The 144,179-nt window shown below is 44.8% G+C and overlaps 1 long non-coding RNA gene across 1 annotated transcript; it reads left to right on the forward strand.

Moving 5' to 3' along the window:
• The first annotated feature begins 8,674 nt into the window (after positions 1-8,674).
• On the forward strand, positions 8,675-92,469 carry LOC136624763 (uncharacterized). The gene is made up of 3 exons (XR_010792423.1): positions 8,675-8,753; positions 75,497-75,664; positions 91,822-92,469. It is a non-coding gene; the product is annotated as an uncharacterized lncRNA (long non-coding RNA).
• The last annotated feature ends 51,710 nt before the right edge of the window (positions 92,470-144,179 follow it).

Raw genomic sequence — 144,179 nt, forward strand, 5'->3', positions numbered from 1 at the left:
AATATGACAGAGTCTTAGTAAAAAGAGCCCAACATAAGAGCAGGTACAAAGTTCCTTATATGGATGCCGTCCCTTTAAATTAGGCACCATATTGGAATTTTAGCAAAATTCTATATTTGTGTCCTTTTATCGCACTGATCCTTGCTTTTTCAACAAAGAGGGACACGATGCGTTCACCCATGTAAAATTAGCCTAAAGTAGATGTCACTCCTGGGGCATGTGTAGTGGCCCAGAACATCATCCTGGTCCCATCCATAAAAGTCATATATGTATTGTCTTATGTGGATGCACTGTGCAAGGCCATCATGTCATTTTCTGTATGTGTGTTGCACGGCTGCAGCATCTGAAGGGTTAACGTTCATAAAATCATTGCCTGTCAGCTCTGTCTGCTGAATGTATCAATTCTCTTGTGTCATGTGGTACAAATGAGGTTAAAAATGTGAGTGCCTGAGAGAGGGAAAGGAGTCCATCTTCAGGAGGATAGAGTGCTAAAACAGAGCTGCATAAGGCCCCTTCAGCTTCCATGTAGGTGAAGATGGAAGAGGAAGAGCGACATCCCGTAGCATTTGGAGTGTGGATGTGAGGAGTGAGTCCCAGCAATAGAGAGAGAGAGAGCAACTCCCAACTTCCTAGAAACATGTACCCGTTCACAATACAGGCGTTTTTCCTGTGCGGCCGTCCGGCATTAGGATCACCGCACAGAGTTACTTGATTGTGACACCCACGCGTATCTAGGCTAAGGGCTCATGTCCACGGGGAAAATAAGAATTAAAATCCGCAGCGGATTTTAACTCTTCTCCCGCCCGCGGATCCGCACCCCATAGGGATGCATTGACCACCCGCGGGTAGATAAATACCCGCGGATCGTCAATAAAAGGCATTTAAAAAAAAATGGAGCATGAAAAAATCTGGACCATGCTCCATTTTCATGCGGGTCTCCCACGGGGACGGCTCCCGCGGGCTTCTATTGAAGCCTATGGAAGCCGTCCGGATCCGCGGGACACAAAAATCATATTTTACTTACACGCTCCGGTTCTTCTCTTCGGCGCCGCGCCATCTTCTCTCAGTCGCGGCCGGATCATTTTGCTTCAGCCCGGCGCATGCGCGGGGCACGTCACCGACATCATCATGCACATCCGCCGAGCCGAAGAATGAAGATCCGGCCGCGACGAGAGAAGATGCCGCCGCCGCGAAGAGAAGAAACGGAGCGGATGGGAGGTGAGTTTATTCTTACTTATTTGTATTTTCAGCGCTCATGTCCGCGGGGCAGGAGGGACCCGCTGCAGATTCTACATGTAGAATCCGTAGCGGGCCCGATTTTCCCCGTGGACATGAGGCCTAAGTCTTTTTCTGGAGTAATTGTCTGCCAGAGTGTTTGTGGAGTGACCCCTACCCACCTTTCTCCTCTAGAGTACCCCCAATCCAGGACTGGTGACATATAGATAACGTGGACTATAGGGCTGTATTGATCCTGTGTATCCTCCCTACCTCTGAGCTATAGCTCGTCAATACGTGAAGTGAACTGTACCTGTAATGCCTGTTGTTCAAGTTTATTTCAAGTAAAAGTTATACCGGACCTTAACCATTCCTAAGGACCCGAGGTAATACACACAAGTCTCCTTGTTTATTACTCCGCCGCGTAGAATAACGGTGTGTGGGAACAGTGGCATCACGAATGATATCTACTACAACCCCCCTCATCCCCTTTATTGACACTCGCAGCCAAGGAGAGTCGAAGCCTGGCTTACAATCTACACTGGCCGGCAGCGTGTCATCCCTCTGGGACCAGAGCATGGTAAGTGCCACCGTGACACGTCAGCACTTAACCCTACCAGCTCTTCACGTTAGCCAGGTGCCCAGGGTCACCCCTCTGGGGTGTTGCACGTGGAATGGCTTTAATAATGTATGGCCATTTTTCTCACTTGGTATTCAGCTTGGCATTTCAGTGATTACTTTTCAGCCATACCTTGCCTGTTGTAATTATATTGCTGTCTCTTGCAGACATCTTCCACCTTGGTTTCCACCAGTTCCTGTACATCAGTGAGGCATCACTCACCTGATTAGTGGTAGGTGATATCATCTACCACTGTTACAGCCAAGGCAAAGTCAACAGGTAGTTTACCTTAAAGGGGTTGTCCCACGAAAGCAAGTGGGGTTATGCACTTCTGTATGGCCATATTAATGCACTTTGTAATATACATCGTGCATTAAATATTGGCCATACAGAAGTTATACACTTACCCCCTCCTGGTGCTGGCGTCCCCGTCTCCATGGCGACGAGCAAAGTGCTTCTCTGGTCGCCGGAACAGTCGCGCTTGCGCAGATATGAATCCCCTTCTGGAAGGTCCTTGCTCACGAGCTGCGTCCTGGCTCCTCCCCTTTCTCAGCGTCATCGCGTAGCTCCGCCCCTATCACATGGTGCCGATCAGCCAATGAGGTGGCTGGAATCGGCAATGGAGCTCAGACAGCAGAAGAACATCCACAGTGCACCAAGGGAGAAGACCCGTGGTGCATCATGGGAGAAGACCAGCGGCAGCCAACTTGGAAAGAAGATTTTTTAAAGTTGCTGAACGGGGATTCAGGTAAGGGAATTTGCAGGGCACTGATAAAACCATCCCAAAAACGCTGCCTCCTCCCTATTCTGGTACCTATCTAGGAAACTACACCATCTCTACCAGTTTCACTGGGGTCATTCCTTTTTGCAACACCCGCAGCCCCTTTTCCCTTTCCTTTTTTAAAACATTTGGCTGCTCCATGCAACCCTGCACTACAATGGGAGCAGGCAAGCTTGAAACTGCACCCCTCTCCAAACTTGCATTGGCCTTCATCGAACTGCCAACAAAACCCCGGTCTATTTCCACCTGATTGTCCCCCTTGTCCACCTGTTGTTGAAATGGGGGCCAAGCCTGACGACCTGGCTCCCCCCTAAAAGGGCTGCCCGAAACACACAACCCAATGTGTTTGTAGTGCCATCTAATTAATAGACGCACTGCCTTAAGCTGCCTAAACTGCTGATCATAGCGCAGCCAGGTGTGTCCTCCATATACATGATAGGCTTCACCTATCAAATCTAAATAACAAAAAAGACCGGAACAGTTTTCCGGTGCTTTTGCACCAATTACGGTTGCCAAAGTGGCAAGCGCCTGAAGCCAATTTGTGAACGTCTGAGGGATGAGACTCCATCTATGCTTTTCTTCCTCCTCCTTCTTGTACTCTATCCTTTTTCCCTTGTCCAAATTAAATTTTTCCAAGTGGAGGAAGAATATTTCAACATATCCATCCCTTCAAATCTTCTTCCCAACCTTCTTCTTCAAGTGAGCGCCCAGCGGCTTCTCAAAGCAAACATAAACTTCGCCTTTTGCCCTATCATCCAGGCAAATCCCCTCAGCATCCTTTTCCGTCTGTACCGCCACCATTATCCCTTCTGCCCATTCACTCCCTGACCCCCCAGCTGTACCTCCACCCGGGACACACTTACTGCTGGATGACGCAGTCGTCGGCCTGTTCCACACCACCATCGGCAGAGGAGCGGGCCATACCTCCGTCATCCCCACTCCTGTCTGTGTCTTGCACCACTTCAGGGCTGCTCCTCGACCAGCACATTGCCAGGTGAGCAGCCCCCTGCACTGTCCTTTCTCTCTGGCCCCAGTCCTATGCTAAGCCCTGCACCCCTCTCAGCATGAGGCCTAGCAATGGATGCAGTGCCATGCTGCCAGGTGGGAGCCCTTCCAGGGATGTTCCCCTTGCTTGGTGGTGTTGCAGGAGGGGGCCTACACAGAGGGACCTGGGACAGGCTCTCTATGCGGTGTCGGCGCTTCGGCGTGTGCTCAGGGCCAAGCCTCACCAGTGCAAGCACCCTCCGCGGCCTCCTTTCTCTCACCGCTCCCACTGACGCTGCCGTACCTGACTCTGCCACTCCCAAGGACTCTCAAGACATACACTCCAGCCATCCCAGCCCCTGCTCTGCCACTGCTGCCCGGATCCTCTCCAGCATTGCCTCCATCTTCCTCCCGGTATGAACGTCCTCTTCAGGCTCTTCCTCTTCTTTCTTCTCCCTCTGTATCTTCTCCTGCTGCTCGCTCTCCAATTCTCCTTTTCTTCAGGTCCTTTCTTCTTTCTTCACTCCTCTCAGCTTTGCTGCACTTCTTCTTGCTTCTTCTTTCTCTCAGCTCCCACTGACTCCTCCTCACTTCTTTCCTACTGTTTGTCCCATAATCCCCCTTTTTCTCCAACCCCCCTTTTACCCAGCATTCTCCTGCATAGTTAACCTTTTCCCTCCCCATTAATCCTATTGGTTCAGACCTTGACTGACACTGGTTTGAGCAGCTCGGCTGGTATGGGATCAATGCCTGGAGCTTTCCTGTTTGATAGTTGTTTCAGGGCCCATGTGACTACTTCCTCCAGAATGCACGTTTTTTGTTCTACTTGATTTATGTGATCCAACGGGTTGTCTGTTTGATCGCCTGCATACAGCTCTGCTGTATATTCTTGCCACCTACACTTGATTTGATTTTCTTTGTGTAATAATTTGCCATCCCGGTCTTTTATGGTTGCTGCCTTGAATGGTGCGAACAGTGCCAGGGTCTGCTTCACCTGGGTGAAGAGAGCTCAGGTGTGGCCTTGCTGGTTTGCTTCTTCCAGTTTCAAGCATTGGTCATTCCAGTAGTGATCCCTGATCTTGATTTTTGCAACTAGGAGCTAATGATCTGATCTGCAGTCTGCACCTGGAAGTCTTCTCACGGCCAGAAATGAGCTTTTCCAACGCAGTTGACATAGGAAGTAGTCAATTTAGTTTCGATGCACACCATTTGGAGCTGTCCATGTGTACAAACGGCGGTTCGTCTACTCAAAGCATACGTTCATGAACAATAGGGAGTTTTCCATGCAACATTGGACCATACAGTCGCCTGCTTTATTCCGCTCATCCAAACCGAATTTGCCAACGACAGGTAAATCTTTTCCAGAGCCGATTTTTGCATTGAAATCCCGTGTTATAAAAGTGATATCCTTACCAGGGGTCTGATTGATTGCTTGCTGGAGATCGGCATATAATTTTTTAATATCCTCATCTGTTGCATCAGTTGTGGGCGCATAAACTTGCAAAATTGTGATCGTATGGATATAATCCTATCGTCTATGGCATTAAAACAATGGACAGCTTTGGTGACTGCCTTGTTTGCAATGAATGCCACTCCATTGCATCTGATGGTGTCATGTGCAGAAAACAGTGTAATCATCACTATTGAAAAAAATCGTTGCCTATCCAGTGTAGCTCGCTGATACCCAACAAGTCAATGTTGAGCCATCCCATATCATTTCTTAGGAGTTCCAATTTGCCTGTGTTCATGCCACGGATGTTCCACATGTCTAAACAATTTTGACCGGTTTGTGTCATTAGTGCCCAAGTTATTTGAGTTTTGTCCTTGTTCTTCCCTTGTAGCGTGATCGGTGCCTTCCAACCCAGGGGGCCCGTCTTCCAGCACCATATTTGGATGCATTTGGTTTTGATCCATAATATATTTTGACAGTGGCAGTGGAGTAGTTTGCCATTGCTTTCCCCACCCCTCCCCATTTATCCGGGCTTGAGACAGGCGTGCAGCTGTTGCCAACACTGCTGGGTTCCTGTTCCTGTTCCTGTACCTGTACCTTTCTTATTTATTTATAATAAAAGTGGCGTTACCATAGAACTGTAGTAACTGTAGTTTGGGATTTTAACGCCACACCAATGGTTACAAGGCGCACCTAGATTTTAGGGTGGTGTTCTCTGCTCTGTTGCGTCCCACGAAGTAAGTGTGATTTTATTTGATTTTATGTCCTACCATATATTTCTTTCACTACCTTCAAACCCCTGGAGTGCTGGAACTTTTTTCTCTTTTCAGTTTCTACCTAGATCCCGTTCTTGATGCAATTTTCTGTAATAAGCTAGAATGGGAGTGATGGTTTGTGCTGATGGTGTTAGCCCCATGGTGGCCGTTACTATGTTATGCACTCCCCAAATGTCTACACAACAGTGAGATATGGGATGATGATGAAGGGCTGGTTTCTGCTTCTCGGTATGGTGGTGCGGTGTAGTGTAGTGTCCAAAGAACAGCGTAACTTACATTTATTTGATCCAGATGCACAGTGGTACAACATCAAATCAATGAAGGCACCAAACTTTGTAATACAGATTCCCTTTTCAGTGTATGGGAGGAGAGGGAGACTGGCTTCTCTCCATTTTCTGATCAAGAGACAGAAAAAGTCTATGCAATAGCTGCTGCACAGACAAAGAGACATGAGTTATGGTGAACCAAGATATTGTGAGTGGTCCCATGCGTTACTGAAAGAGTTGTGGCAGCTGCTGGTTGACGTGTGCATGCCGACAGGAAGAGATGGGGATGCCAAGAGAAAGGCTGCTGTGGGATGGAACGAAACCAAAGTCAGATGTGGAGAACCTCTACGCAAAGGATAGGTGCTTGATAAGTGCTCCCATACATCGGACTAGAAGCAAGCCCAAGTTCTGTGTGTGCAAACAGAGGAGAATCATGAATTACTGCTTTTGAACAGCCAAGAGGCAAGCTGAAAGAGAGAGTATGGCAGAGAATAGCAAGACCATTGAGTTGCCAATGCTCTGGTCATTAAGTCAATGAAAGACTTATCTTTTCGAGCCATGAGCTCAGTTGTAGGGACTACTCTAGAGCAGGGGTCCCCAACCACCGGTCCGCGGACTGGGGCCGGGCCGTTAGGTGCTTAGCGCCGGTCCACGGCACCGCCGGGAACTTTTCTTCTAAACACAAGGCCCGCAGGCCGAATCCGGCCCGCTGCCTCGTGTTATGTGGCCCGCGGCGTGCCGACGCCGCTCACCACTGAAGCGATTACCAGCGGGGGCGCCGCAGCTCCCCGCTGGTAATTGTGCTGATCCCGGTGCACACTGATGTCAGTGTGTAGCCAGGATCCTCCTCCCCGAGTCCCCTGCTCATTAGTTCCGCAGGAGAGGACTCGGGGAGGAAGCGTGCTGGGCTGCACACTGACGTCAGGGCAAGCAGAGAAGAGAGCGACGCTGACAGCAGGGAGGAGGTAAGTATATGTGTTGGGGGGGTGCTTATTACAGTTTATTTCGGGGGGGGCTGATTACTACTGGGGGGGCTGGTTATTACTGGGGGGGACTGCCTATTACTGAGGGGTGGGGGCTGATTACAACTGGGGGGCTGCTTACAACGGGTGGGGCTGCTTACTACTGGGGGGGCTGCTTATTACTGGGGGGGCTGCTTACAACTGGGGGGCTGCTTATTACTAGGAGAGGCTGCTTATTACTGGGGGGTGGGCTGGTTAATACTGGGGGGGCTGCCTATTACTGGGGGGGGCTTCCTATTACTGGGGAGGGCTGCTTATTACTGGTGGGGGGCCGGCTTATTACTGGGGGGGGGCTGCTTATTACTGGGGGTGGGGGCTGCTAATTACAGGGGGAGGGGCTGCTAATTACTGGGGGGGGCTGCTAATTACTGGGGGGGCTGGTTATTTTTTGGGGGGGAGGCTGCTTATTACTGGGGAGGGCTGTCTATTACTGGGGGGGAGATAAATTATATGCTGCGCTATGTGTGTGCTGAGGGGAGATAAATTATATGCTGCCCTATGTGTGTGCTGGGGGGGGAGATAAATTATATGCTGCCCTATATGTGTGCTGGGGGGGGGTAAATTATATGCTGCCCTATGTGTGTGCTGGGGGGGAGAGATAAAATTATATGCTGCCCTATGTGTGCGCTGGGGGGGGGAGATAAATTATATGCTGCCCTATGTATGTGCTGGGGGGGAGAGATAAATTATATGCTGCCCTATGTGTGTGCTGGGGGGGAGATAAATTATATGCTGCCCTATGTGTGTGCTGGGGGGGAGATAAATTATGTGCTGCCCTATGTGTGTGCTGGGGGGGGGAATAGATCATGTACTGCCCTATGTGTGTGCTGCCAGGCCAGGGGGGGGAGGGAATATATTATACTGCCCTATGTGTGTACTGCCAGGACATTCTAAATGTCATAATTGAATAAGTATGCACTAAACTCCAACCCCCTTCATAACCCCACCCAATATAACCAAAGCCCCGCCCATGTCCCACCCAACCCTGCCGGGCCTTGTAAAAATGTTCTTGCTTGAAGCCGCTCCCTGGTGCCAAAAAGGTTGGGGACCACTGCTCTAGAGTATTAAACCTATAGTACCCAGGGTACTGGTAGTTAGAAGGGATTAATAGATAGAGGTTAAAAGGTTAATTACTTTGGAATTACAATTACATTGAAATAGGATTTATTGCTAGAAGGATAATTGTGAAGCTACCAGTTATTCTATGTTGGGAAACTAGTAGTGAAATGTAATTGTAAACTATTGTGCCCTACTATGGAAAAAAATAAGTTGATCTTCATTGTATATACTTTTGCAATATTTAAGTATTTAACCCTTCTATGGAGTGATAGCTTGTAATTTATATGTGTTTTTCAAGTAAAGTTTATGTTGCTGCAAGTAATTCCCAAACAGAGGAGGGGCAGAAGTATTACAAGTGCTATATAAAGCAAACATAAGTGAGCATTTGAGCTGAGTGTGCTGTTTCTTAAGTGTGTGGGTTGGACTGGCTAGACAGGTCCTGGTAGTGGGAGACTCACTTATTAGGGAGATAGACTTTGAAATCTGCCAGAAAGACCGGGATCGTCGAACGATGTGTTGTATTCCTGATGCTCGAGTTTGACACATCACAGATCGGGTTGACAGACTACTGGGAGAAGTTGGTAAGGATCCAGGGGTTATGGCACACATTGGCACCAATAACAAAGTTAGAGGTAGGTGGAGGGTCCTTAAAAATGATTTCAGGGAACTATAATGTAAGCAAAGGACAAGGACCTCCAAATTATTATCTTCTGAAATACTACCGGTACCACGAGCCACACCAGAAAGGAGATTGGGAGGTAAACAAGTGGCCCCAGAGTTGGTGTAGGAAGGAAGTGTTTGGGTTCCCGGAGAACAGGGCTGACTGGGCTGACTATGACAGGCTCTACCATAGGGATGGGCTGCATCTCAATGGGGAGGGGGCAGCTGTACTGAGGTAGAAGATGGCTAGAAGGTTGGAGGAGTGTTTAAACTAGGGCCTGGAGAAGGAAGGGCAACCAAACAGATAGAGAAGTAGATAGTGTAGACTATTTTGTTTGTCATACAAGAATTTTTAATGTATATAAATAAATTGGATTTTTAACCTTTTTAATAGTATTATTTTTCTGATGCTAGACTTCACACTTGCTATTACTTCTCAGTGTCTGAGGCCAGTGCTGGCAGCAGGGAACCCAGTCCGAGTCTACTGTTTGCCCTATAGTTAAAGCGGCCCTAGTTAGCAGACATGTCAAAGATCAGCTGACTTTCATACTTTACATATATTCTTGACTGCATGTTATCTGCTGCAGCTACTCAGTCTGCATCCAGCTCCTTGTGTGTGTTTATTATGGATGGTGTTCTGCTGCTGTGTGAGTCCAGCTTTCTCTGTCTTCTGCTGCTGGTTTCCCCAGCGTGTTTGCTATATCTCCCTTGTGTTTCTTACCTCTGTGTAGGTCCGTGTCCTGTCCTTTTCTCACGTTATCTCCTTCATATCTGCTTGGCTCGGTACACCTGCCTCTGGCTTCCATTCGTCACAAGGTAGGTAGGGAGCACTAGGAGCTAGGGATAGGACCTCCCCACCTTCATGGGTACCTCCAGGTAAGGGACATCTTGCCTTTCTCAATTCAGGGTCAGGTCTGTTCTCATCCCATGTACTGAGTCCCAGCTTTGTGCAGCCTCTGCCTTGGAGTCAGCTGTCCATCCTGCCGGGTGGTTGCACAACCACATTGTTACAGTGGTAAACAGTGTTAAAGGCAGAGAACAGATACAAAATGAGGGGCACAAAATGCTGTTGTGAGGCTTTGACAATTAGCAGATCATTTGTGACTTTGCTTAAAGGGGTTCTGTCATTAAAAACAAAAAAATTTATACTTACCTATTGCTCCCCAGGCAGCCTGCTTACCTCTTCTTCTTATCCCAAATCTTCTCCTGGAGCCGCTTGTCAATTCGGTCACGTGACCTCCAGCACCCGATTTTCCTACGTCCGGTCAAAAAGCGTACACTGCCTACCTTCCACTTCCTTCAGGTCAATGTACGCATACGTCACTAGTGACGTGTGCGTACATTGTCTTGTGAGGAAGCGCGGAATGAAGGTAGCCGCGCGAGACAACGGCGCGACTGCGCACGCGTGAACCCGGCACCCAACTGCGCATGCGCGAGGCTGCGGCGTGCGCTCGCTCGCCTGGGAGCACTTTACACATGCACGGGCACACTCTCTGCCAATAGAAATGTATCCCTGACACTGTTGTCAGGCAGAATACATTTCTATTAGCCAATGGAAATCCAAGCTTCTGCTGCCTCTCGGCCAATAGAAATGTATCCCTAACACTGTTGTCAGGCAGAATATATTTCTATTAGCCAATGTAAATGCAAGCTTCTGCATATAAGTATATATATATATATATATATATATATATATATATATATATATATATATATATATGTATGAGTGACTACAGTGAGTGGCTACTGTGAGATTGCAAGGAAGATCTGGAAGCCCTTGGGAAACTCTGGGTGTTCAGAGACAGAGGCAGGGAGAAACACTAGCAGATTTTGGTAGACTGCAGGCAGGACTATTCACTGCACTGGATGGGCGGAAGTAGCTTTGTGAGTCAGCACAGCAAGGGGTGCTGGGAGATGACCTCTTAGCAGGAGGGGCTGAAGATGTAAACAGAGCATGGAGGTGAAAAATGGAGCCTAGGTAAGTACTACTTCTGAAAAAAACGTTTTATATGTGTTATTTACAACAGGTTGTGCCAGCAGGGCAGATTTACTGGAGAAAAAAAAATACAGATTGTAATGACAGAACCCCTTTAAGGATGTTTCATTAGAGTGCTGGGGTCGGAAACCCCGATTGTAGCTCGTCAAAGAGCAAGCTGGGTGAGAGATGAGAGGACCATTCAAGGTAGACATGCTGCTGAAGGGGTTTTGAGGCAAATGGGATTAAAGAGATGGGGCAATAACTGAACAGAGAGGATACATTTAAGGACAATGTCTTGAGAATGTGTGTGATGTTTGCATGTTTCATGGATAAAGGTAAGATGCTGGTGGTCAGTGATAGGTTAAGGAGATGGGTTAGGGTTGCGATAAACACAGTGGTAATGTTAGAGATTAGGTGGGATGGGGGTAGGTCAAATGCACAGGTGGTAATATGAGATTTAAAGAGGAAGGAAAGCTTTTTATCTGTAAAAGTTGAGAAGCAGGTAGTGTGAGAAGAGCACTAAGCAGTTCTGTACAGGGGTTGCAGGGACTGTAGCTTGCAGCTTTAAAGGTCAATGGCAGAGAAGGGGTTACTGTCAAAATCCTTGGTGGTGTTGGGCAATGGAAAATTTATCTTTCATACCTGGGTACTAGTGCGTCACCTCTCCAGGCTCCAGCATTGTCCAAGCTATATTCACCTTCCTGCTCTACTGGTATACTGATCCTAGAGGTTAGTGCAGTGAAGGGACACAGAGCACCATGCAGTTGTAGCACAGTTGTCTATGATTGGTCACAGTGTTTCATGAACGCTCTGTCTGATCTTTAAGGGGAGGCCCCAAGAAATCTGGAAAGGAGCAGATGTTCCTTAAATGGGACAGTGTGGTCTAGCTGCACAGCTTTCAAAGTCACCAAACCAGCCATATTATAATCCACCACTCAGACATGTGAACAGATAGCAGAAGGCCCCCTGCAGGAAAACAGTATGTGGGCCATATTATTTACAGTAGCTCAGTATAAAATAATCCTTACATATGTAACAATGTTTATCTTGACTATAATAACTTTTTTGGAAGTTATCTTACCTTAAGGCCACCTGCAGACGAGCGGGTCGGATCCGGCGGCGAGAATTCTCGCCGCGGGACCCGACCCGAGCGCCTGCAGGGATGAGCGCGTACTCACCCGCGCCCGGCGGCCCCGGCTCTTTCATGTGCCGGCTGTCGGGCAGCTGGTGCATGCGCAGACCGGAGCCGCCGGCTGCGTGAGTGACGTGAGCCCCGCACAAAATTAGGACATGCCGCGGTTTGTTTGGCGCGCGACATTTCACGCGGCCAAACCGCGGCCGTCTGCATAGGATTGCGTTTGTTAACGCAATCCTATGCAGGCTTTGAGCGGCGGAAATCCCGTGGGAAATCCCGCCGCGGGATTTCCGCTCGTCTGCAGGCGGCCTAAATCACTGAAAAGCTATTGCTATTTCAACACAATAAAACATTGAAAAGCTATTTAAAGGGCAAAAATCTAGAACAGAAAGTTTCCTTAATGCATCAAGCGTGACACGTAACTTTGCTACATCGGCATAGTTAACATCCACCAATAATTGTGAGCCATAAGATTAATTCTTTCAGCCTCCTACATGAACTCTTATAGATAGATGGAAGCTTGCATTGAAATGAATTGAGATGGGGTGTGCATGTTTGACTGTCACTTTATTTATTTGAAGACTTTCGCGGGCCATGTTGTCCAAATTGGTGTGGATCTCAGTAGTCATTACCTCAGCAATCCCCTAGCTATTCCCTAAGGAAAAACTTCATTTGGTGGGACAGCCCCTGAAATCAAACCTGAGGGCTACAAATGAATGTATGAGTGTGAGCAGAATGTTAACTATGAACACTACATTAGAAATGTCCTTAGGTTTTTCATAATATGGGGAAATGAAGAGGGATAGAAGACATATTAACTGTTACTGAAACAATATTATTTACGAAACTTGGTGAAAGTTGTCTGTGGGAGTATAAAATGTTTCTGAGTGAATGTAATAGTTTAAACAGTCAGACTTATGGCAGACTGCAGTGCTGTGGGTGTCAGGGCACAGACTGAAGTGTGACTCAAGTGCAGAACATTATTGGCCATCGGGAGGAAGTGTATGTACTTTTATTAAAGTAAAAATGGAAATATGAGTTGAAAAAAATGTCCAAGACAAATACATAGAAAAACATGTTTGATCTCTTAAAAACAGGAACAAAATGAAGCAGATAATACATTTTCTTTCAATAAAGGTCTGATTCTACAACTTACCTTACTGATATTTTAAAATCATCCCACATTTAATGCGATCTTTAAATCTAATATCCAGTGGATTCTAAAATTTCCTCCCTTCCAATTGGAAACCTCGCATCGCACTTTCATGCACATTGCACAGCATGGGAGTGCCATGCGATTCATTTAAAGTCCCATTGAAAACAATGGGCGATGCGTTCCCAGGAATGAGAAAAAATGGGACATGCAGTCATTTTTTTCCCTTACAGCATCGCTCATGTGTATGACTGAGTTCATACTCACGCGAGTTTGTGCATCTCGCAACACACAAAACTCATGTAAGATTCACGCTTGTGTGAAAGTAGCCTAACTGTACCACTTCTTCCATAATGTTATCACTGAACTACAATGCCCAGCAAGTCTAGCTGCCAGGTAGTTAACCTGAGAGCTTTTTAAATGACTGCGTGCTTTGGATGCTCACATGCATTGTTGTGTTATAGGGCAGGTCCTATGTGTTTTTGGGTAAGTTTATGTGTTATGTCTGGAGTTTGATGTGAATTTGGAAATATTTGAGGTGATTTTTAACCCATCATTTGCGGGATAGAATCCACTGTGAAAACCCACAGTATAAATTGATACGCTTGTGATGCTTGAAATCGCAGGTCAATTTACTTTGTGGATTTTTCAAAGTGCATCTAATTTGTGGATTTTCCACAGTCAATTCTGCATCAGAATTTTCAGTGTTCTCACATTGTAACCAAACCCTTATAGAGATCGCACTCTTCTGGCTGACTGACCTTTATATATATGATTATACGTGATCTGAAATATATAACTCTCTGTTTCTGTTACACTGCAACTTTCAGCTCATAAATATATAAAGGTAATTTTGGTCGGAGGGCCTAGTTTGAAACTCCTGGATTCAAGTGCAAAATCTGTAACACCCGCACCACATATTCTCATGGCCAGGGCGAACTTTAGGTTAGATGGTGCCCTGTGCAAAATTTTTCTTTGGCGCCTCCTCCCTTCCCCCCATTGTAGTAAGACACACTTTGTATAACACTGTTTGAAAGCCACCTCAGGCAACAATAGTGAGGTGCAGCTCTACTAGCCAAGCGCTGCACCGCAAGGGGCTGGCAAATTTTAGCATAGGGGGAATGCGAAAACTGTTGCCCATGAGCCCATGCCCAGAGTAGTGGCTCTGCCTTCAGGTATGTTCACATGTGGTGGATTTTCTGCAGTTAAAAAAATCCACAGCAAATCCTTTCAAAATCTGCACCATTTTATGTAGACTTTGAAACATATTTTGGCGCATATCCGCAAACAAAGGGGTGAAATCTGCTGAGGATCCACACCAAAATCTGTCTCAAAAATTGTACCAAAACATGCAGGTTTCAACACAGATATTTGGTGTACATTTACTGCACATTTTCATCCTGTGGAAAATCCACTACGTATGAATACACCTGTCACGTCCGTGTGGCAGAAGAACCACGCTCAACAAGGGACCATGCACTGTTGAACAGTGAACACCACTTCAGGAAGATGAAAGTCTGTTTGTCTCGTCTGTGCGGCACAAGAGCACTACACTCAGCACGGGCGCAGGGTGGCATACACACTGATGGTAATAGTAGTACACCTTGCAATGCAGGACAGTAAGTACCACTCCAGGAGGATAGAAGCCTATCCCTTACCTAACAGGGAGGTGAAGGGTCCCTGTCTGAAAGCGGAGTCATTGTCCTGATAAGGACAGTCTCCCTGTTTTCTTCTTGGGCCCTAACTACCCCTGTAGGAAACCCCTGGAGAGATGAACTGACACCACAAAGCAAAACAACGAAGGTAATCAAAACAACTGAAGGGATTTAGTAGCACTTAGCTGAATCAGGAGCATTTCACCCAGCATAGAGGATCAGCACACCAACTGCTCCTTTAGAGAACTGAATATGCAGCGTGGAGTAAAGGGAGGGGTAAGAACATAAAGCTCTCCACACCTGTAGATTGGAAGAGCAATTAGAGAACCACACCCAACCTTCTCCCAGGAATGGCTAATAGTCAGCATGTACCCATTCAGCAAAGAGAGACAACAACCAGCAGTCTCTGCAGAATATACATTAACCCTTGTCCTGCATAACAAGGCAACAGGTCTGAGCCTGCGTCTAGGCCACCATGCCCTAGGTGTTACAACACCCCTAGGGCCCGTTCACACAGGCATATTTGCCGTCCATGTCCCTGCATTTTATGGACAGCACACAGTCCCATTATAGCTGATTATGCTATTCAGGTGGGCATTTTTTCACACGGACCGCTGGTCTGTGTGAAGAAAATTGTAGCATATGCTATTTCAGTCTGTATCAGCAACTCACATGTGTTTGTGTGATTAGGCTCTTAGAGCAGTTTCACACACAGTGTAAATACTGTGAAACTTCCACATTCAATTCTGCTGCAGAAATCTGCAGCATTTACATTACAAGCCATGTGGAGGAGATAGCACAAATACAGCACCAGAACCAAGTTCAGTACATAAATACAGCCGCAGGACCAGGCTTAGTACATAGATACAACACCAGAACCAAGCTTGGTACATAAATACAACACCAGAACCAAGCTAAGTACATAAATACAGCACAATAATCGAGATCAATAGAGGGATAACATGTAAAGTCATTTCAGTCCCTGCTAGTTAAATTTGTATATTCTAATATGACCTGAACAATGGTGAAGTATGATAGGAGTTGTCAATTTACAAACAAGAATACTACTACCCATCATCCATCTACAGACTATACAGTCACTACAAGACATCGAGGCAGCCAGTGACAGAATAAACAGTGACATTCTGACATGTGATTTACATGTGACATCATCTCTAACTGACGTTATCGTACTCTTCTCCAGTCCAGATGATATGACAGTTTCTCTCAGACACAACTTGTCTCTTCAGAGGTTTCCACATAGATGTCTTTGGCTCTTTGCTTTTTTCACATCCATAATCCCTATATTAAAATAAACTCTTAAAAGTACAACACATGGTATTTTACTCTAAATACTGTCTAACAGTGCAACTTACAGCACCCCCTGAGTAATGACTAACAAGCCTCACAGTCCCCTGTAATACTGATCCGAATTGCCCCCTGTAGTAAATAAGGTGTTGCTATGTTCCCCTGAAATTGCCATAATGTCCCCCTGTAGTAATAAGTAGCCATATTGTCCTTCTGTAGTAATAAACAGCCATAATCTCCCTTTTAGTAAAAACCATAATGTCCCCCTGTAATAATATATAGCCATAATGTCCACTGGAGAAGCTATAATATCCTCTGTAATAGTAGTCATAATGTCCTCTTGAGTAGTGGCCATACTGTCCCCTGTAGTAGCCATAATGTCCCCTTGAGTAGTAGCCATACTGTCTCCTGTAGAAGCTATAATCTCCCCTTGAGTAGTAGCCATACTGTCCCATGTAGTAGCCATAATGTCCCCTTCAGTAATCGCCATAATGTCCCCTTCAATAATAGCCATACTCTCCCTTTCAGTAGTAGCCATAATGTCCCCTTCAGTAATAGCCATACTGTCCCCTGCATTAGCCATAATGTTGCCCATATTAAGATAATAAACATACCCCCCTTCCCCACAGTCCCATGGCATTCTCAGTCCTCTGCTTGGCTTCTTCTGCTCAATACAGATGACAGGACAACATAATTGCGCTGCTGACATCACACAGAAGATGCCGGTGGTGGTGTAGTGATCTCAATGTGGCTTCCTGCAATGGCGCTGCTAATATTAATTGTATGCATGTCTTAAAGATGCAGATACTATTAACTGCAAATTCAGCTGTAGAAAACTGCCAGGTGACGCTGTTGGCCCACAAAGCCCAGGCAGCAAATTGCCAGTCCAGGCCTGGTAGTGTACAGGTCACACACACCAAAAGCTAGCCCTGCACACAGCCGATGATTTCATGCGAGTTCAGTACATTTCCTACACGGATAGAACTAGCATGGAAAATTGACCCATTCATTTGAATGGGTTCATTCACATGAGTGAATTTTCACTCAGACACTCAGTCTGAAATTGAAAAATCATTGTATAACCCATTTTCATGCAATTAGTGCACAAGAATGGGACATGAAATTTGCAGTGTCTTGCACATCGCACAGCATATGACCAGGGTGTCATATGCTTTCATTAACCCCTAAAGAACCAAACACTTTTTAGGGATTTTACCCATGTGGTGGTTTAACTGTCCTATTCTTTTTCCTTCGGCAACCAAAATTATTTTTGCTGTGTTTTTTTTTACATATAGGGCTATTTTTATATATATTTTTTTCACTGACTTTTTTCTGTTTTTTCATTTCATTAGGGGTAAAAAGCTAAAAAAAATGTGAATTTTTAAAAAATTTATAAGTATTTTAGCGTAAATATACTGGACATTGTGAAACGCAAAGTGACAAGATTTAACATTGACATTCTTGGAATTAGCGAATTGCACTGGGCAGCTTATGGATATTTTCAGTCCGATGACTTCACATTGCACTATGCCGGACACGAGGAAATCAAGAGAAATGGAATAGCCTTTATTACAATCAATCAACAACCGTATCATTCCTATCCGGATACATGGTAAATCAGTGAACATCTCAATGTTACAGGTCTATGCCCGAACCACTGATGCTGAAAATGTTTATGCCGATGTCCAGAAAACCCTAAACGAAGTGCCAAAGAAAGACATCATTTACATTATGGGCGACTTCAATTCCAAAGTCGGCAGCCAGCCAGAAGCAACCATCACAGGAAGATTTGGCCTTGGTGAAAGAAATGAAGCTGATGATCGCCTGGCCCAGTTCTGCCAAGAAATGTGGCTCAGGATAGCAAACACATGGTTTATGCAATCCAAAACCTGACTGTAAATGTGAACATCTCCCAATGGCCTCCACCGAAATCAGATTGATTACATCCTGTGTAATCATCTTTGGCAAAGTTCAGTCGTTGCAATAAAAACCTTTCCTGGTGCCGACTATGGCACTAATCATGAACTCCTTGCAGCTAAGATCAAATTCCGTAGCATTAAGAAAGGTGCTCCATTGAGAACATTCGACACTTCTAAAATCCCCCAATCATTTACTATTGAGGTAGCAAACCGATTTGAACTGCTTGACACATCAGAAGAGCATCCAGAGGAACTATGGCACAATATACAGTCCACAGTTATGGAAACAGCCAGTAAGCATCTCACCTATAAGAAGCGGGAAGAACAATGCTATTGGTTGTCCGAGCAAACCCTCAGGATATCTGATAAAAGAAGAGCAGCAAAGGTGGCTGGCAACAAAGACGAAGTTCAGCAACTAAATGCTGATAGTCAGCATTGACAAAGGCTATTGTAGCCGAATAAAATTTGTAATCTTCTTTTATTTAGTCATATTTAAAATTGCCAGGTGGTACCACTGATGAAGGCTCTGTGCAGCCGATACGCGTCTGGTTAGAGATGTGTACACCTGGCAATTTTAAATATGACTAAATAAAAGAAGATTACAAATTTTACTCTGCAAGCAAGCATGGATTACACTTTTTCCTGCATGAAATTTTTTGCTGTTTATAGCCCAGGACCGGGGGCAGGTGAACCCGCTTGAGCAAGCAGTGGATCATGAGCTATATGAAGTGAGCAATCTGACAGCACAGCACACCATATTCAAGTGTCTGTTTATTGTAGCCGAAATGCGTCCAGCATGGACCTGTGAGCTGTATGCTTTTTATTTAATAAAGAATATAATTTTTTTAACGGTAGCAGCTATTCTCCACTTCTATTTTTTTCACATGGAGTTTAGCCACCTGCCGTCGGCTGCTTGAGGATGGAGCTCCCGTTGAAATTCTGATTTCCCTGCGATATTGGGGGATACTGCTGGCGAGGTGAGCCCATACTTTTTTTTTAAAACGTGTGTATCTGGGTAAAGAACTGGCTCAGAGATAGAAAGCAGAAGATGGTAATAAATGGTTCGTACTCTGAATGGGCCATCGTTGCTAGTGGGGTGCCACAGGGCTCAGTACTAGGCCCCATTCTGTTCAATATATTTATCAATGACCTGATAGAGTAAAATATCAATATTTGCAGATGATACAAAATTATATAAGGCAATTAATACAACGAAGGACAATGTACGGCTACAAAAGGACCTAGACAAGCTGGGGGCTTGAGCTGAAAAATGGCAAATGAAGTTCAATGCTGACAAATGTAAGGTTATACACATGGGCAGGAGAAACAGGTGTCACCAATATACACTAAATGGGGTACTGCTAGGGGAAAAGTGAGATGGAAAAAGACCTAGGGGTACTAGTTGACTGTAGACTTAACCGGAGCAATCAATGCCAGTAAGCTGCTGCAAAAGCTAATAAAGTCTTGGGGTGCATTAAAAGAGGCATAAGGGCGAGGCATGAGAACATTATTCTTCCACTATATAAGGCACTTGTCAGGCCTCATATGGAATACTGTGTACAGTTCTGGACACCGGTGCTCAGGAAAGATGCTCAGCAAAGCAGTGCTTGAGGGGGTTCAAAGAAGGGCAACTAAATTAATAAATGGAACGAGGGGACTGGAATACCCAGAGAGGCTATCAAAATTCGGATTATTTACACTGGAAAAAAGACGGCTAAGGGCCGATCAAATAACTATGTATAAATACATTAGGGGACAATACGGGGATATCTCCCATGATCTGTTTATACCCAGGACTGCGTCAGTAACAAGAGGGCACCTGCTAGAAGAAAGCAGCTTTCATCACCAATACAGAAGGGAGTTCTTTACTGTAAGAGCAGTGAGTCTGTGGAACCCTCTGCCTGAGGACTTGGTGATGGCAAAATCCATAGAGGTGTTTAAGAGGGGACTAAATGTCTTTCTAGAGCGCTACAACATTACAAGATATAGACATTAGGTGACCAGCAAGTTGTTAATCCAGGTCTTACAGTCAGATAGGAACTATCAGAGGTTGATCCAGGGACTGTTCTGGCTGCCATTGTGGAGTCGGGAAGGAATTCTTCCCCTGATGGGGCTGATTGGCTTCTGTCTCTTGGAGTTTTTTGCCTACCTCTGGATCAACAAGGAGGTTGAAACAGGCTGAACCAGATGGACATTGTTTTCATTTAGCCTAACATACTATGTTACTGTAACTCACTGCTAATTGGCCTTCCCTGCACCAGACTCTCCCCTTTCCACTCCATACTAAATGCAGCAGCTCTACACACACACTCACACTAAACACCCCTCCAATACAAACCTGACACGCTCGCCTTCAGGACCTCTCTAGAGCAGCACCGATCCTCTGGAACACTCTACCCCAAAACATCCAGTCAGTCCCAGACGTACGAAACTTCAGGCATGCCTTAAAGATGCACCTCTTCAAAAGAAGCATATCAAACCTCCTGATCTATTCCCCCACAATACGCCCCCTGCCCCTCCCATAGCTTTCCACTTTTGCCTGTCATGTACCCTTCCTGTCCCATACCTCCTGTACTACCCCCACCCCAATTGTGTCCTAAAAACTGTATATCACATATTATTGTTGCATTGCTGTGTTCCCCCTTGCTCCACCACCTGCCCCTATACCTTATGTTATCACCCCCACCCCCTCTATTTCTAAATAATTGAATACCACATGTAACTTTTGTAATTTCTGTAATTTCTATATTATTTGTGCTTCCCCGTGTGCCTCAAAAGCACTGTGGAATAAGTTGGCACTATACAATTAAAGATTATTACCTCTGGGGGGTCATTCTTTTTTAATTTCACACTTTTCCACTGCAGCTAGACAATCCATAGGAGCCGCATCCATAGGAGCCCCAGGTACAGGGAAAATATCCCCCTGTAGTGCCATCAGTCACTAACAGAACTGATCAGGGTGTGCTAGGACACTAGCTCTGCTGTAACAGGGGTCTCCCATCTGTCACATGATCACCGAGTTGCATAGTGGAAGTTATACTTTCACTTTCACTTTTTATTGTATATCTTACTCTGATAATAGAATTACAATGTAGGGTTAAAGCCTCTGCTCCTTTAATCAAACAGGAGCAGCTTGGGCTGTCAGCTGTTAGTCACAGCTGAAAACCTGTAGGAAAAGGGAGAAGTGATTTTTAACTGCTTTTGCCTCCTCCTTTCCGGGGTTTATAAACTATATGGCTGAAGATCTTAGAGCCTATTTGAGTAAGGTCATTTTTCCCAAACTATCCACAGAACGTGTTTCTGTCTTTGACTCGTTTATCACCCTGGAGGAGATAGCGGAAGCAGTGTTCTCCATATCTAAAGGCAAATCACGGGGCCCAAATGGTCTTTCTGTAGAAGTTTATTTATGATATCGCGAATCTTACTACCTCGACTACTCATTCTTTGTAGAAAGATATGGAAGGAGGGACGTCTTCTAACTTCATTTAGTGATGTGATGATATAGTGGTTCAGTTGAAACCAGACAACCAGACCTATATCTCTTCTCAACACAGACTATATAATCTTTACTAAAATATTAGAGAATAGGTTGAATTTGGTCATTCATTCTGACCAGTGTTGGTTTATAGGTAGAAAATCAACATTGAATAATATTGGACAAGTTTAGGTAGTGACACAAATAGGATGGAAGCAACAACAGGTTTTGGCCCTGGCATCTTTAGACGCTGTAAAAGCCTTTGGCTCAGTCGAGTGGCCCTATTAACTAGAAATACAATAATGTTTTGGTTATGGCAATATTTTTATAAAATGGATCTCCATTGCATATAGTTCCCCTCTAGGCAGGATTCTCCTGAATAAACTGCTTTCTTCTTCCTTCCTTCTGTGCAGAGTGATGAGACAGGGGTGTTCTTTGTCACCACTTCTATTTGCCATAGCTATTGAACACCTAGCTTATCCAATAGGACCATGCTTTCCAGGGTATAACAATTGGCCCTCAGGAAGATCGCATTGGCTTATATGCTGATGATATGATGTTATTTCTTTCTTACCCAAGATGTGTTCTCCCACATGCCATTTCAATTATTAATAAATTTGGATTTTTCTCTGGTTTGTTCATAAATTGGCAGAAATCCATGTTTATGTCACTAGCAGTGTGAGACTGGGTAATGGGGGAAGAGATATGTCATCCAAACATAGTATCACAATTCAAATACTTGGGAGTCAATGTCCCTAGGGACTACAAATATTTATATTGTCTTAATATCACCCTCTTAAATTCATATCTGAAAGATAAACTAAGAATCTGGAGCTTGCTCCCTTTATCTTCATCCGAAAGATGGAATATAGGATGGAAAATGGTGTAACATTGTTATCAAATATATTTCATATCTTTTGAACAATTACAAAAGACACATAATATACCCTGATCTGATTTTTATAGATTCCTTCAACTACGACACGCTATAAACTCCCAGTATCCAAAGCCTTGCTCATCCATTTCATCCTACCCTTTGATTGGAATCCCACGTATGCAGGGGCCTAAAAGGATAATTTCATAGATATATAAATGTCTGATTTGGTCAAAATTGTTGACCTTGCAACTAATGGTGGAAGAAAAATGGAGAGTAATTATCCCTTTGCTTACATGCAAAGATTAGTCCACAGCTATAGAATCACAGCTAGCGAATAGGAAACTCATTCAACTTAATATTTTGCACCAGTGTTATATTACTCTCATTAGATTGCATTGCATGGGTGGATGCACTATTTCCCAACAGTGTCAGATTGGGGTGCCCAGGGCCCACCAGTAAAATTCATACAGCTAAATGTAAATATTACCTGATCCTCATTTACAAATTTATCGTCACTGTATTCTCTGTATGCATCAATAAAAAGGTGGCTGCATTTGTGCGTGGCCTTGTTTTCCACTGAAGTATATGGCGAACACAGTTGGCCGGAATTAGTAGACTCCCAACCATACATTGGTGCAGATCCGAGGTGGGGGACCGGGGGGCTCACACTGGCGCAGGGCCCACTGGGAGATTCCCCTGTGTGCCAGTCCGCGCTTGCTTCCCAATGTCACAGATGCATGGTATCAGAGACAGATATATACACTTGATGTGGGGATATGGAGAGATACAAGACTATTCGAATGAAGAGATCTCCCACTGGGAGATTTATTTAGCCCAGTGATTGGACTTCCCATCCTGAAAACCCCTGAAGTCTGTTTATTAGGCCTAAAAGATGTTGAGCAATGGCAACACCATGTCTGAACTCATAGAATCAAAAAATGATAAAGTTGCAGGGGACCTCCAATGTCATCTGGTCCAACTCCCTGCTCAGTGTAGGATTCACTAAATCATCCCAGACAGATATTTGTTTGAACACTTCCATTGATGGAGAACTCACCACCTCCCGTGGTAACCTGTTCCCCTCATTGATCACCCTCATTGTCACATAGTTTTTTCTAATATCTAATTTGTGTCTCCTCCCTTTTAGTTTCATCCCATTGCTTCTAGTCATTGCTTGTGCGAATGAGAATAGGACTGATCCCTCTGCACTGTGACAGCCCCTTCAGATATTTGTAGACCACTATTAAGTCTCCTCTCAGCCTTCTTTTTCGCAAGCTAAACATTCCCAGATCCTTTAACCATTCCTCATAGGACATGATTTGCAGACTGCTCAGCATCTTGGTAACTCTTCTCTGAATTTGCTCCAGTTTGTCTATGCCTTTTTTAAAGTGGAGGTGCCCAGAACTGTACACAGTATTCCAGATGAGGTCTGACTAAGGAAGAGTAGAGTGAGATAATTACCTCACGTGATCTAGACTCTATGCTTCTCTTAATACATCCCAGAATTGTGTTTGCCTTTTTGGCTGCTGCATCACATTGTTCACTCCAGTCTCTGATCTATTAGTATACCCAAGTCTTTTTCATATGTGCTGCTTAGCTGAATTCCTCCCATTCTGTATATGCTTTTTCTCATTTTTCTTGCCCAGATGTAGGACTTTGCATTTATCCTTGTTAAATACCATTCTGTTAGTCGCCGCCCAGCTTTCCCAGATCTTTTTGAATACTCTCTCTCTCTTTTTTAGTGTTTGCCATCCCTCCTAGCTTTGTGTCGTCGTCAAATTTGATCAGTTTCCCATCAATTCCCTCCTCCAGATTGTTTATAAAAATGTTGAACAACACTGGGCCTAGGACAGAGCCTTGTGGTACCCCACTTGATACATTCCATTTGGATTTGCAGCCATTAATGACCCATCTTTGAGTACGAATACTCAGCAAGTTGTGAATCCACCCAACAGTTGCCTTGTCAATCCAATATTTGGTCATTTTTTCAATACGTATGGTATGAGATACTTTGTCAGATGCATTACTACAGCAAAGATATACTATAACTACCGCATTTTCCTGATCAACCCAGTCAGTGGTTCTGTCATAGAAGGAAATCAGATTAGTCTGGCATGACTTGTTTGTTACAAACCCATGCTGACTCTGGTTAACTAGTCCATTTTTATCCAAGTACTTGCATACATGCTGTTTAAAGGTCTTTCCCTGTATAGAAGCCAGGCTCACAGGCTTGTAGTTTCCTGGATCCACCTTCTCTTTTTTGAAGATAGGGACAACATTTGCCACTCTCTAATCTTCTGGGACTTCTCCTGTTCTCCTGGAATTTTCAAAGATTATGATGAGTGGTTCAGCAATTACCTATCCTGCTTCCTTTAGTATCCTAGGATGCAATTCATCTGGACCTTGAGACTTGAATTCATTTAAGTTAGCTAAGTGTTCCCTCGCCATCTTTCTGCTTATAGATAGCCTACATTTCCCCAATAACACAGGGAAGATCAGTTGACGTTCCATCTACTTTCTGAGCGAAAACAGATACAAAATAGGAATTAAAAAGTTCGGGCTTCTCAACATCATTCTTAGCCATTTTACCATTTTCATCTTGTAAGCAACTCTTATACTTGAAATGCTGTTTATGGCACATTAAGGCGGTGACAATAAGGTGGATGGACAGGAGGCCTCCAACTGTAAATCAATAGTGTAATATGATTAATACTATCATTCCCTATAAGAAAATTGTCCATAAAAATAGGAAATGCCATGAAAAATTCCATAAGGTATGGGATGTATAGTGCAATTCCTCGAAAACTTCTTTTCAGAGATTATAACATCGAATGCAACCCACAATTATAATACATAATATAGGATATAAAGCCCTTTATATTTTATATATCTATATATTTATATTTTGTACAGACACAAAGAAGTACAATTCTATTGAAAATGCTAAATAATATTACTGGGATGGCGGGAATCTGGACGGCCGATTCTGACTCCCAATATAGTCAATAGAAATAAAAATTAGATTCACTATTTTGTCCTCCAAAAGGTCCCTAATGCAGCCAAAGACCCCTAAATTGCATGGGAGTACAACCTCATACCCGGGGAACACAGTGCTCCTCCCAAAAATTGATGAAAATAGTATATACGGTAGTAGTGTTGGATTACTATTTTTACAGTAAATGTCATTTTTCAAAAGAAAAATTAAACCAGGTGAAAAGACCCAAACGTTGGCCTCTTCTAAGGAAGGCAGTAGAGCTACTAAAAAGTACACCAAGCAAGACAATAGATGTGGTGCATTTTTTAAAAACAATGTTGCAATGGACAAATTCTACCAGATGAAGAGAATGCTAAAGCACGGGGCTACTTCATGGACAAACAATAGAGCTACCAAAAAGTACGCCAAGCAAGACAGCATATGTGGAACTTTTGTTAAAAGCCATGTCCTCAATTTTGCAAAGGCAACTTCTACGAGGTGAACAGAAAAGCCGAGCATGGGTCTCCTCCACCAAGTAAAAGCAGTAAAGCTACCCAAAGTTACTCCAAGCAAGACAGCAGGTGTGCTGCTATTGTTAAAAGCAATGTCCTAAATTGGTGGTGGTGATTGTGGGATCCAAGGTATAGGTAATCAGTTAGGAAGTCATAGCAGAGTGTGTTGAAGAGAGCAGGAACTGTACTGAACATGTATGCTATATAGTTGTAGTAAAGGACATAGGGCCAAGAAGAGGAACCTCTGATTTAATATGGGAAGTTGACCAGAGGAACGAATTCAGATGTAATGGAGTCATCCGGAGTTTTTCCACTTCCATCCATGTGGTGAATGCAGTAAGATTAGACCAGGCTGGAATTTGTCTGAGGTGGACTGCCTACTAGTATTAAATAATATCTGGTATTGCTATTTTTACCACTATTTTTACTTGTAAGTAAAATGCTTTTAGCAATTGTGCGGTGTTTATTAGCTCAGCTGAAATTTAAAAAGACGCTGCGTGGAGTGTCCTAAGTTTCCTAAGTGAGGCTGGTACTGGCATTAATTTGAATGTCATTTTAATCATCAAGATTCTGCAAAACATAGGCAGAGATAGAGAACTCCATTTATGTAATAGCCCCCATATTTCCATGAATAAATGGGGAAAGTTATGTGAGCACTAGGAAGAGTAAGTGACTGTTTCTTGGATGCCCAAATATTTAAGCAAAGTATCCTGCAAGCAATAATCATAATTTAGTTTGGATTAGGGTATATTAATAGGTGATGCCTTAGTTTTGGTTATATTCACCTTGTACCCTGACAACATGCCAAATTCTTGAAGAAGAGGCTGAAGATTAGGGAGTATAATATGGGGTTGAGTCTATGTCAATAAAATATCATCCACAAACAGTGAAGGTTTAAATGCACAATCTCTAACTTTAATTCCAAATAATTTTTATTGTTTTTCAAGTTAATAATGGTACATAACATTTCACATGTGATTAATAGCAATAGGTGTACAATATAATAGGAATCTGAAAGAATGTGAAACTCTGAACATGGGGTAATAACTAGAGTTGAGCGAACATACTCTGCCGAGCTTGATGCTCGTTCGAGTATTAGCGTACTCGATGCTGCTCATTACTTGAACGAGCATCAAGCCGTGTTCGACCCCGCCCCAGTTTTTGGCTCCTCCCCACTGTGACGTGCCTGTTTTGGCCCCTCCCTGCCGCGACGCAGCATGCGTCATTGGTAAATTTTTTGTCTGGCAGGCAGGGGAGAGCGAGAGAGAGACGAACCTAGGGGGAAAAAAAAAGCTTGGCACCCGGTGTCCCACATACAAAAATGCTCGAGTCTTCCATTGTAGTCAATGGGGTTTGTTACTCAAGTAGAGCTCACGAATTTTACGAAAAGCTCGACTCGAATAACGCGGACTCCGGCATTTGGGTGCTCGCTTATCTCTAGTAATAACCAATAAGTAGGATAAAGGAAAATAAGAAAAAAAAAATATATAGAAAATGTAAAGAAAGAAATCGTGGTCTTGGTTCACAATGTAATGCATTCACCTCGCGTCTTCACATATGCATGAGGCAAAAGGTATAGGATCTCTGAGCCCCTTTAGACGTAGAGTCGAAACTAAGAACCACCCTAATGCCGCCCAACAATCTCTAACTTTAATATCATAAATATCAGGGTTAAGGTGGATAGCTACAGCTAGAGATTCAATGCATAGAACAAACAATAGGGGTGAAAGGCAGCAGCCCTGAGGAGTTCCATTCTGAATCTCGATAAGAAGGGAAATAAGAGTAGAGCTCATGTAAAGCCTGAGAAGCCAAGAACAGAGAGAGTTTCAAATATGAATGACCACCCGAGGTGGTGAAAAGCTTTCTGCACATCAAGACTTAGAAGGAATGCAGTGCATTCAGTCTTATCAAGGACATTAAGGACTCTCTCACTTTCCCTAACCCTTTCCGTATACTATCCCTGATGCTGACCCAAACATCAGACCCAACTGTCCCTGAGTATTTCTAAAGATATCTCTAACAGAAACCCTATCTCAAATACTCACCCTAGTAGACATTGAGATGGCACCAAGACCCAGAAAAAAGAAAAATACAAGCTGCCGGAGGCAATGTGATGCTCTGGGCAATGCTCTGCTGGGAAACCTTGGGTCCTCGCATTTGTCTGGATGCTTCTTTGACAAGCATTACCTACCTAAACATTGTTACAGATGAAGTAAATCCTTTCATGGCAACAGTATTCCCTTATGGGAGTGGCCTCTTTCAGCAGCATAATGGACCCTACCACTTTCCAAAAATTGTTCAGGAATGGTAGGAAGTATATGACAAAGCATTCAAGGCAATGATGTGGCCTACAAATTCCCCAAATCTCAATTCAATTAAACATTTGTAGAATTTGCTGGATAAACAAGACTAAGTAATGGAGGCCCCATCTCGCAAGTTAAAGGACTTAAAGGATCTGCTGCCAATGTCTTGGTGCCAGACAACACAGGACACTGAAGGTTTTGTGGAGTCCATCCCTCAACAGGTCAGAGATGTCTTGGAAGCAGCATTGGGCTGGCAGAATATTAGGAACTTGGTTTAAGGTTATAGCTGATCAGTAGATATTACATTAGCGTCATTTGCAGCTTGTGGCTCCTATATAAAGCCACTGAACACGTTGCCTTTTCCTGTGTACTCATGCAATTGCATAACAGAATCTGCCTATACTTCCATTAGTCACAGACACCAAAGAGAAATCTGAGGGGTGGGGGTCATACTGGGGGATGTTATAGATGTCGCCTGGCCAGGGCTTCGATATGGGTCTGTGTTCTTTTCTGTGTTTGTCTGGTTTACTAATGTCATGTAAGTGCAGCATTGTGAAAGTTAGATTATGGAAACCCTCTCCCTTTCAGACGTGCTGCCTGTAACACATTCCTTCCACATCATTGGCTGCTTCCTGTTTACTCATCTCTCCGTCTCCCTCATTTTGTCTTCATCTTTCCATTTCCTAAAGAGACAGCACACTGAAATTGTTACTTTCCATTTCCAGTTACAGTACATCAAACATTCTGTTTTCCCAGCTTATCACAAAATAAACTGGAAACAGATGCATCCTGGGCACTTTATCCTGAGTTTTGCTGATTCTGCTTTTTGTCCATCGTAGACTGCAAACTTATTTATTTGGAGCATGAAGTTTAAAAACATACTCAAAATTATCACAATACATTTTAGATACATTTAATTAGTATTAAAGATAATCTTCAATGCAGACAAAAAGGCCTGGTTATCTCCAGTTTATCTGTTCATGGATAGCTAGTGTAGAAGGAACTGTATTACCTGGAGTAGATGACGGAAAACTGCTTCTGCTTTAAAACCTATATAGTCATATAAATATGGACACCTGGATAAGAGAAAAGAATACTTATGGGAAAGTCCGGTGGCTGCTCCTCCTCGGGACAACTGAAAGTAGTCAATCTGAAGAAATATGGCATGCTATGTCACTTAGGTGAGAACATAAAATCAATGTACTGCCAGATAGTGCCATGTATGAAGAGGCCGCAGATCTCACTGCCTGATAATTGTGCAAGAAGAATAGTATAATACATACATTACATTCCCATATGAAGAGTCCTTACTGACTATTTTATTAATTTTTTAAACTATTAATGAGGTATGGTATGGGAGTAGTTTTTTTAATTCAAATGTTAACATTTATGTCTTTTTCAAAGGGAAAAAATGTCAAGATATTTAAAGCCAATAAAAAAATAATATAGAAATATATATATGATAATATATAAAAGAGTCCCGAAGTTCAGGCCCACAGTTACTGATATTTAGCAAGGCTCAAAAAGAAAAATATATATTTTTTGCATTGCCATATTCAGAGAGACGTAACTTTTTTATTTGGCTATCTATAGAGCTGTATGAGGGCTTGTTTTTTGCTAAATGAGTTGACGTTTTCATTAGTAATATATTGGGGCACATGCAACTTTTTGCTTGCTTTTTATTGTTTTTTTTTGTGAGGCAGGATGATCAAAGACAACCATTCTGGCATTGTTTTTCTTTTTTTTTAACAGTGTTCACTATATGGTATAAATAACATAATAATGTAATAGTACCGGTTGCTACAATTACATCAATATCATTTTTTTTTATTTGATTTTTTCCACTAAATGTGTTGATATTTTAGGGGGAGGGGTTTGAACATGAAAATATATTTTTATTAGTTCCTTTTGTACTACAGTTATTTGTTCCTCAAGGGGACTTTAAGATGTGATTACTTGCTCTCTCACATAATACAGTGCACTACTTATGTAATGCAGTGTACTATCTCTTACACTTTCATCTCTGACAGTAAGGCCTAATACTGTCACTGATGAAACTGATAGCACTAGGTCACTATACATGGCAGACCTGGAGGCCATAAATTTGGACTTTGACTGGCATAGCAACCATCAGCATTCTGTTATTGGGTTGCAAGGATGCCAATAGGGTGAAGCCACGATCTTGCTGTGGTGACAGGGGATTCAGCTTTTGAGCCGCTGGATAACTAGCAAGGTACATGTACGTAGCGCTTTGGGAAGGGCTTGACATATTTTTGAACTTTGTTTAGAGCTTTGGGTCCAAGTGTTAATGATTAGAGATGAGCGAGCACCAAAATGCTCGGGTGCTCGTTACTCAAGACGAACTTTTCGCGATGCTCGAGGGTTCGTTTCGAGTAACGAACCCCATTGAAGTCAATGGGCGACCCGAGCATTTTTGTATTTCGCCGATGCTCGCTAAGGTTTCCTTGTGTGAAAATCTGGGCAATTCAAGAAAGTGATGGGAACGACACAGCAACGGATAGGGCAGGCGAGGGGCTACATGTTGGGCTGCATCTCAATTTCCCAGGTCCCACTATTAAGCCACAATAGCGGCAAGGGTGGGCCCCCCCCCCCCCCTCCCAACAGTTTTTACTTCTGAAAAGCCCTCATTAGCAATGCATACCTTAGCTAAGCACCACACTACCTCCAACAAGGCACCATCACTGCCTGCATGACACTCCGCTGCCACTTCTCCTGGGTTACATGCTGCCCAACCGCCCCCCCCTCCCCCCCACAGCGCACACCAAAGTGTCCCTGTGCAGACTTCAGCTGCCCTAATGCCACACCACCCTCATGTCTATTTAGAAGTGCGTCTGCCATGAGGAGGAACCGCAGGCACACACTGCAGAGGTTGGCACGGCTAGGCAGCGACCCTCTTTAAAAGGGGCGGGGCGATAGCCCACAATGCTGTACAGAAGCAATGAGAAATAGAATCCTGTGCCACAGCCATCAGGAGCTGCACACGTGGGCATAGCAATGGGGAACCTATGTGCCACACACTATTCATTCTGTCAAGGTGTCTCTGCATGCCCCAGTCAGACCGGGCTTTTTAATTCATAGACACAGGCTGGTACAACTCCCTATTGTGAAGTCCCTGTCGACCGACAGCATGGGTGGCTCCCTGGAACCCACCGGCGGTACATAAAAATATCCCATTGCAGTGCCCAACACAGCTGATGTAGTAATGTCGTGCTTAATGCAGGTGGGCTTCGGCCCACACTGCATGCCCCAGTCAGACTGGGGTTCTTTACAAGTGGACACATGTAGGTTAAACTCCGTGTGCACCTACAACATGGGTGGCTCCCTGGAACCCACCGGCGATACACAAAAATATCCCATTGCATTGCCCAACACAGCTGAGGTAGTAATGTCGTGCTTAATGCAGGTGGGCTTCGGCCCACACTGCATGCCCCAGTCAGACTGGGGTTCTTTACAAGTGGAAACAGATGCATTTATAATTCCTTGTGGACCCACAGCATGGGTGGGTGCCAGGAAGCCACCGGCGGTACATAGAAATATCCCATTGCATTGCCCAACACAGCTGAGGTAGTAATGTCGTGCTTAATGCAGGTGGGCTTCGGCCAACACTGCATGCCCCAGTCTGACTGGTAATATGTACCTTAACAGTAACCGCGTTGGTGGGAAATGGCCTCACCGCCATCATGTCTTTGGGAAGCCTCTGTTTCCACACCCCAGAGACATACCATTAGCAGCGGTATAGGCAGAGCCCATAATTAGTAACATTTCAGCCGTAGCATTAGCGACAGGCCCCACTAACATATCACTAGCAGCATTATAGGGGGAGCACAGTCTTAGTTCCATTTCAGTAATAGTAGCAGCCTACACAGGCCCCAGTAACAATTCCGAAGCAGCAGTATAGGAGGAGCACAGTCTTAGTTCCATTTCAGTAATAGTAGCAGCCTACACAGGCCCCAGTAACAATTCCGAAGCAGCAGTATAGTGGGAGCGCAGTCTTCGTTCCATTTCAGTAATAGTAGCAGCCTACACAGGCCCCAGGAACAATTCCGAAGCAGCAGTATAGGAGGAGAGTAGTCTTAGTTCCATTTAAGTCATTGTAGCAGCCTACACAGGCCCCAGGAACAATTCCGAAGCAGCAGTTCAGTGGGAGCGCAGTCTTAGTTCCATTTCAGTAGCTGCAGTATAGCCAAGGCCCAAGTTACATTTATGTAGCTAAAGTGTAGGCCAACCCCACACACACTTCTGTACCATGAGTGCAGGCGAAGAACATACAAATTGCTATGATTACACTGCAGGTGAGGGCCCAAAAAAATTGGTGTACCAACAGTACTAATGTACCTCAGTAAAAATTGGCCATGCCCAACCAAGAGGGCAGGTGAAACCCATTAATCGCTTTGGTTAATGTGGCTTAAGTGGTAACTAGGCCTGGAGGCAGCCCAGTTTAACGAAAAATTGGTTCAAGTTAAAGTTTCAACGCTTTTAAGATCATTGAAACATATAAAAATTGTTTAGAAAAATTAGATGAGTGAGCCTTGTGGCCCTAAGAAAAATTGCCCGTTCAGCGTGATTACGTGAGGTTTCAGGAGCAGGAGGAGGAGGAGGAATATTAGACACAGATTGATGAAGCAGAAATGTCCCCGTTTTGGATAGTGAGAGAGAACGTAGCTTCCATCCGCGGGTGCAGCCTACGTATTGCTTATGTATCGCTGCTGTCCGCTGGTGGAGAAGAGAAGTCTGGGGAAATCCAGGCTTTGTTCATCTTGATGAGTGTTAGCCTGTCGGCACTGTCGGTTGACAGGCGGGTACGCTTATCTGTAATGATTCCCCCAGCCGCACTAAACACCCTCTCCGACAAGACGCTAGCCGCAGGACAAGCAAGCACCTCCAGGGCATACAGCGCTAGTTCAGGCCACGTGTCCAGCTTCGACACCCAGTAGTTGTAGGTGGCAGAGGCGTCACGGAGGACGGTCGTGCGATCGGCTACGTACTCCCTCACCATCCTTTTACAGTGCTCCCGCCGCCTCAGCCTTGACTGGGGAGCGGTGACACAGTCTTGGTGGGGAGCCATAAAGCTGTCCAGGCCCTTAAAGACTGTTGCACTGCCTGGGCTGTACATGCTGCTCGATCTCCGCACCTCCCCTGCTACCTGGCCCTCGGAACTTCGCCTTCTGCCACTAGCGCTGTCGGATGGGAATTTTACCATCAGCTTGTCCGCCAGGGTCCTGTGGTATAGCAACACTCTCAAACGCCTTTCCTCTTCGGGAATGAGAGTGGGAAGGTTCTCCTTATAGCGTGGGTCGAGCAGTGTGTACACCCAGTAATCCGTAGTGGCCAGAATGCGTGCAACGCGAGGGTCACGAGAAAGGCATCCTAACATGAAGTCAGCCATGTGTGCCAGGGTACCTGTACGCAACACATGGCTGTCTTCACTAGGAAGATCACTTTCAGGATCCTCCTCCTCCTCATCCTCCTCAGGCCATACACGCTGAAAGGATGACAGGCAAGCAGCAGGGGCACCGTCAGCAGTGGGCCAAGCTGTCTCTTCCCCCTCCTCCTCATCCTCCTCCTGAATGCGCTGAGATATAGACAGGAGGGTGCTCTGACTATCCAGCGACATACTGTCTTCCCCCGCCTCCGTTTCCGAGAGCAAAGCATCTGCCTTTATGGTTTGCAGGGAACTTCTCAAGATGCATAGCAGAGGAATGGTGACGCTAATGATTGCAGCATCGCCGCTCACCACCTGGGTAGACTGCTCAAAGTTTCCAAGGACCTGGCAGATGTCTGCCAACCAGGCCCACTCTTCTGAAAATAATTGAGGAGGCTGACACCCACTGCGCCGCCCATGTTGGAGTTGGTATTCCACGATAGCTCTACGCTGCTCATAGAGCCTGGCCAACATGTGGAGCGTAGAGTTCCACCGTGTGGGCACGTCGCACAGCAGTCGGTGCACTGGCAGATTAAAGCGATGTTGCAGTGTGCGCAGGGTGGCAGCGTCCGTGTGGGACTTGCGGAAATGTGCGCAGAGCCAGCGCACCTTTACGAGCAGGTCTGACAAGCGTGGGTAGCTTTTCAGAAAGCGCTGAACCACCAAATTAAAGATGTGGGCCAGGCATGGCACGTGCGTGAGGCTGCCGAGCTGCAGAGCCGCCACCAGGTTACGGCCGTTGTCACACACGACCATGCCCGGTTGGAGGCTCAGCGGCGCAAGCCAGCGGTCGGTCTGCTCTGTCAGACCCTGCAGCAGTTCGTGGGCCGTGTGCCTCCTATCTCCTAAGCTGAGTAGTTTCAGCACGGCCTGCTGACGCTTGCCCACCGCTGTGCTGCCACGCCGCGCGACACCGACTGCTGGCGACGTCCTGCTGCCGCTGACACATCTAGATTGCGAGACAAAGGTTGAGGAGGAGGAGGAGGAGGAGGGTGCTTTAGTGGAGGAAGCATACACCGCCGAACATACCACCACCGAGCTGGGGCCCGCAATTCTGGGGGTGGGTAGGACGTGAGCGGTCCCAGGCTCTGACTCTGTCCCAGCCTCCACTAAATTCACCCAATGTGCCGTCAGGGAGATGTAGTGGCCCTGCCCGCCTGTGCTTGTCCACGTGTCCGTAGTTAAGTGGACCTTGCCACTAACCGCATTGGTGAGGGCGCGTACAATGTTGCGGGAGACGTGGTCGTGCAGGGCTGGGACGGCACATCGGGAAAAGTAGTGGCGACTGGGAACTGAGTAGCACGGGGCCGCCGCCGCCATCATAGCTTTGAAAGCCTCCGTTTCCACAACCCTATACGGCAGCATCTCAAGGCTGATAAATTTGGCTATGTGGACGGTTAACGATTGAGCGTGCGGGTGCGTGGCGGCGTACTTGCGCTTGCGCTCCAACAGTTGCGCTAGCGACGGCTGGACGGTGCGCTGAACTACACTGGTGGATGGGGCCGAGGACAGCAGAGGTGAGGGTGTGGGTGCAGGCCATGAGACGGTAGTGCCTGTGTCCTGAGAGGGGGGTTGTATCTCAGTGGCAGGTTGGGGCACAGGGGGAGAGGCAGAGCTTTGCGCGACAAAGGTTGCACACCACTGTTCGTCGGTCGTCAGCCGTCTCTGTGAAAAACTGCCAGACCTTAGAGCACCTCGGCCTCTGCAGGGTGGCATGGCGCGAGGGTGCGCTTTGGGAAACAGTTGGTGGATTATTCGGTCTGGCCCTGTCTCTACCCCTGGCCACCGCACTGCCTCTTGCAACCTGCCCTGCTGCTGCCCGTGCCTCCCCCTCTGAAGACCTGTCCTGTGTAGGCGTTGCACACCAGGTGGGGTCAGTCACCTCATCGTCCTGCTGCTCTTCCTCCGAATCCTCTGTGCGCTCCTCCCTCGGACTTACTGCCCTTACTACTACCTCACTGCAAGACAACTGTGTCTCATCGTCATCGTCCTCCTCACCCACAGAAAGTTCTTGAGACAGTTGGCGGAAGTCCCCAGCCTCATCCCCCGGACCCCGGGAACTTTCCAATGGTTGTGCATCAGTGACGATAAACTCCTCTGGTGGGAGAGGAACCACTGCTGCCCAATCTGAGCAGGGGCCCGAGAACAGTTCCTGGGAGTCTTCCTGCTCCTGAGCATGTGTCATTGTAGTGGAGTGAGGAGGCTGGGAGGAAGAAGGAGCAGCAGACAGAGGATTCGGATTTGCAGCAGTGGACGGCGCAGAACTGTGGCTGGACGATAGGTTGCTCGAAGCACTTTCTGCCATCCAGGACAGGACCTGCTCACACTGCTCATTTTCTAATAAAGGTCTCCCGCGTGGACCCATTATTTGGGCGATGAATGTGGGGACGCCAGAAACGTGCCTCTCTCCTAATCGCGCAGCAGTCGGCTGCGACACACCTGGATCAGGAGCTCGGCCTGTGCCCACACCCTCACTTGGCCCTCCGCGTCCTCGGCCGCGTCCACGTCCTCTAGGCCTACCCCTACCCCTCAGCATGCTGTATTACCAGTGATTTGATTTCACAGGCAGGAAATAAATTGGCGCAAGCCTGCAGGCCAAATATAATTTTTTAACTTTTTTTAAAAAGGAAAGGCCCACTGCCTCTAGTGAATGAATAATAAGTTTAATAACTGTGTTGCGGCCCTGCAAAAGTGTCACAGAACTTTACTGTTGCAGAGTTATTAACTGTGGCAGAGCAGGTATTTCCCAGGCAGGAAAGAAATTGGCGCAAGGCTGCACTCAACCGTAGCTGGTTGCGTCTGATTTTTTTACGTTCTCCACGCAGCACACACGTACCCAGAGCCCTGACGGCTGTCAGAGGCAGGGCAAATATACTTTTTTTCCCTTTTGTTTAAAAGGAAAGGCCCACTGTGCCTATTCAATGACTAATATAACTGTGTTGCGGCCCTGCAAAAGTGTCACAGAACTTTACTGTTGCAGAGTTATTAACTGTGGCAGAGCAGGTATTTCCCAGGCAGGAAAGAAATTGGCGCAAGCCTGCACTCAACCGTAGCTGGTTGCGTCTGATTTTTTTACGTTCTCCACGCAGCACACACGTACCCAGAGCCCTGACGGCTGTCAGAGGCAGGGCAAATATACTTTTTTCCCTTTTGTTTAAAAGGAAAGGCCCACTGTGCCTATTCAATGACTAATATAACTGTGTTGCGGCCCTGCAAAAGTGTCACAGAACTTTACTGTTGCAGAGTTATTAACTGTGGCAGAGCAGGTATTTCCCAGGCAGGAAAGAAATTGGCGCAAGCCTGCACTCAACCGTAGCTGGTTGCATCTGTTTTTTTTACGTTCTCCACGCAGCACACACGTACCCAGAGCCCTTAGGACTGACAGAGGCAGGGCAAATATACTTTTTTCCCTTTTGTTTAAAAGGAAAGGCCCACTGTGCCTATTCAATGACTAATATAACTGTGTTGCGGCCCTGCAAAAGTGTCACAGAACTTTACTGTTGCAGAGTTATTAACTGTGGCAGAGCAGGTATTTCCCAGGCAGGAAAGAAATTGGCGCAAGCCTGCAGGCCAAATATAATTTTTTAACTTTTTTTAAAAAGGAAAGGCCCACTGCCTCTAGTGAATGAATAATAAGTTTAATAACTGTGTTGCGGCCCTGCAAAAGTGTCACAGAACTTTACTGTTGCAGAGTTATTAACTGTGGCAGAGCAGGTATTTCCCAGGCAGGAAAGAAATTGGCGCAAGGCTGCACTCAACCGTAGCTGGTTGCGTCTGATTTTTTTACGTTCTCCACGCAGCACACACGTACCCAGAGCCCTGACGGCTGTCAGAGGCAGGGCAAATATACTTTTTTTCCCTTTTGTTTAAAAGGAAAGGCCCACTGTGCCTATTCAATGACTAATATAACTGTGTTGCGGCCCTGCAAAAGTGTCACAGAACTTTACTGTTGCAGAGTTATTAACTGTGGCAGAGCAGGTATTTCCCAGGCAGGAAAGAAATTGGCGCAAGCCTGCACTCAACCGTAGCTGGTTGCGTCTGATTTTTTTACGTTCTCCACGCAGCACACACGTACCCAGAGCCCTGACGGCTGTCAGAGGCAGGGCAAATATACTTTTTTCCCTTTTGTTTAAAAGGAAAGGCCCACTGTGCCTATTCAATGACTAATATAACTGTGTTGCGGCCCTGCAAAAGTGTCACAGAACTTTACTGTTGCAGAGTTATTAACTGTGGCAGAGCAGGTATTTCCCAGGCAGGAAAGAAATTGGCGCAAGCCTGCACTCAACCGTAGCTGGTTGCATCTGTTTTTTTTACGTTCTCCACGCAGCACACACGTACCCAGAGCCCTTAGGACTGACAGAGGCAGGGCAAATATACTTTTTTCCCTTTTGTTTAAAAGGAAAGGCCCACTGTGCCTATTCAATGACTAATATAACTGTGTTGCGGCCCTGCAAAAGTGTCACAGAACTTTACTGTTGCAGAGTTATTAACTGTGGCAGAGCAGGTATTTCCCAGGCAGGAAAGAAATTGGCGCAAGGCTGCACTCAACCGTAGCTGGTTGCGTCTGATTTTTTTACGTTCTCCACGCAGCACACACGTACCCAGAGCCCTGACGGCTGTCAGAGGCAGGGCAAATATACTTTTTTCCCTTTTGTTTAAAAGGAAAGGCCCACTGTGCCTATTCAATGACTAATATAACTGTGTTGTGGCCCTGCAAAAGTGTCACAGAACTTTACTGTTGCAGAGTTATTAACTGTGGCAGAGCAGGTATTTCCCAGGCAGGAAAGAAATTGGCGCAAGCCTGCACTCAACCGTAGCTGGTTGCGTCTGATTTTTTTACGTTCTCCACGCAGCACACACATACGCAGAGCCCTGACGGCTGTCAGAGGCAGGGCAAATATACTTTTTTCCCTTTTGTTTAAAAGGAAAGGCCCACTGTGCCTATTCAATGACTAATATAACTGTGTTGCGGCCCTGCAAAAGTGTCACAGAACTTTACTGTTGCAGAGTTATTAACTGTGGTAGAGCAGGTATTTCCCAGGCAGGAAAGAAATTGGCGCAAGCCTGCACTCAACCGTAGCTGGTTGCGTCTGATTTTTTTACGTTCTCCACGCAGCACACACGTACCCAGAGCCCTGACGGCTGTCAGAGGCAGGGCAAATATACTTTTTTCCCTTTTGTTTAAAAGGAAAGGCCCACTGTGCCTATTCAATGACTAATATAACTGTGTTGCGGCCCTGCAAAAGTGTCACAGAACTTTACTGTTGCAGAGTTATTAACTGTGGCAGAGCAGGTATTTCCCAGACAGGAAGAAATTGGCGCAAGGCTGCACTCAACCGTAGCTGGTTGCGTCTGATTTTTTTACGTTCTCCACGCAGCACACACGTACCCAGAGCCCTTAGGACTGACAGAGGCAGGGCAAATATACTTTTTTCCCTTTTGTTTAAAAGGAAAGGCCCACTGTGCCTATTCAATGACTAATATAACTGTGTTGCGGCCCTGCAAAAGTGTCACAGAACTTTACTGTTGCAGAGTTATTAACTGTGGCAGAGCAGGTATTTCCCAGGCAGGAAAGAAATTGGCGCAAGCCTGCACTCAACCGTAGCTGGTTGCGTCTGATTTTTTTACGTTCTCCACGCAGCACACACGTACCCAGAGCCCTGACGGCTGTCAGAGGCAGGGCAAATATACTTTTTTCCCTTTTGTTTAAAAGGAAAGGCCCACTGTGCCTATTCAATGACTAATATAACTGTGTTGCGGCCCTGCAAAAGTGTCACAGAACTTTACTGTTGCAGAGTTATTAACTGTGGCAGAGCAGGTATTTCCCAGGCAGGAAAGAAATTGGCGCAAGCCTGCACTCAACCGTAGCTGGTTGCGTCTGATTTTTTTACGTTCTCCACGCAGCACACACATACCCAGAGCCCTGACGGCTGTCAGAGGCAGGGCAAATATACTTTTTTCCCTTTTGTTTAAAAGGAAAGGCCCACTGTGCCTATTCAATGACTAATATAACTGTGTTGCGGCCCTGCAAAAGTGTCACAGAACTTTACTGTTGCAGAGTTATTAACTGTGGCAGAGCAGGTATTTCCCAGGCAGGAAAGAAATTGGCGCAAGCCTGCACTTAACCGTAGCTGGTTGCGTCTGATTTTTTTACGTTCTCCACGCAGCACACACATACCCAGAGCCCTTAGGACTGACAGAGGCAGGGCAAATATACTTTTTTCCCTTTTGTTTAAAAGGAAAGGCCCACTGTGCCTATTCAATGACTAATATAACTGTGTTGCGGCCCTGCAAAAGTGTCACAGAACTTTACTGTTGCAGAGTTATTAACTGTGGCAGAGCAGGTATTTCCCAGGCAGGAAAGAAATTGGCGCAAGGCTGCACTCAACCGTAGCTGGTTGCGTCTGATTTTTTTACGTTCTCCACGCAGCACACACGTACCCAGAGCCCTGACGGCTGTCAGAGGCAGGGCAAATATACTTTTTTCCCTTTTGTTTAAAAGGAAAGGCCCACTGTGCCTATTCAATGACTAATATAACTGTGTTGCGGCCCTGCAAAAGTGTCACAGAACTTTACTGTTGCAGAGTTATTAACTGTGGCAGAGCAGGTATTTCCCAGGCAGGAAGAAATTGGCGCAAGCCTGCACTCAACCGTAGCTGGTTGCGTCTGATTTTTTTACGTTCTCCACGCAGCACACACATACCCAGAGCCCTGACGGCTGTCAGAGGCAGGGCAAATATACTTTTTTCCCTTTTGTTTAAAAGGAAAGGCCCACTGTGCCTATTCAATGACTAATATAACTGTGTTGCGGCCCTGCAAAAGTGTCACAGAACTTTACTGTTGCAGAGTTATTAACTGTGGTAGAGCAGGTATTTCCCAGGCAGGAAAGAAATTGGCGCAAGCCTGCACTCAACCGTAGCTGGTTGCGTCTGATTTTTTTACGTTCTCCACGCAGCACACACGTACCCAGAGCCCTGACGGCTGTCAGAGGCAGGGCAAATATACTTTTTTCCCTTTTGTTTAAAAGGAAAGGCCCACTGTGCCTATTCAATGACTAATATAACTGTGTTGCGGCCCTGCAAAAGTGTCACAGAACTTTACTGTTGCAGAGTTATTAACTGTGGCAGAGCAGGTATTTCCCAGGCAGGAAAGAAATTGGCGCAAGGCTGTACTCAACCGTAGCTGGTTGCGTCTGATTTTTTTACGTTCTCCACGCAGCACACACGTACCCAGAGCCCTGACGGCTGTCAGAGGCAGGGCAAATATACTTTTTTCCCTTTTGTTTAAAAGGAAAGGCCCACTGTGCCTATTCAATGACTAATATAACTGTGTTGTGGCCCTGCCTACACAATTCTGTGCCTGTAGTATCAATGCAGGGTGCAATGCTCTGCACCGCCGATTTTGAGAAAAAAAAAAAAGCAACACAGCTAACAGCAGCCTGCACAGTACTCCACACAGTTAAATGTGGCCCTAGAAAGGACCGTTGAGGTTCTTGAAGGCTACACTCACTCCTAACACTCTCCCTGCCTAAGCACCACTTCTGTCCCTAATGCCGGGTGCAATGCTCTGCACTGCCGATTTTGAGAAGAAAAAAAAATTTCTCCACTGCTAACAGCAGCCTGCACACACGTAGATGTGGCCCTAAGAAGGACCGTTGGGGTTCTTGAAGCCTACACTCACTACAAACACTCTCCCTACAGCAACTCCAATAGAACAGCACTTTCCCTCAGCTAACTCACACGGCATCTGAGGCGAGCCGCGGGAGGGGCCGACTTTTATACTCGGGTGACATCTGATCGCCCCAGCCACTCACAGCAGGGGGGTGGTATAGGGCTTGAACGTCACAGGGGGAAGTTGTAATGCCTTCCCTGTCTTTCAATTGGCCAGAAAAGCGCGCTAACGTCTCAGAGATGAAACTGAAAGTAACCCGAACACCGCGTGGTGCTCGTTACGAGTAACGAGCATCCCGAACATGCTAATATTCGCCCGAGCATCAAGCTCGGACGAGTACGTTCGCTCATCTCTATTAATGATCAATCAAGCATTATTATGTTACTATGGTATTGTACTTAAATTTGCCAGATGTGCAAAGTTAAGGAAAGGAACTTACATTTAATTCTATTGAGACTTTAATGCAAGGCTTCATTTTGGGGGGAATTTTCCTCATTGATTTGAGTAGGAAATATCTGTGTAACTAGAATCCTGATGTAATAACCTTTAACCATATTTCCAGTTTGCACATAGAATCCCTTTTATTGTCACTGGAAATGCTAAGAAAAACTCTTTTTTTTAATGAGCTAAAAAGTGTCTTACTAGTCAGTAGTCAGTAAGTGTTTAGATTTAATATACATTATCCTTCATGTAAGTTGCCAGCATACACTTTCCCTCTGGTTGCTGTTTGGAGATTCTTCCCCAGTGGAAGGTTTTAAATTTATATTTTAATATCTGTGCTTTTTATTATATATTACTGTATTTAGAATCTTTTAGAAAATCGTTATAGGAGAAGCTTCAGAAACGGAAAAATACACCAAACGTATGTAACGCACAAGTGATGTGACTTGCATTTTTTTCTCCCACAAAAGTCAATAGCTAAAATTCTGTTCTGTACATGTATAGTGTAACAAATAGCATGCTGGGGAAATTCTGTATGCTGCATTGTATACATTCTCATGTATTAGCACCTAACATCTGGCTTGATAAAATAAATACCAAAATAAAAGTGCATATGTTCCCCACACTGGAAATAAAAGCACTGATGTCTCTGTAAATAGTTAAAACTGGATCGCTTACAGTTTTCAGTCATGCACATTGCAAAGCTGTATGTAAGTGGCCGTTTTCAGAGACACACAGGTCATTGCAACTGCTCACCATGGTACCATAAGCACACCAAGACACACTGGGTTGTAGGCACTCCGTGTGCCCCCATATGATGCATACATCCATTGCTAAGCTATAACTAACTGTCCCTCTTCCGTTCATTGTCTGATTACACCTTATAGCTTCAGCATTAGAGATGAGTGAACATACTCGTCCGAGCTAGATACTCGTTCGAGTATTAGCGTGTTCAAGATGCTCGTTACTCGAGGCGAGCACCACGCGATGTTCAAGTTACTTTCACTTTCATCTCTGAGACGTTAGCGCGCTTTTCTGGCCAATAGAAAGACAGGGAAGGCATTACAACTTCACCCTGCGACGTTCAAGCCCTATACCACCCCCTGCAGTGAGTGGCTGGCGAGATCAGGTGTCACCCGAGTATATAAATCGGCCCCTCCCGCGGCTCGCCACAGATGCATTCTGACATAGCTCAGGGAAAGTGCTGCTGATGCTGGAGCTGCTAAAGGGAGAGTGTTAGGAGTGATTTTAGGCATCAAGAACCCCAACGGTCCTTCTTAGGGCCACATCTAACCGTGTGCAGTACTGTTGAGGCTGCTTTTTGCAGTGTTGCACATTTAAATTTTTTTTTTGTATATCGGCCGTGCAGAGCATTGCGTCCTCAGTCTGCAGTAATTTTACATAGTATAGGGCCAGTAGTGCTGAGGCATGGACAGTGAAAAACGTGAAAGACATATACTGTCTATATAGGCAGTGGGCTTTTCCAAAAAAATTTGGGACAAAAAAATATATTTGGGCTGCCTGTGACCGTCCTGACTGTACTGCGTCTCTGCTGGGGGTAGTAGTCCTAATTAATACGCAGCCAGCTAAGTGTTACAGCAGGCTTGCGCAAAATTCTGTTCTGGCTCTGCGTTGCCCGTTACATCATTGCTGTCATCCTGTCCAGAGGGAAACAGTCTGCAGTAATTTTGCATAGTATAGGGCCAGTAGTGCTGAGGCAGGGACAGTGAAAAACGTGAAAGACATATACTGTCTATATAGGCAGTGGGCTTTTCCAAAAAAATTTGGGACAAAAAAATATATTTGGGCTGCCTGTGACCGTCCTGACTGTACTGCGTCTCTGCTGGGGGTAGCAGTCCTAATTAATACGCAGCCAGCTAAGTGTTACAGCGGGCTTGCGCAAAATTCTTTCCTGGCTCTGCTGTGCGTTCCATAAGAGAAGTGAGCCTCCAACCACAGGCCAATAAGCGGCACATTTAATTACAGCGTTCTGTTTTTGCACTACTGGTAATACACCATGCTGAGGGGTAGGGGTAGGCCTAGAGGACGTGGACGCGGGCGAGGACGCGGAGGCCCAAGTCAGGGTGTGGGCACAGGCCGAGCTCCTGATCCAGGTGTATCGCAGCCGACTGCTGCGAGATTAGGAGAAAGGCACGTTTCTGGCGTCCCCACATTCATCTCACAATTAATGGGTCCACGCGGTAGACCTTTATTAGAAAATGAGCAGCGTGAGCAGGTCCTGTCGTGGATGGCAGAAAGTGCATCCAGCAATCTATCGACCACCCAGAGTTCTGCGCCGTCCACTGCTGCAACTCTGAATCCTCTGGCTGCTGCTCCTCCTTCCTCCCAGCCTCCTCACTCCATTACAATGACACATTCTGAGGAGCAGGCAGACTCCCAGGAACTGTTCTCGGGCCCCTGCCCAGAATGGGCAGCAATGGTTCCTCTCCCACCGGAGGAGTTTGTCGTGACCGATGCCCAACCTTTGGAAAGTTCCCGGGGTCCGGGGGATGAGGCTGGGGACTTCCGGCAACTGTCTCAAGAGCTTTCAGTGGGTGAGGAGGACGATGACGATGAGACACAGTTGTCTATCACTCAGGTAGTAGAATTGGAGTAAGTCCGAGGGAGGAGCGCACAGAGGATTCGGAGGAAGAGCAGCAGGACGATGAGGTGACTGACCCCACCTGGTTTGCTAAGCCTACTGAGGACAGGTCTTCAAAGGGAGAGGCAAGTGCAGCAGCAGGGCAGGTTGGAAGAGCCAGTGTGGTGGCCAGGGGTAGAGGCAGGGCCAGACCGAATAATCCACCAACTGTTTCCCAAAGCGCCCCCTCGCGCCATGCCACCCTGCAGAGGCCGAGGTGCTCAAAGGTCTGGCAGTTTTTCACTGAGAGTGCAGACGACCGACAAACAGTGGTGTGCAACCTTTGTCGCGCCAAGATCAGCCGGGGAGCCACCACCACCAGCCTCACCACCACCAGCATGCGCAGACATATGATGGCCAAGCACCCCACAAGGTGGGACGAAGGCCGTTCACTGCCTCCGGTTTCCACCACTGCCTCTCCCCCTGTGCCCCAACCTGCCACTGAGATCCAACCCCCCTCTCAGGACACAGGCACTACCATCTCCTGGCCTGCACCCACACCCTCACCTCCGCTGTCCTCGGCCCCATCCACCAATGTCTCTGCGCACCGTCCAGCCGTCGCTAGCGCAAGTTTTTGAGCGCAAGTGCAAGTACGCCGCCACGCGCCCGCACACTCAAGCGTTAAACGTGCACATAGCCAAATTGATCAGCCTGGAGATGCTGCCGTATAGGCTTGTGGAAACGGAGGCTTTCAAAAGCCTGATGGCGGCGGCGGCCCCGCGCTACTCGGTTCCCAGTCGCCACTACTTTTCCCGATGTGCCGTCCCAGCCCTGCACGACCACGTCTCCCGCAACATTGTATGCGCACTCACCAACGCGGTTACTGCCAAGGTCCACTTAACAACGGACACGTGGACAAGCACAGGCGGGCAGGGCCACTATATCTCCCTGACGGCACATTGGGTGAATTTAGTGGAGGCTGGGACAGAGTCAGAGCCTGGGACCACTCACGTCCTACCCACCCCCAGAATTGCGGGCCCCAGCTCGGTGGTGGTATCTGCGGCGGTGTATGCTTCCTCCACTAAACCACCCTCCTCCTCCTCCTCCTACGCAACCTCTGTCTCGCAATCAAGATGTGTCAGCAGGCCGTGCTGAAACTACTCAGCTTAGGAGAGAAGAGGCACATGGCCCACGAACTGCTGCAGGGTCTGACAGAGCAGACCGACCGCTGGCTTGCGCCGCTGAGCCTCCAACCGGGCATGGTCGTGTGTGACAACGGCCGTAACCTGGTGGCGGCTCTGCAGCTCGGCAGCCTCACGCACGTGCCATGCCTGGCCCACGTCTTTAATTTGGTGGTTCAGCGCTTTCTGAAAAGCTGCCCAGGCTTGTCAGACCTGCTCGGAAAGGTGCGCCGGCTCTGCGCACATTTGCGCAAGTCCCACACGGACGCTGCCACCCTGTGCACCCTGCAACATCGGTTTAATCTGCCAGTGCACCGACTGCTGTCCGACGTGCCCACACGGTGGAACTCTACGCTCCACATGTTGGCCAGGCTCTATGAGCAGCGTAGAGCTATAGTGGAATACCAACTCCAACATGGGCGGTGCAGTGGGAGTCAGCCTCCTCAATTCTTTACAGAAGAGTCGGCCTGGTTGGCAGACATCTGCCAGGTCCTTGGAAACTTTGAGGAGTCTACCCAGATGGTGAGCGGCGATGTTGCAATCATTAGCGTCACCATTCCTCTGCTATGCCTGTTGAGAAGTTCCCTGCAAAGCATAAAGGCAGATGCTTTGCGCTTGGAAATGGAGGCGGGGGGAAGACAGTATGTCGCTGGATAGTCAGAGCACCCTCCTGTCTATATCTCAGCGCGTTGAGGAGGAGGAGGAGGTGGAGGAGCATGAGGAGGAGGGGGAAGAGACAGCTTGGCCCACTGCTGAGGGTACCCATGCTGCTTGCCTGTCATCCTTTCAGCGTGTATGGCCTGAGGAGGAGGAGGAGGAGGAGGATCCTGAAAGTGATCTTCCTAGTGAGGACAGCCATGTGTTGCGTACAGGTACCCTGGCACACATGGCTGACTTCATGTTAGGATGCCTTTCTCGTGACCCTCGCGTTACACGCATTCTGGCCACTACGGATTACTGGGTATACACACTGCTCGACCCACGGTATAAGGAGAACCTTTCCACTCTCATACCCGAAGAGGAAAGGGGTTCGAGAGTCATGCTATACCACAGTACCCTGGCGGACAAGCTGATGGTAAAATTCCCATCCGACAGCGCTAGTGGCAGAAGGCGCAGTTCCGAGGGCCAGGTAGCAGGGGAGGCGCGGAGATCAGGCAGCATGTACAGCACAGGCAGGGGAACACTCTCTTAGGCCTTTGACAGCTTTCTGGCTCCCCAGCAAGACGTGTCACCGCTCTCCAGTCAAGGCTGAGTCGGCGGGAGCACTGTAAAAGGATGGTGAGGGAGTACGTAGCCGATCGCACGACCGTACTCCGTGACGCCTCTGCCCCCTACAACTACTGGGTGTCAAAGCTGGACACGTGGCCTGAACTCGCGCTGTATGCCCTGGAGGTGCTTGCTTGTCCTGCGGCTAGCGTCTTGTCAGAGAGGGTGTTTAGTGCGGCTGGGGGAATCATCACGGATAAGCGCACCCGCCTGTCAACCGACAGTGCCGACAGGCTTACACTCATAAAGATGAACAAAGCCTGGATTTCCCCAGACTTTTCTTCTCCACCAGCGGACAGCAGCGATACCTAAACAATACGTAGGCTGCACCCGCGGATGGAAGCATCGTTCTCTATCACCATCAAAAACGGGGACCTTTTAGCTTCATCAATCTGTGTATTATATTCATCCTCCTCCTCCTGCTCCTCCTCCTGAAACCTCACGTAATCACGCCAAACGGGCAATTTTTCTTAGGCCCACAAGGCTCAGTCATATAATTTTTGTAAACAATTTTTATACGTGTCAATGCTCATTAAAGCGTTGAAACTTGCACCTGAACCAATTTTTATTTTAACTGGGCTGCCTCCAGGCCTAGTTACAAATTAAGCCACATTAACCAAAGCGATTAATGGTTTTCACCTGCCCTCTTGGTTGGGCATGGACAATTTTTCTGAGGTACATTAGTACTGTTGGTACACCAATTTTTTGGGGCCCTCGCCTACAGTGTAATCCAATTAATTTTTTGCCCACCTGCATTAAAGCTGACGTTACATCAGCTATGCTGGGCACTGCAATGGGATATATTTGTGTACCGCCGGTGGCTTCCTGGCACCCACCCATGCTGTCGGTCCACACGGAGTTGTAACTGCATGCGTCCACTTCTAAAGAACCCCAGTCTGACTGGGGCATGCAGTGTGGGCCGAAGCCCACCTGCATTTAACATGACATTACCTCAGCTGTGATGGGCAATGCAATGGGATATATTTATGTACCGCCGGTGGGTTCCAGGGAGCCACCCATGCTGTGGGTCCACAGGGAGTTGTAACTGCATGTGTCCACTTCTAAAGAACCCCAGTCTGACTGGGGCATGCAGTGTGGGCCGAAGCCCACCTGCATTTAACATGACATTACCTCAGCTGTGATGGGCAATGCAATGGGATATATTTATGTACCGCCGGTGGCTTCCTGGCACCCACCCATGCTGTGGGTCCACAGGGAGTTGTAACTGCATGTGTCTACTTATAAAGAACCCCAGTCTGACTGGGGCATGCAGTGTGGGCCGAAGCCCACCTGCATTTAATCTGACGTTAGCTCTGCTGTCCAGGGCACTGCAATGGGATACATTTATGTACAGCCGGTGGGTTCCAGGGAGCCACCCATGCTGTGGGTGTACACGGAATTCCCATTGCGGAGTTGTACCTGCCTGTGACTATTTATAAAAAAACCGCGGTCTGACTGGGGCATGCAGACACCTTGACAAAATGAATAGTGTGTGGCACATAGGTTCCCCATTGCTATACCCACGTGTGCAGCTCCAGATGGAGGTGGCACAGGATTGGATTTCTCATTGCTTCTGTACAGCATTGTGGGCTATCGCCCCGCCCCTTTTAAAGAGGGTCGCTGCCTAGCCATGCCAACCCTCTGCAGTGTGTGCCTGCGGTTCCTCCTCATGGCAGACACACTTATAAATAGACATGAGGGTGGTGTGGCATGAGCGCAGCTGAAGGCTGTGCAGGGACAATTTGGTGTGCGCTGTGGACACTGGGTCATGCAGGGGGGGGGGGGGTTGGGCAGCATGTAACCCAGGAGAAGTGGCAGCGGAGTGTCATGCAGGCAGTGATTGTGCTTTGTTGGAGGTAGTGTGGTGCTTAGCTAAGGTATGCATTGCTAATGAGGGCTTTTCAGAAGTAAAAATTGTTGGGAGGGGGGGGCCACTGTTGCCGCTATTGTGGCTTAATAGTGGGACCTGGGAACTTGAGATGCAGCCCAACATGTAGCCCCTCGCCTGCCCTATCCGTTTCTGTGTCGTTCCCATCACTTTCTTGAATTGCCCAGATTTTCACAAATGGAAACCTTAGCGAGCATCGGCGATATACAAAAATGCTAGGGTCGCCCATTGACTTCAATGGGGTTCGTTACTCGAAACGAACCCTCGAGCATTGCGAAAATTTCATCCCGAGTAACGAGCACCCGAGCATTTTGGTGCTTGCTCATCTCTATTCAGCATCTTTTTATGATTATATCCTTGTAAATTTCAAAATTATATAAGCATGCATTTTAATATTAATATTTCTGATATAGACTACAGGAGACACTGTATATACATATTTACAGATACCAACATCCCTGATCATGACAACCAGGTAAAAACCACCCAATATTCTCTGGGATACAATGCAAAATAATGGGGATTTATCACAATGAATGCAAAGTAAAATCAGATTCTAGTTTTAATACTTTGAAAACTGGTACCCTCCCTAATCCGACTACCCTGCACAATAGCAGTGATCCTCGAAACAGACAAAAGAGCAAACTCAATGGTCTAACCACCTATTTCCCTCATTAATATTAACATCAAGATATCAGCAAAAACAATTAGCTTCCAGATTCAATAGGGGTCCTCATAGGTAGAAATCAAATGGGCTTTGTCTCATGCCGCCAACTGGTCAATAACATTCATCGCTTATCTCATCTCATTCACACGTGCTAACTGAGGAAAAATTCTTTTTATGTGCCCATCCATCAAAATACAGAAGACTTTTAGCTTCCGGTCCTGGTCCGACCTTTGCACCATACTCTCCCACTAGGGGTTTGCCCAAGGAACTTCTCCAATGGATTCATGACCTAAATAGTGCCCCCTAGGTCTTTGTTCACTACAATGATACCTGACACATTGCCCATCATCCGAGGTACCCGACAATGTTACTTCTTGTCTCCTCTGACATCTCTTTTAGACCTCAGACGTCTAGCTAACCAAATATGCAATAATTGTAATATTTGCAGAATTAAAGTTGCTTACTTTTATTTGCAAACAATATTCTACCTGGTAACCCCTACTTATTCTCCTGAAGGATCTGTCCAACTTTGTGCATTGTCGAACTTCATAGCCAACCAGGCAAAATATTAAGCATCTAATCGTACGCTCCCTCATACAATAGTGAATGAACTTTAGTACGTAGTCCCACTGTAGTGAGACAAACCACAGAAGTATCATTGAAAAGGACGGCACCAGATATGTCAACTATACATTCTACATACATTGGGGAAATTCTTTTGTGAACTAGACGGTCACTTAAAAGAGATTACCAGTGGTCTGACCTCTGGAACTCCCATTGATCTTGAGAAGTGGGGTCCAAAGCATCCAGGAATGAAAGCAGAGGTGATCGAATATGCACAATGCCACTCCATTAATTTTAATAGGACTGTCGGAGAGAGCTGAGCACTTGAACTTGGCTATCTCTGGAGCACTGGCATAACTATAGGGGATACAGGGGATGCAGTTGCACCCGGCCCCAGGAGCCTTAGGGGGGCCATAAGTCCTCACTTCTTGATATAGGGGGCCCAGTACTATAAATAAAGCATTATAGTAGGGGCCCTGTTACAATTTTTGGATTGGGGCCCAGGAGCTTCAAGTTACGCCTCTGCTCTGGAGGTTGCATTAAAATGAATGCAGCATTGTTGCACATGTGTGTCCGTTTTTGCGATTGATGGGAGTTTCAGGCATTGGATCTCACTGATCAGCAAGTTATCTCCTATCCTGTGGATAAGTGATAACTTTCTTTGTGGAACCACCCTTTTAAATAAAATATAATTATTTTTACAAGAATGAGGAATTTTATAGCCAAACATGATGCGTCTTTCTCCTGGGAGACTGACTGAAAATTGGATGACTCCTCTGACTGCTAGTCATTCATTTCTCTTTGATATCCCAGGCATGAGGTCAGTGTTATGACTAAGCATGGGGACAGAGCTCTTTAGGGTAATTACATTAAATTCTTTCCTTGAAGGATCGTTCTGACTAGATATTATTCAAAAATGTTTAAGTTTCCTTTCACTTAAATTCCTGAAATCACATGTGGTAAGCAGTAACCCAACAGTGATCTTTATACCAATGTGGATCACATATATGAATCAGTGAGTGCCGTCTCTGTGTAGTTGTGAAATCCCATTGAGAAATATGACTACACCACAAATGAAAATGTTACTTGGTGCCTCAAGAACCTCTTGACCATAGATTGTGCAGGACCAGCTACAGTAACATCTCCACGTATGTCTTTTCTAAATAAATCAATAGCTTGACAGGCGAAAATGTTATTCTCAACATGTTCTTAGATTAGCTCTGAACACCAAGAAGTAAGAGATGCACTGAGTAATGTGGATTTTAATGCTTTATGTATGAAACAAACAATCAATGTAAATTAAACTGGTACCTAAAAAAGCTGAAATCTGCCTATAGTCTTCTGCTTCTTCCATGAGCAGGGCCAGATTAAGGCTGTTCACATACGAAGAAGTCAGTTATGCTGGGGTCCCTCCATGCCATGACCCTCATGTTCATGTCAGCTAATGGAATGATCTTGCAGCATGCAAGACATGCCATGCCAAATTTCTAGACCATGGCCCTTTTATGTTAAGCCACGCCCTTTATACCCCTCACAATAATTGTGCTCAGTAGTGACCTCTTCATAGTAATAGTATATTTCTAAATAATAGTCAGTTACCAGCTGTACATACTGACTGTGATTACAGTACAATTACCTGCACTGATCACAGGGTGTGTCCTCTCTGATTGGCATCATTCTCTTTCCTTTTTCTTCTCTATTCATGCCCAGACCATCACAATGACTTCTCCCAGCTATAACGTGTCTCTGCAGAATTTGACACACAGATATCTTTGGTTCCTTGCTTTTCCATAACCCTCCATATGTTTTCCACACCTCTACACGGCGTCCCACATAGTAATTACACTCCGTGCAGTAAGTGCTGCTTTTAGTACCCTCTACACAGTAAAAGTGCCCCCTTTCTGCCTCTATCAGTAGTAATGCTACCTTTTCTGTCCCCATAAGTAGTAATTCCTAATTTATGCCCTCATAATTAATAATGCCAACTTTTCTGCCCCATAATTAATAATTCTGAGTGGAATACTGTTGCTCATAATGCTATTCTGAGTATCAAAAATCATAAGAAAGAAGATAAAAAATAACTGAAACCATGCAAGTGTAACCAGAGCCTATTACATTTGTGGTGTGAGTTTAGCATGTATGCCACAAATGCTTGGAGATCTGTCAGTTTCCTTTCCGCTCTGTAAGGCTTCAGATCACCCCAGAGGCTAACTTTTGACTATGTTATGAACTCCCTCTGCTATCAACCAGACAGCATACTCACTCTATGATTATCCCATTTGTGAGTGTTTTCATGTTCTGGGTGTCTGGGCTTTAATCCCCAGGGTCATAAAAACATGCTTGCCCTGTAGATTAAAGCTGAGGGGTCTGTGCGAGTTAGGTAGCTGAGAGCCTGGAGCTGTCATGGATGACATTGATCATATAAAAGTTAAAGAAAAGTTAAAGAAAGTTAAGGTAGTCAGCTCCATCCTTACCATGTCCCACTGCGTTTTTGTCCAGGAAGGACCTGTCCCTATCTCTGCGCATGCGTGCCAGATTTAAAATGTTTCCCACATGCACAGAATGCTGGGGAGCTCGAGAGATTTAAAATCTCCCTGCTCATGGCTAGAATGAGTAGCCGAGAGCAGGGAGATGTCACCGGTTGCCATCCCTGGTCAATGATCGCTGGTATCCAATGGATAATGGTGATCATGTAAAGTAAAAAAAAATGTAAAAAAAAAGTTTAAAACGTTTAAGTTTCCTCTTCCCTCATGAATCGTATCTGTGATGGGAGCTGAAATTATGTACCTAGGGCCCCCAGATTTATCCACGGACCTTACACCAGCTTCTGCCCATACGCCAGATGGAGGATGCATGCGCAAAAGCTGAGAATTGCCAGGGTAATTTAAAATCTCCCTGCTCCTGTCTACCAAACATAGCCGAGAGCCTGGAGATTTCACAGGGGCCGCAGTATGCGGTCTCAGGTCACATAATCGCCGTTATCCAATGCATAACGGCAATCATGTAAAGGTTAAAAAAAGTTAAGGTTTCACCTTCCATCACAGATCAGATCCGTAAGAGGAGGTGAAATTACTCACTTAAGGCCTTCGGCGATGTCCCCCGACAGGATCTTTATCTGCGGACCTTTCTCCAGCTTCTGCGCATGTGCCCATCGGCAAAATGGCGAACGCAAGTGCAGAAGCTGGAGAGGGCACGGGAAATTTCATTGCTCAGGGCTACGAAAGGTATACCGAAAGACAGAAGCAGTTAACGAGGGCCGCGGTGAGCAGTCCCTGGTCACGTGATTGCCGTTATGCAATAGATAAGGGCAATCACGTAACAGTTAGAAAAAAGTTGACGTTTAATCTCCCCTCACCAATGCGATCAGTGAGGGGAGATGAAACTTCCTACCGGAGGCCTCTGCATTTGAACCACGATGCGATCATTCTCCACGGACCTTCCCCGGCTTCTGTGCATGCGCCGGCCGGCAAAAACACATACACACAGGAGATGGGGAGGGCCAGGGAAATTTAAAATCTTGCTCCCGGCAAGCCAGGAGCCTAGAGCAGTGAGCGGTGGCTTCGTTGAACGGTCCACGGTCACGTAATAAAAAGGAAACAATCTATCTTAGGCTGATCTCACACAACTGGATAGGAATTACAGATTCCGCATTAGTTTAATAAGCGGTAATACGCTGATCAATCAAATGCATTGCATTACACAATTTCGCTCATATTAGCGAGTCAGAATTTCGTAATCCACTTGCAGAAAACAGAATGCAGCATGTTCTATTTTACAGGGGGTTTCCACAACATAGTGCCCATTGTGCTCTATGGCCGTGGATAAACCCGCAGCCCATATGCAACTACATTGTGTATGGGTTGCAGGTACCTGCGTCGTTGCTAAGCAACGACGTGGGAAATATAAACAAAAAAAGGTGTACTGCGCATGACTGCCTGTGTGAGTTTGCAGTTATGCGCAGTACATTACGTGGCCATAGGAAGGGCCACAGCTGGGCTCACAGCTGGGATCTGCTGCAGGCCTCCACATGTGGGTTCCACATCCGGCTATGTAAGCCCGGCATTATTCAGATTGCTGCCTGTAATGCCTACATAATTTACAAGAAGTCCCTGGGAGCGCTCCCCTTCCTGCAGTTCCAGCAGCAGCTTGTTGAGCACCTTCTGTGTGAGACCACAGCACCTCGGCAAGAGTACGAAGCCTCACGGAGCGCCACTTTTTACAACCCTTCCTTGCCACTGAGTGCCTTTTGTGTATCCTGCCTTTCATGGTTAACATATTAATCATTGCTTAGGAGGATTGGCCTATATAGTTGTTCTGTGGGTATTTCCAACTAGTTTTCCTTTCTTTTCCCTTCTTTCATTGTCTATGTCTTATGTTGGTCTTGGTCATCAGTTGTTTTCATTGTTATTTTTTGGTTAATAAACTGGCTCTTCTGTGAATGTTATGTATTGCAAACTGTATACAGGCTGCAGACCATATCTTGTATTAATTGCTGACTAGCTCTAGCTTGTAATGGTTCTCTCTAGGCCACTTTCAGAAAAACATATTTTTTCTCCGTGTTGAGGGGACCATTATACGGAGCTAAGATAAACCTATAAGGCTAATCACATGGCCATATATTTTTATGGCTGTTTTTCAAAAATGCCGCACTATCTAGTTTTCCCACCATCTTGTTTCTGTAGAGTCTATGGAATTTCCTGCATAGCTGGTGACATTGCTGCTTCTGATATCCATCTGTGTGATTGTTCTCAATGACAGAAAACAAGTAATCTTGTAGACATGATACTTCAGACCTTTCATATATTTTTCACTTATGCAAGAATCCCAGGCTGAGGTTAATTCCATTCTTGAGGGTATCAAACATCGCCATAAATTTGTACTCCCAAATTCTTCTGTGATGCTGCGACTTGAACTTGCCCTTCAGTATACTTTGTTTCTCTCACTGAGAACAATGACACATTGCTCTACTGGCTAACATGGTACTAAATCTTTTTTCGATATGCATCTGACATGTTGCTGTCAAATCTCTGTGCTCTAACCCTTCCTTCCTACCACCGCAAAATTAGAGAAAGTACAACACCTACGAGCAACAAGGCTAAACTCAAATAAGCCCCATGATAATAATGGAGAGATATGAGTAAGTCATGAGGTAGAACCCAGTGTCATGAATCCCCAAAAATAGGAAACATGAAATAACATATCTGCATACATGGGGCCATAAAACACTTGCACAAAATATAAAATAAAAGTGAAGGAAGTGGACATGGTATCAACTAAGGTGATGCCAGCAACCCGAGATGCATTTCGACATTGCTTCTTTTAGAGGTAAAGGTAAAAGTGAGGGATATTACTATAAAAATAGTAAAAATGGAAAAGTGTACCTGTACAATAATGATTAAAGCCCACATATGGAGATGTCTACCAGAGCAACCCAGCATATCAAAAAGGAATGTTATGGGACGTGATGACTTCCTAAGGGGAACAGTTGAAGTATAACCACGACAGCACATCAAATATGCATACCACACTGCGTCCATCAATTGACTACAGGGATTGTGGCAGTGGTGAAGCTATGGGGGGCCTACCTGCCATTGTGGTAGACAAGGTGTCATGTGAGCCCCTCCCACGTCTACTCTCTATGGTTTGGTGCCTGCACCTCAAGGCCAGCAGAATCTTCACCCCATTCTTTTGAATGCAGTCATATACATGAGTGTTTTTTTTCCCCACACCACAGTATGTCCTATCACGCATCGCCCATTAATTTCAATGGGACCTTTAATGCATTGCACAGGTCTCACATGCCATGCAATGCAAGGTTTCCCATTGCAATCAATGCGAAACACTTTTGATCCTCTCGTGTGTGAAATCACAGTGTAGCCAAAGGGGATATCTAAGTAAGGACAAATATCACTGAAAAACACCCCTAAAATAAGACTATCAATGAATTATCTAAAATTTCAAATAAGGGCTGATGAAATACCGAAGAAATGTGAAAATATAGAAAAATACCACAAGTTGGACAGGGGTATTGGTATGAATACAACCCCTGAAGCTCTAGTACACAACCAAAGGGGACTTCAGGGGTGCGGCATCAGTCAGTCATAGATAACCATCAATAAAGATGTTTGTAAGATAATAATAATAATAATCTTTATTTGTATAGCGCCAAACATATTCCGCAGCGCTTACAAAAAAAGGTGGATACAGAAAGACAAAAGTACAAAAATACAAAAACCACAGTTACATAGTTATCAGTTGATGGAAACAGTAGGGTTGAGGGTCCTGCTCCAACGAGCTTACATACTACAAGTAATGGGGTGATACAGAAGGTAAAGGGGCTGGAGATGTGCACAGTATGGCGGAGATGTGCACAGTATGGCGAGGTGGAGAGTGAGGGATGTTATACACATAAACAATGGTCAGACATTAAGCCGTGTGGTGGCTGAATCGGTGTGACTGCCCGGGGCGCTTGGTGGCGGCTAGCAAGGGTTGCAGTCACTAGGACAGGGAGCATGTTATCAGGCGGAGTACAGAGGGGTTTGGTTTAGGGTATATGGTATGTCTCCCTGAAGAGGTGCGTTTTAAGAGCACGCCTGAAGTTTTGTGAATCAGGAATTGCGCGGTTAGTTTTGGGTAGCGCATTCCAGAGGACTGGTGCTGTTCTGGAAAAGTCTTGGAGGCGGGAATGAGAGGTTTGAATTAATGTGGCACTCAGTATGATTTTGTTAGCAGAGCATAGGGCCCGGACTGGGTGGTGGATTGAGATGAGGGAGGAAATGTAGGGCGGCACAATGCTATGTAAGATGTAAAGGATGCTAACTAGAGTCGTGCCCCCAGAGTAGCTGGTAAACAGATACACACTTTGTAAACCTAACAGCGTTTGTGATAGATGTTGTGATAAAAACACATATTCCTCAATAAAGAAAAAAGGTAATTTGCTCTAATAACTTAAACCCCACCAAGAAAAGGCCTAGGGCTTGAAATAATTTCTCTAAGCCTAAACTAGGTGTGGAAGAAAGGCTGAGGAACCAACCAGAGTTCTCAAGGCCTAGAGGATAATTAGTATGCATAAATAGCGACAATGTATAATATCGTCACACCAGCCATAGTTGGTGACCAGTAGGGGTATATAATATGGACTAGAGCTATTGTATAAGCTTACAAATAGATATAAGGAAGCTCAACGTGTTTCCTGAATCTTATATAGTTGGATCATCAGGAGCAGAATAGAGACATACATTACTTGTCCCACAGCTATATGCAGGATACAAACTGAAAGAGGTGATAAACAAACCGTAGATAGACTGTTAGTTGCCTAGTTAGGGTGCAGAGGGGGCCAATAATCATTGTATGGAGGGTGCCGAGGTAGTCACTCATCAGTGTGTAAAGGCCCTTTTACACACAACGATTATCGCTCAAAATTCGCTCAAAATCCATCTTTTGAGCAATAATTGTTGCTTGTAAATGTGTGTCCATCATGCACTTTTCCTTCATCGCTGAGTTCAGCTCAGCTTAAAATCTGTCATCCCTGATAAGAGGCACCACACGCTAAATTCTCTGAGGGCAGCGCTGATAACATTCTTTCAAGCTGCTGTCCAGCTGGAGAACAATAGCAATGTATTTAGAGAACATACCACCCGCTGTTCTCTAAATACATGCAAATGAAGCTAGTTAGCTACTAATGGGCTGGTTAGCTCATTAATAGCTAACGCAAAATGATCGCTCAAAACTGTCAGTTTCTGACGAATTTTGAGTGATCAAATATGTACATCGATATGTGTAAATGGACCTTAAGGGATGCAAAGAGATCACTTAGTGTGGGAAAGTGCAGTGAGGGCCCCATATTTCAGTGTGTGGGGGGCGGAAGAGTAAGTCAGTATTGCCTTATGGGGGGTTTACACAGATAAATTATTGTTCAGTGTATGGGGGCACTGAGAGGAGGGGGTAGTGGCAGGATTGGCAGAGTGTGAAGAAATAAGTTGTAGCTGCCAGAATTCTCCACTGTAGTACAGGATAGTAAAGAAAAGGTAAAATGGGTTTTACCAATTAGAGACGCTATCACCTATGATCACTGGGGGTAACTGCACTTTAACCTCTATCGCTGTGTATTATATAGGTATTATATTATTTTGAAGTATACTAGAGCTGAACTGCTGTATCTAAGCCCACTTTGTTAGAAAAGTTGTCATATAGATATACAGTCTTGAGAATTTTTGGGGGGGAGGGAAGGGGTAACACATGTTTTTTAAGGCTTGTGACCCTGATCTTTTTAGACTCCCTGGCTGCTAACAACATCCTTGGCTGCTAGCGCTGTATCAATAGGCCACTTAAGAGACCTAGCAATGCAGCAGAAAGTTTAGGCAGAACTGAACTTTACCACCAGGAGCCATAGGCTTTAGCTAAACCCTTGGTTAGATATATATATAAGCAGGCACCAGTAAGGATTGCAAACAGTGCACATGTCCACTTAGGATAAATTTCAAAGTTCATAAACTAATAATATACAGTAATGATCTAAAAAAAATAGCTATTATACCTATTACATCCTACTATGACATTATAAATAGAGTGATTATGACTAAGAGATACACTTGATAAGTACATCCCAGTGAAATACACGTGCAGAGTGGAAAGGTTTATGCCTATCTATAATATATAAAACAGGATGTATGTATGTATGTATGTGCCACCATAACTCATGAAGGCCTGGAGCAATTTCAACCAAACTTGGTACATATAGAATTATCCCATGGGGACAAATTTTGGGGGGGCGATAACACAGCCCCATTACCCATGTGAGAGGAAGGGGGATGCCGGAATTGGATTTGAGCAGATAGTTTTTATTTCACAGTCTTATCTAACACAGTTGACCTCCTCCTCATCATACACTAATCTATTACACAGACGACCTCCTCCTCAAATACTAATATATTACACAGACCTCCTGCTCCCCAGATAATAATATCTTACACAGACAACCTCCTCCTCTGCTCCAACTACCACACAGCTTCCCACCAGCGCTAAGCCACTATGTACCACACAGAAATAAGCCCAGCACCCACTCTTAAGAATGTTGTCCAAAAGGAAATCAGTGTTGCCCATAGCAACCAATCACAGCGCAGCTTTGATTTTACCTCAGCAGTATAACAAGGGAAAGCTAAGCTGTGATTGGTTGTTATTGACAACAAAGATTATAGGGCAAGTCTGTGAGTTTTTTATTTTTAATTATGCCAGTATTACACAGACCTCCTGCTCCTCAGATAATAATACCTTACACAGACAACTTCCTCCTCAAATAATAATAATATTACACAGACGACCTCCTCCTCATATACCAATATATTACACAGACAACTCCCTCCTCCTGCAGTAAGATATTACACAGAAGACCTCCTCCTCATATACCAATATATTACACAGACAACCTCCTCCTCCTGCAGTAAGATATTACACAGACGACCTCCTCCTCATATACCAATATATTACACAGACAACTCCCTCCTCCTGCAGTAAGATATTACACAGACAACTTCCTCCTCATGCAGTAAGATATTACACAGACGACCTCCTCATATACCGTACTAATATAAAACAAAGATGACCTCTTCCTCCTCATATAGTAATATAATAAATCAGTACACATACATATATACACACAAACATATTTAAATTATTTTCGTATCTAAAAATAAAATACACGGGCAACGCCGGGTAATCAACTAGTAATATAATATATTGTATCATATTCTATCCAAAAATGCATAGAAGATAATATAAATGCAGTGAAATAATAAAAAATTAAATACAATCCATAGTTAATAAATGTAATGTAATAAAATATATACAGTACCAGTCAAAAGTTTGGACACCCTTTCATTCCATGGTTTTTCTTGTTTTTTGCTTTTTTACATTGTAGATTCATATTGAAGACATGAAAATTATGATGGAACACACATGGAATTAAGTAGTAAATAGAGATGAGCGAACGTACTCGTCCGAGCTTGATACTCGTTCGAGTATTAGCGTGTTCGAGATGCTCGTTACTAGAGGCGAGCACCACGCGATGTTCGAGTTACTTTCACTTTCATCTCTGAGACGTTAGCGCGCTTTTCTGGCCAATAGAAAGACAGGGAAGGCATTACAACTTCCCCCTGCGACGTTCAAGCCCTATACCACCCCCCTGCAGTAAGTGGCTGGCGAGATCAGGTGTCACCCGAGTATATAAATCGGCCCCTCCCGCGGCTCGCCACAAATGCATTCTGACAGAGATCAGGGACAGTGCTGCTGGTGCCGGAGCCGCTATAGGGAGAGCGTTAGGAGTTATTTTATGCTTCAAGAACCCCAACGGTCCTTCTTAGGGCCACATCTGACCGTGTGCAGTACTGTTGAGGCTGCTTTTAGCAGTGTTGCACAATTTTTTTTTTTTGTATATAGGCGGTTCAGAGCATTGCGTCCGCAGTCTGCAGTCATTGTACAGAGTATAGGGCCAGTACTGGTGAGGCAGGGAAAGAGATATTCAGGCTATATACGCAGTGGGCTTTTTCCAAAAACTTGATCGCCGTCATCCCGCCAGAGGGAAACAGTATACATAATATTATATTCTGCCTACAGTATCTATCTGCTGGGGGTTGTAGTCCTAATTAATACGCAGCTAAGCGTTACAGCAGGCTTGCGCAAAATTGTTTCCTGGATCTGCTGTCTCTGTTACATCAGCGCTGTCATCCCGCCAGAGGGAAACAATATACATAATATTATACGCTGCCTATAGTATCTATCTGCTGGGGGTTGTAGTCCTAATTAATACGCAGCTAAGCGTTACAGCAGGCTTGCGCAAAATTGTTTCCTGGATCTGCTGTCTCTGTTACATGATCGCCGTCATCCCGCCAGAGGAAAACAGTATACATAATATTATATGCTGCCTACAGTATCTATCTGCTGGGGGTTGTAGTCCTAATTAATACGCAGCTAAGCGTTACAGCAGGCTTGCGCAAAATTGTTTCCTGGATCTGCTGTCTCTGTTACATCAGCGCTGTCATCCCGCCAGAGGGAAACAATATACATAATATTATACGCTGCCTATAGTATCTATCTGCTGGGGGTTGTAGTCCTAATTAATACGCAGCTAAGCGTTACAGCAGGCTTGCGCAAAATTGTTTCCTGGATCTGCTGTCTCTGTTACATGATCGCCGTCATCCCGCCAGAGGAAAACAGTATACATAATATTATATGCTGCCTACAGTATCTATCTGCTGGGGGTTGTAGTCCTAATTAATACGCAGCTAAGCGTTACAGCAGGCTTGCGCAAAATTGTTTCCTGGATCTGCTGTCTCTGTTACATCAGCGCTGTCATCCCGCCAGAGGGAAAGAGTATACATAATATTATACGCTGCCCACAGTATCTGTCTGCTGGGGATTGTAGTCCTAATTAATACACAGCTAAGCGTTACAGCAGGCTTGCGCAAAATTGTTTCCTGGATCTGCTGTCTCTGTTACATGATCGCCGTCATCCCGCCAGAGGGAAACAGTATACATAATATTATACGCTGCCCACAGTATCTATCTGCTGGGGATTGTAGTCCTAATTAATACACAGCTAAGCGTTACAGCAGGCTTGCGCAAAATTGTTTCCTGGATCTGCTGTCTCTGTTACATCAGCGCTGTCATCCCGCCAGAGGGATACAGTATACATAATATTATACGCTGCCTACAGTATCTATCTGCTGGGGGTTGTAGTCCTAATTAATACGCAGCTAAGCGTTACAGCAGGCTTGCGCAAAATTGTTTCCTGGATCTGCTGTCTCTGTTACATCAGCGCCGTCATCCCGCCAGAGGGAAAGAGTATACATAATATTATACGCTGCCTACAGTATCTATCTGCTGGGGGTTGTAGTCCTAATTAATACGCAGCTAAGCGTTACAGCAGGCTTGCGCAAAATTGTTTCTTGGATCTGCTGTCTCTGTTACATGATCGCCGTCATCCCGCCAGAGGGAAACAGTATACATAATATTATACGCTGCCTACAGTATCTATCTGCTGGGGGTTGTAGTCCTAATTAATACGCAGCTAAGCGTTACAGCAGGCTTGCGCAAAATTGTTTCGTGGATCTGCTGTCTCTGTTACATGATCGCCGTCATCCCGCCAGAGGGAAACAGTATACATAATATTATACGCTGCCTACAGTATCTGTCTGCTGTATCAGCTCAGCATTTTAAAAAAATAGAAGCAAAATACTTAAGGCCTACTACTGGCCTTTGACCACTTGACTGCTTCTGCGCTGTGAATTCCACTAGCTCAGTCATACGCACCTACGTCTCACTACAGGCGTGCGGAAAATTGTTTCCTGGCTCTGCTGTGCGTTCCATAAGGGAAGTCAGCCTCCAACCACAGGCAAATAAGCGGCACATTTAATTACAGCGTTCTGTTTCTACACTACTGGTAATACAGCATGCTGAGGGGTAGGGGTAGGCCTAGAGGACGTGGACGTGGGCGAGGACGCGGAGGCCCAAGTCAGGGTGTGGGCACAGGCCGAGCTCCTGATCCAGGTGTATCGCAGCCGACTGCTATGGGATTAGGAGAGAGGCACGTTTCTGGCGTCCCCACATTCATCTCACAATTAATGGGTCCACGCGGTAGACCTTTATTAGAAAATGAGCAGTGTGAGCAGGTCCTGTCGTGGATGGCAGAAAGTGCATCCAGCAATCTATCGAGCAACCAGAATTCTGCGCCGTCCACTGCTGCAACTCTGAATCCTCTGGCTGCTGCTCCTCCTTCCTCCCAGCCTCCTCACTCCATTACAATGACACATTCTGAGGAGCAGGCAGACTCCCAGGAACTGTTCCCGGGCCCCTGCCCAAAATGGCCAGCAATGGTTCCTCTCCCACCGGAGGAGTTTGTCGTGACCGATGCCCAACCTTTGGAAAGTTCCCGGGGTCCGGGGGATGAGGCTGGGGACTTTCGGCAACTGTCTCAAGAGCTTTCAGTGGCTGAGGAGAACGATGACGATGAGACACAGTTGTCTATCACTCAGATAGTAGTAATTGGAGTAAGTCCGAGGGAGGAGCGCACAGAGGATTCGGAGGAAGAGCAGCAGGACGATGAGGTGACTGACCCCACCTGGTTTGCTACGCCTACTGAGGACAAGTCTTCAGAGGGGGAGGCAAGTGCAGCAGCAGGGCAGGTTGGAAGAGGCAGTGCGGTGTCCAGGGGTAGAGGCAGAGCCAGACCGAATAATCCACCAACTGTTTCCCAAAGCGCCCCCTCGCGCCATGCCACCCTGCAGAGGCCGAGGTGCTCAAAGGTCTGGCAGTTTTTCACTGAGAGTGCAGATGACCGACGAACAGTGGTGTGCAACCTTTGTCGCGCCAAGATCAGCCGGGAAGCCACCACCACCAGCCTCACCACCACCAGCATGCGCAGACATATGATGGCCAAGCACCCCACAAGGTGGGACGAAGGCCGTTCACCGCCTCCGGTTTGCACCGCTGCCTCTCCCCCTGTGCCCCAACCTGCCACTGACATCCAACCCCCCTCTCAGGACACAGGCACTACCGTCTCCTGGCGTGCACCCACACCCTCACCTCCGCTGTGCTCGGCCCCATCCACCAATGTCTCTCAGCGCACCGTCCAGCCGTCGCTAGCGCAAGTGTTGGAGCGCAAGCGCAAGTACGCCGCCACGCGCCCGCACGCTCAAGCGTTAAACGTGCACATAGCCAAATTTATCAGCCTGGAGATGCTGCCGTATAGGGTTGTGGAAACGGAGGCTTTCAAAGGTATGATGGCGGCGGCGGCCCCGCGCTACTCAGTTCCCAGTCGCCACTACTTTTCCCGATGTGCCGTCCCAGCCCTGCACGACCACATCTCCCGCAACATTGTACGCGCCCTCACCAACGCGGTTACTGCCAAGGTCCACTTAACAACGGACACGTGGACAAGCACAGGCGGGCAGGGCCACTATATCTCCCTGACGGCACATTCGGTGAATTTAGTGGAGGCTGGGAAAGAGTCAGAGCCTGGGACCGCTCACGTCCTACCCACCCCCAGAATTGCGGGCCCTAGCTCGGTGGTGGTATCTGCGGCAGTGTATGCTTCCTCCACTCAACCACCCTCCTCCTCCTACGCAACCTCTGTCTCGCAATCAAGATGTGTCAGCAGCAGCACGTCGCCAGCAGTCGGTGTCGCGCGTCGTGGCAGCACAGCGGTGGGCAAGCGTCAGCAGGCCGTGCTGAAACTACTCAGCTTAGGAGAGAAGAGGCACATGGCCCACGAACTGCTGCAGGGTCTGACAGAGCAGACCGACCGCTGGCTTGCGCCGCTGAGCCTCCAACCGGGCATGGTCGTGTGTGACAACGGCCGTAACCTGGTGGCAGCTCTGCAGCTCGGCAGCCTCACGCACGTGCCATGCCTGGCCCACGTCTTTAATTTGGTGGTTCAGCGCTTTCTGAAAAGCTACCCACGCTTGTCAGACCTGCTCGGAAAGGTGCGCTGGCTCTGCGCACATTTCCGCAAGTCCCACACGGACGCTGCCACCCTGCGCACCCTGCAACATCGGTTTAATCTGCCAGTGCACCGACTGCTGTGCGACGTGCCCATATGGTGGAACTCTACGCTCCCCATGTTGGCCAGGCTCTATGAGCAGCGTAGAGCTATAGTGGAATACCAACTCCAACATGGGCGGTGCAGTGGGAGTCAGCCTCTTCAATTCTTTACAGAAGAGTGGGCCTGGTTGGTAGACATCTGCCAGGTCCTTGGAAACTTTGAGGAGTCTACCCAGATGGTGAGCGGCGATGCTGCAATCATTAGCGTCACCATTCCTCTGCTATGCCTCTTGAGAAGTTCCCTGCAAAGCATAAAGGCAGACGTTTTGCGCTCGGAAACAGAGGCCGGGGAAGACAGTATGTCGCTGGATAGTCAGAGCACCCTCCTGTCTATATCTCAGCGCGTTGAGGAGGAGGAGGAGGAGCATGAGGATGAGGAGGAGGGGGAAGAGACAGCTTGGCCCACTGCTGAGGGTACCCATGCTGCTTGCCTGTCATCCTTTCAGCGTGTATGGCCTGAGGAGGAGGAGGAGGATCCTGAAAGTGATCTTCCTAGTGAGGACAGCCATGTGTTGCGTACAGGTACCCTGGCACACATGGCTGACTTCATGTTAAGATGCCTTTCTCGTGACCCTCGCGTTACACGCATTCTGGCCACTACGGATTACTGGGTGTACACACTGCTCGACCCACGGTATAAGGAGAACCTTTCCACTCTCATACCCGAAGAGGAAAGGGGTTAGAGAGTGATGATATACCACAGGACCCTGGCGGACAAGCTGATGGTTAAATTCCCATCCAACAGCGCTAGTGGCAGAAGGCGCAGTTCCGAGGGCCAGGTAGCAGGGGAGGTGCGGAGATCAGGCAGTATGTACAGCACAGGCAGGGGAACACTCTCTAAGGCCTTTGACAGCTTTCTGGCTCCCCAGCAAGACTATGTAACCGCTCCCCAGTCAAGGCTGAGTCGGCGGGAGCACTGTAAAAGGATGGTGAGGGAGTACGTAGCCGATCGCACGACCGTCCTCCATGACGCCTCTGCCCCCTACAACTACTGGGTGTCAAAGCTGGACACGTGGCCTGAACTCGCGCTGTATGCCCTGGAGGTGCTTGCTTGTCCTGCGGCTAGCGTCTTGTCAGAGAGGGTGTTTAGTGCGGCTGGGGGAATCATCACAGATAAGCGTACCCGCCTGTCAAATGACAGTGCCGACAGGCTTACACTCATCAAGATGAACAAAGCCTGGATTTCCCCAGACTTCTCTTCTCCACCAGCGGACAGCAGCGATACCTAAACAATACGTAGGCTGCACCCGCGGATGGAAGCATTGTTCTCTATCACCATCAAAAACGTGGACCTTTTAGCTTCATCAATCTGTGTATAATATTCATCCTCCTCCTCCGCCTCCTCCTGAAACCTGACGTAATCACGCCGAACGGGCAATTTTTCTTAGGCCCACAAGGCTCAGTCATATAATTTTTGTAAACAATTTTTATACGTTTCAATGCTCATTAAAGCGTTGAAACTTTCACCTGAACCAATTTTTATTTTAACTGGGCTGCCTCCAGGCCTAGTTACAAATTAAGCCACATTAACCAAAGCGATTAATGGGTTTCACCTGCCCTTTTGGTTGGGCATGGGCAATTTTTCTGACGTACATTAGTACTGTTGGTACACCAATTTTTTGGGGCCCTCGCCTACAGTGTAATCCAATAAATTTTTTGCCCACCTGCATTAAAGCTGACGTTACATCAGCTGTGCTGGGCACTGCAATGGGATATATTTATGTACCGCCGGTGGGTTCCAGGGAGCCACCCATGCTGTCGGTCCACAGGGAGTTGTAACTGCATGTGTCTACTTCTAAAGAACCCCAGTCTGACTGGGGCATGCAGTGTGGGCCGAAGCCCACCTGCATTAAACATGACATTACCTCTGCTGTGATGGGCAATGCAATGGGATATATTTATGTACCGCCGGTGGGTTCCAGGGAGCCACCCATGCTGTCGGTCCACAGGGAGTTGTAACTGCATGTGTCTACTTCTAAAGAACCCCAGTCTGACTGGGGCATGCAGTGTGGGCCGAAGCCCACCTGCATTAAACATGACATTACCTCTGCTGTGATGGGCAATGCAATGGGATATATTTATGTACCGCCGGTGGCTTCCTGGCACCCACCCATGCTGTGGGTCCACAGGTAGTTGTAACTGCATGTGTCCACTTCTAAAGAACCCCAGTCTGACTGGGGCATGCAGTGTGGGCCGAAGCCCACCTGCATTTAATCGGATGTTACCTCAGCTGTGATGGACACTGCAATGGGATACATTTATGTACAGCCGGTGGGTTCCAGGGAGCCACCCATGCTGTGGGTCCGCAGGGAGTTGTAACTGCATGTGTCTACTTCTAAAGAGCCCCAGTCTGACTGGGGCATGCAGTGTGGGCCGAAGCCCACCTGCATTTAACATGACATTACCTCAGCTGTGATGGGCAATGCAATGGGATATATACATGTACCGCCGGTGGCTTCCTGGCACCCACCCATGCTGTGGGTCCACAGGGAGTTGTAACTGCATGTGTCCACTTCTAAAGAACCCCAGTCTGACTGGGGCATGCAGTGTGGGCCGAAGCCCACCTGCATTTAACATGACATTACCTCAGCTGTGATGGGCAATGCAATGGGATATATTTATGTACCGCCAGTGGCTTCCTGGCACCCACCCATGCTGTGGGTCCACAGGGAGTTGTAACTGCATGTGTCCACTTCTAAAGAACCCCAGTCTGACTGGGGCATGCAGTGTGGGCCGAAGCCCACCTGCATTTAACATGACATTACCTCAGCTGTGATGGGCAATGCAATGGGATATATTTATGTACCGCCGGTGGCTTCCTGGCACCCACCCATGCTGTGGGTCCACAGGGAGTTGTAACTGCATGTGTCCACTTCTAAAGAACCCCAGTCTGATTGGGGCATGCAGTGTGGGCCGAAGCCCACCTGCATTTAATCGGACGTTACCTCAGCTGTGATGGGCACTGCAATGGGATACATTTATGTACAGCCGTTGGGATCCAGGGAGCCACCCATGCTGTGGGTGCACACGGAATTCCCATTGCGGAGTTGTACCTGCCAGTGACTATTTATAAAAAACCGTGGTCTGACTGGGGCATGCAGAGACCTTGACAGAATGAATAGTGTGTGGCACATAGGTTCTCCATTGCTATGCCCACGTGTGCAGCTCCTGATGGCGGTGGCACAGGATTATATTTCTCATTGCTTCTGTACAGCATTGTGGGCTATCGCCCCGCCCCTTTTAAAGAGGGTCGCTGCCTAGCCGTGCCAACCCTCTGCAGTGTGTGCCTGCGGTTCCTCCTCATGGCAGACGCACTTATAAATAGACATGAGGGTGGTGTGGCATGAGTGCAGCTGAAGGCTGCGCAGGGACACTTTGGTGTGCGCTGTGGACACTGCGTCGTGCGGGGGGGGGGGGGGTTGGGCAGCATGTAACCCAGGAGAAGTGGCAGCGGAGTGTCATGCAGGCAGTGATTGTGCTTTGTTGGAGGTAGTGTGGTGCTTAGCTAAGGTATGCATTGCTAATGAGGGCTTTTCAGAAGTAAAAGTTGTTGGGAGGGGGGGGGCCACTCTTGCCGCTATGGTGGCTTAATAGTGGGACCTGGGAACTTGAGATGCAGCCCAACATGTAGCCCCTCGCCTGCCCTATCCGTTGCTGTGTCGTTCCCATCACTTTTTTGAATTGCCCAGATTTTCACAAATGAAAACCTTAGCGAGCATCGGCGATATACAAAAATGCTCGGGTCGCCCATTGACTTCAATGGGGTTCGTTACTCGAAACGAACCCTCGAGCATCGCGATAATTTTGTCCCGAGTAACGAGCACCCGAGCATTTTGGTGCTCGCTCATCTCTAGTAGTAAACAAGACAAATTTTAAACAAACCAGAATAATATATTTCACATTTTAGATTCTTCAATGTAGCTCCTTTTGCTTTGATGACAGCTTGGCATTCTCTCAATCAGCTTCATGAAGTAGTTACCTGGAATGGTTTTTCAATAGTTTTGAATGAGTTCCCAGAGGTGCTGAACACTTGTTGCCTGGTTTTCCTTCACTCTGCGGTCCAACCCATCCCAAACCATCTCCATTGGGGTACGGTTGGGTGATTATAGAGGCCATGTCATGACGCAACACTCTATCACTCTCCTTCTTGGACAGATAGCCCTTGCATAGCCTGGATGCTTGTTTGGGGTCATTGTCCTGTGGAAGAACAAATGATGATCCCACTAAATGCAAATCAGATGGGATTGCATGCCACTGCCAAATACTATGATAGCCATACTGATTAAGTATACTTACATTTTGAATAAATCACCAACAAATACCCCCACACCATCACACCTTCTCCATGCTTCATGGTGGGGACTACACATGTAGAAACTGCACACCTTTTCTGCATCTCACAAAGACAAAGCAGTTGGAACCAGAAATCTCAAATTTTTCCTAATCAGACCATGGTACAGACTTCTACTAGTCCAATCCTTGATCCAAGAAATTCTCTGCTTGTTGATTTTACTCAGCAGCGGCTTCTTTGCAGCAATTCAACCCTAAAGCCTGATTCTAGCAATCGCCTCTGGACAGTGGATGTTGAAATGCGTCTGCTACTTGATCACTGTGAAGATGTGGACTCTAATCTGACATGCTAATTTGTGTTAATTTGTGGTTTCTGGGCTGGTAATGCTAATGAATTTAACCCAGGCAGCAGAGGTAACTGTTGGTCTTCCTTTCCTGGGGCGGTCCTCATGAGAGACAGTTTCATCATAGTGTTTGATGGTTTTCATTACTGCACTTGAGGATACCTTCAAAGTGCTTGAAATTTCCTGACCGACATTCATGTCTTAAAGCACTGATGGACTGTTTCTCTTTACTTAATTGAGTGGTTCTTAACATATTATGGATTAAAATAGTAGTTGAATAAGGCTAAACACTGTATGAGACTGTACACCATTCCTGATTCTACACAACACAATTGAAATTCCCAAATTATCTCTTAACAAGGCGTACCTGTTAATTAAAAACTATTCCATGTGACTACCCCATGAAGCTGATTGAGAGAATGCGCAAAGGTGTCAACAAAGTAAAAAGGGGCTACTTTGAAGAATCTAAAATCCAAAACATATTCCAGTTTGTTTAATGCTTTTGTTGTTCACTACTTAATTCCATATGTGTTTCTTCATAGCTTTCATGTCTTCGATATGATTTTAGACTGTACAAAATTTTAAAAAAAGCTTGTGACTGGCACTATACAACAGTCATAAAAAAACTAAGTGAATGTATTTATGATAAATATAATCAATATAGTACATATTTCATTAAATGCATAGCATGATACAATGTAATATAAGCCACAAAATAATATAAGTCAAAAAAATCACAGAAAGGGAAATATAAAAACAGACAAAAAAGAAAAAAAATCACAGAAAGTGACCATGTACCCACTAATATACTGATACAAGAGGGTATGTATATATATATATACCACTTATCCCCCAACATGCAGACAGCCAAACTGCTAAATGGAGGAGCAGCAAACACATGTGAAGGACACTGATGAACAGCCATTCACACACCTTCCTTATATAGAGGGGGTGGCTGCTTAGTGCTTATTCCTACACAAAAAAGTAGATACAAGGTGTCAGACCCCATGGTATATGTAGTGCAACACACAGGCTTACAACCTATTAATTATGCCATATTTGTATCAAGCGGGTTGCCCTGTACCCCAAAGGTGAACCACACCTTCACTGGCACCCTGAGTTCACCCAGAATTCAAAGCCGCACTGCATGTTTCTGATTAATACTGATGAATGCGAGGTGTTAACTAATATTTTTGCCAAAATACATGAACTCACAACCCATCGTCAAGGGTCCTTGTTTATTGCGAGTCCCTAAACGAATGTCAAAAAAAATAAATAAATGAAAGGGAAATATAAAAACAGACAAAAAAAATCACAGAAAGCGGTCATATACTCACTCATATACTGATACAAGAGGGCAGGCATATACACAACTTATCCCTCAATATGCACACAGCCAAATTGCTAAATGGAGGAGCAAATTACACATGTGAAGGACACTGATGAGACAGGCACTCACACACTTTCCTTACGGCTTATTTACACGGGTGTATATCGGCCGGGTTTTCATGCCCAGCCGATATACGCTGCCACTCTGATGCATTGGCTTACAATGCATCAGTGCACAGGGGCACATTTCCGCAGCGTAAAAGCGCCCGACTGGGCGCCTTCACACCACCGGCAGCAGCTGCACAGATTCCTATGGAAGCCTATGCTAGCTGCTGGAGAAGGGAGGTGCGAGGAAGTTTAGCAGCATGGCTGCTAAACTCCCTCCCCCTTCTCTTCTCCACTCTGCCCCTTTCCATTGTTTGCAATGGGAGGGGGTGGGATGGGGGCAGAGCTAAGCTCCGCCTGCTCCACCCGCTCTGCCCCCTCCCATTGCTGGCTGTGGACAAGGGGCAGGAGCTTAGCTCCGCCAACATCCTGCCCCCTCCCATTGCAAAGGGCCGGAGGGGAGGAAAGAGGAGGTGAGCAGGCAAAGTGTATATGCGCTGGGCCCTTTGCCGTTCAGGCATTTTTACGGCGCCGGCGGGTGCATGTAAAGCACCTACCGCCTTGTAAATGGGCTTTTATACTGAGAGGGCTACTTAGTGCTTATTCCTGCACAAAAAACAGGGTGTCAGAATCACACTGTGTACATGCATTCAGGGGCTACCTGCAGCTGATTGGAGAAGGGCTATGAAATGTTGCATGAGAAGTGTGGGAGAGGATGTCTTGGCCAGTACAAAACTGGCAGAATGGCTGCTTAGGAAAAATCCCCCACGTATAAGTGGATTGCAAACACTAGGGCAGCAGAAAAACAGCAAAATCTACATGGAAAACTGAGTTCAAACTGGGTGAAACCAGCAGCAAAAGAATGGCTAGTGAAGACCTGTGCTGTTTTTGATTTTTTTTTTTGTTGAAAAGTCAGTTACTAATTGTGATGGTAGAGTTCCTCAGACACAACTCTGCACAGCAAGTTAAAATAGCTGCCAGAGCTATGGCTCTAGTAACCTCTGTCAGAAGAGCCTTCTGGCTGAGACCTTGGGAGTTGGATAGTACCTGCAAGTGTCACCTCTGCAGCCTTCCCTACAAACCACATAGGCTGTTTGGTTCATAATTGGGTAAGGAAAAGCAAGCCAAGGTAAATGTCCGCAAAGAACGCAACAATCCACATTTCAATACCAAAGGGGTTGTGACCAAAGGAGAGGCACAGCTCACTCCATTGGCCATAAAAAAGAGAAGAAGCCCAATTTCTGATGCCAAAAGTCTACTTGTTTTGGTTGTGAAAAATATTCTGGTCACAAGTGACAAACTACATTAACCTGGCAACTATTTTCTGTTCTTTTGTAAGAAGAAACATTAGTTTCATTACTATTCAACAACTCATCTATTTATTTCACAGTACAGAAATTGTATTCTAACACAACAAATAAGGTAACTTTCTTTTCTTCTTTGTTTATTATTAGAGATGAGCGAGCACCAAAATGCTCGAGTGCTCGTTACTCGAGTCGAACTTTCAGTGATGCTCGAGAGTTCGTTTCGAGTAACGAACCCCATTGAAGTCAATGGGCGACTCGAGCATTTTTGTATATGACTGGTGCTCCGCTAAAGTTTTCATTTGTGAAAATGTCAGCAAATCACCAAAGTCATGTAAAAAACACAGAAATGGATAGGGCAGGCGAGGAGCAACATGCAGGGCTGCATTTCGGGCTCCGAGGTCTCACTATTAAGCCACAATAGTGGCAAGAGTGAGACCCCCCCACCCCGCACTGTCAGCATAAAGATCATTCGTTCTCCTCTGCCACAGCTATAACAGCTGTGGCAAAGAAGAACGATGTTAGCCCATTGAATTCAATGGAGCCGGCAATACAGCCGGCTCCATTGAAAGCAATGGGCTGCCGGCGAGCGCGGGATGAATTTTCGGGAAGGGCTTAAAAATATAAGCCCTTACCTGAAAATCATCCTAAAATGTGTAAAAATAAAAAAAAAATGTATACTCACCTTTCCGCTGCAGCCGGAGTTCAGCCACGTCTGGCCAGCAGTTCTCCTGAGCTGCTTTCTGTAGTATTCAGCAGGTGGGGATTTAAAATCGCCGCCTGCTGAATGAGCTGCCTCTGATTGGTCACAGCCTCACCAATCAGAGGCTGCTGAATGACAGCTGAGAGCTGCCCCTGATTGGTCCCTGCGCTGAGCCAATCAGAGGCAGCACTCATTCACCCATTCATGAATTCATGAATGGGTGAGTGAGAGCTGCCTCTGATTGGTGAGCCTGTGACCAATCACAGGCAGCTCATTCAGCAGGCGGGGATTTTAAATCCCCGGCTGCTGAATACTACTCACAGCAGTTCAGGAGAACTGCCGGCTGGCCGCGGCTGAACTCCGTCTGCTGGGACAAGGTGAGTATATTTTTTTTTTTACTTTTTACACATTTCTGGATGAATTTCAGGGAAGGGCTTATATTTTTAAGCCCTTCCCGAAAATTCATCCCGCATTCGCCGGCAGCCCATTGCTTTCAATGGAGCCGGCTGTATTGCCGGCTCCATTGAATTCAATGGTCAGTGCTTGTTTAATCGAGACGAGTACCACGTGGTGCTTGTCTCGAGTAATGAGCATCTCGAGCACCCTAATACTCGAACAAGCATCAAGCTCGGATGAGTATGCTCGCTCATCTCTATTTCTTATAAAACCCAATAAAAATTATTGAAAAGGAAACTATTCTGGTTTGATCCAGGGCTCTTGGGTCTCAAGTATCGAGGTTATTCGATATGGGCCCTGTGACATCTATGGCATTTACAATAGGAAGCTTTATGCTGCTGAAATCATATCCTGACAGGAGTAGACAGAAGGGGCTCTCTATCTTGGAAAACCAGTCACTCCCTCAGACAGTGGTGCCATCTAAAAGATAGGAAGTCCATGGTTCAGCCTTGCTGGACCCTGTTCATCATGTATGCAATCGAATTAGGTTGGGGAGCCCATCTAGTAGGAGTGTCTGTATAGCGCCTAGCTCTGCTACATTTAGCAGACTTAAGGCCCATTTACGCGGAGCGATGATCGCTCAAAAATCGCTAAAAAGCGATTGTTTGAGCGATAATCGTTGCGTCTAAACATGCGGCCATCATGCACTTTTCGTGCACTGCTAACTGATCGTTAAATTCAGGTCAACCTAAAAATCGTTGTGCGGACTTATCAGGACCGCATGCTGAGTTCTCTGTGGGTAGTGCTGATAGCATTGTTTCCCGACGGAGAACAAAGGAGCTGAATAGAGATAAGAGCCCTCCGGCTATTAACTGCATTTAGCTAAAGGCTATATTTGCTCGCTAATAAGCTATTAAGTAGCTGAGTAGATACTTAATAGTTTATGCAAAATGATCACTTAAAGCTGTCACTCAAACTGTCATTTGAGCGAACTTTGAGCAATCATCGCTTCGTGTAAATGGGCCTTAAGAGGAAAGAGGTTAAGATAAGATCTGTTAACATGACATAGGTCCTATATATTAACATGCAAGGAGCCACACAATCTCAATCCTTTCAGAACAAAGTGGGAATGATCCTAGAACAAACAGAACAAAACAAAAAAAGTACCTGTCTGATGCCTGTACACATTCAGGGTGCCCTCAATGTTGTAGTAGACCAATTGAGTCAGGGCCACTCAGTACCATGAGAATGGTCACTGAATCTGAAGAGCACTCTCATATGGGGGATACCAGAGATTAATCTCATGGCAATGAGTTTCAATGCCAAGGTAGAAACATTCCCTATATCTGGAAGACAATTGCTTGGTGGTAGATGCCCATGTAGATGCTTTGGTGGTACATGCTTATAGTTTTGAGGTTCAGGCAGGCTTATTTCCTCCAGTTTCCATAATAGAAAGGATATTAATGAAAATCAGGCAAGACCAGTCCCCGGTAATAGCAATCATACTGCTCTGGCCAAAGAGGTCATGGTTTTCCCAGCTCATGCACATGAGTTGACCAGTCCCTATTCCAATCTAGAGGAATATCTAAAGCAGTTCTGGAGATGCTAGCTCATTTCAGAGTGGACTAAAAAGTCTTACTCAAAGATGTACAGTGTATGTCCTGGTGTTTTGACAGAAAGTTAGAAAGTTCTGATCCTTCATTAAATAATATTCTAGACTTTCTGCAGGACGTCTTGGACAAAGAGCTCAGTATTGCTACCTTGAAAGTACAGGTCACAGCCATGTTTGTATTTCGGGAAGACAGATCTCTCAGGATCCTTTGATAAAGAGGCTCCTTAACCACTTCCCAACGTGTTCTATACAGGATTTCTGGGGTTCCCCTTAACACTTGGGACTTTGTCATCCCTAGGTCTCCAATTGTTTTTATGTTTTAACCAGCCAAACTGATGAAGTAGTGTGATCTGAAACGTATTTTTACATGCTGGATTTGCACGTTATTCAATAAAAGTGAAGTTAATACTACAGAATCTATGATCTCCAATTTCCACCTTATTTAGTGTTGCGCCTATTCACCAGTAATTTTAGTCTTCTCTCCCTATTCATAGATGAAGGGCTGCCTGTTTATACAATCAATTGTTGTTTAATTTGCAAGCCTGCAGAAAATGAATGACAAACAAATTATCATTCATTATTCAGTCACTGCCGGCATTTACATTGAACGATTATTATTCAGATTCTTACGATCCTGAGAGAATCAGAACAATTATTGTTCAATGTAAAAGATCCCTTAGACTCGGCTTATTCAGCCTTTACCAGGATGGATGAACACAGAACTTAAATGCATGCTAAAAAAGAAGGAAAAAAGTGTTTATCAAATATAATGCAGTGTGCAGAAACGATAGGGCAAGTGTCAGAAAAGCTAAAGTTGATAATGAATTGAGCCTTGCAAGAGAGACTAAAAGCAATAAAAAAGGATTTTGTCAAAAGCGAAAGTAAAAGTCCAAGATGCTATAGCATGTTTAGGGGATGAAAATGGTGAATTGGTAAAAAATGATTTTGAGAAGGACAAACTTTTAAATTCCTATTTTGTATCTGTTTTCTCTCAGAAAGTAGATGGGACATCAACTGATCCTCCCTGTGCTATTGGGGGAATACAAGAATGCAGGCTATCTATAAGCAGAGAGATGATGAGGGAAAACTTAGCCAACTTACATGAATTCAAGTCTCCAAGTCCAGATGAATTACATCTTAGGATACTGAAGTAAGCAGCAGAGGTAATTGCTGAAACACTCGCCATAATCTTTGAAAATTCTTGGAGTACAGGAGAAGTCCCAGAAGATTAGAGAAGGGCAAATGTTGTCCCCATCTTCAAAAAAGTAAAGAAGGTGGACCCAGGAAACTACAGACCTGTGAGCCTGACTTCTATACCAAGAAAGATCTTGGAACAAATTATAAAACTGCATGTATGCAAGTACTTGGATAAAATTAAGTAATAAACAGAGCCAGTATGGGTTTGTAACAAATAAGTCATGCCAGACTAATCTAATTTTCTTCTATGACAGAATCCCCGATTGAGCTGATCAGGAAATCCTGTGGATATAGTATATCTTTACTTTAGAAAAGCATCTGACAAAGTATCTCATACCACAATTATTGAAAGAATGACAAAAGGGATTGACAAGGCAACTGTTAGGTAAATTCAGAACTGGCTTAGTGATCAAAGAGCAGGCATGAATGGCTGCACATCCAACTGGAAGAATATCTTAAATGGAGTACCACAAGGCTCTGTCCAGGGTCCAGTGTTCAACACTTTTATAGATGATCTACATAAGGCCGCCCCCACATGAATGGATTTTTGCTGCAGAATCGGCAGCGAGTGTCCGCACCCCGGATCTGCAGCAAATACCGTCTATAGCATGTTATGGAAAAATACTTTTTCCTGCACACTTGCGGAAACCAATTGCGGTTTTCCTGAGCGGAGGAAGAATCGTAGCATGATCCATTTTTGCGTGAATACCGAGTGGACGACTTCCACTGAAGTCAATGGAAGCCATCCGACCTGCAGTTCGTCCGCAATTAACATTGCAGATAGGTCGTGGATTCCGCGTCCTCGTCTAGTGAGAGCGTGGGGGGGGGGAAAAACCTGTACTGTGCATGTCCGACAGCAAGCCACCGGGTCCATCCGCAGTACAGATGAAAAACAGAAATGACAGGTATGCACGGGCACCACTGCTGTCAGGGTCAGATTCCGCTGCGGGTTCCCGCATGCGGAATCCGGCTCTGCCATGTGCAGGCGGCCCAAGGTAATTGAAGGGAAACTGATCAAATTTGCAACGAGACAAAGCCAGGAGAGATAGCTAATACTTGAGAAGAGAGAGGATATAAAAAGATCTAGACAAGCTTTAACAGTGGGTGGCCAATAACAGAATGGTATTTCACAGGGAGAAATGCAAAGTCCTACATCTGGGCAAGAAAAATGAAAAAAAAACCAAATACAGAATGGGAGTAATTGGGCTAAGCAGCAGCACATGTGAGAAAGTCTTGGGTATACTAATAGATCACAGACTGAACATGAGTCAACAGTGTGATGCAGTAGTAAAAAGGCAAACACAATTTGGGATTTACTAAGAGAAGCATAGAGTCTAGATCACGAAAGGTAATTATCCCCTCTACTCTTCCTTAGTCAGTCTAGAATACTGTGTCCAGTTCTGGGCACCCCAATTTAAAAAAAAACATAGACAAACTGGAGTAAGTTCTGAGAAGAGCTACCAGGATGGTGAGCGGTCTACAATTCATGAGGAACGGTTGAAGATCTGGGAATGTTTAGCTTGCAAAAAAGAAGGCTCAGAGGAGACTTAATAGCTGTCTACAAATATCTGAAGGGCTGTCACAGTGCAGACATCTGTCTGGGATGATTTAGTGACCCTGCATTGAGCATGAGGTTGGACCCATTGACCCTGGAGGTCTCTTCCAACTATGATTCTAAATCTGCAATCGACCCACTTTGTGCAGGCCATGGATCCCACTGACACTTCTTTCCTGATGCATACGAGTTAACAAACCTGTATAGCAGTGCACCCATCAAGACCAAATGTTCCAGGCCCCTGATGATAAGAGGCCTAGTCTGTTCCTGCTGCACTTGAACCAGTATCTTCTTCTATTTTGCTCATTCATTTGAAAAACGTTCCAGCAGTCCAGGTCCTGGCTTGCCACTTTTCTTCAGATTATGCTACGGTTGCATATATTATCTCTCTACTGTCTAGCAAAGTTATGGCTTGGGCCTCAGCTCTCTGGGAACAAATGATGTAGCGATGTCCAATGTTCAATTGTTGCTGACAACTTTCAAAAGAGATTTTTAAGAATTGAGACAGCTTCCATCATTGTCCCATCCATCCTTCAGCTATGTCAGGGTACCTCTATGGTGGACCAATATGCCATTCAATTCTGTACCTAGCAAATCTGTTAGCAACCCAGGAATCAGCAGATGTGGATCCACTGTGCCACGCACTGGTTTGACTTATGCTACATTTAATCACAATCCTCCTTTCTGTGCGGCAGTAGTTTGTCTGCCCCTTCCGGGGCAAACACATCAGCGAAATCAGCAATAAATTCAGGTAACTCTTTTACCTTAACAGAAGACACCTTAACAGAAATGCAACATTTAGTGATGTCCCCCCTCTTACAATCCACTACTGGGTTATGTAAGCATAATGAAGGTAACCCCAAGACTACTTGCGTAGAAAGGGATTCTATGACATACAATGTAATCATCCCAATATGGAATAACCGGATCTTTAAATAAACATCTGGCACACAGAACCTTAGACATTTCTGAGATAGCGTAGAGGGGTCAATGGCGGACACCAGAATAGGAGAATCCAGAGGTTTTATGTTACCATGCAGGGCGGCGCAGGGTCCCGCGGTCGGCGCGCGCCGCTCCGGCGTCGGCTCCGGCGTCCTGGAGCTCTGGAGTCGGGGCTCTCCCGGCGGCGTGGGGCAGCCAGTGTGCGGCGGCGTGGGCGTGTCCGCCCATAGGGTGCCGCCCCCACTCCTCCACCTTTCTTATGTAGCAGTGGGAGAGTCGGCTCATCCCACTCTCCGCCCCTGGGCGGAGCCTTGCTGTTATAAGGCTGGCAGTGGCCTGAGCTTACTGTCAGTTATTGGCTCTGTCAGCCACTAGTGAGTTCTGTCTGCAGCCTGTCTTTGCCAGTTCCTATTTGCCTGTCAGCATCCTTTCTTGCCTTGCTTGCTCAATCTTTTTCCTGTTGGTACTCCATCTGCCTTCTCTGTCGGCACTCTGTCCCCCCCATTAGTTTGTCACATCTTGTCAGTCGCCAGGTCCCTAGTCAGTGCAGGGACCGCCGTCCAGTTGTCCACCTTGGGGTTAGCCAAGGCCGAGGCAAGTAGGCAGGAACAGTGGGGTGCGGGAAGATCAGGGCACCCCACCTGGCGTTCGGGGGTTCAGAGTGCCGTAACATCATAACTGGCCCTTTAAACCGTTTTCATGGAGGCGATCAGCGCCCTTGCGAACCAGCTGCAAGCCCTGGTGCCGGTGGTCCAGGATTTATCCACCCGTATGGCAGCCCAGGAGCAGCGGGGGTCACCGCAGGGTCCGGACGCCTCAACCAGCCCAGAACCTAAGTGCCCTCTTCCCGAGGTGTTCTCTGGGGAGAGGAACAAATTTTTTGTTTTCCAACAGGCGTGTCACTTATTTTTTCGGATGCGCCCCCGTTCTTCCGGGTCGGAAACCCAGAGGGTCGGGCTTATAATGTCCCTGCTGCGGGGCTCTGCCCAGACCTGGGCTTTTTCCATCCCTGAGGGTTCCTCCTGCCTGCAGTCGGTGGACTCCTTTTTCCAGGAACTCGGGGGTATCTTCGACGAACCAGACCGAGCGGGGTTGGCGATTTCGCGGCTGTTGGCGCTGCATCAGGGGTCGTTTTGTGTGGAGGATTATTGCTCCAATTTTAGACGCTATGCGGGGGATACGGCATGGAACGATAGCGCTCTGAAAGACGTTTTTCTGCAGGGCCTCTCGGACGCAGTTAAAGACCTGTTAATTTCCCATCCCGTTCCCGGGTCTTTAAGGGAGGCTATGGAGCTAGTGGTGAAGGCAGATAGGAGGCTCAGGGCTAGTAAGCAAGACCGGCAGGCCCGTAGAGTCAGGGAGGTCGTTTGTCCTGGTCCCTTTTCTTCCTTACCTGTCTCTGTTCCCGAGCCGATGGAGGTGGATCCGCTGGACCCCAAAGAGCGACGCTGGATCCGATTGTTGCATCGTCTCTGCCTCTACTGCGGGAAAGCTGGACATCGGGTGATAACCTGCCCACTGAGGTCTCAACGCTCGCAGCCGGAAGCGGCGGAAAACTCAGAGTCCTAGGCGATTGTAGGGAGGATCGCCTAGGACTTCAGGTACTTCCTAAGCTTTTGATACCGTGTCAGGTCAGATTCTGGGATTTTTCCCGATCAGGACAGGCGTTTATTGATTCCGGAGCCTCCGCTAACTTGATAAGCCTGTGTTTTGTCCGATCCCTGACGGCTGAATTTGTGGCGCTGAAGACGCCAATTCATTTTACCAGTATTGATGCTACCCCTCTCTCTACAGGTCTGGTACGATGGAGGACCCCAGGATTACAGTTCACGGTGGGGATCCTCCACTCGGAAGAGCTGTCTTTTCTGGTTATGGAAGAAATGTCGGTTGATGTGGTGCTTGGTATGCCCTGGTTGGCACTGCACAATCCCCAATTTGATTGGTCCACCCGGGAATTGACTCATTGGGGATCATCCTGTCATAGTCACCTGTCTACCATAGCTGTGTGCTCCGCAGATACGGTGCTCATTCCGGAGTATTTGTCAGACTTTCAGTATGTATTGTCCAAAAAACTGTCTAAGGCTCTGCCTCCTCATAGGGAGTGGGACAGTGGTATTGATCTGATTCCTGACAGTCCCATCCCTAAGGGAGCCATTTTCAATTTGTCAGGCCGTGAGCATGAGGCCCTCAAGTCCTATATCTTGGAGGCTCTGGCCAACCGACATATCCGGCCGTCCAGGTCCCCTGCTGGGGCAGGTCTCTTCTTTGTAGAGAAGAAGGACGGGACACTAAGGCCTTGTGTGGAATATCGGGCCTTGAATAAAATCACAGTAAAGAACCAGTGCTCCTTGCCCCTAATTCCTGACTTGTTGAATCAGGTGGTAGGGGCCCACTGGTTCTGCCAACTGGACTTGCGGGGGGCTTACAATTTAATTCGCATTAGAGAGGGAGATGAATGGAAGACGGCGCTCAACACCCCGTTAGGACATTTTGAATGTCTTGTCATGCCTTTCGGGCTCTGTAACGCCCCCGCTGTGTTTCAGGGTTTTATGAACGCGGTCTTTCACGACTTCCTGGGGGTATTTCTGGTCATCTATCTTGATGACATTCTGGTGTACTCGCCTGACTGGGATTCACATGTGCGGCACCTGAGGTTGGTCCTGACCCGTTTGCGCGAGTATCAACTTTTTGTCAAGTTAGAGAAATGCACATTTGGTTCTAAACAAGTATCTTTCCTTGGTTATGTAATCTCACCCACGGAGATTCAGATGGAGTCTGATAAAGTAGCAGCAATCTCCCAATGGGTCAGACCAGACAACCTCAAGGCTCTCCAGCGGTTCTTAGGTTTTGCAAATTTTTACCGCAAATTCATTAGTAATTACTCGGTTATTGCTCAACCCCTGACCGACCTGACTAAGAAGGGGGCCGACTTGGTAAAATGGTCACCTGCAGCCCTTGAGGCCTTTAGTCATCTAAAGAGGGCATTTACGACTGCCCCGGTGCTAATACAGCCGGACGCACGACTACCCTTTTTCATTGAGGTAGATGCATCTCAAGTGGGGACAGGAGCAGTATTGTTGCAGGAAGTCAGTGGGAGATCTGGGTATAGCCCATGTGCGTTCTTTTCGCGGAAGTTTAATTCAGCAGAACACAACTACGACGTCGGTAACCGTGAATTATTGGCTATCAAATGGGCTCTGGAAGAGTGGCGACACCATCTTGAGGGTGCTAGACACCCAATTACCGTGTATACTGATCACAAGAATCTGGTATATCTCGCCAATGCTAAAAGACTCACAGCTCGTCAAGCCAGGTGGGCGTTGTTCTTCGCCAGGTTCAATTTCGTCGTGACATATATCCCAGGAGAGAAGAACGTGAAGGCGGACACCCTGTCACGGAGTTTTGGGGTGCCAGATAGTGAGACTATGACCCCCGAGAATATCTAAGCCCCTGGCGTGGTAGTGGCAGCTGTAGAGTCTAACTTCGTCCCTCAACTACAGGATGCTCAGCAGGACGCTCCTTCGGGGGTGCTGGAGGGCAGATGGTTTGTGCCAGAGACCCTACGTCCTAGAGTCATGGATGAATCTCACTCGTCGGTTCTCACTGGGCATCCAGGGTTTCAGGGGACCCTGGATCTTTGCTCCAGATACTTCTGGTGGCCAGGCATGTCTCAGGAGATCCGCAACTTTGTTAGGGGATGCTCGGTCTGTGCTTGCAATAAGAGTCAGCGGCGTCCTCCGGAGGGTCCTCTGAGACCACTACCGGTTCCTTCCAGCCCATGGTCACACTTATCGGTAGATTTCATCACTGATCTACCAGAATCCCAGAAGTGCACCACTATCTTAGTGGTGGTCGACCGGTTCTCAAAGATGGCACATTTTGTGGCGTTAAAGAAGCTACCTTCGGCAAAAGAATTTGCCAAGATTTTTGTAAAAGAAATAATTCGCCTACATGGGGTTCCCCAAAATATTGTATCTGATCGCGGGGTTCAGTTTGTGTCGCAGTTTTGGCGTGCCTTCTGCAGAAACTTGGGAATGTCGCTGTCCTTCTCTTTGGCCTTCCACTCGCAAACTAATGGTCAGACAGAGTGGAAAAACCAAGATTTAGTGCAATATTTACGGTTGTTTGCTAGCGAAAAGGCTCATCAGTGGGCAGAGTTCCTGCCGTTGGCAGAGTTTGCACTAAACAACCACCCTTGTTCTTCCACTGGGGTATCTCCATTTCTTTGTGTATACGGTCAGCATCCTCACTTCCTTACAGCAATCCCTACTCCTTCGGTCTGTCCTGCTGCTGATGTCACCACAGATATTCTACGGGGAGTATGGAAAGAGGTACAGAGAAACTTGGAAGCAGCGGGGACTCGTATGCAGTTGCATAGTGGGAAGAGTCTGTCTGTATCTGAACCTTACAAGGTGGGACAGAAGGTACAAATCTCAAATTAAGGGTCCCATCCCTGAAGCTGGCGCCACGTTACGTGGGTCCGTTTGTCTTCACGCATGCGGTGAACCCACTCGCCTACGAACTGGGTTTGCCAGCTACTTGGAGGGTTCACAAGGTGTTCCATAAGTCGTTATTGAAACCGTTTGTCCCTTCGGTGTCCGCCCGTAGGGTGCCGCCCGCACTCCTCAACCTTTCTTATGCAGCAGTGGGAGAGTCGGCTCATCCCACTCTCCGCCCCTGGGTGGAGCCTTGCTGTTATAAGGCTGGCAGTGGCCTGAGCTTACTGTCAGTTATTGGCTCTGTCAGCCACTAGTGAGTTCTGTCTGCAGCCTGTCTTTGCCAGTTCCTATTTGCCTGTCAGCGTCCTTTCTTGCCTTGCTTGCTCAATCTTTTTCCTGTTGGTACTCCATCTGCCTTCTCTGTCGGCACTCTGTCCCCCCCCATTAGTTTGTCACATCTTGTCAGTCGCCAGGTCCCTAGTCAGTGCAGGGACCGCCGTTCAGTTGTCCGCCTGGGGTTAGCCAGGGCCGAGGCAAGTAGGCAGGGACAGTGGGGTGCGGGAAGATCAGGGCACCCCACCTGGCGCTGGGGGGGTCAGAGTGCCGTAACATATTATCTCTAATCCTAAACATTTCACTGTATTCTGATATATTAAATTGACCCCAGCTCCACAATCCAGAAAAACTTTTATGGGACTGCCCCCACCAATGCAAAGAATCTCAGCGGGAAGAACCAGCCTGGAGGATGAAATCCAAGTAATATGAGGGCCTAGAGGAACCTTCCCCCTAAACTCCAGGCTATCTAGTTTTCTGCCCAAAAATTACAGCAGGGACAAAACCTAACAATATGACCCGTGTGATTACAGAAAAAACATTGACCATTAAATTGGACCCTTCTCCCATTCTTAACCTTGCCAGTCAATAACCCCACTTGCACGGGCTCCTCCTCATCAGCAGGCAAGAAGCTGGAAGCTATGGAAAGATCCTGATGCCTCTCCCTAATCTGTCTCCCAACTTTAATAGCCAGAGACATAGCTTCGTCTAGACTGTGGGGTACTGGATATAGAACTAGTAAGTCCTTGATCTTATTGACAGACCGCAATAGAACTGACTTTTTAAGGCAGGGTTATTCGACCGAGTCTCGGACGGCTTCTGACTTAAATATATTATTGGATGTTCCTCACCATTTATCTATTAGGATAGCACTGTGCCCAAATCTGTGTCAGAAGCATCTGTCTGCACTATAAACTATGGTGTAGTCAGGGGTGATTACTACTGGCAGTTTTCACAAAGCAGACTTCAGGCTCTGAAAGGCCTTCTCTGCCTCTGAAGTCCATGTCACCATCACTGACTTCTGACCTTTAGTCAAGTCAGTCAATGGTACAGCTGTGGAGGCAAAATTTAGCACAAACATGCGATAATACCCAGTGATGCCCAGAAAAGCTCTGACCTGTTTCTTAGTCAAAGGTGTAGACCAACTCTGTATGGCGTCCACCTTATTGACCTGTGGTTTGATTACATCTCTGCCAATGATGTAGCCAAGGTATTTGGCTTCCTCCAATTCTAAAGTGGACTTTTTCGAGTTTATTGTCAGGCTCACATCTGTTACTTCAACCATGACCACATGTACTTTGCAAAGGTGACTTTCCCAAACTGAAAAGTAAATGACCACATCGTCCAGGTATGCAGCGGAAGAGTTATGATGTGGCCTTAAAATCCAGTCCATCAATCTCTGAAAAGTAGCCAGCACCCTGTGCAATCCGAATGACATGTTTTTGTATTGGAACAAACCATCTAGCGTGGCAAACGCCATTTTCTCTTTGGCTCTATCCGTCAAAGGTATTTTAGATTCTCATGCTTTTAAAAGATCAACAGTGGTAATGTATCTGGCGTTATCTCTCAGTCAGCTGATCCAACCCTTGGCATGGGGTAAGCATCAAACTTGGAGATTTAGTTTAGCTTTCTGAAGAGATTACAGAACCTCTAGGTGCCATTTGGTTTGGGAATCAAAACAATGAAGCTTGACCACCCACTCTTTGACTGTTCAATCACTCCTAGCTCAAGCATGTGCTTGACCTCTGCAGAGATTGCTTTTCTACACGCTTCCGGTATCCTATACAGTTTTAGGTTTACCTTCATCCCAGGTTTAGTTATTATGTCATGCTTTATTATATGAGTGCAACCCGGCCGGTCAGAGAACTTCCTTTTATTTCTCTACAGAAACTCTTTGGCCTCTTGTTGGTGCACTGAGAGAGAGAGAGAGTCTCCTAAACTAACTGCAGGAAAAGGTTGCTACACTTTTTCCTACTTAACACCAGAGGCCCCTTCCCTATCCTTCCGTGGCTTAATTAAATTAATATGGGGGATCTGGTAAGACTTTCTTCTCCCCAGTTTGTGTACTTTATAACTTACATCTCCAACCCTCTCTACTATTATATTGGAACCCTTCTTCTTGGCGAGAAATTTACTTTACACTGTAGGTACCATGATTAGGACTTGGTCCTCAAGGGTAAAATTTCTAACCTGAGCAGATCAATTATACACTCTGCTCTGGGCTCTTGTGCCTTCTGCAGGTCTTCCTTTACAATAGCCATTATAGTAGCAATGCAGTCCTGCATCCCTGCCACATGCTCAATAACGCTCCTGTAGGTTGTCTACTCTGTTTCCCATATCTCTTTGGCTATGTCCAGCAGCCCCCTTAATGACAGCCATAGACCAACTCCAAGGGAGAGAACCCGGTAGATGCCTGTGGTACTTCTCTAATGGAGAATATCAGGTATGATAACAGACAGTCCCAGTCATAACCATCTTTGGCTACATCTTTAACATTTGCTTTAGTGTCTTGTTAAATGTCTCCACTAATCCATCTGTCAAAGAGTGGTACACAGAAGTGCACATCAGTTTGATTTGAAAGAGGTGGCACAGTTCTTTCATTATCTTGGACATAAACGGTGTCCCCTGGTCAATAAGGATTTCTTTAGGAATTCTTGTCACAGAAACATAAGGGATAACTCCAGTACAATGTTTTTGGTGGTAGTATTTTGTTAAAGGAACAGCTTCAGGATATTGTGTAGGATAATCTAGCACCACCAGGATATACTGATGTCCTCTTAACTATATCCAATTTGACTATGGAATCCAATAGATCCATCCCAATTCTTTCAAACAGCACCTCGATAATGGGAAGGGGAACTAACGGGCAGCGAAAATAATAATAATCTTTTTTTTTTGCAGTGCTTACAAAGACAGGGGGAATATAGAAAGACAAAAGTACAAAAATTACAGAACCACGGTTACATAGTAATCAGTTGGTTGAAACAATAGGGGCGAGAGTCCTGCTCCAACGAGCCTACATACTACAAGTAATGGGGTGATACAGAAGGTAAAGGGGCTGGAGATGTGCACGGTATGGCGAGGTGGAGAGTGAGGGATACTATACACATAAACAATGGTTAGACATTTAGCAGTGTGACGGCAGAATCGGTATGACTGCAGGGGCGGTTAATAGCGGCTAGCAGGGATTGCAGTCAATAGGTCAGGGAGCTTGTTATCAGGGGGCATACAGAGAGGTTTGTTTAGGGAATGCGGTATGCCTCCCTGAAGAGGTGCGTTTTTAGAGCACGCCTGAAGTTTTGTGAGTCCTGGATTGCCTGGAAAGCCTTTGGTAATGCGTTCCAGAGGACTGGTGCTGCTCTGGAGAAGTCTTGGAAGTGGGAATGAGAAGTTCGAGAGCCCGGGCTGGGTGATGGATTGAGATGAGGGAGGCAATATAGGGTGGTGCCATGCTGTGGAGGGCTTTATGGATGAAGGTAGTGCGTTTAAATTGAATTCTGTATTTAACGGGCAGCCAGTGCAGTGACCGCCACAGGGCAGAGGCATCTGAGTAGTGGCGGGACAGGAAGATGAGCCAGGCTGCCGCATTCAGGATGGATTTAAGAGGGTATAGTCTGGTTCAGGGGAGGCCGATCAGCAATGAGTTGCAATAATCAAGCCATCAGAATCAAGCATTCATCTTCATCCAGGATTTACCAGCTCCCAGTTCTTACCAGCAGTGTGCAGGAGTGAGATTGCAGCCGTTCCCCTAAACAGTGAGTTGCATAAACTCTGTGAATTCAAAGCTAGGAGTGGAATAGCAGCCATCTTAGTCCTAAGTTCCAACACTTACATCTTCTACATCCAGTAGCCCAACAGATAACTAAGCCTGTGGGTCATACTGAGTAAATTTCTTCAGTTCCAAAGACAAAGAGAAAGTGTTGAAGAGAAGAAATGTGTTAACAAGTGATTCAACTGTAGTGCATAATTGTTTGATCTACTATCAGCTTGCAAGACTGAAATTGTGAATTGTACCATATCTAAATCCTTTTAAAAATGCTGATGCAAACTGTGCACTCCCGGTTTGCTAACAAAACAGTACCAGGACTCGTGTCAAATTATTTCCCGTCATTGACTACCGCAGTCCCAGATGAAGTGCTGGCATCACCTGTGACAAACCACCATTTATTATCAAACCAGAATCTATTATTTGTGCCACGGTGCTGCAACCTAATGGGACACCTTTGCCTCCATTGTTGGGAGAGATTGCAGAGCCACCCGTGACATCCATCTTGCAATCCCTGTGGTCTCCCCCACTTTGGAGTGTCTCGCTCAGCCGCTGCACCACCAAGATGAACAATGCAAACACCCTTTCCCGGTCCTGCGGGAGGCAAGGGTCCAGGGAGGAGAAGTTAAAGAAGTACAAAAAAATGTTTGCTTGCTCTTCAGGCTGCCCATTTAGTAGCTGCACATCCTAAGCACTGGCCCTCCATTGTCTAGTGGCAAATACAGCCCTGGGTATTGATAGCGGTGATTGTTATGGTACTTTCTATATGCATTTCTAAGTGTAATGAATAGAGATGAGTGAGCACCCAAATGCTCGGGTCCGCATTATTTGAGTCGAACTTTTCGTAAAATTCGAGAGCTTTACTTTAGTAACGAATCCCATTGGCTACAAAGGGAGACTCGAGCATTTTTGTATGTGGGACGCTGGGTCCCGAGCTTTTTTTTTTTCTTGTTCGTACGTCTCTCTCTCTTTCTCTCTCTATCCTGCCTGCCAGACAAAAAATTTGCCATTGACGCGCGCTGCGTCGTGGCGGGGAGGGCCCAAAACAGGCAAGTCACAGCAGGGAGGAGCCAAAAACTGGGGCGGGGTCGAACACAGTTTGATGCTCGTTCGAGTAACGAGCACCGTCGAGTATGCTAATACTCGAACGAGCATCAAGCTCTAGTAATGAATCATTTGAATAAGCTCTTTGTTTGAGATCTACAAACAGAGGTAAATAGGGACACCCCAATTGCAGGACAGGAGAATGGAATGTATTTTTACCAAATGTAGGAAACATAGGAGCAAATGCAAAGTCTAAAATACATCTGAATAATAAAGATGCTTTGTGATTCTGCCACAAATACATGACATAGGTGTGTACTGGGTATGACACAGACAGGGATTAATACAATAAAATACAAAACCATATAAGTGTCTTTTATATGCATAAACTATGAAGCTGATCATATTTATATACTCGTGTATATATACTCCATACATATGCATTATGAGGGGATTAATTTGGTATTGCCTTTGCTGGGGTAAAAGGCGAACTTTCTCATTCACCAAGCAAGGAATCAGCAGCCAGGAAAAGGTTAAAAATTGACACGATGCCAGCCTTATTAGTACAGTTGCAAATATAAAAATACAGGAGAAAGAGAAAACTCTCACCTGTCCAGAACTAACTAATACAAAGTAGATCATTTTCTGCCAGTTTACAATACAACAGAGACTAGCAACCGTCCAACCATCCTCACACTTTACATAGGCAGCTAACACAGACCAGCTTTCTGTGTCCTCAGAGAAGAATGGTGTCCTCTTAGCTGCTCTGAAATATGCACTACTGATTAACTTTATTAATTAACTAGCAGGTGAGACTCTTCCTGCCACTCCAGACCTATGAAAGAAAACTCAGGGATATATACCTGCTGCCCACAACAACACCTCCATGCCTGTCTATATATATAGATCTATCTTTGTATATCTATCTGAAAATATTGACAGCGCCCCATATTAATCTATACGCTTTACATGTGTATTAATTAAATCTCTGACTCTTATAAGCCAACAGATGTGAGCAATGTAAAAAGTGTTCTTATTCTCATATACTGCTATATAGTCATTTGTATTGCAGGGACTGGTAAGGTGTAATGCAAGTGTTGTCTCTGCTTTGCAAATCTGATATTGATTTCTTTGTGCATCCAAGTTTTTTCTTTGATTCATCATCAGTAAATAACAAATAGTTAATATAAAAATCAGAAAATGTAAGACCACTTTAATAGGAATAAACTGACTTTTAATTTATGCTAATGTGCTGGGCTGTGGTGACAATAAGCACAAAATTACAGAGTGGCTTTCTAGCTGCTAATTATCCCCCATCTTTGTTGTTCGTGAAGATGGACACACAATTATACTCTCTTGCTGTATATTAATACAGATTCTTGACATCTTCAGCAGACCCAGAGCTGTCATCGAGCTTTTTGTCTAGTTTAATTGAAAATTAATGGTTACTGTGTTGCCACGGAGACGGTGGCAATGGACGCCAATGGCGTTCGCATTTCAAACAGGGGCTGGTGGCATTGTTTGTCCTGGATGACCTTGAAACTTAAATGAAAAGTTGAAAAATAAAATAAAGGGATTATGCTAGATGGGAAGCAAAAGCTTTTAAATTATAGTAGAAATGAAGACAGAACATGATAATGACCCCAGTAGGAATCAGACAAATAGACTGTATGGCGGAGGAAGAAAGGGGTGATGGGAACCCAGACCCATAAGCAACATAGTGTCCGTTTTGCATCATAAGAAAAAAGTCCATGCTGTACTTAGAAACTTTAAAGATATCTTTATTGACAATGAATCTCATCTCGCCCCACGTTTGTACAGAAACATCAGCACTGGCTTTTTGACTTCCAAGAACCCTGGATGACATGGTCCGATCTCCCAGTGCCCTCTGGATCCTTGGTTCAAAAATTTGTTTAGCAGTTCAAGCCTGTTAGATGGATTTGTAACACATAAATATGATGGTTGGACAATTCAGAACAACAGAAATGCATCATGGTGATAAAGAAACACGGACTTCAGTAATGTCCCCTGATGATGTCATCACTGCTGTTAATACAAATCTCAGCCGACCTGTTTCTAAAATCTATAAAGCTAACCATAGACAAGAGATATTTGACTAGGACAGGTTGGATTCTTAACTAGCCAATATTGTTCCCTTAGGGTGCCTTCACACTTGCAATAAAATTGCGCAATGCGAGAGTGAGCGAAAATGCAGAATTGTGAATCCCATGATTTTTAATGGTTTCCTTCCCATTAGCGATGTTTTCACTCATGCGATGTTGCGATTAAAAAAGTTGCAGCATTTCCTATCTTTCTCTGTTTTGTGATTTTTTATCAACCATATTTCCCTATCGAGCCTCCTTTTCATCACATCACAAAGCACGAACTTGCGATTTTCATACGATGTGTTTTTAACATTAGAAAGTCCTATTGACTAGTGTGTTAAAAAATCATGCAATTTTACTGCAGGCGGCAGCGATGCAAAATTATTCTTAGTAAAAAGCATCGCTGTTGCTCAAAAATCGCAGGAACAAAGTCATGATTTTCTCATGGCAAAATCACGATCACCAGTGTGAAGGAGCGCTTAGATATAAAGCGCTGCAGAATATTTTGGCGCTATATAAAGACTATTATTAAACAGTGCTAAACGTCCCCAACATTCACTTACCATGAAGATTTATGAGGAAAACAGACAGAGTGACTCTTGTCTGATGGCCTTCTTGAGATGAGGTTCACAGTTTGCATTTTCATGCAGTTTTGTGAGTTTTTCTGGTATCCCAAAATATAATTGTATTAAACAATAGAGGAGATGTAGAAAGATTTTCCTGTTTTTCCTCCTTTTACAGTCAGTCCGCTGGTGACCGACATAGTTGGAGCACTTTGTGCTGGAAACATGTCATCTAGCAGTTATAGCATTTTATCCATTTGTGTCAATAAGGCGCACACAGGGAGCCCCTATCATGCCAGGGGCTTAATTCTGCGCAGTATTTTAGCATTTGCGAAATGTAAAGTAGAATAAAACAAATACTGACAGTTGTGGAAACATAACGGAGTATAAAAAGGAAATAAAACTGTGAATGATAAACTAACAGTAAACAAAAAGATTTTAATTTGTGTGAGAGGCACTGTAGAAAGTAATGCAAAGTTTATTACGTGCACAAAACCCTGGAGCGTAATATGCAGTAAAAAATGCTTGTGTGAGAGAGCCCTTATTCAGACTGGTGTTTTATACCTTCATTCTTCACATGCAGTCAGCCAGAGGAACATGTGTACGACATGAATACATTTGGTGTATCTTGGAGCGTCTGTGCCCAACAACCTAAAATATATGCCATCTCATAGCCAGTATATGCATCTGCTATAATTTGTACCAACTTCTGGGGTATATTACTGTAAACCTGTTGGGCAGTACCCACTTTTTATAACTGTGCTTTGTGCAAGTATGGCTCATGCCAAAATTTGGGTCAATTTTATGCCCCAAAACTGGGCCTTTAAGTATGATAACCCCTCCTATATGTCTTGTGGTTCTCTGACTCACTTTTAATCTACGTTTTATATAGCACCAACACGTTCTGCATTGTTGTATTAAGAATACGATGCTTAGGAGGGCCGGCTGCTGTTGTTGTCTACACAGATTTACAGAATTTCACAAGCAATTTAAAAGAATATTGTTTTTGCCCAACTTTGTGTCTGAAATTAGATTGTCGGCCACATTGGGAAGAAATCCTATGAAGAGTTATATGCTTGGACAGCTGTTAATAATTAGTGCCACATAAATAATAGTCGAGCTAATAATACTGATAATAACCAAATACATGATAACTAGAGGTTAGTGACATAACACTTGGATACAATTGGACTGAGAGCGGCCTTTCAGCTGGTGCTAAGGGATTAGTCATGCAAAACTGCTGACAGATCTGTAGGGACATGAAGGGGTTGGTCACTCCCTCTTATGAGTAGATTTAGGGGGGGGGGGTGAAAACCTGAACCTTTTAGTAATGCTGTAACTATTTTAATATGCTAATTCAGCTTTCTGTGTTATAGGTCCTGCATGGTTCTGTTTGACTGTTTGACTGCAGTGTGAATGGGCTTTGGACCCAGCGAGGTTTTCACGACAAGGTTGTAATAACAAGTCAAGGCGCTGCGGAGAGACCAATGTCTGCATTCAAGCAGACTTGCAACCAAAGAAAAATTGAGGTTGCGGAATGCCAACACACCATTCTCTGCTTTTGGAACTTCGTCCAGCATGTGGACATTATTCATACTGGGTCATTATACCATTTGTACTGTCATATGAGGAAAATTATTTTACAAAGTGATTGAAATATAGCGGATGTGCATTGCATTCTTCCTTAATAACAAACAAATATTCGAAGGAGATGAATGCAATGGTAGGCCACGCCTCCGGGGAGGAGCAAAAGTGGGGGCTATAAAAGGAGAGAGGTTGGCACAAAAAGTGGATTGTTGTACATAAGTGGCCCTGGAGCTCCCGGGTCATAGAGAAGAGGTGTCTTCAGTTGGTACGGCCTAGCCAGACTGCAAAGGAAAGGGGTATCCAACAAAGTCCAGTATTGTGTGTGGGAAACTGAGTGCTATGAAGGTGTTTCCTGATCATGATGGGCCATAAAGTCTTTCGGGGATATTCAGAGCTCCTTGTTTTGTTTTGTATCTGCCTGCTGAAATAAAATCTGTTTTGAGTTTGAACAATTCTTGTCTCTCGACTTGCAGTTTCCTGATTGGACACGACAGCTGTCAATTTTTGCTGTAGAGCATCTAAAAGGACAAGAGAGCGAGCACTGGAGGAAGAAGTTCGATAGATGAGTTTCTATGTGATGCAACTGCTGACAGCTCTACTAAAAGTTTCTTTGCTCCCTGCTTACCGGCCACTACGTGGAACTGTTGGCGGTTTTGCATGTTTTTGGCTATTATCAAACTATTAATGACCACTTGACCGTGAGTATGTATGTTTGTGTGTGGGTGCTTCTCATGCTCCGCCCCTGGTGACGTCATCCCAGGTCTTACAACATATATAAAACACAGAGCCTAACCGACAGAAGAACAACAAATTTAGGGCTCTTGGAAGAGGAGGACAAAATAACAAAATGAGAATACAACTAAGTCGTTATTATCTCAGACAAAACTCAGTGGTCCTGACAGAAGACACCGACCTACTGCTACCCCAGAGATCCAGTGGGCTGAAGGACCTGCGGTGACGTCACTGCTGTGGCAGGAGCCATTGTGTAGTTTGGTAGAAAGTACTGCATACTGGATAAGCCAACAGCAGCCACCAGGACCTGTGTGGGTACAGTCAGGGATCGCATAACCAGGGGCTGATCATTGTATCCAGGAGTCTGCTGAGCTGGTTTTGCCTGGAAATCAGCATGGATGTACCACAGCTGTGTGTGTGTGATGTGTGTGAATCAAGATGCATGTAGTAGAGCTGTGTGTGTGTGATGTGTGGGGGTCATATTGAATGTACCAAGTAGCACAGCTATGTGGCGCGCTGCGCCACCAGAAACACAGGTACTATATTTTCCTAATAATTACTAATTGGTGTATGAAGCATTAGTGGACGCATTGGAAGGATTTCCCAGCACACACCGAGAACCCCCACCCCACACACACACACACTTGGGGGATGCATAGCTGTCAGGTCTCCGCGCTGAGCCTATCTGACAGATAGGCTCACCGTGGAGATTCGCGGCATGCCGCGATTTGAATCCCACGAGCAGAGAATCACTATGATTCTCCACTCATGGATATCAGGGCTAAGCTTTCCATAGCAATGCTTTGGAAAGCGTTTACTGCGTTACCCGCGGCTGGATTATCACTGCAGATAACACAATGAACTATCACCCCTGGACAGGAGCCCTAATTTGTGTTCCAACCAGCAATATATTTAATAAATCTACAAAAATAATCTGCAGTAGTTGAGGATTTTTTGCTAACAATTGACAACAAAATCACTTATCCAAAGCTGTCTGACAATTTATAAAGTCATGTGACCTGAGGATTCTGCTTTGTACAGCGATGCTTTTATACATGAAGAGTAACATTTTATCTTCTGTAGACGCTTTGGATTGCACTTGAAATACTTCTCTAGAAAGGTTTCTGAGCTCCGCAGGTTACAACTGAAATGAGCAAAACTTTGCATGTTCTGATTCCCATAATATCAAAATCTCCATCCCTGCCATCCAATAAAGATACTACAATAAGGGTGCTGCCTGTATCCATGCTGGCCTAATCCCAGCCCACAGCCCTGGCAGCCTCATGTTCTAGCACTGACTTTGCTGCAGGCATCTTCTGTGCTCGGCGCTCTCAGATTTGTCTCCTCCTGGGACCTCTAAAGAGGACTCTGAGATTTCTGTGTTAGTAGATCATTCACTTTGTGCCCTGAAGCAAAGCGCAGGTTCCCGGGGGGAAGAGGAAGAACAGCACTCTGACAGGGTGGGGGGGATGCGCACTAAATGCAAGCTCTCTGATCGCTGTTTGTCATTCCACAAGATTGTTTGAAAGTGACATGTTCAGTGTCCTGATTTTATTGTGCTTCCTCCATGACACATCCTACACATGTACAAACACCTTTCAGGGAGACGTTGTGCAGGAGCCACAGTGGAAATGAAGGGCTTGTAGTTGTCTCTAGATGGTGCCCGTTACTCACAGGTGTATGCCCCTCTGTAAGTGATGGGCACCTAAGTTGTTTAAGGGCGCCTGTCAGCTGGTTCCCTGCTTTATCTGTATGCAGGTCATTATGCCAGTGTTCTAGGGGAGAGAAATCTGGGTTGCTTTCTTTCCCTTACAGAAAATGAATGGAACTGCGCTCAAGTAATAGGCACTTCTCCAAACGTGGACTGCTAAATTTATTCCTGTCTCTACATATTTGTTCTCATGAAAGAAGGGGGAGTTTGTAAAGGTTTGCAAAGTTGGGGGACTTAAGAGCACAAGTCTCTTCCAATACTATTGCTTATGGTAATCTCTAATGGAAACCTCAGTTGCCTTATTCATATGGGATTTCTTCTATCTTATTGAATAGTCTATTCAAGCTGTAAACTTTCTTGGCAGTAGACTTAAAAGGGTGTCAACAACTGGATAGCTACAGGCTTGTAGTGACCAGACATAGTCCTCATGTTCTTTATACTCTCTCCACTGGAAAACAGGTGTTACCTTTCACATATACTAGCAATGTGTATTCTAATATTCCACAACCTGTAGGTGTTATTGTTCTTCTACCCCACAAAGTTTTAATATTTTGCATATAATAATAATTTTTATATAGCGCCATCATATTCCTCAGCGCTTCATACTGATATAGCAGGCGCGAAACGAATGATCGCTGCACTACATTTCTTTGTCTAGTGTACCAAGCATTTGCTGGTTGCACTACACTGCTTGCATACCTATTGTCTTTCACCATCTTTCAGGCTACGCAAAAAGTGTGTGTGTGCTACAATAACTTCATAGAGTGCCTTGTCAGTCATGTCTGGCAACACTACGGGCTCATTCACAGGGGCGTGAAAATCATGCAGGAGTTAGCCACACAAAAAAATTGCGGCTAACTCATGAGAAAATCACGTGAACGAATGATTTCTGCTATCATGTCCGGAGCTTAATTAGTGGTGAAATTGCCCATTCACATGATTGGGAGCTGCGTGTTGGTGAAAAAAAGTGCTGCTGCTCCAGGAGGAGAGAGAGAGAGGGAGATGAAGGAAAGCCCCACGGGCCTTTCCTTCATCACAGGGGACCCCCTTCAACTCAGGAGGAATATCCCTTTAGCAGGAAACGATGGATTCCCCTGCAGGGGAGCTGGAGGGATATCCCCGCTGCGAGGATATTCCTCCAGCTCCCCTACAGGTAAATCTCTCTTTCCCCGCTAAGGGAAATCCCTCCATCCCTGTGAAGATTAAGGAAGTCCCCAGCGATGAAGGCAGTTCCCCGGGGTCTCCCTTCATCTTGTTCTTTCTCTCCACATAGTAAGGAAACCCTTAAATCCCCGCAGAGGTGAAGAGAGTCCTCACCGATGATGAGGGTTCCCCAGGGACTCCCTTCATCTCGCTCTCTCTCTCCCCGCTGTGGCGAAATCCCTCCAGCCCCGTGGAGATGAAGGGAACCCCCGGGTAGTCCTCTCATCCCTGCGGGGACTAACACGAGCTTACAGGGGGACATTTAAAATGCGCTTCTGAGTTTAGTGGTGCGGCTGCACTCTCTCCCCGCTCCCTTTTTGTCCAGCTCCCATAGGAGTCTATGGAAACTCCTGCGGATCACGCACCAAAGATAGGTCAGGCCCTATCTTTTCACGTAGCAGGGAATTTGAGTTGCGTGAATTTCAGTCCCTGATGTTCTTTCTTTATAGGTGCGAGTTTTTTGTGAAGCTAAAATTCCTTCATCTGAAAGTTTTAATAGGAAACCATTGGTTCTAATAGTCATGATTCTTTTTATGCATGTAAGTTAGCTGCGCAAATTCCCCCGTGTGAAAGAGCCCTAAATCTGTAATTAAGAGGGCAATTAAAATCAGACAATACAGAGTAACAAACTAATCTACAATTCAAACAATAGGAAAAAGAGCCCTGCCCACAAGAGCTTACAATCTATGCGGCAATAGGATGTTTAATTGTACAATGATCCAAGCATCATTTATACAAAATTAGGGAGGGCAATTAAGGCCGCATGACCAGCAGGTGAGTTAGAAGGGATAATGTAGCCACATAAGGAACACTTAAAAGATACCTCATTATTGTTGCGATCCCATCCTTCGAATGGATATCAAGAAAACATTTCAGATGAAGGAATCACTAAATTAAGCACAACCTTTCTAAGAAGTAGAATTAATTACAAAGACAATCCTTTACAAACTCTTATCTGTGAAGGCTTCCTCTACAGTTATTCAGAATATCTAATATAAATCCTGCTGTGGTGTCAATTTATTATGCTGCGACCGGAGAGTTTATGGTGAGTCAACGGGAATGACGACTCAAGAGTATTTGTGTTAAATGCGTGTCTACATAATTTCAAAAGCATCCAGATCTCAAGCCAAGACTGTGTGGAACAAGGAACAAGCATATGCTGCAGAGCTCCAAGTAGGATGAAATGCAGAGCGCAGCGACAGCCTGTTCCCATTACAGGGCAATACGGCTGTTTACTTGCCCATCTGGGGCTGGTTACAGGGCGATAAATAGTGAAACAGAAAGTGTGTTTTCCCCTCTGCGGTTTCTGTTTTTGTAACCAGATGTCACAGCTGAGTAAGGGTCGTTTGGTCTGTAATTTGTTTCTAGAGAAGCGGTTTATTTCTCTTTCATACAGTGGCTCATTTCACTCCCTGCTGCCACTTAAGACATTAACCACAGAGCGTGGCTGCTGAATCCCAGATCCGGGCATGTACAGTGTCAGATCCAGGAACCCTGCAAGTAGTCTTCAGTGACTTAGTATGAGTAACAGTAGATAAACCACAGGGGTTCCATCATCACAACTATGATGCTGATGATAGGCAGTGATTTCACATAGATAGCTGTAGAAATATTGGAGCAGACCTCACTTATATCTAGTTCCAAAACCTGGTGGAGAATGAGAAATAAACTTCTGCATATAGTTTACTAATTAAATAGCCAAGCCTTCCGAATATTTTAAAGGCATTAAATGCACTTTAGACAATTAGGCTGAGAATATGGCATGCATTCAATGTTCTACATGCAATGTTTCTTGAACTTGATATCATTCTAGTTTGTCTATTGTTATAGCATCTCTTTAAAGGGGTTCTGACATTAAAAAAAGTTAATACTTACCTATTCCTTCCCAGGCAGTCTTCTTACCGCATCTTCTAATCCTCAATCTTCTCCTGGCACCTCCAGTCCCCCGGGTCACCGCACCGCAAGCCGGCCGGATCCTCTTCTTCCTGTTTTGGAGCGTCCATTCTCAGCAGTCTCCTTCCTACATGTCCGTGTACCCAGTCACTAGTGACGTAGCATTCACTGCTTAGCAGGGAACGCTGAGCTATTGCTGAGACTGCGCATGCGCGCTGTCTCATGACAATAATATATGAACACTTGCGGCAAGACAGAGTACATACGCAGTCTCGGCAATAGCTCGGCATTCCCTGTTAAGCAGTGAACACTACGTCACTAGTGACCGGGTACACTGACCTGCAGGAAGGAGACTGTTGAGAATGTACGCCACATCACAGGAAGAAGAGGATACGGGCAGCTGAAGGTGAGGACTAGAGGAGCCAGGAGAAGATCGTCGAGGAGAAGATGCTGTAAGAAGGCTGATGAGGGAGAAAAGGGTAATTAATAATTATTGATTTTTTTTTTCTAAAGACAGAACCTCTTTAAGGACATTTTTATATTGGAGCGTGTTCACACATTTTGTTGCATAAATTTCAGCAACTGTCCCATTCATTTGAATGGAACTTGCAGAAATTCACCAGTTTGTGGCTGAAATGACCCCATTCAAGTGAATAGAACTAATTTTCAGTTGCAGAAATGTCTGCAGCCTATCTGCCACTTGTAAGCATATCATCAACATGTGGTGTCTTTGTGCCCGCTTGCTATATAATGAGATTATGCTTCTAATTAATCTAGCACACTGTGATAGCCAGGTTTGCAGACTTGCTGTGCAGTAATAGACTGATTTATTCAAACCCAGTAGTTGGGCGATATATGTCATAACTACTAAAGATACAAGATTCTTAAATGTTGATCTGAGTTCCTGAGCTTATGCCGCATTTACAGGGGAAATAAAAACACAGGAGTTCTTTATGTCTGCAAGAAACACAGAACTTGCACATTCTAATAACTCATTACTCACATTGGGTGAATTTATATGAGAAAAATCACAGTCTGTCATATGTTTTGGGCGATATCACCCATTATTTTGTATGGAAGCAAAAAAAAACATTGCACTGACATGCAGATACAATTTTCATTTTTCCTATTGAAGCAACATACAACTTTCACAAGTCATGATCACAGAGAAAATCGCCTGTTTAATTGGAGTTTCTTAGACCGATATCACGCTCACCCATGTAAGTCTGGCCTTATGGATTGCACTTGTATTTGACAATCTGTAATATGGCTGAAACATCTGAACCATACATGTTTTTACTGAAACAAACCTAAATCTACATAGTGATATACACTGCATTCAGAAAGTCTTCAGACCCTGTCACTTTTTCATATTTTGTTATGTTGTGGCCTTCTGCAAATTTAAAAAAAAACTGTTTTTCCCCTCATTCTGCATTCCCATAGTAGCAAAGTGACAACAAAATGTTAGAAATTTTTGTAGTTTTTGAAAAAATGAAAAACTAACATTTTGCAGTGACATGAGTATTCACACCCTTTGGTCTGACACTTGAAATTTAGCTCTTGTCCTCCCCCCCCCCCCCCTCCACCCCACCGCCATTTCTCTTGATCATCTTTGAGATGTTTCTACGCCTTGATTGGAGTCACCTGGAGTAAATTCACTTGGTTTTGCTAAATTTTAAAAGACACCCCATGTCTATATAAGGTCTCAGTGCTCATAATGCATATCAGAGCCAAAACTAATCCATGAAGAAGAATGAACTACATGTAGAGCTCAAAAACTGGATTGTGCGGAGGCACCGATCTGGAGAAGGCTACAAAATATTTCTGCTGTACCAAAGGTTCCCAAGAGCCCAGGGGCCTCCATAATTCTTACATGGAAGAAGTTTGGAACAACCAGGACTCTTCGAGTCGTCCGACTCAGCAAACTACGTAATCGGGGAAGAGATTACCAGGAACCCAATTGAAAATATGGCTCAACTCCAAAGATCCTATGAGTGGATGAGAGAAATTTCCAGAAGGTCAACCATCACTGCAGCACTCCACCAATCTGGACTTTATGGCAGAGTTGTCAGAAAGACGTCTCCCTGCAGTAAACAGACACATAAAAGCTGCCTGGAGTTTTCAAAAAAGCACATAAAGGACCCTCAAACTGCGAGAAACAAGATTGTGTGGTTTGAAGAAACCAAGATGAAACTCTTTGGCTGCAATTCTAAGCGTTCTGTCTGGAGGAAACCAGGCGCCGCTCATCACCTGCCCAACATGATCTCTACAGTGAAGCCTGGTAGTGGCAGCATCATGATGTGGGTTTTTTTTCAGGGTCAGGGTTGATGGAAAGCTGAATAGAACAAAATATAGAGATATCCTTAATGTCCCCATTTGGCCCACTGTCTAACTTCACCAGTGTTTAGAGCGCCTGGAGGAAACCCATGCAAACAACATACAATCTTCATGCAGATGTTGTCTTTGGTGGGATTTGAACCCAGGACCCCAGCGCTAACCACTGAGCTACCGTGTTGCCCCCATGATACATTAGCTTCAGTATTTCAAAATAATATAAGAATTTTACATCCGGCCAGTGGAAGTCAGACAACTTGAACTTGAAGAATGTGGGCTCCTCATGCGCACTATCCAAAGACAGATAGTCATAAATGCTCAGTCATTCTAACAGAAACTCCAGCTACTTGGGCAGAAGAGAGTACATTGTTATTGGCTTTTGCCCTTCACGCAAATGTTTTATATATATCTAAATATATAGATAGGTATATATATATATATATATATATATATATATATATATACATATATATACAGTATGTATATATATCAACAATTAAAGGAGGACGTAACAATGGCTGATAAAGGTAAGATCCCAACAAATATGGGCCACCGTATGATTTTGGAACGTAGATTCAGTGTAATCAATAGTAAACAAAATAAATTGCAAATGAGATTCTACAAAATATAACATAAATGCTAAGTGGTAGATCAGGTGAACTAAATACGATTCAGCTATCAGACTGTAATCTTCAGACTTTGGAATTCCCCTTTGTACAGAAGGCTCAATATGTTAGATGAAGACACTTCTAGATGAGGGAGTTTTAGCTGGAAGGGTTTTTTTGTCAATAAGCTTTTTATAGCTTCCATGTTAAAAGGGTGGAGGTGTCCTTTGCACTTGTCCCTGTTTCTGTCACTTACCCCCTTTGGAGTGATTCATGAATATTAAAAAGAGATTATTGCACAAAATGTAGGACACTATTAAATGTCAGAAGCCAATAGAAAAAGTGTTAATGATGGCAGGATGGTGTAAGAAGGTTGCTTGGGAATTAATTTACCACTAAGGTTTGTATGCTGAGTACTATGAGGGACATTTGCACTAAGCATTAATATATTACGTTTAATTGTTACAGTTGATGCGCAGTTTGTTGAATCCCTTTATGCCCTCATATTTATGATGACTCCAAATTTGGAGATTTTATCTTTAAATCTATTGTATTCAGTGGGGGGGATTATTTCATTTTATATCTCGCAGTTTGAAATTCCATTCAGGGACAAGTTATCTTCCAGGGATGGATAACACATTCAGTTTCTATTTGGGATAAATATACATGTATTTCATTTTACAGATCCATGGACATTGATTTATTACAGGCTTTTTTAACATAAACCTGTAAATACAATACAAAATTTAAATTAAGGGATCTATTTGTGTAAATTGTAAACCAAAATGGTGATTACTGTACGTTTACCTATTTGTAATCTGTTTTATGGAAACATGCCATTCAATTTCTCTTTGAGTACTAGAAGCATATGTTTAATTTCAAAATGAATGATGATGTATGCCGCAACTTTTTCTTTTATACATCTTTCATTTAAAACAAGATGGTCAATAAAACGGTAGAATTTCTCAGATACAAAGTCCATAATATTACTAAAAAATATAAAAAACCCATGCTGCTGCCATTCAAAATAATAAATATTATGAATTAAATCAGGAATGAAGATTTAAAAAAAACAAAAACAAATGTGGGGATCTGGAACCAAAAGTCGGAACAGGGAAAAAAAACGTTAAGGCGGAAATAAGAAGGAAAACAGGAGAAGATGGAAGAGTTCATAACAGAGGAGTCCTGCTGCCAAGTGGACAGTTGCAGCTCTCCTGGGGTGCTGGGTCATTCTCATCCTACCCCCAAATATCTTTTGGTATTTCTGTTGAACGAACATTTTTAGAAATAAATCTGCTGTATGTTGTCACAGAGTGAAAATTGTAATTTATTTTGTGTATTTTCATGTATTAGAATTCCTTTTAAATCCTTTTTAGAGTTCAATGATATCTTTTTTTCTAAGGTTGATCTAGAATTTCTGTCACTGTTGGCATCAGTTCTATACTACTGAATAAAAGGGGTGATTTCCTAAATGAAAAGTGGCCTCCAAATTGTAGTGCTGAACGCAGTGAAAAATGTAGTCCATAGTCATGTATGGACAATGGGATAGAAAGTTTTACAATCAGAAAATAAAAACAGTTTTTAAAAAATGAAATATATTTATCTGCTTTTAATTAATAGAAACAAATGGTGAAATAGTCTCTTTAATGTCACATATAGTATGTTGTTTTATGTAGGATATTAAATAGTTATTTAAAGGGAATTGGTCACATCCCCACATAAACTAAGTTATGGTGCTGATAGGGAACGTGACAAGGAGCCAGGTGTCCGCCACTAGAGATCACTCACGGCGCTGAAAGCCCAACTCTTTTCACAATGCCGTGTGCATGCTCTCATATACAAATCTATGGTCACCAAAAATAAAGCAGTAGTTAACCTCACTTTGCAGCAGCTGTCTTTATATAATGGGCTCAGTTCTGGTGTTATATTTATGTTATGAGGTTAGTTGTGGCTTTGTAAATATGTACTGAGCTTGGTTCTGGTGCTATATATACATATATATTTTAGCTTGGTTCTGGTAATGCATTAATGTACAAAGCTTTGTTTTGGTACTGTAATTAAAGGGGTTGTCTCGCGAAATCAAGTGGGGTTATACACTTCTGTATGGCCATATTAATGCACTTTGTAATATACATCGTGCATTAAATATGAGCCATACAGAAGTTATTCACTTACCTGCTCCGTTGCTGGCGTCCCCGTCTCCATGGTTCCGTCTAATTTCGGTGTCTTCTTGCTTTTTTAGACGCGCTTGCGCAGATGGATCTTCTCCCTTCGGCTCAGCTCGGAAGCATCGGTGTTTTGGCTCCGCCCCCTTGTACGCGTCATCGCGTAGCTCCGCCCCATGACGTATGCCAGTTCCAGCCTCCTGATTGGCTGGAATCGGCACGTGATGGGGGCGGAGCTACGCGATGACGCGTACAAGGGGGCGGAGCCAAAACACCGATGCTTCCGAGCTGAGCCGAAGGGAGAAGATCCATCTGCGCAAGCGCGTCTAAAAAAGCAAGAAGACACTGAAATTAGACGGAACCATGGAGACGGGGACGCTAGCAACGGAGCAGGTAAGTGAATAACTTCTGTATGGCTCATATTTAATGCACGATGTATATTACAAAGTGCATTAATATGGCCATACAGAAGTGTATAACCCCACTTGATTTCGCGAGACAACCCCTTTAATGTATCAAGCTTGGTTATGGTACTGTATTGATGTTATGGCTTATTTTTGGGGCTGTACTTAACTTATAAGTTTGGTTCTGGTATTATATTTATGTAGTGAAGTTAGTTCTGGTGCTGTATTTATGTTATGGGCTTGATTCAGGAGCCATATTTGTTCTTGTATTAATGATTATGAATCCCATTGAAATGTGTGGCAAGACTTTAAACAAGCAGTAAATGCTGTGAAATGATCCAATGTGTCAGAATTAAAACAAAAATTTCTCAACAGCGATGTAAAAGACTAGGGCTCCTTCAGACAAACATATTTGCGTTGCGTATTGCGTGAGAGGAATTAGTGCATGCAATACACAGAGAATAGAACCCATTGATGTCAATGTGTTCCTTCAGATTAATATCATTTTCTGTGTGCATTTTGTACATGTCAGCGTATTAGCTTATCTGAAGGAGCCCTAAATTAGGTAAGAAAGATACAGATATAGGTAGGGTAAGCTGTACTCGCCATTACGACCGTAATACCAGAGGTCCCATTGTGGGGAATGTGATATCCATGAACAGCTTGGCACTATTCATCTTCTTGCCTTTCATGCTGGCTCAGGTAGTGGAATGAGGCATGGAAGACCCTGTGATCTCATGATCCAATCTAGCACTGTGGGTAGAGGTGGAAAGAGCTCTTTAGGGAAATACTGTAAGTCTGGATTCACACGCAGCATTTTGAAACATTTTTCGCAGTGTTTTAGTTGGAATTTTAATAGGTGTTTTAGATTTAAAAAAAATGCTGCAACTCAACATTAAAATCTACAGGAAAGTCCTGGAAAGTCTACATACACAGTGCTTTGGCAATTAGGCTGGTTTAATGCAGCATGCTCCAGGTACTGTATTTTCTCTGAAATTTATTTCCATGGAGTAAAAAAATGTCAGAAAAAATGCATGACATAAATAAAACTATAAAAAGGCAGCCGAAAATGCTTGTAAGGAACATTATGAAATATGCATAAAGAGTAACTGCACTTTTTTCAAGCTTTTGACTAGTGAGAGTGACATGGCAAAAGTTGTGATGAGAGGGAGTTTCGTTGCTGAGAGGGGGCTGCAGCACTCACCCAAGTGCCCCTTCAGCTGTTTTTTTTGCCTGGTGGCCCTTCTCGGCAGCTGCAGACAGATTCATAGAGGTCTAGAGACAATTCTATAGACTTCTATAGCTCTGTCTCCAGCTGCCAAGAGTAGCTGACTGGCAGTGAAGACAGCTAAAGGCTGCCAGTGTGAAAATTGCACGATTTTTGAGCGATGTGAGAGTGCGAGAATACGTAAAATTTTGAAGCCCGTGATTTTCAATGACTTAATTTCCATTTACAATGTTTTCACTCCTGCAATGTTACGAGATTTGGAAATTGCTGCCTATCCTATCTTTCTGTGTTTTGCTCTTTTTTCTGTGTGTAATTGTTCTCAGTGAGAGAAATCAAGTAATCTTGTAGATATGATACCTTTTAATGGCTAACAAAAATGCTATTTTTTTCTCCCTTGTTTCCCTATGGAGCCTCCGATTTATTGCATACCAACACATCAACTTGCATTTTTAACATCTGCTGTCATCTATAGTGCGATATGATTTTGAGGGAAAAAGCATTGCTGCTGCTCAACCATTGTATGAGCAAATGTGCTATATTGCACTTGCCAGTGTGAAGGAGCCCATAGGGTCACAGCACTCAGGTGAGCCCTGCAGTCCCCTCGTTCTAGCGATCAACAGGGGTTTTAGTAGTGCCAAATTCTTTTAAAAAGTGAAGTTACTTTTTAAAATCTATGGCAGTTTTTTACAAGCACAAAGCTTTAAAAGGATATTCCAAGTTACAGTGGTACCCCGGCTTGCGAGTGCCTCAGCTTGTGAGCTTCTTGACTTGCGAGCAGGCTCTCTCCCGAATTTTTGCTCTGATTTAAGAGCAAAAACTCAGGTTAAGAGCCTGCTCGCAAGTTAAAAAGCTCACAAGCTGAGGCTCGGGGGGAGGGGAGGGAGGGTGTCTAATACTCATAATGTCATTGAATGGCTGTGATTGGTTAACCCAGCGCCGGCTTTCATTGGCTGACACGGCGCTGCATTAACCAATCAGAGCATTAGCTTGCTGGAGGTGGGGTATTCAAGCCCCGCTTCCAGGAAAAAATGCTCTGTTGCCATGGAGGAGCATACGGCAGCCTGCAGCAGCACTGCAGACCATCGTGAGGGCTGGAATGCCAGCGGTAGGTGGGTATTGATGTTTGGTTGTTTTACATGATGTTAGTTTCCCCATTGAAATGAATTGAAACGTAATTTATCAGGAATGCATTAATGGCATTTCAATTCATTTCAATTGGGAAAAGTGATTTGACATACGAGTGTTTTGGGTTAAGAGCTTTGTCACAGAACAAATTACACTCGTATGCCAAGGCACTACTGTATTTGAGAAATAAGACCAAGTGCAAGGAATGATTCTAAATAATAAACAAAAGCATATTCACTGCTCAGATGCCCCGCCGGTCCCCTGCCACCGATCCTTTGCTCGTTGCCAGGACATTGGCTGTAGTGCTGACATTCCACAATACACGAGTACTATAGTCAATCACTGACCCCAGTGTTATATGCCTCAAGACTGCTAAGGTTAGTAATTGTCCGCAGTAGTCACGTGTACCTGATGACGGCGCTACTTCAGTGCCATAGTCATCAATAAAGGATTCAACCTCCCATTTTCGCCCGTGCATATATGTCCATCTCCGCTAGAGGTGATGCACAAATTCTGATTTCTCGATCACCTGGTATATGGATGCATTCTGTTACTGATCTGGACAGGGTTCTGCAGCGATGGAACTGATACACCACAGAACGATTATCCAAGTCGTATTGTGCAAATTTGAAGATTAGTTGTTCAGTGTAAACATGGTCAACGATTGAACCATGAATGATAATTTAGTCACCGGGGCAGTAATACTTCAAATATTTTTCAAAGACAATCACAGACGAAGAACCTGTTAAAATTTACTAACTTTATTAATTAAATTAAATTAATAATGTTAGTAAATTTTAACAGGTTCTTCGTCGGTGATTATGAATGATAATGTTTGCTTAACATTTGTCGCTCGTTTTATGCAGTCATAAAACAATAACCGCTCGCTCTTTACATGTCAACGGTGATCGTTCAGTTGCTCACCTTTGCTGGTAAAGTGTATGTGAAGGATTGGACGATTAGCAAATGAAATTTCAATTTTATCTGCCTGTATAAATCGTTCTCACAAGCGACCACTGTCACTGTTCGCTCGTGCAAATGATTTTTCGCTCCGTGAAAAAGGAACCGTAAGCTCTGTACTAAACTTGCAGCAATACTGAGCTGCAGAAGGTTATCAGGTGAGCAGATCCTGCGTTATCCTCTCATTATACATTATTGAGCATTTGGTTTATTTTCCCTTCGATGTTTACAAACAGAGAAGGTATTTGCTGTGGAGGTAACCCAAAAATCCATAAGAAAATCTGCACTTGTTGCCGGTGGATTGTGTGACGTACAGAACATGATCTGCGCTACAATTACAAGGCTTGTAATCAGGACTTTGATAAATCCTTTGCACTTGTATGGAACAGATTTCCACAAACGAAAAATACAATTCGGATACTGCTGCAGTCTTTAATGCAATTTTTTGAGCCAAACCAAAAGTGGATCTACAGGAATTCTACATCCTTCCTTTCTATCTTATCCATATCCATATCCACTTCTTTCTTTGGCTCCAAAAACTGAAAAAAGGCCAATTATATATAGGTTTCTCTCTGCTATCTATGGACGTCCCTCACCCCCTTACTCTGGAATGGAGGGTGAGGGGGCCACTTCATTTTTGGACTAGGTGGTCCCCTGGATATATAGTAGCCATATTTCTCTAGGGATGAACTCCACATGCTGGTAGTAGCGGGGAGAGTGGCAGTATTTAGCACAGTCTGCATTGCACTTGTGTACTACTGATATAATTGGTCACTGTACTTGTTCTCTGCCATCTGAAATTACCATAAACCTTAGATACAAAAGAGCCTTTCTACATGTATGCTGCACAGAAAGTGGGTGCTCTTTATTGTTAACGATATTCTTTCAAATGCAACTACTAAACGTGTAAGGACATAAAAGTGAGTACCGGTACATATGATGAAAACAATAAGGGAAGAAAGTAATCCATTAATACATGAACCCAATTAGCGTGGATGGTCGACTGATAATGGAGCTGTCATGCCGTGAATGCCGTTATGAAGTTTACGTTGATCACGGTGACATCATGAGGGGTTAAATGTGTAAATCTGTATCCTGCTGATTGTTGTTGGTGACAGACAGTAACAGCCTGAAGTAGCAGCTGAAATGTTACTTTGTAAATATTGGGAAGATTTAATACTCTCATCTAGTTTTCTAGTCGGTCATATAGAAAGCCACAGAAATCTCAGAGACACAAAGCACTTAGTTGTCTTAAATCTATTTACTATTTCAGTGCAACAATTGCTCAGCGCTCCTCACATCGGAGCATCGGGAAGAAACTACAAAATTAAGAAGTTAAGAAGAAAAACTATTCGCCTTCTCATCTTCACACGTTCCGATATTTATAAGTAAAGGGATTATCTATTGTTAAGGATTTGCCCGTCTCCTTCACGAAGAAGACGTCTACAGGGTCTCTTGCGTGGTACCCCACAGGGCAGGATATTATACTACATATATGGGCAGACACATTGCAAGTTCTAGACTTTAAATCTTCAATAAGTAAAATAAGTAAAACGTAATATATAGTCCTAAAATAAAAGCTAGATATATAATATATAGTGGAAGCTACTGACAAGTCTATAATATACAATCAGAGTCTGATTGTTATTATTATTCTCTTCACTTGGATGTTACTAAAACTGGAGTCGTGAAGCAGAAGTAGATTTGTAAAGGGTTAAACGTGCTGATTGTCTGCGGTCTTCTCCTCAGTATGTATATACAGGTGATTACGGTAATTTGATAAATCAGCTGGCCGTGATATGAATCTTGCCGGCATTAAGAGAAGGAGGCAGGCGTCCCGATGGCTCCCAGGGACACTTCATTAAGCAATCAGCTCTTTTAATGAAATATTTCTTTGTTAAAATATTCATTGATCTGCAGCTATTCTGTGAAGGGAGAAGCGAGCGAGGCAGGCGCAGCGCTGTCCCTAAAGCTTTGAGAGCGAGCCACTGCAAGCACGCTCTTAAAACAGAGCATTGTGTGCCCCCGCATTCAAAAGAGGGTAATTAAGGCATTGGACCTTTGCAGGTGACCTTCAGGGAGAAGAAAGAGAGACAACCCTCCTGTTTCCATTCCCGTTCCCATTTTTGTCATCTCCAGAATGAGAGCACAGCTCTTAATACTGTTAGACCGAAGATGAGAAAGTAGAGGAGGAAAGAAAGTCCTATATAGACTGCAGGGCCATCTCCAGGTTAGAGTCACAATCAGCCCCCTTACACCTCAATTTCTCCATCCACTCCGTATATCATACAACTACATGGTTGGTTATACTTTGCCTGTATTTTCTTGTTGTGTGCATTTTTTGTAGCAAAAATTACATTCTGAACTATAAATCTATTCTCCTCTCATTGCTACCAAAGAACACCAAGATAATACCTGATGTGAACATACCCCAAGACAGACAAATCGCAAAGTTTGTGATTGCACCCTTTTGGGCCATGCTCACACGAGCATAATTTGCTGCATGCCGCCAATGAGAGACACACAGCAAATAATGACATAGCATACTTGCTACGGGCCACCAATCACCATGCAATATCTTGGCGTATATGCGCCCGTAATACACACCAAGATAAAACATGCTAAGAGTTTTGTGTGAGCGGCAACATGGCAGCCTATGGGAAATCGGTACAGTGTATTACACGCAGAAAACCTGCGCACGTAATACACTGTGACCATACGCACGTGTGAGCCCGGCCTTACTGTTAGAAAATGGGAGTGTTTTTGCCTTTCCACATTCACAGCCGTAGTACCCATATTTTTTGTATTTTCACACATGAGTAATTGTAGGCAGTCGGGCTTTTTTAAAAACAAACTGCAGCTTTTTGTCCACCATTTTGCAATGTATAAAATATATATATATTAAAGATGACAGACATATTTGTGGGTGTTTTTGTGCCCGCAGAATATACGCATAGAATTAGCAGAGAATAGAACATATTGATGTCAATGGGTTTGTTCTCAATAATGATAGGACCTGCTCTATTTTCCTGCATATTTGCGTACCAAGGAACCCATAAAAGTCTATAGGAGGTAAGCAAATGTGCACGCAAAGCACAAGAACATGTGCAATACACTTCGCAATTCTGTGAAAAAGAGTAGACATTTGGACATAGTTACTTACTGTATTGTGATGTGTATGTAATAAATGTGCTTATTGTAGTTTTATGCCATTATTTTTTAGTAACTTTACATGAAAAAAACCCTTAATTTTCATCTTTTTTCTACCTCCTGTATGCGGAGAGATATCTCTATACACCACAGTAACATCTATGTAAAGAAAATAACCATTACAGAGATTTTTAGGCATAAGAAGATCCTCTCATAAAGAACAATGCAGCTCGTTTACTGTTAGGCCTTAGTCAGACGGGCGTTTTTTTGCGCAATTTGCGCATGCGCATGCGTCCGGCGATTTTTTAAAACCATTGCTTTGCAATGGTATCGGACACATGAGCGCTTTTTATGCGCTCGTCCGATAAATTATAGAACAGAAATCGCAGATCGCACCTATCTGCGATCTGCGATTCCTGTTCTCTTCTCTATATGCGCTCAATGGGGCCGGCGGCAGCAGCGCCGACCCCATTGAGAACATATAGAAGACAAACCATTCTTCTCTGCCACAGCTGTAACAGCTGTGGCAGAGAAGAACGATGTTTGCCCATTGAATTCAATGGAGCCAGCAATACAGCCGTCTCCATTAAAAGCAATGGGCTGCCGGCGTGAGCGGGATGAATTGTCGGGAAGGGCTTAAAAATATAAGCCCTTCCCTGCAATTCATCCAGAAAAGTGTTAAAATAAAAAATATATACATACTCACCTGCTCCCGGCAGCCGGAGTTCCCCGCGGCCGGCCTGCAGTGGGTGTGAAGGGGGTGTTAGTCAGACCTGCCCCCTGATTGGCTCAGCGCTGAGCCAATCAGGGGGCAGGTCTGACTAACACCCCCTTCACACCCACTGCAGGCCGGCCGCGGGGAACTCCGGCTGCCGGGAGCAGGTGAGTATGTATATATTTTTTATTTTAACACTTTTCTGGATGAATTGCAGGGAAGGGCTTATATATTTAAGCCCTTCCCGACAATTCATCCCACACTCGCCCGCAGCGCATTGCTTTCAATGGAGCCGCTGTATTGCTGGCTCCATTGAATGCAATGCGCTGGGCAGCTCCGGGCCGTTTCTTATGAAACGCGGCTAGGAGCAGATTTTCGGGTGATTTTCGGGCACCGGTCACGCGATTTGCGGATGCGCATCCGTCATGCGATCCGCAAATCGCGTGAAAAAACGCCCGTCTGACTAAGGCCTTAGCATGTGGATGCAGGTGCATGGCATATGATGGCTCAGCAGTGACAAGTAAAGTCGGAGATAGTTTAATGCAGCAAATATCAAACATTGCTTTCAATGGGGTTGGTACTGCTGCTGCCGACCCTATTGAAAACAGTAGGTTGTAGGCAACCCCCGCAGCATGATTTTCGGGGAAGTGCTTAAAATATAAGCCCTTCCCTGAAAATCATGCCTAGCTGGTGAAAAAAAAATTATATACTCACCTCTCCACCGCTGTCACAGATGTGGCAGAAGTCCGCGATATACTCCCTATGCTTTCAATGGGGCTGGTGCTGCTGCTGCCGGCCCCACTGAAAGCATTTTTTTTGCGCTGCGAGTGTTTTCACAAGAAAATAAAGCGCTAGTGGGTGTCCATCCTAATACTGTCTAAAAGTTTTATGATAATGACATTGCTGAATGATAAATCTGTTGCATTTTAAGACTGTGTAGGCTAAGTTTAGACCACCTATCAGTAATGCTAAAAATTGTGCCAAAGTTTTGGTGCAATTTGCAGCAATTAGTGCAAATGGTGGTGCAATTTAGAACACACCCCTTTTTCAAACAAGTCATAAAAACATACAGTAAATGTGGCGCAAAACATGTAAGACAGTTTTCTGGCGTAATTTGTGCAAACAACCTGTTGTATTTGTATAGTAAATGAATCCATCTGTGTACAGTTCATGCCATAGAAGAGCACACCACTTAAATGCTGCATAACATTTTATAAAACAGTGCAGAGCATTAATGGCTATATAACTTGTTGGCCTAGTACCCACCCACTCTAGAACAGTTTTGTACACATGGGCTGTTTTTCTCAAAAGGATATGTCTTTTGCCACTTCTCAAACCCAGTCTTTTCTCCTTAGGGACAGCACCTAGATGGTGAGTGAGGAAACTCAAATGGCCATGCACGCTCCTCTGGGTAATATGCAATTAAGGGAGATGGAATAATACCTCCACAATGCCACCTATTGGAAGGCAGCATTCCTTCAAGCCAAAGTCAGACTCTTTATACAAGCCTTGTAACAATGATTGGGAATCGGGTTTGAACTGGGTAGCAAAGTTCTTATCTGGAACGGCCTTACCACTCATGCGGCATCAACTTACAGTTTCAACACACAACGGAACTGTCGAAGCTCTGGTGTCATACTCAACAGTACTTGGCAAATATCAGTCTCTCTCTGGTGGTAAGGTCTCTGCTTGCTCATGAATACAGAGATGAATGACCCAAGCTCATTCAACTCTTTTGTCCTACTCTCTGCTGAAGACTTATGAGAAGTTCAGGATCAGCCTACTCTTTTCTCGGTGTCAGCACACTCTTTCTCGAGTTTGGTTCAGCCGACTTTCTGCTTACACACGGACTGTAACTTGCATCTTCTGCTTTCAGTCTTGCATACAGGAGCACCTATATAGCTCAGCTACTGGCTTTCCACTTCTGACTTTGGTTTCACTTCCACACTAGTAACTAGTCTCTCATTGGCAGCAGCAAAGTACACTTGGGTGGCCTCTCAGCACTCACAACAGTCTGTATCAATTCCTGCTTGTTGGGTCTCTCTCTCTTTCGTGAGTGTCTCCCTTTTTCTGAAGCTGACTACAAACATATCCTACATGTACCCTCATCAGTTTACATACACACTGGCCATCAAATATTTTTTCCCTCCCAACCAGTCTCAGCTCGTGGGAGCTCTTTTCTGATCTCCATTCTGCTCTCAGCCCTCTTACTGTTGCTCATCTCTATTCTTCTACTGGGCCCCACTCTCTCTTTCAGCAGTACACAAGAGTACCTTCCTTCAATTTGCTTGCCATGTCTCACTTGCAGACTTTTACAAGGACCTTCATAACTCCCAGGCCTTTGCTCACTCCACCTCTGCTTCTTTCACTTTGGCTACTTCCCAGTATGGGTATACGACTATATGTGCATCAGCCACCACACTTCTCCTCTCAGCCAACTTCCATCACCTCCTTAATCTTTTTATTGCATCACAACCTATGCAGCCTCGCTCTTCCTTCTATGATGGCTGTCAACTGATCCTTCTAAAAGTTCCCCCTCTTCCTGTCTCTGATGCTCTTGCTAAAGTCCCGGCCATCAGAGCGGCTGCATCATTACATAGGTTGCAGTTACAATCGTGGTGCTCGGAGTGCCTCTCAATATCTTTCCTCTTTCTGGTCACCTTATGGGGATGCGGATCTTGTGATCTGGCATATTGGAGTGGCTGATGCTGCTCAGTCTTTAGTGGAGCGGCGGATGAGCTTCTCCACTGACTTACATTTCTTCTTCCCATACACCAAGTCCTGCATTTGAGACATAGCAGAGAACTAGCAAAATAGGATGTGGATGCAATTGAATACTAATTCATCTCGCAGGCCGGGAGATGGCACCCATCTGAGGCAAAGTGGAAAGGAGAACAGAATTAAGTTTTAAGTTCCACCCTTTGTTGCCTTCACAACTGACAGCACAAGTGAGTATTAATTATTTTTGGGGCAACTTCTCTGTTTTGGCTTGCTTAGGTGGCATAATTACTATTTAAGTGCACTAAAGGAACACTTTTATTGTGTTTGGGCTTATTTTGGCAAAACTTTTACTATGGGAGTGCTAATGTTATGTCCATGTGATGCACTAAAGCAGCACGCCTCAGCACGGACGCAAGTTGGTGTCCTAATAAAACCACAACAACTCTCAACATGTTTCATGGACCAATTACACCTCTCCAGGTAAAGATGGAAGGACACCTGTCCCTTACTTATCAGGAACAGCCCCACTCCAAAGGGAGACTATTAATATGTGGAGGGCACTATGGGCGAAATTTTACTAAGTAGGAGGCACAATTATTGTTCTGGCCACTAAAGGGGCTGTATTATTGTGCTGATGCCACTAAGGGGGTGCTATTACCTTCCAGTGCACTATTATTTTGGGGGGTCACCATGTCTTCATCATATATAGGGCTGGATTAAGGTTGATGTGATTTATGATATACCTATTTCTGTGTAGGTACGCTTGCTGTCCACCTTTATACACATACATTAATACAGAGCTCAATACAGAGCTTAATGCATCAAACATACCCATTTCTAAATGGGCTTACCTGTATACAAATGCATTTAGTCTACAATTTTAAATTATAGATGAATTGCAGAGAATATAGAAAATAGTATGTGCTCTATGCAATGTAAAATGGCGGACAAAAAAAGGCATCGCTACACAGCAAAGTACCCCTGAAACTGCTATACCATATACCGTTGTTCTACAAAGGCTAATTTGTACAGAAAGAAATAGGTGGCCAGCATAGGAAAATGTGTTTCAGTGACAAAACCCCTTCATCAGTTCAGCTGGTGAAGGTATACTGACAATCGGAGGGTTCTAAAGGGTTAAAAGGAAATACTGTTTGCTTGTGCTCCAATCCCGACTGCCCCAGACCACAGGCAAACAGGATTCCATTTTAACCCTTCGGAACCCTCCGATTGTCTCTATAACTTCACCAGCTGAACTGACAAAGGGGTTTTGTCCTCGAAACACATTTTCTTATTCTGGCCACATATTTTGTGCAATAAAGGAAAAATTGTTGTACCACATTGTCACCAATCATACTTTCAAGCTAAGAGTGTCGCATCATCATCACCAGTCTTTTCAGTTTTACTCATCTGTTCTCTCATGCCCATCCAGGTAGAGCGTCATCTGGTAGATGGCACCTCCTTTAGGCCTCCTTCCCACGAACGGATTTACACCGCGTAATTCGCGGCGAAAATCCACTACGTTGCCCGCTGCTGTTAGGTTCTATTGAACCTAATAGCACAATGCTCACGATGCGGAATTCCGCACCGTGAAATCTCCCGTTCTCACCCGCGGCATGCTCTATTTGCTGCGGGTGGACGTGCTGACGGCTTCCATTGCAGTCAATGGAAGCCGTCCGTTCACGCTATCTCCCGCTGTAACACAGCGGAAGATAGCGTGAAAACGCTTTCCAGCCTACCGCCGCCGCGTCATATGACGCGGCCGGCGCATCACGTGACACGGCCGGCCGCGTCATGTGACGCGGTGGGCGTGTCACATGACGCGGCGGCGGTGGGCGGGGAAGCGTCTTCACGCTATCTTCTGCTGGTAAGTATGGGGTCTCTAGGGGGCGCCGTGACGGGTTTCGCCGCTCGTGTGAAGCCGGACTTACTTGTAGTTTCTTCAAACTACAATATATACAAATTATTACTATGTATATATATATTAGTCGTTTTATTCAGCAACACAACCCTTTGGGTTTTACTCCACCCCTATTTTTTTCTTTTCTTCATCTGAATTTGTGCAGAAAGACACCATATTTCATGAACAAGACTTCTCAATATACCCTGGCACAAGGGCAAGGGCTGGGCAAGCCTACTTTCACTGTTTGTCTTCACCAGGGCCGAATCTAACATATCTGCAGCCTGAAATAAGAAGTGTGAAAAGACATACCCTCTTCAGCAAATATTCATACAATGACTGAATAATACCATCATAGCGTGACAGAATGATACTGCTATCCAGGACTGAGTAATACCACTATATTGCGACAAAATGACATCACCACATAGTGACTTAAAGGGTTTTCCAGGACTCTAGCATTGATGACCTATCCTTAGGATATCTCATCAGTCAATGATCAGGTCTGGGGGCTTCCAGATATCAGCTGTTTGACGAGGCTTTGGCGCTCAGGTGAGTACTGTGGCCTCTTCACTGCATACCAAGCCCAACCCCATACATTCTATTGGCTTGGTTACTGACTTCCGCCTTTGGAGAGGCATGTCCGATACTGGAGGAAGAACCTAGAAGGAAGAAGTGGAGGTCCTGGGTTTATCCTCTGGTGTCACAGCAAGCCTGTAAGGGCCATTTTGCAAGCCTTTACAGTGATTTGAGACAACATCCTGAAAAGTTCATGGCCTTCTGCTGTTTGTCGGTGACATCCTTTGATAAGTTGCTGGAGGTGGTGCATTCTGGACCGAGCTATGCCAACACCATTATGCACTGGTGTATCTCTCCTGAAGAATGTCTCCTGGTCACCCTGACATAACATCATGTCCCTTTTTTTTCCTTTACAGTTACTATGTCTCTCCAATACAGTGCAGAGTTCCTTTTTCCATAGCATGTGTCTGTAAAGCAGCCTCCCACATGATAAGATGCAGTGTCTCCGCACATAGAGTCATACATGATAGGATTAGATACACAGCTCACCAGGCAGTATAAACTGATCATATTAGTGCACTGGTCAGTTTGTTATGTACTCTTTTTTTTAAAAAAAATTTCTGTTTGTTTCATATGCCGCAGCACCAGAAACTAATTAGCATCAATGCATTTTGAGTTTTTCTTGGGCTGCTCCACCATTTTGGGGATCATCAGGAAGACGTGATGTGATTTTGGAGCAGCTGAAGACCTCACTAATGGCTCCTCCTTCCATGCAAGACAGACTGGACATCTTTGACAGTTTTCAAGAGCAGTTTCAAAACTGCGTTGGGACACTAAATGGCAAGCCCATCTGAAGCTGCCGCACTCAAGATCCCGATATTACAATTATAAACAGTGTTTCTCGATAACTTTGTCAGTTTATAATTGTAGATATCGGGTCCAATGGGAGCACTGTGGATGCTTGCATTTTCAGGGCTTGTAGAATGCGTCAGTGCCTTCTTTCCAACCAGCTGGCCCTGCCAGAAACAATCATGCTTCCCTTCTGGTCCACCATCCCCATTCGTTATTGTGGCAGGTGATGCCCTTGGCCTAACCACCCATGTTCTGTGCCCATCTTCACGGGTTGAACATCAGGAAGCAGATTTTAATTATGATCTCACAAGAGCTCAGGGTTTCGCTGAATGTGCCTTTGATATTCTTACTAGTAAGTGGAGAGTTTTCCTGGGCACTATTTAGATGAAATCTGAGAATGTGTGTGCGATCCAAGTCTGCGTGGTTCTTGCAGTGATCCAAGTCTGTGTTGTTTGCCGGGCCAACAACACAGGTTGGGATGTGGGAGATCACCTTGTAGAAATATCATGATCACTTCCCAATAATGCGCCCCTCTCAGACTCTGGTAATGGGGTGAAATCTCTTCTCTGCGTTGTAGAGGTTTCCAGTGGTCAACAAGCTCTACACAAGCGGAAGAAGAGGTCACTACACACAAGGATCCTCTAAGAGCCTTTTATAGGCCAAGGGGGGGAACCACTTTTAGGGCCTCAGGTGACAAGACCGTTCATCTAATCACACCACAACTCTCATCATTTACATATCTGCCTGAGATGTAATTGTCCTTTTACATTGGCTGAGAAAGTCACGATTCTCGTTTGCCTAACGGAACAAATTGGTGACATCATCACCAGCTTATTCGCGCTTGGGCCATCTGTTTAGACTGCACAATTCTTGTTAAGAATTGTACAGTTCTCGTTCACTGATTGTTCAATGTTGCACATCCTTATGTACAATACTCCAGCTGCTTGACATATCAGAAAAGCATGGAAACAGACAGTAAACACCTCACCTTTAAGAAGCAGGAAAAACGACACTATTGGTTGTCTGAGCAAACCCTCAGAATAGCCTATAAAAGAAGAGCAGCAAAGGCGGCCTACAACAAAGACGAAGTTCGGCAACTAAATGCTGATTTTCAGTGAACGGCAAGGATAGACAAGGAAATGGACTGGAATGAGCGTTGCAAACAACTCGAAGCAGAAGACATGAAAGGCCATATGTGAGGCCTATTCTCACAGTTCAAGATGGCCCGAAAATCTTTCATGGCACGCAACAGCACAATCAATGACAAAAATGGGAAGAAACTGAATGACCAACAGAGTATCAAGGATAGGTGGAGGGAATATATCCCTGCAACCAGAGGAACTATATGCCTGCAACCACATACCTGGTTCCACTGCATGAGGTGGAGCCCATGGACTTGGAGCCCTCCATTATGGAGTCAGAAATAGTTATGGCAATGAAACAACTAGCCAAAAATAAAGCAGCAGACATAGATAACAGCTATTGCTGCCAGTACCAGTGAAAACCATCACAGCGCTGTGACAGGCAGTATGGGCATCCACATAATGGCCACAGGACTGGAAAAGTCTTCATCCCTCTACCAAAGAAAAGCAACTCCCAGAATTGCTCCAACTACCGAACAATAGCCCTCATTCCACATGCAAGCAAGATCCTTCTCAAAGTTATAAAGGAAAGCCTGGGATCAGTAATCGAAGCTGCACTCCCTGATGAGCAAGCAGGATTCCGGCAAGGATGCAGCACCCGTGACCATATTGCAAACCTACAATAAGCCAAGGAAAAAGCCTAACAATACCAAAAGAATATCTACATGTGCTTCATCGACTACATCAAGACCTTTGACTGCGTCGACCATGACAAGCTGAGGCAGGCCCTACAAGCTAATAAAATTACACCAATCAAGAAGCCACTATGAGAACACAGTATGGGGACTCACATAGGCGTACCGGTAGGGGGTGCCGGGGTTGCAACGGCGACCCGGCCCCTGCGCTTGAGGGGGCCCAGAGGCCGCCCTGCAGCATATACAGGTGACTTTCACTTTGCACTGTCGGCCGCCGCTTGCAAAGTTAGTGTGGTCCGGCCGATAGCACAAGCCAGGAGAAGAGTAGGAGAAGGGAGGGGTGGGACTTAGAGAGAGGACAGGGGAAAAGCAGGGGGGGTGGGGGAAGGAGCAGAGAGGACTTACCGGCACACAGGCACAGCACAGCAAGGCATCAAGTGGCCAGGGATGATGTCATCTCCCTGCTGCTTCCTTCCTGCTTACACTGAGTACACCAGCTATCCTGAGCAGGGAAGTAGTCCGGGCACCAAGGTATGTATCTATCTATCTGTCTGTCTGTATGTCTTTCTATGTGTCTATCTATCTATCTATCTATCTATCTATCTATCTATGTATCTCCATATCCATCTATCTATCTATCTATCTATCTATCTCCATATCTATCTATCTATCTCCCTATCTATCTCCATATCTATCTCCATATCAGTCTACATATCTATCTATCTCCATATCTATCTCCATATCTATCTATCTCCATATCTATCTATCTATCTATCTATCTCCATATCTATCTATCTATCTATCTCCATATCTATCTCCATATCTATCTATCTATCTATCTATCTCCATATCTATCTCCATATATCCATATCTATCTATCTCCATATCTATCTATCTCCATATCTATCTATCTCTCTCTCCTATCTCTCTCTCTCCTATCTCTCTCACTCCTAGGCCTCATGCCCACTTGCATGCACGGATTTCACTGCTGAATCCCGCAGTGACATCCGTACATGCCCGCGGACATGGAGAGGGAAAATACATTATACTCACCTCTCCGGACGCTGCAGGGCTCCCCTCTGTGCAGGCCGGCTCTTCTTTCTTCCGGTCGGCGGACGTGCTCGGCACGCCGGCAGCGTGCCGCGTGCATGTGCACCAATATTTAAAAAAATCTCCTGTTCTCCCACGTATCCAAGGCACAGTACAAAAACAGCTGTGGCTGTGCCGCGGATACGAACGGCTTCCATAGGCTTCAATGGAAGCCGCGGGAGCCGTCCGTGTGGCAGATCCGCAGGAAAATGGAGCATGCTGCGATTTCTTCCTGTGTGTGTGACCCGCAAACCAGGAAGGAATCCCATCTGCATGCTTTTAGCTGCCCTATCGATGCCAATGCATCCCTATGGGCAGTAAGATGCACGGATCTCTCGTGCGGGGGCCATGCATGGATTTTATAAATAAAATCCGCACGTGGACATTGGCCCTCAGGCATAGATACGGGGCGAAGGGGAAATAGGAACTGGGGGGAGCCCGAGCTGAACTTTTGCACCCAGGGCCCTGAGCCTTTAGGTACGCCCCTGGGGACACAGATTGGTTTGGGATCGGCAAAGGTGTCCAACAGGACTGCATCCTCTCATCCTTCTTGTTTAATCTATATGTGGAAGTGATCATGCGTAAAATGGACCTAGACAAATTAGAAACCAGGGAGAGAATAGGTGGCAGAAATATCAACAATCTCCGTTATGTGGATGACACAACTCTGCTTGCAGAAACAGAAGCAGGTCTAATGCAGCTGATATGTAAGATTAAAACTGAAAGTGAAAAAATGGGCCCCTACCTGAATTTAAAGAAGACTAAAATTATGACAACTGCAAACAATGGCCAAATTCAAATCAAAATCAACAATGAGGGCATAGAATGCATGCAAAACTTCATCTTCCTTGACTCAAAAATTGACCAGGATGGAGAATCTATGCCAGACATAAAACATAGGATAGCATTAGGGCAAAATGCGCTGCTAAACATGGACAAAATCTGGAAAAGTTGGGATAGCGGAATAGCAACTAAATGCAGGATAGTGCAAATCCCTGTTTTCCCCAAAGACATGTATGGATGTGAAAGCTGGACTGCAAAAAAAGCTGACAGAAGGAGGATTGATGCTTTTGAGCTGGCAAAAGCTACTGCTTATGCCCTGGACGGCGAGAGTAGCAAACAGAGAAGTCCCGAATCGTATAAGACCCGATATATCACTGGAGGGCAAGATGACCGGACTCAGACTCACGTATTTTGGCCATGTAATGCAGGCAGAGTCGCTATAAAAATCTATAATGCTTGGACAGATCAGTGGCAAAAGAAGACCCGGCCGCCAAAGGACATGATGGCTGATACTGTCAGAGTTGATACTGGCATGGATATCACATAACTGAAAGAAGCAGTGCAAAACCGAAAAACATGGAGAGAGCCTTTAGGGCCGTGAACAACTAAACGGCTAACAACAACAACATGTACCACACTGAATGATCAGTGCTTAAACTGCCCAATGAGTAAAGGAGCCGGCATGGATTTTCATGCAAGCTGGAACTGACGATTCTTGTTTATCATTCAGTCGTTGGCTGCATTTTAACTGAACAATTAACATCCAGTTTTGACTGTTTGAGGGATTTTCTGAATTATAACACAGTGCAACAAATTTTTAAAAACTTTTTGTCACAGAAAGTAATTGATATGTTTCCGTAAAATTAAAACATGCTGATTACACTGGTAAAACTGAATAACAGCTAGCACGTCTCATTTTCTAGTTATTTAACCCCTTAGTGACCAAGCAATTTTTTCATTTAAAAAAATCGTAACTCCTTTATTTATCCATCAATGTAGCTGTAAGAGGGCTTGTTTTTTGTGGGACGAGTTGTATTTTTCAATGGTACTATTTAATGTACCATATAATGAACTGAAAAATTTTTTCAAAGTTTGAAGTGGAGTTAATTGAAAAAAAACCCTAAATTCTGCCATCTTTCGGTGCGTCTTGTTTCTAGGGCCCACAAATTGCAACATAAATGACATGATAACTTTATTCTATGGGCCAGTACGATTACTACGATACCAAATTTATGTAGTTTTTTTTTTTTTGCTGTACTATTATTTTTTTTCAAAGACATTTAATTTTTTTTAAAAAATTTTCTGCTGCCATCTTCTGCACGCAATAACTTTTTAATTTTTCCGTCCACATAGTTGTACAAGGGCTCATTTCTTGTGAGATGTCCTGTAGTTTGCGTTAGTACCATCTTGGAATACGTATGACTTTTTGATCACTTTTTATAGCATTTTTTGTTGGAGAGAGAATGACCAAAAAAAGCACATTTCTGGTGTTCTTAATTATTTTTTGATGACGTTCACTATACAGAGTAAATAATGCATTACTTTTATAGATCAGACTTTCATGGACTTTCATGGATGCATTTTTGTTTTATGATTTTGATTTTTTTATTTATTCTAACCAATGATCTGTAAAAACACAGTTCATTAACTACAACTTACTGGTGGACTATCCGCAGTGTTTCCGCCACGTGGAAACATACCCTATACGTTACATAAACCTACCCTTATAGTGTTCAACAGTGGTGTGTAACAGTGATTGTAAAATAGCTGCGCAATCACTTTTGTTATTCTTTTTATTAAGAAAGGTTAATGGCAAACCTACTGGACTAATTGTATAGGCATATTTCCAAAAAATACAATACAACGGCAATCGATTACATTATAGCCCATAACTGGAAAACCTTACGTGGCAGAAAAAAACGGATATCATATTTGAATTCAGCGCACTAAAGTTACTGTAAGCCGCATATTTGCTTATCTGTGACAAAAACGCAGCTTAACTGCATGTCGAATTTTGCAAAGCGACAACTCCTTCTAGGGGCGGCATGGTTTTAACATAGAGTGTAGTTGTACCAATTCTTATAACCAGGTCTGTAAAAACCTTCAAAACACTACATTACTTTAATCAGTGTCCCAACTTATTTAATTGCCCAACTTTTTTTACTTTGCATAAAACTGCCATCCTCCCCCCAATTTCAAATGAGAAGATGTATGATGTCACTGGAGTTAGTGAAGCCATTAAAGCGGAGTACAGAGCGACTATCCTTTACGGCAGTCAGACATACATCACAGGCTCATTCCTTCACTTACTTTTAATTTTCCAGTGAATAGAAGTAGTCATGACATACATGCTGTGCACAACTGGAGCTGCCTTTTAACCTCTGTCGCATATGGGCAGAGGCCTGCTGTGCCTAAAATAAATATGGCCCTGATCTCCACATATCAGCCTTACTGTAACTAAATCAGTTCATCACGCTCAATCCCCATTTAAAGCAGAAACATACCGCAAGGAACAGAACACATTCAGACTGCAGCTACATCCAGCACTACTATTTGGAAAATTGCAAAGTATAACAAGAAACAGTTTAGTTTTTTAAAACCCATATAAACTAAATAAATGCCTGAGTACAAGCAGCTCTATTTACCAACTTACATATCACCAGCTTTGCTTATTGCACATTAAATTGTTCAGCATAAGGGCTCCCACCCACTAGCGTTTTTTTTCACTGCGAAATTCGCACGTTTTTTTTTTCTACAGGGGGTCTATGGGACTTGTAAAGCTAAAATCGCGATCGCGCAAAATCGCGATTTACCGCGAAATCGCGATTTTGCGCAATCGCGATTTTAGCTTTACAACTCCCATAGCCCAAAGACCCCTGCAGAAAAAAAAAAACGCTGCGAATTTCGCAGTAAAAAAACGCTAGTGGGTGGGAGCCCTGAGGCCGCCTGCACACGGGCGGAAATCCCGCGGCGGGTTTATCCGCGGGATTTCCGCCACTGAAAGCCTGCATAGGAGTGCATAACAATACGCACTCCTATGCAGACGGCCGCAGTTTGGCCGCGCAAAATGTCGCGCGGCAAACAAACCACGGCATGTCCTATTTCTGTGCGGGGCTCACAGAGCCTCGCACAGAAACGTCACTCACCCGGCCGCCGGCTCCGGTCTGCGCATGAACCGGCTGCCCGGTAGCCGGCACATGAAAGAGCCGGGGCCGCCAGGCGCTGGTGAGTACGCGCTCCTCACTGCAGGCGCTGGGGTCGGGTCCCGCGGCGAGAATCATCGCCGCCGGATCCGACCCGCCCGTCGGCAGGCGGCCCATAGCTGGCTTCTCACGTGGCAGAAACGCTGCAGAATTTCCACATCATCTACGCTACAAGCCACATAGAGGATTTTATATAATGGACCCAACAACATCGTCAAAATTGTTACAGTGGAATGTAAAAATACTTAGTTACAAAATAAACAAATAAGTTATATCTATTCACCCGCTTGGTATAAACCCCTAACGCCTCCTGCCCACGGCCGGGTTGGATTCCGCCTGCAAAATCTCGCAGCGGAATCAAACCTGGCGCCCCCCAGAGCCCCTTTACTCACCTCTCCGGATTCGCGGTGAGAGTCTAATGGGACGTACAGCTTCGATTGACTGCAATGGAAGCCGTCCGCGCAATTTTCCGTGATGAATAGGGCACTGTGAATCTCCCCCGCAAGTGGAAAATCGCAGTTGATTTCTGCTCATGGGCAGGGGAGAATCTGTTAACATAGTATGTCTATGGATGGCTATTCGCAGCGGGTGTCTGACCGCAAATCCTGCAACCATTATCTGTCCGTGGGCATTCGGCCTAAAGCCTCCCTCACACAGGCATTCAGAAAAGCGCCACGTTTTTTACTTAATTTTGTTTTCGCTGTGGCCGACGCCAGCCTTTAGCACTCCCCATCACTGATGAGGTGCGCTAAACGACGAGAAATAGAATGGACTCTGCGATGGACGCGGTGCCTGTCTGAGAGACCCCATTGAAAACAATCGGAGCGTTATACCACGATTACCACAGCGCTGAAAATGTTGCGGTAATCGCAGAAAAAAACGCATGTAAGAGTCTGATTACACATCGCAAGCAAATTTTGGTGCAGGAATTCACTCGCTGCATTGTAATGAATGAAGGAAAAACAGTGGCATTTCCACAACAAATCTACAGTGAGACCGGCTGCACACAACTGGGTCGGATTCTGCATGCGGGAGCCCGCAACGGAATCCGACTCTGTCCCCAGCCGGCATCCTGGCATTTTCTTCCTTTTGCTGTTCTGCGGATAGTCTGCACAGCGAGCTGTCAGACATTTACAGTACAGTTTTTCCTTCAAATTTCTGATTTTCTTGTGTTATCGCTAGGCTATGACGTGGATCCCGCAACCTTTCCATAAGGGCTGCGGGTCGGATGGCGTTCATTGACTTCAATGGAAGCTGTCCATGCGGAAACCGCACTGAAATACAGCATGCTGTGATTTTTTTCTCTGCAAGTGGAAAATCGCAATTGATTTCCATGAGAAGAAAAAGCGTTTTGCCATAGCATGCTATGGGCAGCTGCGAAATCCGAAGATGGATCCTGTCCTTGCTATCCAATATACAGGACCCCACACATGTACGTGTGCTATTTTCATCCGAGAATCAGACAAGAATAGGAGATTTCCATCCGAGTAAAAAAAAACTTATTTGAATGCACTCATTTAAATGGATGGATGCCATTTCTGTCCTATTTTCAGGGCGTTTTTTGGGTCTGAAAATCAGATAGAAAAATCATCCGTGTACATATACCCAAAGTGAATGTACTGTACATTGTGGTGCAATTTCATCTCACATTCAGCAGCAATTCCACTGTGTGAGCTCACCCTAAGGGTTCCTCCACACTGGCAATCATGATATCGCCACCAGAAAATTGTGGCAAAATAATAATCTCACATTGCAAAGCTGCTACCCTCGATTTTCTCATGTGATAGACTTTGGGGGGGTTCTAATGTCAAAAACACATCGCACGAACATCACAAGTTCGTGTGTTGCGATGCGATAAAACGGACGCTCCATAGGGAAACAAGGGCGATAGAAAAAAACAAAAAACACAGAAAGATCGGGCAGGCAGAGATTGTTCAATCTCGCAACATCGCAGGACAGAAAACATCGCAAATGGGAATGAAACCATTGAAAAACATAGGTTTCATAATTCTGTATTTTCTCACACAATCGCATCGGACAAAAATTGCGCGATTTTATCGCAAGAGTGAAGACAGCCTAAATAAGGTCTGGTCCAAGAACTTGTGGACGAAGAGGAAAAAGAGGAGTGGATCGCGTCCAACCCCCTGCTAAATGCAGGATTCACTAAATCATCCCAGACAGAAGTCTATCCAGTCGCTGTTTGAAGACTTCCAATGAAGGAGAACTCACCACCTCCCGTGGCAACCTGTTTCACTCATTGATCACCTTCACTACCTAATATCTAACCTGTGGCTCCTCCCCTTCAGTTTCATCCCATTGCTTCTAGTCTTTCCTTGTACGAATGAGAATAGGGCTGATCCCTCTGCACTGTGACAGCCCTTGAGATATTTGTAGACAGCTATTAAGTCTCCTCTCAGCCTTCTTTTTTGCAAGCTTCACATTCCCAGATCCTTTAACCATTCCTCAAAGGACATGATTTGCAGACCGTTCACCATCTTGGTAATTCTTCTCTGAACTTGCTCCAGTTTGTCTATGTCTTTTTTAAATTGGAGCACCCGGAACTGGACACAGTATTCCAGATGAGGTCTGACTAAGGAAGAGTAAAGGGAGATAATTACTTAATGTGATCTAGACTCTTTACTTCTTTTGGAATTGTGTTTACCTTTTTTACTACTGCATCACACTGTTGACTAATGTTCAGTCTGTAATCTATTAGTATACCCAAGTATTTTTTCACATGTGCTGCTGCTTAGCCCAATTCCTCCAATTCTGTATGTAGTGGCCCAGAAGACCATTCTGATCCCCTTCATAAATGTCATACATGTTTTGTCCTAGGTAGATGCACTGTGCAAAGCTTGTCTTGTCATATCCAGTGTGTGTGTTGCACAGGTGCGGCGCTTGAGAGGTTAACAGTAATAAAATCATTACCTGCATGTAGATCTAACAGTTTGTCATGTCACGTGGTACAAGTGAGCTTATAAATGTGACTGCTTGAGAGCAAAAAGGAGATACATCTTGCCTGCTACAGAGTGCAAACACAGAGCCACATGAAAGCACCTTCGGCTTCCATGTAGGTGAAGATGGAGGAAGAGGAGCGACGTCCCTCAGTGTGTGAAGTGCAGATGTGAATGAAGTGAGCCCTGAGATCTTAGAGAGCGAGAGCAAGTTCTAATAATTCTGTATAGAGCAACCCGCCATACCACATTACAGGCTTTTCCTGTGCGGCCGCCCACATTTAGGATCACCGTACAGAGGTACTTTATTGAGTTACACCCACGCGCATGCCATGCGGGGTGTTTATTGTTTAAGTGTTTCTGTCAGTGATTGTCTGCCGGAGAGTCTGCGGAGTGACCCCTACCCTCTTCCTCCACTGGAGTGCTCCCAATGCAGGGGCGATGCAGTACAGATAATGTGTACTGTAGGACTGGTTTTCATCCTGTGTATCCTCCCTACCTCTGAGCCAGGGGCGTAGCTAGAGGCTCATGGGCCCGGGTGCAAAAGTTTAGCTTGGGGCCCCCCTACAGACCCCTCCAACCCCCACTCCTTTTCACGGCTACTCCTTCTACATCACTTTTAGCTACATTACTGTTTTTTTAAATGACCCATCAATAGATCATTAGTAATCAGGGGTTTTAGCAGAGTTTTAAAACATCCAGAACACAAGCGTCAAGGCATGCTTCGCTTCCTCAGGAAAGAATATATATATATATATATATATATATATATATATATATATATACATACACACATATACATTGCAGCATAATAACAATACATACAATAGAGACAACATAAGCAGTGAACTGAGTCAATGAAAGTCAATGGACTGCGTGTAGATATGCAAGAGAAATAAATCCCAGCATGCTCTCTTTCTTTGTGTACCATGCAACGTGAGCCCTGTACACTTGTATGGGCTGCATGTGATAAACCGCCCATACGCAATACATTGTTTCCATACGCATTGACACTCTAAACACTCCCCATCACATGGAACACCCCTTGTCGTCATCGCCCTCCCCACTCCCCATCACACGGAATGCCCCTTATACCCCCCCCCCACTCCCCATTACACGGAACGCCCCTTGTTTCCCCCCCACACACTCCCCATCACACAGAACGCCTCTCGTTCCCCACCCCCCACTCCCCAGCACACAGGATCCCCCTCATTCTCCCCCCCCCTGATCACACAGGATCCCTCTCGTTCTCTCCCCCCATCACACAGTATCCCCCTCGTTTTCCCCCCATTACACAGGATCCCCCTCGTTCTCCCCCCCATCACACAGGATCACCCTCGTTCTCCCCCCCATCACACAGGGTGCCCCTCGTTCTCTCCCCCCCCCCTCATCACTCAGGGTCCCCCTCGTTCTCCCCCGCCCCATCACATAGGGTCCCCTTCGTTCACCCCCCATCACACAGGGTCCCCCTTGGTCTCCCCCATCACACAGGATCACCCTCGTTCTCCCCCCCATCACACAGGGTGCCCCTCGTTCTCTCCCCCCCCATCTCTCAGGGTCCCCCACCCCATCACACAGGGTCCCCTTCGTTCACTGCCCATCACACAGGGTCCCCCTCGTGCTCCCCACCCCCATCACACAGGGCCCCCTCGTTCTCCCCCACCCCATCACACAGGGTCCCGCACACTGACCGCAGTTTCAGCCCCACTTCAGTAGCCTTGAGCAATTCCAGCAACCTCATTAGTTGTTGGGGACACACCTTCCTTTCAGATGTGCCCGAGGATACATTTACACAGAGCTGTGCACGAGAAGCAGGTGCTGACAGGAATACAGTTACTCAGATCTGCGGTGTATTCACAGAGCTGTGGAAGCACGAGAAGCAGTGAATACACCACAGATCTGTGTAACTGTATTCCTGTCAGCACCTGCTTCTCGTGCACAGCTCTGTGTAACTGTATCCTCGGGCACATCTGAAAGGAAGGTATGTCCCCAACAACCAATCAGGTTGCTGGAGTACTCAAGGCTACAGAAGTGCGGCTGAAAAGAAACATATGCGCGCGGGCCGGCAGCTTCTCCTGCAGAGGGGAGGAGTCTGAGCAGAGGTCCGGGAGGAAGCGCCGGCGTGCAGGAGAAGCTGCCGGCCGGCGCAGAGACCTTAATGAAAGTAACTGCGGTCAGTCCGTGTGAAAGAGGGCCCCCGGGGGCTCAGGGGCCGGGTCGCAACCGCGACCCCAGCAACCCCTGTATGTACGCCTATGCTCTGAGCTCTAACCTGCTGTTACTTAAAGTGAATTTTCCTGCATTTCCTTGAATACCTGTTTTATAAAGTTGATTCTTTGAGTAAAAGTTATACCGGGCCCTAGCCGTTCCTGGGGACCCAAAGTACTATACACTAGTCTCTGTGTTCTTTTCTCTGCCGCGTAGCATACCGGTGTGTGGGAACGGTGGCGTCACGAGTGATAAGTACTACTACCCCCATTTATCCCGTTTATTGGCATTCCCTATCCTAGGGGTGTTGAAGCTGGCCTGCGATCCTACTCTGGCTTTGGCTGCGTGATGCCCCTCAGGAACCAGAGACTGGTAAGTGCCGCCGTGACAAGCCAACACTTATCTCTCCAGTGGTCAAGTGTCTGGGGTCACCCCTCTGGGGTGTTGCACTGTATGTACTACTTTCATTTTTGTTGCCCAGATGTGGGACTTTGCATTTCTCCTTCTTAAATACTATTCTGTTTGTTGCTGCTCACTGTTCAAGCTTGTCCAGATCTTTTGGAATCGTCTCTTCCTCTTCTCCAGTGTTAGTTATCCATCCTAGCTTTGTGTTGTTATCAAACTTGATCAGTTTCCCCTCAATTCCCACCTCTAGATCATTCATAAAAATGTTGAACAATACTGGGCCCAGGACAGAGCCTTTTCGTACCCCACATGATACATTCTTCCTCTTTAATGTGCAGCTGTTTATGACCACTCTTTGAGTACAATCACTCAGCCAGTTGTGAATGCACCTATCAGTTGCCTTGTCAATCCCATATTTGGTTAATAAGGATGGTAAGAGATACTTTGTCAAATGCTTTTCTAAAGTCAAACTATACAATATCTATTGCATTTCCCTTATCTACCCAGTCGGTGATTCTGTCATAGAAAGAAATTAGATTCATTTGGCGTGACTTGTTTGTTACAAACCCATGCTGTCTCTGGTTAATTACTCCGCTCTCATCCAAGTACTTGCATACACGCTGTTTAATAATTTGTTCAAAGTATTGAAGTCAGGCTCACAGGCCTGTAGTTTCCTGGGTCCACCTTCTTCCACGGACCAACGGAACCCCATTAAATTCAGTATAACACAATGGAATAAATATAGAACAAGTACAAACTGTACAAGAGAAGACTGCACACTAAAACTCCCTGACCGGGCAAGGAGAGTGTTAATCAGAGGCTGAACAAAGACACCAATGATGACACTGAAGGGGCTCAAAAGATCAACAATGGAAATGGAAGTATCTGTCTATAGGACCACTATAAGCTGTACACTCCACACAGAGAGGCTTTGTGAAGAATGACCAGAAAAAAAGCCATTATTTAAAGAAAATCATGAGAACACATGTTTGGAGTTTGCTAAACAGCATGTGGCAGACTCTCCAGCACATAGAAGTTTCATTTGAGACTAAAACTGAACTTTTTGGCTATCATAGTAAATGCTATGTGTGGTGCAAACCCAACACTTCCCATCACCTCAAGAACATTAATCTAACAGTGAAGCATGGTGGTGGCAGCAACATACTGCTTTTCATCTGCAAGGCCTAGAAAACTGGTCAGGAATGAATGATAGATGTATGGCAGCAAACACAAGGCTAATTTTGAGTGATAACCTGTTTCAGTCTGTCAAGGATTTGAGACTGTAATGGAGGTTCACCTTCCAGCAGGGCAATGACCCTAACCATACTACTAAAGTCACACTGGAAGGGTCTAAGGCCTCTCCAGTCCTCAAGGGAGCCCTACAGGTCATTTTTTCAGGATTTCCTCAGTATTACAAGTGAAGTAATTATTGTCAGACATTGCCACAGGTGTTCTTACTATAGGATATCCTAAAAACATGGAGTGCTGGGGTCATTGAGGGCTGGAGTTGTGCACCCCTAGTCTAGGGGGAAACATTTAAACATCTTTGGAATAGTCTAATCAAAGCCCAGAACCTAATTGAGAAGCTGTCGCATGACGTGAAGACTTCTACACACCAAAAGAACCCATCTAATTTAAAGGTGTAAGAGCAGTTTTGTCTGGAAGAATAAGCTAAAATCCCAGTGTTTAGATGTGCTAAGATAATATAGACATACCCCAAGAGACTTGCATTTATATTTGCAATAAAAGGTGGCTTGACAAGGTGTTGACTCTCAGGGGATAGATAAATACTTATGCTCATTAAAGTTCTCAGTTTTTATATATATAGCCAGTTGACTGACTCAGTAGAAAAAAATATGCACAACACAGTGATATTAAATAGTATCCAAAAAGGTTCCCTATTTAGGGGGGGTATCAATGCTTTTTTTTTAATTGATGACCTATCTCTGTCAATCAGCTGTTTCTTGGAGGTATTGTATGCTGGAGGTAGTACCGCTCCATACATTGTGCAGTTGTAGGATCCTACAGGGTAGTCAAAAGTGGTAACAAGTCCTAGATACCTGCCTATGAGCCCTAGAGGGACATAGGAGGCATCCTGCAGAAGAAAGACACTGTCGTTCGCTGAATATCGGGCTTAAGCTAGTCTGCCCAGAAACAGCTTTCTTCTGATTGGCTGCTTGCTTATAAATTCCCTGACTGATGGAGTGGAAGGAGACGAGTCAAGCCGGGGAAAGTGAGCAGGATGGAGGAGGAAGTGAGTCAGCAGACGGAGAGAAAGTACGGAAACGACAGGAAGTAGGGGAGTTAGTTGTTGGAGGAGGTAGAGAGGCAGCAGAGTGAGGAGCTGCAGGAACTAAAGAACGTCACCGGTGGTCGGAAGTTGGAGGAAGGTGTCGGGAGCGATGCATAGTGAGGGGAAGTGAGCTAACAGCGCCCTGAGCAGGAATGGAGCCTTTTTCAACCCTGTGGGCAAGAACCGAAGACACGGCAGGTCCAGTGGAAGCTGAATCAAAAAGGAAACTTCTCAACCACGAGTGTAACTTGCCCCTGCGTAAATAGGAGTCAATGGGAGTACAGTCAACCCTGTGCTAGACACACCATTCTTCCTCTTTAATGTGCAGCTGTTTATGACCACTCTTTGAGTACGATCACTCAGCCAGTTGTGAATTCACCTATAAGTTGCCTTGTCAATCCCATATTTGGTCCGGAGGAACCCCCAGATAACTGAGACTGGCAGGCCCATCTTCCCTAAGTGAGATAGAGGGAAGGAATCAAAGTGCGTCATCTTTGCTTGCAGAACATTTGCTAAAGTTAATATTGATTACACAACTGCAAAGTGTGAACTGTTTATTTAGCCTTTACAAACAATGAGTAAACTGTGTACCTTCAGTTTACCCTCATCTACGTGGACTGGTCTCATTATTTCTCCACTGCAAACACGTGTCCACCCCCAAAGGTACTGGCATCATAATCTTACAACTTCCACATGGCACAGAGGTCTATTGCGATCCCCCTACTGCATGAGTAGCCATCTTAGCCAGAGCAGCCACCATCATGACCACGTTAGAGATACTAACACCACTGTGGCTAACTCAGCCCCTTCTGCTTGGCCTGGACTGGTATTGCAGACTCTCTCTTCCACTCATTTCGGAAGACAGCTGATCAGCGGGGGTTCTGGGTATCAGATCCCCACTGAGCCTTATTGATGATCTATCCCGAGGATAGGTTACCAATAAGAAGACCCTTCAGAGACAGTACCACTTTCCCCTTTTTCAGTCTGAAATGTTAACTTTCTATGCCTAAAAAAAATCTTCTTTGCCTAGAGAAGTCCTTTCCAATCACTATAGCAAAAATCAGGGACTGTCAGAGTATTTCATCAGGCTTGAATGACATGAACGAATTATTCCCCTCCACTGTGTTATCTGATATTCTGGGGAAAACGGTTGAGAATCATTGAAATTCTCAAGCAATGAAATTCAGAGACAGTCCATTTGACTACTGGTGACAAAACAAGTTTGGAGAATGGTTTGAGACCACTGAAGTGATTGGCCGTGATTTATTTGGCAGCCCTCTCTCAAGTGTCCACTAAGAGAAGGTATTCAGTGCCACAGGACACAGAACAAGAGGTTGCTGCCCAGATATTTAGAAAAAAAACTGGTCTCCCAAAAGACTAATTACAACTTTACAAAATGTATAAATGTGAAAAAAGACAGAAAGCAGCCAGAAAATGCTTCCATTAAGCTGTATTCCAGTGAGGATGAGTTTATAGCAGGGGATGACCTTGATATGGTGCTGACAGTAGTGATAATAATGGATGAGAATATTCATCAGAGTGAGACTGAGCAGTAATGGCCAGCCACTCCAATTAATGATAAAGAGTTCAATTTAATCTCATTTTTACTTAATAATTTTTTGATTAATATAATATGCCCGCAGTAGGCCTCTACTATCCAGAAACACAAACTAACAGTAATACAGGGAATAAACGCCTCAAATACTAGTTATCAAGTGTCTGGATTGTTGTTTGTATCATTGAGTGGATCTGCTGTGCACACATCTATAGACAATCTAATGCTATTATCCTCATGCATCGTAATATATACATTCACAGATGCAACAAGCAAAAATTATGCTTTGGGACTTCTTGTTGATTTTTTTATATCAGCTCATTCCAAGAACCAAAACCTTTTTATCTTTCCTTCCACAAAGCTCAGGTGGTGGTGGGGAAGACAACATGTTGTGGCAATATTTGTTGCAGTTTTTCATGCAGTTATTTGAGCCAGATATGGGAAATATAAGGGAAGGCCTTATACTTTTCCTTCATGTAGTACCATTTTTAAAATATTTTTATGTTTTAGCACTTCTTCTCTGCAAAGTATGGTTTATCCAAAGAAAAATCTGTTTTTGCGCTGCCATTTGCTGAAACTCAAAGCCACTTTATTTTTTCATCAACATAGTCATGTTGGAGCTTGTTTTTTAAGTGACAGATTGTAGGGGGTGTTTGCATTTTTTGGGATGCGTATGATTTATTTGACTTTTATTTTTTTCCAGGGGGAAAGGGAGAAAACAGTAATTTTGCTAATGCTTTTCCCTTTTTTATGTCATGCACAGTGTGGTTTAAACAATGCATCATCTTTTCACTATCCACTGTTTTGATTACACTAATTTCATTTATATATATTTGTTTTTGCAATTTGTTAACAAAAAGTTATGAAGTTTTTTTGTTTTATTGAACTTTACTGATCTTGATTTTTCGTTTTCCTGCTACTAGCTGCAATAGTTTGAGGATATTTGGTATAATTCCAAATATTATCGTAACCCATCAACAGCCTGTCATTGTGTTATGGGGCAATGATGGACTGACAGGCGGAGTTTCCTCGTGCTGTCAAACTCCTTAGATGCCGGGATCACTATTGCCATGGCATATAAGCAGTTTAACAGCCTGGAGGATCATAGATTATGTGAATCCTGGCCATTGTAGTTAGACGTCACCTGAATATTGCAGGAGCAGCAGGAACTGTGCTGTGCCATACACTGGACATGCTATTGCGGAAAGAATGTTGTAGGATGCAGGAATACATCCAGTTCCATGAAGGAGTTGATCAAGACATGTTTTAAGGTTTTTGTCCCTAGGACTATATATTTTAAACACATTCTTATTTCCATATCAGCATTTAATAGTGGAAAGGCTGTTTTGCTTATTTTATAACAAAAGTAGGTAGAGTTGTCCCACAGGTTTAACTCACAGTTCCTGGGCCTAATTGTAAAGTGTGTAACAGGTTTGAGAACTATGACATATATAGTACTGGTCTCCTGTAGGAAAGCTGACCATCATGTCCTAGGGCCTGGGTGCCATAGTATTCTCTACACCCCTTAGGCTCCCTTAACACAGGATGTCTGAGCTGTGGAATTTCTGTTGCATTTCTATAGACGAGCAGAGTTAATGGGTTTTTCTGAGGTTTTTGGAGTTTTTTGTATATGTACTTGGTTTTTTATGTGCGAATTGTCTGCCGCAGAAAGTGCTGTGTTTTTGAGATCTGGTAGTTCACACTGGCAAACTTTATTTTCAAACAAATGCAGATTTTCAAGCAGATTCCATGCGTTTCTGTAGCAGAAACACTTCAAACTCTGCAACAAAACTCCATTTGCGGATTTTCTGCTGCCCACCGATCTTTGTAGAGACAATGTGCAGCAGATAAGCGCACTTTCCACAACATGCTGCAGATTACAAAACTGAAGCGTTTTCCAACTGTCACGCTTTTCCACAGCAGCGTTTACTGCCTGCGTGAGGACAGCTTTAAGGCTTTTACCCACTAGCGGTTTTTTTAACGCTGCAATATCGCTGTGTTTTTTTCAGTGGGACATTAGAAAGTCCCATTGAAAAAGACGCAGCGATATTGCAGTGTTAAAAAAATGCTAGTGGGTAAAAGCCCTAAGCCTAAGGCATGCAGGATCCACTGCAGAATTTACGCTGCCTCAATTCTGCAGCGTTTAGAGTACAAATCCCCATCACGTGGTGCGGATATTTTCCATGATGAGTCTGCAACATTTTTGTTTAAAATGGCAGATTTTTTTTTCCTTATTACAATTTTTCATTCAAGTTTTTACAATCAGGTTTAACATTGATTTAGAATGCGGATACATATATAAACCCAATATATAAAGTCATGCTTCAAGTATAGCACAATATTTTTATATTCTTCGTGTCCCTTTCTTCCCTACCAACGTTTATTGTTAGTAATACAAAAAGCTGCAGATTTTTGATCCACAACATGTCTATTTATGCTGCGGAATTCAACGCTTTAAAAACAAGGATTGAATTATGCAAATAAAAAGGCAGACAGATGCGGTGGGGTTGCGGTGTTCGGGGCTACAGATATGTAATACACTGATTAATGGATGTATTTTTATTATCTGTGAATTAGATCTATGTATATACGGTCTATAATATCTGTTTGGTATAGTATATTGGACCCAACTGCTCTGTTTTCTGGGATTATTCCTCTGCTTGTTCTTGTATATAGTATGTAATTTTATGATTTAATAAACCTGTGTGTTGTAGATAGAATTGTACTCCTTTTTTTTGTTTGCATTGTATATTTGGAGTATCTATCAGGTTATACTTTGGGGAGATTACTATCAGTTTGTTATTGTGTATGCAGCCCCTCTGTTATATTTTGTTTATTCATGCTTTTTTAAAGTTCAAACACTTGCAGGAATCACCATTTACTACAATTATACCCGAGGATTAAATTTAGTATTCTAGTATTACAATGGCTTCCATCCACTACGGCGGGTCCCATTGTTTCCAAGAACATTAACACTGTGATCTCTTGTAACACGCTTTATTTGAGTTTATAACATCTTTTATTCGTAGGAAGAACTGACCCATTTAAATTGCAACTGGTATTAGTGTGAGATGGCTCTAAAAGGCTCTGACCTTAGAACAAAGGCTTTGCAGCTTTTTTGTGGAAGGAATCTTTTCTTTTGCATGGAACAAGAGAATGAGGCAACTTCTATCCTCTAAGTGTGCAAAACAGAGTTTTTTCACTAAACGAACAATATCGTACTATAGGGTAGCCAGGAGGCCAATAGCCTTCCTTGCATAGATTGTTTTCCATTCCTATTTTTTTGATTATGTAGATAAGATTAAGTTATTTACATTTACATAGAGGTGGGTGGTTTGACCAAAAAATTAAAAGCTCACTTTTTTTCTCAACCTCTTCTCGATTTTCGATAATAAACTTGATTTTCATTTTTCTCTTTTGATGCTAACCAAGCTAAAAATACCAAGACACCTTTGTTATGTAAGGAAATTGCATGCACAGCAATTCCTTAATATATATTGATTGTTGCGATGTAACAGAACCCTTTCATTATGTACACATGAAGGACGGGGTTTTCACACTCCCAATTCATCCCAGCCCCTCTACGTTCTATGCACATGCCCCCCCAGTCACCCCATCTACCCTTGTACTATGCACATACCCCATCACAGTCTCCACATACTGTCCTCTACCCCCTCATCAAGCTCCCATGTAATTTCCTTCTCACAGTCATCACAGCCCACTCTCCAGCGTCCTGCACACCCCACTCCTCCTCTAGCTTCATATAGGCTCCGCCCACCAGGGGCAGGGCTTATTTCAATTTCATGATTTTGATGAAAGTTAGAATCATGCCTCAGCACTACACAAAAAAAAATATTGTTGTGTTTAGCTAATAGGACTTATCAAAGTGTTCTTTAACTATGAGCCAATTGGCACAATATTTTTCTGCAGTTTGGGCTAATAAGAGAGCGGCCCTACCCTCATTCTATGCAACCCTTAAACATAGCAGTGTAATATGATAACAGATTTACTGTAAAACATGACACTTTATAATTGAATAAAAATTAGTTTTGATTTTGCAATAGATTTCACCTTTAACAATGGATGATCCCTATGGAAAAAATCACAAAAAATAGACAACATATAAGGCATGCTGTGAATTTCTGCACTGTATGAATGAGGTTTTGAAAGAAAAAATACAGGTACTGCTTAAATGGTCACTAACTACTTGTGTTTATATGATAGTGTGATAACTAACACAAGTGGAATTTATTTCCCTAATATGTTTTTGCGCTGAAAAATCACTCTTAAGTGCCTGCCAGTAGGGATCTCCCTTCCTTCTAACTTGATGTCCACTGCCTGCTGTCAAATCTGTTGCTGGAGATAGCAGGATTGCGCAGCAGGCAGTGGGGAAGTGGGTGACTCACAGTGCTCAGTGAAATCTATGAGAGCATAGAGGAGGGGGAGAAGGAGGTAAAGACACTTACACAGACCTGCTGCTGGAGATAATGGTGAGTTAGGCTCTTTTCACACTGTATTTTCTACTTTCTGTTACAGGGGTTCTGTCGTTGAAAAAAAAAATTCTATACTTTCCCATTCCACCCAAGGCAGTCTTCTTACTAGATCTTCTCCTCACCGACTTCTCCTGGCTTCTGCAGTCCCCCAGGTCACGTCTCCTACAGCGGTCTGCATCCACTTCTTCCTGTGACGAAGCGTACATTGCTGGTATTCTGCTTCCTGCAGGGTAGTGTGTCCGGTCACTAGTGACATAGCGCTCACTGTCTAGCAGGGAATGCCAAATCCTCAGCAGCCTGTTTTAGCGCGCAGGTGCGGGGTCTCGCCACTATACATACTATATGAACACTAGCGGCGAGACCCGGCGCATGCGCACTAAAGCAGGCTGCTGAGGATGAGCATTCCTTGCTAGGCAGTCAACGTAACATCACTAGTGACCGGGTACACTGACCTGCAGGAATAAGAATGCTGAGAATGTACATAACGTCACAGGAAGAAGAGGATCTGGACGGCTGGAGGTGAAGTGATCCGGGGGACTGGAGTAGCCAGGAGAAGATCGGTGAGGTGAAGATGCGGTAAGAAGACTGCCTGGGGAGGAATAGTTAAGTATAGATTTTTTTTTTAATGACAGAAGCCCTTTAAACACATATGTCTCTAGATCAGAGACACTATAAAAACATGTGTTTAGTGGAAACATAGAGTTCTATAGAAAAAATGTATGCCAGAAGTGTCCTCTTTTTCTCTCCTGTCCACTCTATTTAGCTGGATAAGAGAGCACAGATCTCTGCGCTGCTCCACCAAGCAAAAAAATGGATGTGTTGTGATCCATCTCAAAGCCGAATGCAAAGTAACAGCATGATCGGTTAAACAGATAGCATACAATACTATTTGTTTTTGCCATCAGTTTAATGGATCCATTAAAAAAAGAAAAGCATACAAATAAAGAAATATGATTTCCTCCCACTGAATACACCCCTTCAGCACATGCAAAAACGTGGGTTGTACTTCTAGCCAGTCTTTCATAATGTATATACATAAAATGTACATGTGAAAGCATATGGCTTCCTCTCTCAGTACAACTCTCTCACATAATCTCCTGTGACACTCTTCTCAGCACTTTGGTGCCAAATATATGTCCACCAGCAATCCAAATGGTATACCTGTTTGACTCCATGATCCAGTTCTGCTGCCCATATGCTCATTGTGTTGGCAGTAAACATTGGTCAGCACGGCACTGTGACTAATCAGTCCCTTATGCAGCTAGCTGTGATCATTGTGTGTTCCGACACCTTCCGTAGCCAACACTTTTCCAGCAATCTATGCTACGGTATCTCTTTTAGGGGATTGGACCAGACCGGCTAGGCTTTGCTGTCCACATGCGCGCCTATGACCTTGTGGCTGGTTCACCAATTATCCTTCCTTGGACCACCTTTGGTAGGTACTGACCCCTATATACCGAGACCACTCCAAACTTTGTGCTGTTTTGGAGATGCTCTGACCCAGTTCTCTAGCCATCACAATTTGATGCTTGCCAAGTTTTCTTGCTTCCATCACATTAACTGTAAGAATTGACTGTTAATTTGCTACCTATATCTTAGCCCTTGACAGGAACCATTGTCACAAGACAATCAATGTTTTTCACTCACCTGTCAGTGGTTTCATGTTATGGCTGATCAGTGTATACTGATTGCTGTTGAAATAAATCTGCACCGTATGCAAAGCCTATTTTATAAAACTGGATTTCACTCCAATACGTAATTAGGAATAAAGAGAGAGGTGTCTGGACTTGCAGTGTTTTACTGACTGTTCGGCCAGTTTCTCCTTCGAGAACAGTCTTTATATAGTTGTTTCCTTTTTTCATCCTCAGCAGGACTAAATCTGGAAAGCAGCAGTCCTGGGAGTCTCCGGCTGCTTGACTGACATGGTAGGATCTGTTTCTAGTAAGGATTTCCGCTGAACGAGGCTCAGGGACAATTTAAATTACTTGCTAATTAAAGTAAGTGTGAGGCATGTTATTAAAGCCCCCAGTGCACAATAAAGGATACACAATGAGCGGCTTCTTCAGGATCCTCTCTGGCTTCTCATTGCTACCGGCCTGAAGACTATTTCTTTCTCTATATTTTAGGATGGGCATTTCTTCGGTTCACCTCTCTGTGCATTACGGGAAGGAACTCATGTTATTAGTCTGATCATTGGCTGCTCGGCTTTATTATTCCCCAGCATCACCTGTCCACAGCACTTCCCTTTGGCTGCACTTGACTCTATATGGTACCGTCACTTGTCACCACTTAAAAGGCTCTTGAATCCCCTTGACCTTTGTTACTCTTCTCAGCTGGGATGAATTCTTTGTTGTATAGTTAGAAATGCAAATGATGCATTATTTACTGTAAATCATATCTATTTAATTCCTGTGTGAACTCATCAGTCATCCCATAGTAATATGACATCAAACATCACAAATGATACTATAAATCAATAAACAACTCTTATGTCTGCCTTTATATGAAATTACTTTCTAGACAATAAACATTAATTTTAAAGCTTGATTGGGTTTTATTATAATGGGTTGAAGGCTCCATCATCTTCAGTAGCTGTGCACATCAAGGAAAGAGAAGTTCCAGAAAATAGAGGACAACGCATTTAAGTAAGGGGGTAGTTCAACAAAATGTGATGTAGAGACATTAGGATGTGGAGTCCTGTCCATAATTGTGTACACAGCTGAATATAAACTAAGACTTAAAGGGAACCTCCCTAAAGAACTATAAACTAACTTTTCGAGGGGAGGTGACAGTTAGCTGGGTGCTGTATTTGTCATACTCACCCGCTCCCTGGTTTCCACAGTGCCCACTGCTGCACTACACGCAGCGGATGGAGATCTGATGCTTTTCTTGTAAACTTGTAAGGGAGAACACGCACACGGGACTCTGACATCTCTCTCTCCCTCTCTCCCCCCTGCTCACAGCCACAACTCGCCTCTCACCCGTGCCGGCAGCCGAACCTTTTCTTCCGAGCGGGGAGATACTCGCTAAGGACAATGCTTGATCGAGTAATTGTCCTTAGCAAGTATGCTCGCTCATCTCTAGTGACCAGTAGTTGATCGGCAGGGGTCCCCAGTAAAGGATCCTAGCAGATCAACCATCGAGGCATCTGCTTTACAGAGTGGAAGCAGATAGCTCTGACCACTGTGTAGTGGCCACTTTTGGTAACTGTAGGTGCAGCTGTCACTGAATTTAATGAGAGCTGGGTCTGCAATTACCAGAGCTGGTCACTACATAGAGGTCAGAAAGATCCGCTTCTGTGCTCTGTGTGTTGTGGCACTGACAACGGACACACGAACAGCTAATCGGTCTGGGTCCTGAACAGCAGACCCGATCTGATCAGCTATGACCTATCCTTGTCCAAGTGGTGTTTCCTCTGTTTGTGTACTTTAGGTTACAGAATTGTGTACTGATGGAATATATAGGCGCTGACTTCTCACGATATCATAATAATCAGCATATATACATTCTTAATTAGATCAGTCAAAACGTTGGGGGTTATATAAATGACTTTGAAGGTGAACACCATATTATGCTCTGACAGATGTCTCACCATTGTCCTCGGCAGTGACAACACATGGTAATATTTATACATTCATATGAGAGATTTAGATGATAAGTAGAATCCAGGTTTCTATTCTTCATACTGTTTCCAAAGAAGCAATGTGGAACAATCCCCACGGCAGCTCCCCATTACTTTGGTGTTCTGGCGGCTGTAAGACTTTACACACAAGAAGTATGAGTGAACACAAAAAAAAAACAAGCAGAAAGTTTCTCCCACTCCCCCCCCCCCCTTCCCCTCTCTTTTTAAATGTGGAGCAGTGGGAGGCCGGGACACAAGAAAGGAACACACGAAAAGAAGCGGGAGAAGCGCCTTCCACAGGAGCCGGCTGTGAACTTGCTGAAGTTGGTTTTTTTATTTGGCCAGATTGTTTATTCACAAAAGACAAACTTTTGATTTACCGCGGTTCAGTAAATGATCACACCAACTTTCAGCAAAGCAACAAAAAGGTACTTGTCATACAAGAGAACTATTACCAACCTGGTCAACAGTTGTATTAGAAAAATATAGATATCAGGCTAAGCATTGGAGTGTTTGTTAGGGGTTAAGTGGCTTTCAATCAGTCTCCACACTGTATAGACACACATAGGACATCCTCAAATAGACTTCTGATTATTACAGCCCCCCAAAGTGGTTCTGTCCATTTACATTGGTAGCAAAATAAGCAGAGATAGCATTTTTGTTATGCTGTTTTCAAAGGGTTAAACAATGTTGCACCACTGATTTCACACTGCAAACATCAATTGGAGGATTCTGCATTGAATTTAATAGACTCTGGTTTAAATCTTTGTTTTCAGCCTGAGAATCTGGAATCAAAGTGGGCATATATGCCATTATAACGGGCCTCTTCAAAGGGTTTCATGTGTTGTGGTGCTGATTTGCAGAGTGGACTGGCAATAGATTGGTGCCTCCCGGCAATACAAGTCATTGGATGCTTACAGTGCTGCATGATGAGATTTTGTTTTCTATAAAATCTGGCTCTCCGTACCTTAAAACAAGAAATACCAATCCTCACCTCTCCCCGCTGCTCCCGGTGTTTGTGTACCAGCTACAATACTGCCCGATTTATGGAATGTCACATGCGCTGCAGCAAATGACAGAGCTCAGTGATCGCTCGCTCAGCTCTCTCATTGGATACAGCACCTGTGATGTTCCGGGAGAAGTTTCTAAATGTGACGTCAGACCAAGAGCGGCAGGGCAGGACACCATGGGATCGGGGAGTATTTGACTATTTCTTGTTTTATGGCGTGCAGAGCTGGTTTTTATTGCAGTGGGACGAACCGAAGAGGAGGGCAGTGAAAAGGTGGTAGTTACGGTGATACGGCTGCTCCTCTCCAATTGGAAAAACACGAATTTGGCAATTCTTATTGGGTGCTACCCATGGGGTCGGGCAGGGGAAGTTTTTGATACCACAGTAGGGCGCTGCACGCTGAGTCGGGGTAGCGGAAGACATTGTTTTGTCGTCATGCCAGTCTGTGTACAGGTAAGGACCCGTTCCAATCAAAATAATGATTACAAAAAGTGGAGAAATAAATATAATGGGGGCAAAACCTCTATTCTCCTGGAGCACATAGTGCGGTACCTCAGGGCAGATGTTAGGTTGATGGAAAGGGACTGTAGGAGTCAAGTTGCAAAGAAAACCAAAAACAGATTTATTCCTCTAGAGCAGATGAGAGTTCAGGTTAACTTGCTTCACACAGTTCACATGAGATGACTTTGAAATGTACAGTTACATTTGCAGGGATTAATCACTTCTGCAATTTCCTCAGGTAATTGGTACCAGAAAACTACATTTGTACCCTCTGCTGTTTCCCCCAGCTTCTCTTCCTGGCTGTGCCTATGACTGGCTGACTTAGTTTGATTTTCTCTTCTTTATTTCTCCTATTTCATTTTTCCCTCTGAAGCTCTCAGTTAACAGTTCTTGCTCTTGAGTACTCACACTTGAGAGGTTATTTTCTTCCAACCACACTGGCTGCTCTTCGATGACTTGGCAGAGGCTTCTACCTTCTCCCCATTCTCCCTCAGATTGCTTTGATCTGGCTAGACTGACTTAGCTCCGCCTACTCCGCACTTTTATACTGCCACACTAGCTCAACCCATAATGGAGATACTTTTCTATCAACCACAGGCCCTCTTTTCTTCTTAAGCCTGGCTAACCACTCCCCTGGCTGCTGCTAGGTGACCTGTACTCACTAGGGGAATGCAGAACATTGCGGCATGAATCAACATCACAATAACATGAAAATACTGACTTAATAATGCATGACAACCAACATTAATTTAACCTTTTCATATCCACAGAAGTGCAACTCTGGGATACATTATCAAAAGTAAATATCTTGGAAACCCCCTTTAAGACAGGTTTATACACTGAGTTTTAGCTTTATCACCAGCAAGGTTTTTCTTAGTTTTTTTTAAAACTACATGAAACAGGCTGTAAAAAAATGTGTAAAATACATATTCCCAAGGGAACATTCCACTAATTTGCTTCATATTGGTATAACTCCACAGACGTGATCATATATATAATTAGCACATCGTCCTTCATGGAAAGTGGTACCTCTCATTCAACATCTGATGTTCTATTGCTTGAATCAGGTAGGAAGAGAGATAAGTAGGTTATATTGGCTGATATTCAGTACTAATTGGTTTACTGATGTTGAATTAATTGATAAATCACTTTCCAGGGACAATAGTCAGTAGAAAGAGTGAGATGTAGATGACTTCATGACCAGTTAAGAGGGTATATGGATATCTAAGCTCCAGTCCAGTGAGGAGGGTAGGTGGGTTATCTTGTGTATATAGTAGATTGATAAGTATGTGAATTGGTATCTAGTGGATGAAGAAATAGGTGACCTAGTATCCAGGAGAATAGGTAGGCGTTTTGTGTCCAGAGGTAAACAAGTAGGTACATTGTGACCTGCGTGGATAGACATGGGAAAGCAACAAACTAACATGTGGTATATACAGAACTAGAATGGCCTGGATATAAAAGCACCTGCTTATTGCTTGGGAAAGCAAATACATTCCACTCTAGTCTTAAAATAGGATAAGCTTGATTCTTACTTAAACATGTGTGCGGGACTATTCTGCCAACAATTATGCCCCCATCACAGTCACAAACTCCCAGCATCCTATCCCAAAGCTTCCATCCTCATTAGAGGACTATACGGCGTGCCAACATAACAGTGTCTACAACCATGTCTGTGTTACAACTTCAGACACAGTACCCTTATAGTAGTGTGAATCACAGTGCCTCCTTTACATTGCCATCAAAGCTCACTGGGACTGATTTAAAGGTCCTTTTACATGGGCAGATAATCAGCTGAACAAGCTTTCATACAAATGCATATTCCCAATCATTACCCCATCAGTGGCTTTCCAAACAGAGGAGGAGAAGGAGGAGTATGACAGTTAAGAGCTACATAGAGCAAACATAAACGAGTGTGAAAACTAAGTGTGCGAGCTGTATTCAAAGTATGCTGTTTCTTAAGTGTGTGATTTGGGATTAGTAGATTTCCTGAGTGCATTTTTCCCTGTTTTATTTGTATTTGTGTTTTATATCAAGTCAT

This window comes from Eleutherodactylus coqui, chromosome 4, assembly GCF_035609145.1.
Source record: "Eleutherodactylus coqui strain aEleCoq1 chromosome 4, aEleCoq1.hap1, whole genome shotgun sequence".
Classification (NCBI taxonomy): domain Eukaryota; kingdom Metazoa; phylum Chordata; class Amphibia; order Anura; family Eleutherodactylidae; genus Eleutherodactylus; species Eleutherodactylus coqui.